Genomic DNA, 137597 nt, shown 5'->3' on the forward strand with positions numbered 1-137597 from the left:
GTTTGAAGTTTGACGTGGCAAGACAAGCAAGCAGCCGCAGGCTCTGTGCCTCTGTGCGAGCAGTGCCATGGGCAGATGAGGCTGAGCAACAGCTTTCCAGGCTAGACCGTTCTGCCTGCCAGCTATCTGAAGACGTTCGCACTTTCGAAGCAGGGCTGCGAAAGGAGCCTGGCAGGGACACTACCATTCCCAGGCTACGTTAGAAGTTTCAGGTGGCAAGACAAGCAAGCAGCCGCAGGCTCTGTGCCTCTGTGCGAGCAGTGCCATGGGCAGATGAGGCTGAGCAACAGCTTTCCAGGCTAGCCACTTCTGGCTGCCACTTATCTGCAGACGTTCGCACTTTCGGAGCAGGGCTGCGAAAGGAGCCTGGCAGGGGCACCACCATTCCCAGGCTACGTTAGAAGTTTGAGGTGTCCAGACAAGCAGGCAGCCCCAGGATCTGTGCCTCTGTGCGAGCAGTGCCATGGGCAGATGAGGCTGAGCAAAAGCTTTCCAGGCCAGCCACTTCTGCCTGCCAGCTATCTGCAGACGTTCGCACTTTCGGCGCAGGGCTGCGAAAGGAGCAAGGCAGGGACACCAACTTTCCCAGGCTACGTTTGAAGTTTGAGGTGGCAACACAAGCAAGCAGCCCCAGTCTCGGTGCCTCTGTGCGAGCACTGCCATGTGCAGATGAGGCTGAGCAAGAGCTTTCCAGGCTAGCCCCTCTGCCTGCCAGCTATCTGCAGACGTTCGCACTTTCGGAGCAGGGCTGCGAAAGGAGCCTGGCAAGGTCCCCCCTTCCCAGGCTACGTTTGAACTTTGAGGTGGCAAGACAAGCAAGCAGCCCCAGGATCTGTGCCTCTGTGCGAGCAGTGCCATGGGCAGATGAGGCTGACAAACAGCTTTCCAGGCTAGCACCTTCTGCCTGCCACCTATCTGCAGACGTTCGCACTTTCAGAGCAGGGCTGGGAAAGGAGCCTGGCAGGGACACCACCATTCCCTATCTACGTTTGAAGTTCGAGGTGCAAGACAAGTAAGCAGCCCCAGTCTCTGTGCCTCTGTGCGAGCAGTGCCATGGGCAGATGAGGCTGAGCAACAGCTTTCCAGGCTAGCCCCTTCTGCCTGCCAGCTATCTGCAGACGTTCGCACTTTCGGCGCAGGGCTGCGAAAGGAGCCTGGAAGGGACACCACCATTCCCAAGCTACGTTTGAAGTTTGACGAGGCAAGACAAGCAAGCAGCCACAGGCTCTGTGCCTATGTGCGAGCAGTGCCATGGGCAGATGAGGCTGACAAACAGCTTTCCAGGCTAGCCCCTTCTGCCAGCCAGCTATCTGCAGACGTTCGCACTTTCGGAGCAGGGCTGCGAAAGGAGCCTGGCAGGGACACCACGATTCCCAGGCTACGTTAGAAGTTTGAGGTGGCAAGACAAGCAAGCAGCCCCAGTCTCTGTGCCTCTGTGCGAGCAGTGCCATGGGCAGATGAAGCTGAGCAACAGCTTTCCAGGCTAGCCCCTTCTGCCTGCCACCTATCTGCAGACGTTCGCACTTTCGGAGCAGGGCTGGGAAAGGAGCCTGGCAAGGTCCCCCCCTTCCCAGGCTACGTTTGAAGTTTGAGGTGGCAAGACAAGCAAACAGCCCCACTCTCTGTGCCTCTGTGCGAGCAGTGCCATGGGCAGATGAGGCTGTGAGCAACAGCTTTCCAGGCTAGCCACTTCTGGCTGCCAGCTATCTGCAGACGTTCGCACTTTCAGAGCAGGGCTGCGAAAGGAGCAAGGCAGGGACACCAACTTTCCCAGGCTACGTTTGAAGTTTGAGGTGGCAAGACAAGCAAGCAGCCCCAGGCTCTGTGCCTCTGTGCGAGCAGTGCCATGGGCAGATGAGGCTGAGCAACAGCTTTCCAGGCTAGCCCCTTCTGCCTGCCAGCTATCTGCAGACGTTCGCACTTTCAGAGCAGGGCTGCGAAAGGAGCCTGGCAGGGGCACCACCATTCCCAGGCTACGTTTTAAGTTTGAGGTGGCAAGACAAGCAGGCAGCCCCAGGCTCTGTGCCTCTGTGCGAGCAGTGCCATGGGCAGATGAGGCTGAGCAACAGCTTTCCAGGCTAGCCCCTTCTGCCTGCCAGCTATCGGCAGACGTTCGCACTTTAGGCGCAGGGCTGCGAAAGGAGCCTGGAAGGGACACCACCATTCCCAAGCTACGTTTCAAGTTTGACGAGGCAAGACAAGCAAGCAGCCCCAGTCTCTGTGCCTCTGTGCGAGCAGTGCCATGGGCAGATGAGGCTTAGCAACAGCTTTCCAGGCCAGCCACTTCTGGCTGCCAGCTATCTGCAGACTTTCGCACTTTCGGCGCAGCGCTGCGAAAGGAGCCTGGAAGGGACACCACCATTCCCAAGCTACGTTTGAAGTTTGACGTGGCAAGACAAGCAAGCAGCCGCAGGCTCTGTGCCTCTGTGCGAGCAGTGCCATGGGCAGATGAGGCTGAGCAACAGCTTTCCAGGCTAGACCGTTCTGCCTGCCAGCTATCTGAAGACGTTCGCACTTTCGAAGCAGGGCTGCGAAAGGAGCCTGGCAGGGACACTACCATTCCCAGGATACGTTAGAAGTTTCAGGTGGCAAGACAAGCAAGCAGCCGCAGGCTCTGTGCCTCTGTGCGAGCAGTGCCATGGGCAGATGAGGCTGAGCAACAGCTTTCCAGGCTAGCCACTTCTGGCTGCCACCTATCTGCAGACGTTCGCACTTTCGGAGCAGGGCTGCGAAAGGAGCCTGGCAGGGGCACCACCATTCCCAGGCTACGTTAGAAGTTTGAGGTGTCCAGACAAGCAGGCAGCCCCAGGATCTGTGCCTCTGTGCGAGCAGTGCCATGGGCAGATGAGGCTGAGCAAAAGCTTTCCAGGCCAGCCACTTCTGCCTGCCAGCTATCTGCAGACGTTCGCACTTTCGGCGCAGGGCTGCGAAAGGAGCAAGGCAGGGACACCAACTTTCCCAGGCTACGTTTGAAGTTTGAGGTGGCAAGACAAGCAAGCAGCCCCAGTCTCGGTGCCTCTGTGCGAGCACTGCCATGGGCAGATGAGGCTGAGCAACAGCTTTCCAGGCTAGCCCCTTCTGCCTGCCAGCTATCTGCAGACGTTCGCACTTTCGGAGCAGGGCTGCGAAAGGAGCCTGGCAGGGGCACCAAAATTCCCAGGCTACGTTTTAAGTTTGAGGTGGCAAGACAAGCAGGCAGCCCCAGGCTCTGTGCCTCTGTGCGAGCAGTGCCATGGGCAGATGAGGCTGACAAACAGCTTTCCAGGCTAGCCCCTTCTGCCAGCCAGCTATCTGCAGACGTTCGCACTTTCGGAGCAGGGCTGCGAAAGGAGCCTGGCAGGGACACCACGATTCCCAGGCTACGTTAGAAGTTTGAGGTGGCAAGACAAGCAAGCAGCCCCAGGCTCTGTGCCTCTGTGCGAGCAGTGCCATGGGCAGATGAGGCTGAGCAACAGCTTTCCAGGCTAGCCCCTTCTGCCTGCCAGCTATCTGCAGACGTTCGCACTTTCAGAGCAGGGCTGCGAAAGGAGCCTGGCAGGGGCACCACCATTCCCAGGCTACGTTTTAAGTTTGAGGTGGCAAGACAAGCAGGCAGCCCCAGGCTCTGTGCCTCTGTGCGAGCAGTGCCATGGGCAGATGAGGCTGAGCAACAGCTTTCCAGGCTAGCCCCTTCTGCCTGCCAGCTATCGGCAGACGTTCGCACTTTAGGCGCAGGGCTGCGAAAGGAGCCTGGAAGGGACACCACCATTCCCAAGCTACGTTTCAAGTTTGACGAGGCAAGACAAGCAAGCAGCCCCAGTCTCTGTGCCTCTGTGCGAGCAGTGCCATGGGCAGATGAGGCTTAGCAACAGCTTTCCAGGCCAGCCACTTCTGGCTGCCAGCTATCTGCAGACTTTCGCACTTTCGGCGCAGCGCTGCGAAAGGAGCCTGGAAGGGACACCACCATTCCCAAGCTACGTTTGAAGTTTGACGTGGCAAGACAAGCAAGCAGCCGCAGGCTCTGTGCCTCTGTGCGAGCAGTGCCATGGGCAGATGAGGCTGAGCAACAGCTTTCCAGGCTAGACCGTTCTGCCTGCCAGCTATCTGAAGACGTTCGCACTTTCGAAGCAGGGCTGCGAAAGGAGCCTGGCAGGGACACTACCATTCCCAGGATACGTTAGAAGTTTCAGGTGGCAAGACAAGCAAGCAGCCGCAGGCTCTGTGCCTCTGTGCGAGCAGTGCCATGGGCAGATGAGGCTGAGCAACAGCTTTCCAGGCTAGCCACTTCTGGCTGCCACCTATCTGCAGACGTTCGCACTTTCGGAGCAGGGCTGCGAAAGGAGCCTGGCAGGGGCACCACCATTCCCAGGCTACGTTAGAAGTTTGAGGTGTCCAGACAAGCAGGCAGCCCCAGGATCTGTGCCTCTGTGCGAGCAGTGCCATGGGCAGATGAGGCTGAGCAAAAGCTTTCCAGGCCAGCCACTTCTGCCTGCCAGCTATCTGCAGACGTTCGCACTTTCGGCGCAGGGCTGCGAAAGGAGCAAGGCAGGGACACCAACTTTCCCAGGCTACGTTTGAAGTTTGAGGTGGCAAGACAAGCAAGCAGCCCCAGTCTCGGTGCCTCTGTGCGAGCACTGCCATGGGCAGATGAGGCTGAGCAACAGCTTTCCAGGCTAGCCCCTTCTGCCTGCCAGCTATCTGCAGACGTTCGCACTTTCGGAGCAGGGCTGCGAAAGGAGCCTGGCAGGGGCACCAAAATTCCCAGGCTACGTTTTAAGTTTGAGGTGGCAAGACAAGCAGGCAGCCCCAGGCTCTGTGCCTCTGTGCGAGCAGTGCCATGGGCAGATGAGGCTGACAAACAGCTTTCCAGGCTAGCCCCTTCTGCCAGCCAGCTATCTGCAGACGTTCGCACTTTCGGAGCAGGGCTGCGAAAGGAGCCTGGCAGGGACACCACGATTCCCAGGCTACGTTAGAAGTTTGAGGTGGCAAGACAAGTAAGCAGCCCCAGTCTCTGTGCCTCTGTGCGAGCAGTGCCATGGGCAGATGAGGCTGAGCAACAGCTTTCCAGGCTAGCCCCTTCTGCCTGCCACCTATCTGCAGACGTTCGCACTTTCGGAGCAGGGCTGCGAAAGGAGCCTGGCAAGGTCCCCCCCTTCCCAGGCTACGTTTGAAGTTTGAGGTGGCAAGACAAGCAAACAGCCCCACTCTCTGTGCCTCTGTGCGAGCAGTGCCATGGGCAGATGAGGCTGAGCAACAGCTTTCCAGGCTAGCCACTTCTGGCTGCCAGCTATCTACTGACGTTCGCACTTTCGGAGCAGGGCTGCGAAAGGAGCAAGGCAGGGACACCAACTTTCCCAGGCTACGTTTGAAGTTTGAGGTGGCAAGACAAGCAAGCAGCCCCAGTCTCTGTGCCTCTGTGCGAGCAGTGCCATGGGCAGATGAGGCTGAGCAACAGCTTTCCAGGCTAGCCCCTTCTGCCTGCCAGCTATCTGCAGACGTTCGCACTTTCGGAGCAGGGCTGCGAAAGGAGCCTGGCAGGGACACCACGATTCCCAGGCTACGTTAGAAGTTTGAGGTGGCAAGACAAGCAAGCAGCCCCAGTCTCTGTGCCTCTGTGCGAGCAGTGCCATGGGCAGATGAGGCTGAGCAACAGCTTTCCAGGCTAGCCCCTTCTGCCTGCCACCTATCTGCAGACGTTCGCACTTTCGGAGCAGGGCTGCGAAAGGAGCCTGGCAGGGTACCCCCTTCCCAGGCTACGTTTGAAGTTTGAGGTGGCAAGACAAGCAAGCAGCCCCACTCTCTGTGCCTCTGTGCGAGCAGTGCCATGGGCAGATGAGGCTGAGCAACAGCTTTCCAGGCTAGCCCCTTCTGGCTGCCACCTATCTGCAGACGTTCGCACTTTCGGAGCAGGGCTGCGAAAGGAGCCTGGCAGGGACACCACCATTCCCTATCTACGTTTTAAGTTTGAGGTGGCAAGACAAGCAAGCAGCCCCAGTCTCTGTGCCTCTGTGCGAGCAGTGCCATGGGCAGATGAGGCTGAGCAACAGCTTTCCAGGCTAGCCCCTTCTGCCTGCCAGCTATCTGCAGACGTTCGCACTTTCAGAGCAGGGCTGCAAACGGAGCCTGGCAAGGTACCCCCCTTCCCAGGCTACGTTTGAAGTTCGAGGTGCAAGACAAGTAAGCAGCCCCATTCTCTGTGCATCTGTGCGAGCAGTGCCATGGGCAGATGAGGCTGAGCAACAGCTTTCCAGGCTAGCCCCTTCTGCCTGCCAGCTATCGGCAGACGTTCGCACTTTAGGCGCAGGGCTGCGAAAGGAGCCTGGAAGGGACACCACCATTCCCAAGCTACGTTTCAAGTTTGACGAGGCAAGACAAGCAAGCAGCCCCAGTCTCTGTGCCTCTGTGCGAGCAGTGCCATGGGCAGATGAGGCTGAGCAAAAGCTTTCCAGGCCAGCCACTTCTGGCTGCCAGCTATCTGCAGACGTTCGCACTTTCGGCGCAGGGCTGCGAAAGGAGCAAGGCAGGGACACCAACTTTCCCAGGCTACGTTAGAAGTTTGAGGTGGCAAGACAAGCAAGCAGCCCCAGTCTCGGTGCCTCTGTGCGAGCACTGCCATGTGCAGATGAGGCTGACAAACACCTTTCCAGGCTAGCCCCTTCTGCCTGCCAGCTATCTGCAGACGTTCGCACTTTCGGAGCAGGGCTGCGAAAGGAGCCTGGCAAGGTCCCCCCTTCCCAGGCTACGTTTGAACTTTGAGGTGGCAAGACAAGCAAGCAGCCCCAGTCTCGGTGCCCCGGTGCGAGCAGTGCCATGGGCAGATGAGGCTGAGCAACAGCTTTCCAGGCTAGCCCCTTCTGCCTGCCAGCTATCTGCAGACGTTCGCACTTTCGGCGCAGGGCTGCGAAAGGAGCCTGGAAGGGACACCACCATTCCCAAGCTACGTTTGAAGTTTTACGAGGAAAGACAAGCAAGCAGCCACAGGCTCTGTGCCTCTGTGCGAGCAGTGCCATGGGCAGATGAGGCTGACAAACAGCTTTCCAGGCTAGCCCCTTCTGCCAGCCAGCTATCTGCAGACGTTCGCACTTTCGGAGCAGGGCTGGGAAAGGAGCCTGGCAATGTCCCCCCCTTCCCAGGCTACGTTTGAAGTTTGAGGTGGCAAGACAAGCAAACAGCCCCACTCTCTGTGCCTCTGTGCGAGCAGTGCCATGGGCAGATGAGGCTGAGCAACAGCTTTCCAGGCTGGCCACTTCTGGCTGCCAGCTATCTACAGACGTTCGCACTTTCAGAGCAGGGCTGCGAAAGGAGCAAGGCAGGGACACCAACTTTCCCAGGCTACGTTTGAAGTTTGAGGTGGCAAGACAAGCAAGCAGCCCCAGGCTCTGTGCCTCTGTGCGAGCAGTGCCATGGGCAGATGAGGCTGAGCAACAGCTTTCCAAGCTAGCCCCTTCTGCCTGCCAGCTATCTGCAGACGTTCGCACTTTCGGAGCAGGGCTGCGAAAGGAGCCTGGCAGGGACACCACGATTCCCAGGCTACGTTAGAAGTTTGAGGTGGCAAGACAAGCAAGCAGCCCCAGTCTCTGTGCCTCTGTGCGAGCAGTGCCATGGGCAGATGAGGCTGAGCAACAGCTTTCCAGGCTAGCCCCTTCTGGCTGCCACCTATCTGCAGACGTTCGCACTTTCGGAGCATGGCTGCGAAAGGAGCCTGGAAGGGACACCACCATTCCCAAGCTACGTTTGAAGTTTGACGTGGCAAGACAAGCAAGCAGCCGCAGGCTCTGTGCCTCTGTGCGAGCAGTGCCATGGGCAGATGAGGCTGAGCAACAGCTTTCCAGGCTAGACCGTTCTGCCTGCCAGCTATCTGAAGACGTTCGCACTTTCGAAGCAGGGCTGCGAAAGGAGCCTGGCAGGGACACTACCATTCCCAGGCTACGTTAGAAGTTTCAGGTGGCAAGACAAGCAAGCAGCCGCAGGCTCTGTGCCTCTGTGCGAGCAGTGCCATGGGCAGATGAGGCTGAGCAACAGCTTTCCAGGCTAGCCCCTTCTGCCTGCCAGCTATCTGCAGACGTTCGCACTTTCGGCGCAGCGCTGCGAAAGGAGCCTGGAAGGGACACCACCATTCCCAAGCTACGTTTGAAGTTTGACGTGGCAAGACAAGCAAGCAGCCGCAGGCTCTGTGCCTCTGTGCGAGCAGTGCCATGGGCAGATGAGGCTGAGCAACAGCTTTCCAGGCTAGACCGTTCTGCCTGCCAGCTATCTGAAGACGTTCGCACTTTCGAAGCAGGGCTGCGAAAGGAGCCTGGCAGGGACACTACCATTCCCAGGCTACGTTAGAAGTTTCAGGTGGCAAGACAAGCAAGCAGCCCCAGGCTCTGTGCCTCTGTGCGAGCAGTGCCATGGGCAGATGAGGCTGAGCAACAGCTTTCCAGGCTAGCCACTTCTGGCTGCCACTTATCTGCAGACGTTCGCACTTTCGGAGCAGGGCTGCGAAAGGAGCCTGGCAGGGGCACCACCATTCCCAGGCTACGTTAGAAGTTTGAGGTGTCCAGACAAGCAGGCAGCCCCAGGATCTGTGCCTCTGTGCGAGCAGTGCCATGGGCAGATGAGGCTGAGCAAAAGCTTTCCAGGCCAGCCACTTCTGCCTGCCAGCTATCTGCAGACGTTCGCACTTTCGGCGCAGGGCTGCGAAAGGAGCAAGGCAGGGACACCAACTTTCCCAGGCTACGTTTGAAGTTTGAGGTGGCAACACAAGCAGGCAGCCCCAGTCTCGGTGCCTCTGTGCGAGCACTGCCATGTGCAGATGAGGCTGAGCAAGAGCTTTCCAGGCTAGCCCCTCTGCCTGCCAGCTATCTGCAGACGTTCGCACTTTCGGAGCAGGGCTGCGAAAGGAGCCTGGCAAGGTCCCCCCTTCCCAGGCTACGTTTGAACTTTGAGGTGGCAAGACAAGCAAGCAGCCCCAGGATCTGTGCCTCTGTGCGAGCAGTGCCATGGGCAGATGAGGCTGACAAACAGCTTTCCAGGCTAGCACCTTCTGCCTGCCACCTATCTGCAGACGTTCGCACTTTCAGAGCAGGGCTGGGAAAGGAGCCTGGCAGGGACACCACCATTCCCTATCTACGTTTGAAGTTCGAGGTGCAAGACAAGTAAGCAGCCCCAGTCTCTGTGCCTCTGTGCGAGCAGTGCCATGGGCAGATGAGGCTGAGCAACAGCTTTCCAGGCTAGCCCCTTCTGCCTGCCAGCTATCTGCAGACGTTCGCACTTTCGGCGCAGGGCTGCGAAAGGAGCCTGGAAGGGACACCACCATTCCCAAGCTACGTTTGAAGTTTGACGAGGCAAGACAAGCAAGCAGCCACAGGCTCTGTGCCTATGTGCGAGCAGTGCCATGGGCAGATGAGGCTGACAAACAGCTTTCCAGGCTAGCCCCTTCTGCCAGCCAGCTATCTGCAGACGTTCGCACTTTCGGAGCAGGGCTGCGAAAGGAGCCTGGCAGGGACACCACGATTCCCAGGCTACGTTAGAAGTTTGAGGTGGCAAGACAAGCAAGCAGCCCCAGTCTCTGTGCCTCTGTGCGAGCAGTGCCATGGGCAGATGAAGCTGAGCAACAGCTTTCCAGGCTAGCCCCTTCTGCCTGCCACCTATCTGCAGACGTTCGCACTTTCGGAGCAGGGCTGGGAAAGGAGCCTGGCAAGGTCCCCCCCTTCCCAGGCTACGTTTGAAGTTTGAGGTGGCAAGACAAGCAAACAGCCCCACTCTCTGTGCCTCTGTGCGAGCAGTGCCATGGGCAGATGAGGCTGTGAGCAACAGCTTTCCAGGCTAGCCACTTCTGGCTGCCAGCTATCTACAGACGTTCGCACTTTCAGAGCAGGGCTGCGAAAGGAGCAAGGCAGGGACACCAACTTTCCCAGGCTACGTTTGAAGTTTGAGGTGGCAAGACAAGCAAGCAGCCCCAGGCTCTGTGCCTCTGTGCGAGCAGTGCCATGGGCAGATGAGGCTGAGCAACAGCTTTCCAGGCTAGCCCCTTCTGCCTGCCAGCTATCTGCAGACGTTCGCACTTTCAGAGCAGGGCTGCGAAAGGAGCCTGGCAGGGGCACCACCATTCCCAGGCTACGTTAGAAGTTTGAGGTGGCAAGACAAGCAGGCAGCCCCAGGCTCTGTGCCTCTGTGCGAGCAGTGCCATGGGCAGATGAGGCTGAGCAACAGCTTTCCAGGCTAGCCCCTTCTGCCTGCCAGCTATCGGCAGACGTTCGCACTTTAGGCGCAGGGCTGCGAAAGGAGCCTGGAAGGGACACCACCATTCCCAAGCTACGTTTCAAGTTTGACGAGGCAAGACAAGCAAGCAGCCCCAGTCTCTGTGCCTCTGTGCGAGCAGTGCCATGGGCAGATGAGGCTGAGCAAAAGCTTTCCAGGCCAGCCACTTCTGGCTGCCAGCTATCTGCAGACGTTCGCACTTTCGGCGCAGGGCTGCGAAAGGAGCAAGGCAGGGACACCAACTTTCCCAGGCTACGTTTTAAGTTTGAGGTGGCAAGACAAGCAAGCAGCCCCAGTCTCTGTGCCTCTGTGCGAGCAGTGCCATGGGCAGATGAGGCTGAGCAACAGCTTTCCAGGCTAGCCCCTTCTGGCTGCCACCTATCTGCAGACGTTCGCACTTTCGGAGCATGGCTGCGAAAGGAGCCTGGCAGGGTACCCCCTTCCCAGGCTACGTTTGAAGTTCGATGTGCAAGACAAGTAAGCAGCCGCAGGCTCTGTGCCTCTGTGCGAGCAGTGCCATGGGCAGATGAGGCTTAGCAACAGCTTTCCAGGCTAGCCCCTTCTGCCTGCCAGCTATCTGCAGACGTTCGCACTTTCGGCGCAGCGCTGCGAAAGGAGCCTGGAAGGGACACCACCATTCCCAAGCTACGTTTGAAGTTTGACGTGGCAAGACAAGCAAGCAGCCGCAGGCTCTGTGCCTCTGTGCGAGCAGTGCCATGGGCAGATGAGGCTGAGCAACAGCTTTCCAGGCTAGACCGTTCTGCCTGCCAGCTATCTGAAGACGTTCGCACTTTCGAAGCAGGGCTGCGAAAGAAGCCTGGCAGGGACACTACCATTCCCAGGATACGTTAGAAGTTTCAGGTGGCAAGACAAGCAAGCAGCCGCAGGCTCTGTGCCTCTGTGCGAGCAGTGCCATGGGCAGATGAGGCTGAGCAACAGCTTTCCAGGCTAGCCACTTCTGGCTGCCACCTATCTGCAGACGTTCGCACTTTCGGAGCAGGGCTGCGAAAGGAGCCTGGCAGGGGCACCACCATTCCCAGGCTACGTTAGAAGTTTGAGGTGTCCAGACAAGCAGGCAGCCCCAGGATCTGTGCCTCTGTGCGAGCAGTGCCATGGGCAGATGAGGCTGAGCAAAAGCTTTCCAGGCCAGCCACTTCTGCCTGCCAGCTATCTGCAGACGTTCGCACTTTCGGCGCAGGGCTGCGAAAGGAGCAAGGCAGGGACACCAACTTTCCCAGGCTACGTTTGAAGTTTGAGGTGGCAAGACAAGCAAGCAGCCCCAGTCTCGGTGCCTCTGTGCGAGCACTGCCATGTGCAGATGAGGCTGAGCAACAGCTTTCCAGGCTAGCCCCTTCTGCCTGCCAGCTATCTGCAGACGTTCGCACTTTCGGAGCAGGGCTGCGAAAGGAGCCTGGCAAGGTCCCCCCTTCCCAGGCTACGTTTGAACTTTGAGGTGGCAAGACAAGCAAGCAGCCCCAGGATCTGTGCCTCTGTGCGAGCAGTGCCATGGGCAGATGAGGCTGACAAACAGCTTTCCAGGCTAGCACCTTCTGCCTGCCACCTATCTGCAGACGTTCGCACTTTCGGCGCAGGGCTGCGAAAGGAGCCTGGAAGGGACACCACCATTCCCAAGCTACGTTTGAAGTTTGACGAGGCAAGACAAGCAAGCAGCCACAGTCTCTGTGCCTCTGTGCGAGCAGTGCCATGGGCAGATGAGGCTGACAAACAGCTTTCCAGGCTAGCCCCTTCTGCCAGCCAGCTATCTGCAGACGTTCGCACTTTCGGAGCAGGGCTGCGAAAGGAGCCTGGCAGGGACACCACGATTCCCAGGCTACGTTAGAAGTTTGAGGTGGCAAGACAAGCAAGCAGCCCCAGTCTCTGTGCCTCTGTGCGAGCAGTGCCATGGGCAGATGAGGCTGTGAGCAACAGCTTTCCAGGCTAGCCACTTCTGGCTGCCAGCTATCTACAGACGTTCGCACTTTCAGAGCAGGGCTGCGAAAGGAGCAAGGCAGGGACACCAACTTTCCCAGGCTACGTTTGAAGTTTGAGGTGGCAAGACAAGCAAGCAGCCCCAGGCTCTGTGCCTCTGTGCGAGCAGTGCCATGGGCAGATGAGGCTGAGCAACAGCTTTCCAGGCTAGCCCCTTCTGCCTGCCAGCTATCTGCAGACGTTCGCACTTTCAGAGCAGGGCTGCGAAAGGAGCCTGGCAGGGACACCACCATTCCCAGGCTACGTTTTAAGTTTGAGGTGGCAAGACAAGTAAGCAGCCCCAGGCTCTGTGCCTCTGTGCGAGCAGTGCCATGGGCAGATGAGGCTGACAAACATCTTTCCAGGCTAGCCCCTTCTGCCAGCCAGCTATCTGCTGACGTTCGCACTTTCGGAGCAGGGCTGCGAAAGGAGCCTGGCAGGGACACCACGATTCCCAGGCTACGTTAGAAGTTTGAGGTGGCAAGACAAGTAAGCAGCCCCAGTCTCTGTGCCTCTGTGCGAGCAGTGCCATGGGCAGATGAGGCTGAGCAACAGCTTTCCAGGCTAGCCCCTTCTGCCTGCCACCTATCTGCAGACGTTCGCACTTTCGGAGCAGGGCTGCGAAAGGAGCCTGGCAAGGTCCCCCCCTTCCCAGGCTACGTTTGAAGTTTGAGGTGGCAAGACAAGCAAACAGCCCCACTCTCTGTGCCTCTGTGCGAGCAGTGCCATGGGCAGATGAGGCTGAGCAACAGCTTTCCAGGCTAGCCACTTCTGGCTGCCAGCTATCTACTGACGTTCGCACTTTCAGAGCAGGGCTGCGAAAGGAGCAAGGCAGGGACACCAACTTTCCCAGGCTACGTTTGAAGTTTGAGGTGGCAAGACAAGCAAGCAGCCCCAGGCTCTGTGCCTCTGTGCGAGCACTGCCATGGGCAGATGAGGCTGAGCAACAGCTTTCCAGGCTAGCCCCTTCTGCCTGCCACCTATCTGCAGACGTTCGCACTTTCGGAGCAGGGCTGCGAAAGGAGCCTGGCAGGGGCACCACCATTCCCAGGCTACGTTTTAAGTTTGAGGTGGCAAGACAAGCAGGCAGCCCCAGGCTCTGTGCCTCTGTGCGAGCAGTGCCATGGGCAGATGAGGCTGAGCAACAGCTTTCCAGGCTAGCCCCTTCTGCCTGCCAGCTATCTGCAGACGTTCGCACTTTCGGAGCAGGGCTGCGAAAGGAGCCTGGCAGGGACACCACGATTCCCAGGCTACGTTAGAAGTTTGAGGTGGCAAGACAAGCAAGCAGCCCCAGTCTCTGTGCCTCTGTGCGAGCAGTGCCATGGGCAGATGAGGCTGAGCAACAGCTTTCCAGGCTAGCCCCTTCTGCCTGCCACCTATCTGCAGACGTTCGCACTTTCGGAGCAGGGCTGCGAAAGGAGCCTGGCAGGGTACCCCCTTCCCAGGCTACGTTTGAAGTTTGAGGTGGCAAGACAAGCAAGCAGCCCCACTCTCTGTGCCTCTGTGCGAGCAGTGCCATGGGCAGATGAGGCTGAGCAACAGCTTTCCAGGCTAGCCCCTTCTGGCTGCCACCTATCTGCAGACGTTCGCACTTTCGGAGCAGGGCTGCGAAAGGAGCCTGGCAGGGACACCACCATTCCCTATCTACGTTTTAAGTTTGAGGTGGCAAGACAAGCAAGCAGCCCCAGTCTCTGTGCCTCTGTGCGAGCAGTGCCATGGGCAGATGAGGCTGACAAACAGCTTTCCAGGCCAGCCCCTTCTGGCTGCCAGCTATCTGCAGACGTTCGCACTTTCGGCGCAGGGCTGCGAAAGGAGCAAGGCAGGGACACCAACTTTCCCAGGCTACGTTTGAAGTTTGAGGTGGCAAGACAAGCAAGCAGCCCCAGTCTCGGTGCCTCTGTGCGAGCACTGCCATGTGCAGATGAGGCTGAGCAACAGCTTTCCAGGCTAGCCCCTTCTGCCTGCCAGCTATCTGCAGACGTTCGCACTTTCGGAGCAGGGCTGCGAAAGGAGCCTGGCAAGGTCCCCCCTTCCCAGGCTACGTTTGAACTTTGAGGTGGCAAGACAAGCAAGCAGCCCCAGGATCTGTGCCTCTGTGCGAGCAGTGCCATGGGCAGATGAGGCTGACAAACAGCTTTCCAGGCTAGCACCTTCTGCCTGCCACCTATCTGCAGACGTTCGCACTTTCAGAGCAGGGCTGGGAAAGGAGCCTGGCAGGGACACCACCATTCCCTATCTACGTTTGAAGTTTGAGGTGGCAAGACAAGCAAGCAGCCCCAGTCTCGGTGCCCCTGTGCGAGCACTGCCATGGGCAGATGAGGCTGACAAACAGCTTTCCAGGCTAGCCCCTTCTGGCTGCCAGCTATCTGCAGACGTTCGCACTTTCAGAGCAGGGCTGCAAACGGAGCCTGGCAAGGTACCCCCCTTCCCAGGCTACGTTTGAAGTTCGAGGTGCAAGACAAGTAAGCAGCCCCAGTCTCTGTGCCTCTGTGCGAGCAGTGCCATGGGCAGATGAGGCTGAGCAACAGCTTTCCAGGCTAGCCCCTTCTGCCTGCCAGCTATCTGCAGACGTTCGCACTTTCGGCGCAGGGCTGCGAAAGGAGCCTGGAAGGGACACCACCATTCCCAAGCTACGTTTGAAGTTAGACGAGGCAAGACAAGCAAGCAGCCACAGTCTCTGTGCCTCTGTGCGAGCAGTGCCATGGGCAGATGAGGCTGACAAACAGCTTTCCAGGCTAGCCCCTTCTGCCAGCCAGCTATCTGCAGACGTTCGCACTTTCGGAGCAGGGCTGCGAAAGGAGCCTGGCAGGGACACCACGATTCCCAGGCTACGTTAGAAGTTTGAGGTGGCAAGACAAGCAAGCAGCCCCAGTCTCTGTGCCTCTGTGCGAGCAGTGCCATGGGCAGATGAGGCTGTGAGCAACAGCTTTCCAGGCTAGCCACTTCTGGCTGCCAGCTATCTACAGACGTTCGCACTTTCAGAGCAGGGCTGCGAAAGGAGCAAGGCAGGGACACCAACTTTCCCAGGCTACGTTTGAAGTTTGAGGTGGCAAGACAAGCAAGCAGCCCCAGGCTCTGTGCCTCTGTGCGAGCAGTGCCATGGGCAGATGAGGCTGAGCAACAGCTTTCCAGGCTAGCCCCTTCTGCCTGCCAGCTATCTGCAGACGTTCGCACTTTCAGAGCAGGGCTGCGAAAGGAGCCTGGCAGGGACACCACCATTCCCAGGCTACGTTTTAAGTTTGAGGTGGCAAGACAAGTAAGCAGCCCCAGGCTCTGTGCCTCTGTGCGAGCAGTGCCATGGGCAGATGAGGCTGACAAACATCTTTCCAGGCTAGCCCCTTCTGCCAGCCAGCTATCTGCTGACGTTCGCACTTTCGGAGCAGGGCTGCGAAAGGAGCCTGGCAGGGACACCACGATTCCCAGGCTACGTTAGAAGTTTGAGGTGGCAAGACAAGCTGTCAGCCCCACTCTCTGTGCCTCTGTGCGAGCAGTGCCATGGGCAGATGAGGCTGAGCAACAGCTTTCCAGGCTAGCCCCTTCTGCCTGCCACCTATCTGTAGACGTTCGCACTTTCGGAGCAGGGCTGCGAAAGGAGCCTGGCAAGGTCCCCCCCTTCCCAGGCTACGTTTGAAGTTTGAGGTGGCAAGACAAGCAAACAGCCCCACTCTCTGTGCCTCTGTGCGAGCAGTGCCATGGGCAGATGAGGCTGAGCAACAGCTTTCCAGGCTAGCCACTTCTGGCTGCCAGCTATCTACTGACGTTCGCACTTTCAGAGCAGGGCTGCGAAAGGAGCAAGGCAGGGACACCAACTTTCCCAGGCTACGTTTGAAGTTTGAGGTGGCAAGACAAGCAAGCAGCCCCAGGCTCTGTGCCTCTGTGCGAGCACTGCCATGGGCAGATGAGGCTGAGCAACAGCTTTCCAGGCTAGCCCCTTCTGCCTGCCACCTATCTGCAGACGTTCGCACTTTCGGAGCAGGGCTGCGAAAGGAGCCTGGCAGGGGCACCACCATTCCCAGGCTACGTTTTAAGTTTGAGGTGGCAAGACAAGCAGGCAGCCCCAGGCTCTGTGCCTCTGTGCGAGCAGTGCCATGGGCAGATGAGGCTGAGCAACAGCTTTCCAGGCTAGCCCCTTCTGCCTGCCAGCTATCTGCAGACGTTCGCACTTTCGGAGCAGGGCTGCGAAAGGAGCCTGGCAGGGACACCACGATTCCCAGGCTACGTTAGAAGTTTGAGGTGGCAAGACAAGCAAGCAGCCCCAGTCTCTGTGCCTCTGTGCGAGCAGTGCCATGGGCAGATGAGGCTGAGCAACAGCTTTCCAGGCTAGCCCCTTCTGCCTGCCACCTATCTGCAGACGTTCGCACTTTCGGAGCAGGGCTGGGAAAGGAGCCTGGCAGGGTACCCCCTTCCCAGGCTACGTTTGAAGTTTGAGGTGGCAAGACAAGCAAGCAGCCCCACTCTCTGTGCCTCTGTGCGAGCAGTGCCATGGGCAGATGAGGCTGAGCAACAGCTTTCCAGGCTAGCCCCTTCTGGCTGCCACCTATCTGCAGACGTTCGCACTTTCGGAGCAGGGCTGCGAAAGGAGCCTGGCAGGGACACCACCATTCCCTATCTACGTTTTAAGTTTGAGGTGGCAAGACAAGCAAGCAGCCCCAGTCTCTGTGCCTCTGTGCGAGCAGTGCCATGGGCAGATGAGGCTGAGCAACAGCTTTCCAGGCTAGCCCCTTCTGGCTGCCAGCTATCTGCAGACGTTCGCACTTTCAGAGCAGGGCTGCAAACGGAGCCTGGCAAGGTACCCCCCTTCCCAGGCTACGTTTGAAGTTCGAGGTGCAAGACAAGTAAGCAGCCCCATTCTCTGTGCATCTGTGCGAGCAGTGCCATGGGCAGATGAGGCTGAGCAACAGCTTTCCAGGCTAGCCCCTTCTGCCTGCCAGCTATCTGCAGACGTTCGCACTTTCGGCGCAGGGCTGCGAAAGGAGCCTGGAAGGGACACCACCATTCTCAAGCTACGTTTCAAGTTTGACGAGGCAAGACAAGCAAGCAGCCCCAGTCTCGGTGCCTCTGTGCGAGCACTGCCATGTGCAGATGAGGCTGAGCAACAGCTTTCCAGGCTAGCCCCTTCTGCCTGCCAGCTATCTGCAGACGTTCGCACTTTCGGAGCAGGGCTGCGAAAGGAGCCTGGCAAGGTCCCCCCTTCCCAGGCTACGTTTGAACTTTGAGGTGGCAAGACAAGCAAGCAGCCCCAGTCTCGGTGCCCCTGTGCGAGCAGTGCCATGGGCAGATGAGGCTGACAAACAGCTTTCCAGGCTAGCCCCTTCTGGCTGCCAGCTATCTGCAGACGTTCGCACTTTCAGAGCAGGGCTGCAAACGGAGCCTGGCAAGGTACCCCCCTTCCCAGGCTACGTTTGAAGTTCGAGGTGCAAGACAAGTAAGCAGACCCAGTCTCTGTGCCTCTGTGCGAGCAGTGCCATGGGCAGATGAGGCTGAGCAACAGCTTTCCAGGCTAGCCCCTTCTGCCTGCCAGCTATCTGCAGACGTTCGCACTTTCGGCGCAGGGCTGCGAAAGGAGCCTGGAAGGGACACCACCATTCCCAAGCTACGTTTGAAGTTTGACGAGGAAAGACAAGCAAGCAGCCACAGGCTCTGTGCCTCTGTGCGAGCAGTGCCATGGGCAGATGAAGCTGAGCAACAGCTTTCCAGGCTAGCCCCTTCTGCCTGCCACCTATCTGCAGACGTTCGCACTTTCGGAGCAGGGCTGGGAAAGGAGCCTGGCAAGGTCCCCCCCTTCCCAGGCTACGTTTGAAGTTTGAGGTGGCAAGACAAGCAAACAGCCCCACTCTCTGTGCCTCTGTGCGAGCAGTGCCATGGGCAGATGAGGCTGTGAGCAACAGCTTTCCAGGCTAGCCACTTCTGGGTGCCAGCTATCTACAGACGTTCGCACTTTCAGAGCAGGGCTGCGAAAGGAGCAAGGCAGGGACACCAACTTTCCCAGGCTACGTTTGAAGTTTGAGGTGGCAAGACAAGCAAGCAGCCCCAGGCTCTGTGCCTCTGTGCGAGCACTGCCATGGGCAGATGAGGCTGAGCAACAGCTTTCCAGGCTAGCCCCTTCTGCCTGCCAGCTATCTGCAGACGTTCGCACTTTCGGAGCAGGGCTGCGAAAGGAGCCTGGCAGGGGCACCACCATTCCCAGGCTACGTTTTAAGTTTGAGGTGGCAAGACAAGCAGGCAGCCCCAGGCTCTGTGCCTCTGTGCGAGCAGTGCCATGGGCAGATGAGGCTGACAAACAGCTTTCCAGGCTAGCCCCTTCTGCCAGCCAGCTATCTGCAGACGTTCGCACTTTCGGAGCAGGGCTGCGAAAGGAGCCTGGCAGGGACACCACGATTCCCAGGCTACGTTAGAAGTTTGAGGTGGCAAGACAAGTAAGCAGCCCCAGTCTCTGTGCCTCTGTGCGAGCAGTGCCATGGGCAGATAAGGCTGAGCAACAGCTTTCCAGGCTAGCCCCTTCTGCCTGCCACCTATCTGCAGACGTTCGCACTTTCGGAGCAGGGCTGCGAAAGGAGCCTGGCAAGGTCCCCCCCTTCCCAGGCTACGTTTGAAGTTTGAGGTGGCAAGACAAGCAAACAGCCCCACTCTCTGTGCCTCTGTGCGAGCAGTGCCATGGGCAGATGAGGCTGAGCAACAGCTTTCCAGGCTAGCCACTTCTGGCTGCCAGCTATCTACTGACGTTCGCACTTTCAGAGCAGGGCTGCGAAAGGAGCAAGGCAGGGACACCAACTTTCCCAGGCTACGTTTGAAGTTTGAGGTGGCAAGACAAGCAAGCAGCCCCAGGCTCTGTGCCTCTGTGCGAGCACTGCCATGGGCAGATGAGGCTGAGCAACAGCTTTCCAGGCTAGCCCCTTCTGCCTGCCAGCTATCTGCAGACGTTCGCACTTTCGGAGCAGGGCTGCGAAAGGAGCAAGGCAGGGGCACCACCATTCCCAGGCTACGTTTTAAGTTTGAGGTGGCAAGACAAGCAGGCAGCCCCAGGCTCTGTGCCTCTGTGCGAGCAGTGCCATGGGCAGATGAGGCTGAGCAACAGCTTTCCAAGCTAGCCCCTTCTGCCTGCCAGCTATCTGCAGACGTTCGCACTTTCGGAGCAGGGCTGCGAAAGGAGCCTGGCAGGGTACCCCCTTCCCAGGCTACGTTTGAAGTTTGAGGTGGCAAGACAAGCAAGCAGCCCCACTCTCTGTGCCTCTGTGCGAGCAGTGCCATGGGCAGATGAGGCTGAGCAACAGCTTTCCAGGCTAGCCCCTTCTGGCTGCCACCTATCTGCAGACGTTCGCACTTTCGGAGCAGGGCTGCGAAAGGAGCCTGGCAGGGACACCACCATTCCCTATCTACGTTTGAAGTTTGAGGTGGCAAGACAAGCAGGCAGCCCCAGTCTCGGTGCCTCTGTGCGAGCAGTGCCATGGGCAGATGAGGCTGAGCAACAGCTTTCCAGGCTAGCCCCTTCTGGCTGCCAGCTATCTGCAGACGTTCGCACTTTCAGAGCAGGGCTGCAAACGGAGCCTGGCAAGGTACCCCCCTTCCCAGGCTACGTTTGAAGTTCGAGGTGCAAGACAAGTAAGCAGCCCCATTCTCTGTGCATCTGTGCGAGCAGTGCCATGGGCAGATGAGGCTGAGCAACAGCTTTCCAGGCTAGCCCCTTCTGCCTGCCAGCTATCTGCAGACGTTCGCACTTTCGGCGCAGGGCTGCGAAAGGAGCCTGGAAGGGACACCACCATTCCCAAGCTACGTTTGAAGTTTGACGAGGCAAGACAAGAAAGCAGCCCCAGTCTCTGTGCCTCTGTGCGAGCAGTGCCATGGGCAGATGAGGCTGAGCAAAAGCTTTCCAGGCCAGCCACTTCTGGCTGCCAGCTATCTGCAGACGTTCGCACTTTCAGAGCAGGGCTGCGAAAGGAGCAAGTCAGGGACACCAACTTTCCCAGGCTACGTTTGAAGTTTGAGGTGGCAAGACAAGCAAGCAGCCCCAGTCTCGGTGCCTCTGTGCGAGCACTGCCATGTGCAGATGAGGCTGAGCAACAGCTTTCCAGGCTAGCCCCTTCTGCCTGCCAGCTATCTGCAGACGTTCGCACTTTCGGAGCAGGGCTGCGAAAGGAGCCTGGCAAGGTCCCCCCTTCCCAGGCTACGTTTGAACTTTGAGGTGGCAAGACAAGCAAGCAGCCCCAGTCTCGGTGCCCCTGTGCGAGCAGTGCCATGGGCAGATGAGGCTGAGCAACAGCTTTCCAGGCTAGCCCCTTCTGGCTGCCAGCTATCTGCAGACGTTCGCACTTTCAGAGCAGGGCTGCAAACGGAGCCTGGCAAGGTACCCCCCTTCCCAGGCTACGTTTGAAGTTCGAGGTGCAAGACAAGTAAGCAGCCCCAGTCTCTGTGCCTCTGTGCGAGCAGTGCCATGGGCAGATGAGGCTAAGCAACAGCTTTCCAGGCTAGCCCCTTCTGCCTGCCAGCTATCTGCAGACGTTCGCTCTTTCGGCGCAGGGCTGCGAAAGGAGCCTGGAAGGGACACCACCATTCCCAAGCTACGTTTGAAGTTTGAGGTGGCAAGACAAGCAGGCAGCCCCAGGCTCTGTGCCTCTGTGCGAGCAGTGCCATGGGCAGATGAGGCTGAGCAACAGCTTTCCAGGCTAGCCCCTTCTGCCAGCCAGCTATCTGCAGACGTTCGCACTTTCGGAGCAGGGCTGCGAAAGGAGCCTGGCAGGGACACCACGATTCCCAGGCTACGTTAGAAGTTTGAGGTGGCAAGACAAGCAAGCAGCCCCAGTCTCTGTGCCTCTGTGCGAGCAGTGCCATGGGCAGATGAGGCTGAGCAACAGCTTTCCAGGCTAGCCCCTTCTGGCTGCCAGCTATCTGCAGACGTTCGCACTTTCAGAGCAGGGCTGCAAACGGAGCCTGGCAAGGTACCCCCCTTCCCAGGCTACGTTTGAAGTTCGAGGTGCAAGACAAGTAAGCAGCCCCATTCTCTGTGCATCTGTGCGAGCAGTGCCATGGGCAGATGAGGCTGAGCAACAGCTTTCCAGGCTAGCCCCTTCTGCCTGCCAGCTATCTGCAGACGTTCGCACTTTCGGCGCAGGGCTGCGAAAGGAGCCTGGAAGGGACACCACCATTCCCAAGCTACGTTTCAAGTTTGACGAGGCAAGACAAGCAAGCAGCCCCACTCTCTGTGCCTCTGTGCGAGCAGTGCCATGGGCAGATGAGGCTGAGCAAAAGCTTTCCAGGCCAGCCACTTCTGGCTGCCAGCTATCTGCAGACGTTCGCACTTTCGGCGCAGGGCTGCGAAAGGAGCCTGGAAGGGACACCACCATTCCCAAGCTACGTTTGAAGTTTGACGAGGAAAGACAAGCAAGCAGCCACAGGCTCTGTGCCTCTGTGCGAGCAGTGCCATGGGCAGATGAGGCTGAGCAACAGCTTTCCAGGCTAGCCCCTTCTGCCTGCCACCTATCTGCAGACGTTCGCACTTTCGGAGCAGGGCTGCGAAAGGAGCCTGGCAAGGTCCCCCCCTTCCCAGGCTACGTTTGAAGTTTGAGGTGGCAAGACAAGCAAACAGCCCCACTCTCTGTGCCTCTGTGTGAGCAGTGCCATGGGCAGATGAGGCTGAGCAACAGCTTTCCAGGCTAGCCACTTCTGGCTGCCAGCTATCTACAGACGTTCGCACTTTCAGAGCAGGGCTGCGAAAGGAGCAAGGCAGGGACACCAACTTTCCCAGGCTACGTTTGAAGTTTGAGGTGGCAAGACAAGCAAGCAGCCCCAGGCTCTGTGCCTCTGTGCGAGCACTGCCATGGGCAGATGAGGCTGAGCAACAGCTTTCCAGGCTAGCCCCTTCTGCCTGCCAGCTATCTGCAGACGTTCGCACTTTCGGAGCAGGGCTGCGAAAGGAGCCTGGCAGGGGCACCACCATTCCCAGGCTACGTTTTAAGTTTGAGGTGGCAAGACAAGCAGGCAGCCCCATTCTCTGTGCATCTGTGCGAGCAGTGCCATGGGCAGATGAGGCTGAGCAACAGCTTTCCAGGCTAGCCCCTTCTGCCTGCCAGCTATCTGCAGACGTTCGCACTTTCGGCGCAGGGCTGCGAAAGGAGCCTGGAAGGGACACCACCATTCCCAAGCTACGTTTGAAGTTTGACGAGGCAAGACAAGAAAGCAGCCCCAGTCTCTGTGCCTCTGTGCGAGCAGTGCCATGGGCAGATGAGGCTGAGCAAAAGCTTTCCAGGCCAGCCACTTCTGGCTGCCAGCTATCTGCAGACGTTCGCACTTTCAGAGCAGGGCTGCGAAAGGAGCAAGTCAGGGACACCAACTTTCCCAGGCTACGTTTGAAGTTTGAGGTGGCAAGACAAGCAAGCAGCCCCAGTCTCGGTGCCTCTGTGCGAGCACTGCCATGTGCAGATGAGGCTGAGCAACAGCTTTCCAGGCTAGCCCCTTCTGCCTGCCAGCTATCTGCAGACGTTCGCACTTTCGGAGCAGGGCTGCGAAAGGAGCCTGGCAAGGTCCCCCCTTCCCAGGCTACGTTTGAACTTTGAGGTGGCAAGACAAGCAAGCAGCCCCAGTCTCGGTGCCCCTGTGCGAGCAGTGCCATGGGCAGATGAGGCTGAGCAACAGCTTTCCAGGCTAGCCCCTTCTGGCTGCCAGCTATCTGCAGACGTTCGCACTTTCAGAGCAGGGCTGCAAACGGAGCCTGGCAAGGTACCCCCCTTCCCAGGCTACGTTTGAAGTTCGAGGTGCAAGACAAGTAAGCAGCCCCAGTCTCTGTGCCTCTGTGCGAGCAGTGCCATGGGCAGATGAGGCTAAGCAACAGCTTTCCAGGCTAGCCCCTTCTGCCTGCCAGCTATCTGCAGACGTTCGCTCTTTCGGCGCAGGGCTGCGAAAGGAGCCTGGAAGGGACACCACCATTCCCAAGCTACGTTTGAAGTTTGAGGTGGCAAGACAAGCAGGCAGCCCCAGGCTCTGTGCCTCTGTGCGAGCAGTGCCATGGGCAGATGAGGCTGAGCAACAGCTTTCCAGGCTAGCCCCTTCTGCCAGCCAGCTATCTGCAGACGTTCGCACTTTCGGAGCAGGGCTGCGAAAGGAGCCTGGCAGGGACACCACGATTCCCAGGCTACGTTAGAAGTTTGAGGTGGCAAGACAAGCAAGCAGCCCCAGTCTCTGTGCCTCTGTGCGAGCAGTGCCATGGGCAGATGAGGCTGAGCAACAGCTTTCCAGGCTAGCCCCTTCTGGCTGCCAGCTATCTGCAGACGTTCGCACTTTCAGAGCAGGGCTGCAAACGGAGCCTGGCAAGGTACCCCCCTTCCCAGGCTACGTTTGAAGTTCGAGGTGCAAGACAAGTAAGCAGCCCCATTCTCTGTGCATCTGTGCGAGCAGTGCCATGGGCAGATGAGGCTGAGCAACAGCTTTCCAGGCTAGCCCCTTCTGCCTGCCAGCTATCTGCAGACGTTCGCACTTTCGGCGCAGGGCTGCGAAAGGAGCCTGGAAGGGACACCACCATTCCCAAGCTACGTTTCAAGTTTGACGAGGCAAGACAAGCAAGCAGCCCCACTCTCTGTGCCTCTGTGCGAGCAGTGCCATGGGCAGATGAGGCTGAGCAAAAGCTTTCCAGGCCAGCCACTTCTGGCTGCCAGCTATCTGCAGACGTTCGCACTTTCGGCGCAGGGCTGCGAAAGGAGCCTGGAAGGGACACCACCATTCCCAAGCTACGTTTGAAGTTTGACGAGGAAAGACAAGCAAGCAGCCACAGGCTCTGTGCCTCTGTGCGAGCAGTGCCATGGGCAGATGAGGCTGAGCAACAGCTTTCCAGGCTAGCCCCTTCTGCCTGCCACCTATCTGCAGACGTTCGCACTTTCGGAGCAGGGCTGCGAAAGGAGCCTGGCAAGGTCCCCCCCTTCCCAGGCTACGTTTGAAGTTTGAGGTGGCAAGACAAGCAAACAGCCCCACTCTCTGTGCCTCTGTGTGAGCAGTGCCATGGGCAGATGAGGCTGAGCAACAGCTTTCCAGGCTAGCCACTTCTGGCTGCCAGCTATCTACAGACGTTCGCACTTTCAGAGCAGGGCTGCGAAAGGAGCAAGGCAGGGACACCAACTTTCCCAGGCTACGTTTGAAGTTTGAGGTGGCAAGACAAGCAAGCAGCCCCAGGCTCTGTGCCTCTGTGCGAGCACTGCCATGGGCAGATGAGGCTGAGCAACAGCTTTCCAGGCTAGCCCCTTCTGCCTGCCAGCTATCTGCAGACGTTCGCACTTTCGGAGCAGGGCTGCGAAAGGAGCCTGGCAGGGGCACCACCATTCCCAGGCTACGTTTTAAGTTTGAGGTGGCAAGACAAGCAGGCAGCCCCATTCTCTGTGCATCTGTGCGAGCAGTGCCATGGGCAGATGAGGCTGAGCAACAGCTTTCCAGGCTAGCCCCTTCTGCCTGCCAGCTATCTGCAGACGTTCGCACTTTCGGAGCAGGGCTGCGAAAGGAGCCTGGCAGGGGCACCACCATTCCCAGGCTACGTTAGAAGTTTGAGGTGGCAAGACAAGCTGTCAGCCCCAGTCTCTGTGCCTCTGTGCGAGCAGTGCCATGGGCAGATGAGGCTGAGCAACAGCTTTCCAGGCTAGCCCCTTCTGGCTGCCACCTATCTGCAGACGTTCACACTTTCGGAGCAGGGCTGCGAAAGGAGCCTGGCAAAGTCCCCCCTTCCCAGGCTACGTTTGAAGTTTGAGGTGGCAAGACAAGCAAGCAGCCCCAGTCTCGGTGCCCCGGTGCGAGCAGTGGCATGGGCAGATGAGGCTGACAAACAGCTTTCCAGGCTAGCCCCTTCTGGCTGCCAGCTATCTGCAGACGTTCGCACTTTCAGAGCAGGGCTGCAAACGGAGCCTGGCAATGTACCCCCCTTCCCAGGCTACGTTTGAAGTTCGAGGTGCAAGACAAGTAAGCAGCCCCAGGCTCTGTGCCTCTGTGCGAGCAGTGCCATGGGCAGATGAGGCTGAGCAACAGCTTTCCAGGCTAGCCCCTTCTGCCTGCCAGCTATCTGCAGACGTTCGCACTTTCGGCGCAGGGCTGCGAAAGGAGCCTGGAAGGGACACCACCATTCCCAAGCTACGTTTGAAGTTTGACGAGGCAAGACAAGCAAGCAGCCCCATTCTCTGTGCCTCTGTGCGAGCAGTGCCATGGGCAGATGAGGCTGAGCAACAGCTTTCCAGGCTAGCCCCTTCTGCCTGCCACCTATCTGCAGACGTTCGCACCTTCAGAGCAGGGCTGGGAAGGAAGCCTGGCAAGGTCCCCCCTTCCCAGGCTACGTTTGAACTTTGAGGTGGCAAGACAAGCAAGCAGCCCCAGTCTCGGTGCCCCTGTGCGAGCAGTGCCATGGGCAGATGAGGCTGAGCAACAGCTTTCCAGGCTAGCCCCTTCTGCCTGCCAGCTATCTGCAGACGTTCGCACTTTCGGCGCAGGGCTGCGAAAGGAGCCTGGAAGGGACACCAACTTTCCCAAGCTACGTTTGAAGTTTGAGGTGGCAAGACAAGCTGTCAGCCCCAGGCTCTGTGCCTCTGTGCGAGCAGTGCCATGGGCAGATGAGGCTGAGCAACAGCTTTCCAGGCTAGCCCCTTCTGCCTACCAGCTATCTGCAGACGTTCGCACTTTCAGAACAGGGCTGGGAAAGGAGCCTGGCAAGGTCCCCCCTTCCCAGGCTACGTTTGAAGTTTGAGGTGGCAAGACAAGCAAGCAGCCCCACTCTCTGTGCCTCTGTGCGAGCACTGCCATGGGCAGATGAGGCTGAGCAACAGCTTTCCAGGCTAGCCCCTTCTGCCTGCCACCTATCTGCAGACGTTCACACTTTCGGAGCAGGGCTGCGAAAGGAGCCTGGCAAAGTCCCCCCTTCCCAGGCTACGTTTGAACTTTGAGGTGGCAAGACAAGCAAGCAGCCCCAGTCTCGGTGCCCCGGTGCGAGCAGTGCCATGGGCAGATGAGGCTGACAAACAGCTTTCCAGGCTAGCCCCTTCTGGCTGCCAGCTATCTGCAGACGTTCGCACTTTCAGAGCAGGGCTGCAAACGGAGCCTGGCAAGGTACCCCCCTTCCCAGGCTACGTTTGAAGTTCGAGGTGCAAGACAAGTAAGCAGCCCCAGGCTCTGTGCCTCTGTGCGAGCAGTGCCATGGGCAGATGAGGCTGAGCAACAGCTTTCCAGGCTAGACCCTTCTGCCTGCCAGCTATGGGCAGACGTTCGCACTTTCGGCGCAGGGCTGCGAAAGGAGCCTGGAAGGGACACCACCATTCCCAAGCTACGTTTGAAGTTTGACGAGGCAAGACAAGCAAGCAGCCCCAGTCTCTGTGCCTCTGTGCGAGCAGTGCCATGGGCAGATGAGGCTGAGCAACAGCTTTCCAGGCTAGCCCCTTCTGCCTGACACCTATCTGCAGACGTTCGCACTTTCGGAGCAGGGCTGCGAAAGGAGCCTGGCAGGGTACCCCCTTCCCAGGCTACGTTTTAAGTTTGAGGTGGCAAGACAAGCAAGCAGCCCCAGTCTCTGTGCCTCTGTGCGAGCAGTGCCATGGGCAGATGAGGCTGAGCAACAGCTTTCCAGGCTAGCCCCTTCTGCCTGCCACCTATCTGCAGACGTTCGCACTTTCGGAGCAGGGCTGCGAAAGGAGCCTGGCAAGGTCCCCCCCTTCCCAGGCTAGGTTTGAAGTTTGAGGTGGCAAGACAAGCAAACAGCCCCACTCTCTGTGCCTCTGTGCGAGCAGTGCCATGGGCAGATGAGGCTGAGCAACAGCTTTCCAGGCTAGCCACTTCTGGCTGCCAGCTATCTGCAGACGTTCGCACTTTCAGAGCAGGGCTGCGAAAGGAGCAAGGCAGGGGCACCACCATTCCCAGGCTACGTTAGAAGTTTGAGGTGGCAAGACAAGCAGGCAGCCCCAGGCTCTGTGCCTCTGTGCGAGCAGTGCCATGGGCAGATGAGGCTGAGCAACAGCTTTCCAAGCTAGCCCCTTCTGCCTGCCAGCTATCTGCAGACGTTCGCACTTTCGAAGCAGGTCTGCGAAAGGAGCCTGGCAGGGACACCACGATTCCCAGGCTACTTTACAAGTTTGAGGTGGCAAGACAAGCAAGCAGCCCCAGGCTCTGTGCCTCTGTGCGAGCAGTGCCATGGGCAGATGAGGCTGAGCAACAGCTTTCCAGGCTAGCCCCTTCTGCCTGCCAGCTATCTGCAGACGTTCGCACTTTCAGAGCAGGGCTGCGAAAGGAGCCTGGCAGGGGCACCACCATTCCCAGGCTACGTTAGAAGTTTGAGGTGGCAAGACAAGCTGTCAGCCCCAGGCTCTGTGCCTCTGTGCGAGCAGTGCCATGGGCAGATGAGGCTGAGCAACAGCTTTCCAGGCTAGCCCCTTCTGCCTACCAGCTATCTGCAGACGTTCGCACTTTCGGAACAGGGCTGGGAAAGGAGCCTGGCAAGGTCCCCCCTTCCCAGGCTACGTTTGAAGTTTGAGGTGGCAAGACAAGCAAGCAGCCCCACTCTCTGTGCCTCTGTGCGAGCAGTGCCATGGGCAGATGAGGCTGAGCAACAGCTTTCCAGGCTAGCCCCTTCTGCCTGCCACCTATCTGCAGACGTTCACACTTTCGGAGCAGGGCTGCGAAAGGAGCCTGGCAAAGTCCCCCCTTCCCAGGCTACGTTTGAAGTTTGAGGTGGCAAGACAAGCAAGCAGCCCCAGTCTCGGTGCCCCGGTGCGAGCAGTGCCATGGGCAGATGAGGCTGACAAACAGCTTTCCAGGCTAGCCCCTTCTGGCTGCCAGCTATCTGCAGACGTTCGCACTTTCAGAGCAGGGCTGCAAACGGAGCCTGGCAAGGTACCCCCCCTTCCCAGGCTACGTTTGAAGTTCGAGGTGCAAGACAAGTAAGCAGCCCCAGGCTCTGTGCCTCTGTGCGAGCAGTGCCATGGGCAGATGAGGCTGAGCAACAGCTTTCCAGGCTAGCCCCTTCTGCCTGCCAGCTATCTGCAGACGTTCGCACTTTCGGCGCAGGGCTGCGAAAGGAGCCTGGAAGGGACACCACCATTCCCAAGCTACGTTTGAAGTTTGACGAGGCAAGACAAGCAAGCAGCCCCAGTCTCTGTGCCTCTGTGCGAGCAGTGCCATGGGCAGATGAGGCTGAGCAACAGCTTTCCAGGCTAGCCCCTTCTGCCTGACACCTATCTGCAGACGTTCGCACTTTCGGAGCAGGGCTGCGAAAGGAGCCTGGCAGGGTACCCCCTTCCCAGGCTACGTTTTAAGTTTGAGGTGGCAAGACAAGCAAGCAGCCCCAGTCTCTGTGCCTCTGTGCGAGCAGTGCCATGGGCAGATGAGGCTGAGCAACAGCTTTCCAGGCTAGCCCCTTCTGCCTGCCACCTATCTGCAGACGTTCGCACTTTCGGAGCAGGGCTGGGAAAGGAGCCTGGCAAGGTCCCCCCCTTCCCAGGCTAGGTTTGAAGTTTGAGGTGGCAAGACAAGCAAACAGCCCCACTCTCTGTGCCTCTGTGCGAGCAGTGCCATGGGCAGATGAGGCTGAGCAACAGCTTTCCAGGCTAGCCACTTCTGGCTGCCAGCTATCTGCAGACGTTCGCACTTTCAGAGCAGGGCTGCGAAAGGAGCAAGGCAGGGGCACCACCATTCCCAGGCTACGTTAGAAGTTTGAGGTGGCAAGACAAGCAGGCAGCCCCAGGCTCTGTGCCTCTGTGCGAGCAGTGCCATGGGCAGATGAGGCTGAGCAACAGCTTTCCAAGCTAGCCCCTTCTGCCTGCCAGCTATCTGCAGACGTTCGCACTTTCGAAGCAGGTCTGCGAAAGGAGCCTGGCAGGGACACCACGATTCCCAGGCTACGTTACAAGTTTGAGGTGGCAAGACAAGCAAGCAGCCCCAGGCTCTGTGCCTCTGTGCGAGCAGTGCCATGGGCAGATGAGGCTGAGCAACAGCTTTCCAGGCTAGCCCCTTCTGGCTGCCACCTATCTGCAGACGTTCGCACTTTCGGAGCAGGGCTGCGAAAGGAGCCTGGCAGGGTACCCCCTTCCCAGGCTACATTTGAATTTTGAGGTGGCAAGACAAGCAAGCAGCCCCAGTCTCTGTGCCTCTGTGCGAGCAGTGCCATGGGCAGATGAGGCTGAGCAACAGCTTTCCAGGCTAGCCACTTCTGGCTGCCAGCTATCTACAGACGTTCGCACTTTCAGAGCAGGGCTGCGAAAGGAGCAAGGCAGGGACACCAACTTTCCCAGGCTACGTTTGAAGTTTCAGGTGGCAAGACAAGCAAGCAGCCCCAGGCTCTGTGCCTCTGTGCGAGCACTGCCATGGGCAGATGAGGCTGAGCAACAGCTTTCCAGGCTAGCCCCTTCTGCCTGCCAGCTATCTGCAGACGTTCGCACTTTCGGAGCAGGGCTGCGAAAGGAGCCTGGCAGGGACACCACGATTCCCAGGCTACGTTAGAAGTTTGAGGTGGCAAGACAAGTAAGCAGCCCCAGTCTCTGTGCCTCTGTGCGAGCAGTGCCATGGGCAGATGAGGCTGAGCAACAGCTTTCCAGGCTAGCCCCTTCTGGCTGCCACCTATCTGCAGACGTTCGCACTTTCAGAGCAGGGCTGCGAAAGGAGCCTGGCAGGGACACCACCATTCCCTATCTACGTTTTAAGTTTGAGGTGGCAAGACAAGCAAGCAGCCCCAGTCTCTGTGCCTCTGTGCGAGCAGTGCCATGGGCAGATGAGGCTGAGCAACAGCTTTCCAGGCTAGCCCCTTCTGGCTGCCAGCTATCTGCAGACGTTCGCACTTTCAGAGCAGGGCTGCAAACGGAGCCTGGCAAGGTACCCCCCTTCCCAGGCTACGTTTGAAGTTCGAGGTGCAAGACAAGTAAGCAGCCCCATTCTCTGTGCATCTGTGCGAGCAGTGCCATGGGCAGATGAGGCTGAGCAACAGCTTTCCAGGCTAGCCCCTTCTGCCTGCCAGCTATCTGCAGACGTTCGCACTTTCGGCGCAGGGCTGCGAAAGGAGCCTGGAAGGGACACCACCATTCCCAAGCTACGTTTCAAGTTTGACGAGGCAAGACAAGCAAGCAGCCCCACTCTCTGTGCCTCTGTGCGAGCAGTGCCATGGGCAGATGAGGCTGAGCAAAAGCTTTCCAGGCCAGCCACTTCTGGCTGCCAGCTATCTGCAGACGTTCGCACTTTCGGCGCAGGGCTGCGAAAGGAGCCTGGCAGGGACACCACCATTCCCAAGCTACGTTTGAAGTTTGACGAGGAAAGACAAGCAAGCAGCCACAGGCTCTGTGCCTCTGTGCGAGCAGTGCCATGGGCAGATGAGGCTGAGCAACAGCTTTCCAGGCTAGCCCCTTCTGCCTGCCACCTATCTGCAGACGTTCGCACTTTCGGAGCAGGGCTGCGAAAGGAGCCTGGCAAGGTCCCCCCCTTCCCAGGCTACGTTTGAAGTTTGAGGTGGCAAGACAAGCAAACAGCCCCACTCTCTGTGCCTCTGTGTGAGCAGTGCCATGGGCAGATGAGGCTGAGCAACAGCTTTCCAGGCTAGCCACTTCTGGCTGCCAGCTATCTACAGACGTTCGCACTTTCAGAGCAGGGCTGCGAAAGGAGCAAGGCAGGGACACCAACTTTCCCAGGCTACGTTTGAAGTTTGAGGTGGCAAGACAAGCAAGCAGCCCCAGGCTCTGTGCCTCTGTGCGAGCACTGCCATGGGCAGATGAGGCTGAGCAACAGCTTTCCAGGCTAGCCCCTTCTGCCTGCCAGCTATCTGCAGACGTTCGCACTTTCGGAGCAGGGCTGCGAAAGGAGCCTGGCAGGGGCACCACCATTCCCAGGCTACGTTTTAAGTTTGAGGTGGCAAGACAAGCAGGCAGCCCCATTCTCTGTGCCTCTGTGCGAGCAGTGCCATGGGCAGATGAGGCTGAGCAACAGCTTTCCAAGCTAGCCCCTTCTGCCTGCCAGCTATCTGCAGACGTTCGCACTTTCGGAGCAGGGCTGCGAAAGGAGCCTGGCAGGGACACCACGATTCCCAGGCTACGTTAGAAGTTTGAGGTGGCAAGACAAGCAAGCAGCCCCAGTCTCTGTGCCTCTGTGCGAGCAGTGCCATGGGCAGATGAGGCTGAGCAACAGCTTTCCAGGCTAGCCCCTTCTGCCTGCCACCTATTTGCAGACGTTCGCACTTTCGGAGCAGGGCTGCGAAAGGAGCCTGGCAGGGTACCCCCTTCCCAGGCTACGTTTGAAGTTTGAGGTGGCAAGACAAGCAAGCAGCCCCACTCTCTGTGCCTCTGTGCGAGCAGTGCCATGGGCAGATGAGGCTGAGCAACAGCTTTCCAGGCTAGCCCCTTCTGGCTGCCACCTATCTGCAGACGTTCGCACTTTCGGAGCAGGGCTGCGAAAGCAGCCTGGCAGGGACACCACCATTCCCTATCTACGTTTTAAGTTTGAGGTGGCAAGACAAGCAAGCAGCCCCAGTCTCTGTGCCTCTGTGCGAGCAGTGCCATGGGCAGATGAGGCTGACAAACAGCTTTCCAGGCTAGCCCCTTCTGGCTGCCAGCTATCTGCAGACGTTCGCACTTTCAGAGCAGGGCTGCAAACGGAGCCTGGCAAGGTACCCCCCTTCCCAGGCTACGTTTGAAGTTCGAGGTGCAAGACAAGTAAGCAGCCCCATTCTCTGTGCATCTGTGCGAGCAGTGCCATGGGCAGATGAGGCTGAGCAACAGCTTTCCAGGCTAGCCCCTTCTGCCTGCCAGCTATCTGCAGACGTTCGCACTTTCGGAGCAGGGCTGCGAAAGGAGCCTGGCAGGGGCACCACCATTCCCAGGCTACGTTAGAAGTTTGAGGTGGCAAGACAAGCTGTCAGCCCCACTCTCTGTGCCTCTGTGCGAGCAGTGCCATGGGCAGATGAGGCTGAGCAACAGCTTTCCAGGCTAGCCCCTTCTGGCTGCCACCTATCTGCAGACGTTCACACTTTCGGAGCAGGGCTGCGAAAGGAGCCTGGCAAAGTCCCCCCTTCCCAGGCTACGTTTGAAGTTTGAGGTGGCAAGACAAGCAAGCAGCCCCAGTCTCGGTGCCCCGGTGCGAGCAGTGGCATGGGCAGATGAGGCTGACAAACAGCTTTCCAGGCTAGCCCCTTCTGGCTGCCAGCTATCTGCAGACGTTCGCACTTTCAGAGCAGGGCTGCAAACGGAGCCTGGCAATGTACCCCCCTTCCCAGGCTACGTTTGAAGTTCGAGGTGCAAGACAAGTAAGCAGCCCCAGGCTCTGTGCCTCTGTGCGAGCAGTGCCATGGGCAGATGAGGCTGAGCAACAGCTTTCCAGGCTAGCCCCTTCTGCCTGCCAGCTATCTGCAGACGTTCGCACTTTCGGCGCAGGGCTGCGAAAGGAGCCTGGAAGGGACACCACCATTCCCAAGCTACTTTTGAAGTTTGACGAGGCAAGACAAGCAAGCAGCCCCATTCTCTGTGCCTCTGTGCGAGCAGTGCCATGGGCAGATGAGGCTGAGCAACAGCTTTCCAGGCTAGCCCCTTCTGCCTGCCACCTATCTGCAGACGTTCGCACCTTCAGAGCAGGGCTGGGAAGGAAGCCTGGCAAGGTCCCCCCTTCCCAGGCTACGTTTGAACTTTGAGGTGGCAAGACAAGCAAGCAGCCCCAGTCTCGGTGCCCCTGTGCGAGCAGTGCCATGGGCAGATGAGGCTGAGCAACAGCTTTCCAGGCTAGCCCCTTCTGCCTGCCAGCTATCTGCAGACGTTCGCACTTTCGGCGCAGGGCTGCGAAAGGAGCCTGGAAGGGACACCACCATTCCCAAGCTACGTTTCAAGTTTGACGAGGCAAGACAAGCAAGCAGCCCCACTCTCTGTGCCTCTGTGCGAGCAGTGCCATGGGCAGATGAGGCTGAGCAAAAGCTTTCCAGGCCAGCCACTTCTGGCTGCCAGCTATCTGCAGACGTTCGCACTTTCGGCGCAGGGCTGCGAAAGGAGCAAGGCAGGGACACCAACTTTCCCAGGCTACGTTTGAAGTTTGAGGTGGCAAGACAAGCAAGCAGCCCCAGTCTCGGTGCCTCTGTGCGAGCACTGCCATGTGCAGATGAGGCTGAGCAACAGCTTTCCAGGCTAGCCCCTTCTGCCTGCCAGCTATCTGCAGACGTTCGCACTTTCGGAGCAGGGCTGCGAAAGGAGCCTGGCAGGGGCACCACCATTCCCAGGCTACGTTAGAAGTTTGAGGTGGCAAGACAAGCTGTCAGCCCCAGGCTCTGTGCCTCTGTGCGAGCAGTGCCATGGGCAGATGAGGCTGAGCAACAGCTTTCCAGGCTAGCCCCTTCTGCCTACCAGCTATCTGCAGACGTTCGCACTTTCAGAACAGGGCTGGGAAAGGAGCCTGGCAAGGTCCCCCCTTCCCAGGCTACGTTTGAAGTTTGAGGTGGCAAGACAAGCAAGCAGCCCCACTCTCTGTGCCTCTGTGCGAGCAGTGCCATGGGCAGATGAGGCTGAGCAACAGCTTTCCAGGCTAGCCCCTTCTGCCTGCCACCTATCTGCAGACGTTCACACTTTCGGAGCAGGGCTGCGAAAGGAGCCTGGCAAAGTCCCCCCTTCCCAGGCTACGTTTGAAGTTTGAGGTGGCAAGACAAGCAAGCAGCCCCAGTCTCGGTGCCCCGGTGCGAGCAGTGCCATGGGCAGATGAGGCTGACAAACAGCTTTCCAGGCTAGCCCCTTCTGGCTGCCAGCTATCTGCAGACGTTCGCACTTTCAGAGCAGGGCTGCAAACGGAGCCTGGCAAGGTACCCCCCTTCCCAGGCTACGTTTGAAGTTCGAGGTGCAAGACAAGTAAGCAGCCCCAGGCTCTGTGCCTCTGTGCGAGCAGTGCCATGGGCAGATGAGGCTGAGCAACAGCTTTCCAGGCTAGCCCCTTCTGCCTGCCAGCTATCTGCAGACGTTCGCACTTTCGGCGCAGGGCTGCGAAAGGAGCCTGGAAGGGACACCACCATTCCCAAGCTACGTTTGAAGTTTGACGAGGCAAGACAAGCAAGCAGCCCCAGTCTCTGTGCCTCTGTGCGAGCAGTGCCATGGGCAGATGAGGCTTAGCAACAGCTTTCCAGGCTAGCCCCTTCTGCCTGACACCTATTTGCAGACGTTCGCACTTTCGGAGCAGGGCTGCGAAAGGAGCCTGGCAGGGTACCCCCTTCCCAGGCTACGTTTTAAGTTTGAGGTGGCAAGACAAGCAAGCAGCCCCAGTCTCTGTGCCTCTGTGCGAGCAGTGCCATGGGCAGATGAGGCTGAGCAACAGCTTTCCAGGCTAGCCCCTTCTGCCTGCCACCTATCTGCAGACGTTCGCACTTTCGGAGCAGGGCTGGGAAAGGAGCAAGGCAGGGGCACCACCATTCCCAAGCTACGTTTCAAGTTTGACGAGGCAAGACAAGCAAGCAGCCCCACTCTCTGTGCCTCTGTGCGAGCAGTGCCATGGGCAGATGAGGCTGAGCAAAAGCTTTCCAGGCCAGCCACTTCTGGCTGCCAGCTATCTGCAGACGTTCGCACTTTCGGCGCAGGGCTGCGAAAGGAGCCTGGAAGGGACACCACCATTCCCAAGCTACGTTTGAAGTTTGACGAGGAAAGACAAGCAAGCAGCCACAGGCTCTGTGCCTCTGTGCGAGCAGTGCCATGGGCAGATGAGGCTGAGCAACAGCTTTCCAGGCTAGCCCCTTCTGCCTGCCACCTATCTGCAGACGTTCGCACTTTCGGAGCAGGGCTGCGAAAGGAGCCTGGCAAGGTCCCCCCCTTCCCAGGCTACGTTTGAAGTTTGAGGTGGCAAGACAAGCAAACAGCCCCACTCTCTGTGCCTCTGTGTGAGCAGTGCCATGGGCAGATGAGGCTGAGCAACAGCTTTCCAGGCTAGCCACTTCTGGCTGCCAGCTATCTACAGACGTTCGCACTTTCAGAGCAGGGCTGCGAAAGGAGCAAGGCAGGGACACCAACTTTCCCAGGCTACGTTTGAAGTTTGAGGTGGCAAGACAAGCAAGCAGCCCCAGGCTCTGTGCCTCTGTGCGAGCACTGCCATGGGCAGATGAGGCTGAGCAACAGCTTTCCAGGCTAGCCCCTTCTGCCTGCCAGCTATCTGCAGACGTTCGCACTTTCGGAGCAGGGCTGCGAAAGGAGCCTGGCAGGGGCACCACCATTCCCAGGCTACGTTAGAAGTTTGAGGTGGCAAGACAAGCAGGCAGCCCCATTCTCTGTGCCTCTGTGCGAGCAGTGCCATGGGCAGATGAGGCTGAGCAACAGCTTTCCAAGCTAGCCCCTTCTGCCTGCCAGCTATCTGCAGACGTTCGCACTTTCGGAGCAGGGCTGCGAAAGGAGCCTGGCAGGGACACCACGATTCCCAGGCTACGTTAGAAGTTTGAGGTGGCAAGACAAGCAAGCAGCCCCAGTCTCTGTGCCTCTGTGCGAGCAGTGCCATGGGCAGATGAGGCTGAGCAACAGCTTTCCAGGCTAGCCCCTTCTGCCTGCCACCTATTTGCAGACGTTCGCACTTTCGGAGCAGGGCTGCGAAAGGAGCCTGGCAGGGTACCCCCTTCCCAGGCTACGTTTGAAGTTTGAGGTGGCAAGACAAGCAAGCAGCCCCACTCTCTGTGCCTCTGTGCGAGCAGTGCCATGGGCAGATGAGGCTGAGCAACAGCTTTCCAGGCTAGCCCCTTCTGGCTGCCACCTATCTGCAGACGTTCGCACTTTCGGAGCAGGGCTGCGAAAGCAGCCTGGCAGGGACACCACCATTCCCTATCTACGTTTTAAGTTTGAGGTGGCAAGACAAGCAAGCAGCCCCAGTCTCTGTGCCTCTGTGCGAGCAGTGCCATGGGCAGATGAGGCTGACAAACAGCTTTCCAGGCTAGCCCCTTCTGGCTGCCAGCTATCTGCAGACGTTCGCACTTTCAGAGCAGGGCTGCAAACGGAGCCTGGCAAGGTACCCCCCTTCCCAGGCTACGTTTGAAGTTCGAGGTGCAAGACAAGTAAGCAGCCCCATTCTCTGTGCATCTGTGCGAGCAGTGCCATGGGCAGATGAGGCTGAGCAACAGCTTTCCAGGCTAGCCCCTTCTGCCTGCCAGCTATCTGCAGACGTTCGCACTTTCGGAGCAGGGCTGCGAAAGGAGCCTGGCAGGGGCACCACCATTCCCAGGCTACGTTAGAAGTTTGAGGTGGCAAGACAAGCTGTCAGCCCCACTCTCTGTGCCTCTGTGCGAGCAGTGCCATGGGCAGATGAGGCTGAGCAACAGCTTTCCAGGCTAGCCCCTTCTGGCTGCCACCTATCTGCAGACGTTCACACTTTCGGAGCAGGGCTGCGAAAGGAGCCTGGCAAAGTCCCCCCTTCCCAGGCTACGTTTGAAGTTTGAGGTGGCAAGACAAGCAAGCAGCCCCAGTCTCGGTGCCCCGGTGCGAGCAGTGGCATGGGCAGATGAGGCTGACAAACAGCTTTCCAGGCTAGCCCCTTCTGGCTGCCAGCTATCTGCAGACGTTCGCACTTTCAGAGCAGGGCTGCAAACGGAGCCTGGCAATGTACCCCCCTTCCCAGGCTACGTTTGAAGTTCGAGGTGCAAGACAAGTAAGCAGCCCCAGGCTCTGTGCCTCTGTGCGAGCAGTGCCATGGGCAGATGAGGCTGAGCAACAGCTTTCCAGGCTAGCCCCTTCTGCCTGCCAGCTATCTGCAGACGTTCGCACTTTCGGCGCAGGGCTGCGAAAGGAGCCTGGAAGGGACACCACCATTCCCAAGCTACTTTTGAAGTTTGACGAGGCAAGACAAGCAAGCAGCCCCATTCTCTGTGCCTCTGTGCGAGCAGTGCCATGGGCAGATGAGGCTGAGCAACAGCTTTCCAGGCTAGCCCCTTCTGCCTGCCACCTATCTGCAGACGTTCGCACCTTCAGAGCAGGGCTGGGAAGGAAGCCTGGCAAGGTCCCCCCTTCCCAGGCTACGTTTGAACTTTGAGGTGGCAAGACAAGCAAGCAGCCCCAGTCTCGGTGCCCCTGTGCGAGCAGTGCCATGGGCAGATGAGGCTGAGCAACAGCTTTCCAGGCTAGCCCCTTCTGCCTGCCAGCTATCTGCAGACGTTCGCACTTTCGGCGCAGGGCTGCGAAAGGAGCCTGGAAGGGACACCACCATTCCCAAGCTACGTTTCAAGTTTGACGAGGCAAGACAAGCAAGCAGCCCCACTCTCTGTGCCTCTGTGCGAGCAGTGCCATGGGCAGATGAGGCTGAGCAAAAGCTTTCCAGGCCAGCCACTTCTGGCTGTCAGCTATCTGCAGACGTTCGCACTTTCGGCGCAGGGCTGCGAAAGGAGCAAGGCAGGGACACCAACTTTCCCAGGCTACGTTTGAAGTTTGAGGTGGCAAGACAAGCAAGCAGCCCCAGTCTCGGTGCCTCTGTGCGAGCACTGCCATGTGCAGATGAGGCTGAGCAACAGCTTTCCAGGCTAGCCCCTTCTGCCTGCCAGCTATCTGCAGACGTTCGCACTTTCGGAGCAGGGCTGCGAAAGGAGCCTGGCAGGGGCACCACCATTCCCAGGCTACGTTAGAAGTTTGAGGTGGCAAGACAAGCTGTCAGCCCCAGGCTCTGTGCCTCTGTGCGAGCAGTGCCATGGGCAGATGAGGCTGAGCAACAGCTTTCCAGGCTAGCCCCTTCTGCCTACCAGCTATCTGCAGACGTTCGCACTTTCAGAACAGGGCTGGGAAAGGAGCCTGGCAAGGTCCCCCCTTCCCAGGCTACGTTTGAAGTTTGAGGTGGCAAGACAAGCAAGCAGCCCCACTCTCTGTGCCTCTGTGCGAGCAGTGCCATGGGCAGATGAGGCTGAGCAACAGCTTTCCAGGCTAGCCCCTTCTGCCTGCCACCTATCTGCAGACGTTCACACTTTCGGAGCAGGGCTGCGAAAGGAGCCTGGCAAAGTCCCCCCTTCCCAGGCTACGTTTGAAGTTTGAGGTGGCAAGACAAGCAAGCAGCCCCAGTCTCGGTGCCCCGGTGCGAGCAGTGCCATGGGCAGATGAGGCTGACAAACAGCTTTCCAGGCTAGCCCCTTCTGGCTGCCAGCTATCTGCAGACGTTCGCACTTTCAGAGCAGGGCTGCAAACGGAGCCTGGCAAGGTACCCCCCTTCCCAGGCTACGTTTGAAGTTCGAGGTGCAAGACAAGTAAGCAGCCCCAGGCTCTGTGCCTCTGTGCGAGCAGTGCCATGGGCAGATGAGGCTGAGCAACAGCTTTCCAGGCTAGCCCCTTCTGCCTGCCAGCTATCTGCAGACGTTCGCACTTTCGGCGCAGGGCTGCGAAAGGAGCCTGGAAGGGACACCACCATTCCCAAGCTACGTTTGAAGTTTGACGAGGCAAGACAAGCAAGCAGCCCCAGTCTCTGTGCCTCTGTGCGAGCAGTGCCATGGGCAGATGAGGCTTAGCAACAGCTTTCCAGGCTAGCCCCTTCTGCCTGACACCTATTTGCAGACGTTCGCACTTTCGGAGCAGGGCTGCGAAAGGAGCCTGGCAGGGTACCCCCTTCCCAGGCTACGTTTTAAGTTTGAGGTGGCAAGACAAGCAAGCAGCCCCAGTCTCTGTGCCTCTGTGCGAGCAGTGCCATGGGCAGATGAGGCTGAGCAACAGCTTTCCAGGCTAGCCCCTTCTGCCTGCCACCTATCTGCAGACGTTCGCACTTTCGGAGCAGGGCTGGGAAAGGAGCAAGGCAGGGGCACCACCATTCCCAAGCTACGTTTCAAGTTTGACGAGGCAAGACAAGCAAGCAGCCCCACTCTCTGTGCCTCTGTGCGAGCAGTGCCATGGGCAGATGAGGCTGAGCAAAAGCTTTCCAGGCCAGCCACTTCTGGCTGCCAGCTATCTGCAGACGTTCGCACTTTCGGCGCAGGGCTGCGAAAGGAGCCTGGAAGGGACACCACCATTCCCAAGCTACGTTTGAAGTTTGACGAGGAAAGACAAGCAAGCAGCCACAGGCTCTGTGCCTCTGTGCGAGCAGTGCCATGGGCAGATGAGGCTGAGCAACAGCTTTCCAGGCTAGCCCCTTCTGCCTGCCACCTATCTGCAGACGTTCGCACTTTCGGAGCAGGGCTGCGAAAGGAGCCTGGCAAGGTCCCCCCCTTCCCAGGCTACGTTTGAAGTTTGAGGTGGCAAGACAAGCAAACAGCCCCACTCTCTGTGCCTCTGTGTGAGCAGTGCCATGGGCAGATGAGGCTGAGCAACAGCTTTCCAGGCTAGCCACTTCTGGCTGCCAGCTATCTACAGACGTTCGCACTTTCAGAGCAGGGCTGCGAAAGGAGCAAGGCAGGGACACCAACTTTCCCAGGCTACGTTTGAAGTTTGAGGTGGCAAGACAAGCAAGCAGCCCCAGGCTCTGTGCCTCTGTGCGAGCACTGCCATGGGCAGATGAGGCTGAGCAACAGCTTTCCAGGCTAGCCCCTTCTGCCTGCCAGCTATCTGCAGACGTTCGCACTTTCGGAGCAGGGCTGCGAAAGGAGCCTGGCAGGGGCACCACCATTCCCAGGCTACGTTAGAAGTTTGAGGTGGCAAGACAAGCAGGCAGCCCCATTCTCTGTGCCTCTGTGCGAGCAGTGCCATGGGCAGATGAGGCTGAGCAACAGCTTTCCAAGCTAGCCCCTTCTGCCTGCCAGCTATCTGCAGACGTTCGCACTTTCGGAGCAGGGCTGCGAAAGGAGCCTGGCAGGGACACCACGATTCCCAGGCTACGTTAGAAGTTTGAGGTGGCAAGACAAGCAAGCAGCCCCAGTCTCTGTGCCTCTGTGCGAGCAGTGCCATGGGCAGATGAGGCTGAGCAACAGCTTTCCAGGCTAGCCCCTTCTGCCTGCCACCTATTTGCAGACGTTCGCACTTTCGGAGCAGGGCTGCGAAAGGAGCCTGGCAGGGTACCCCCTTCCCAGGCTACGTTTGAAGTTTGAGGTGGCAAGACAAGCAAGCAGCCCCACTCTCTGTGCCTCTGTGCGAGCAGTGCCATGGGCAGATGAGGCTGAGCAACAGCTTTCCAGGCTAGCCCCTTCTGGCTGCCACCTATCTGCAGACGTTCGCACTTTCGGAGCAGGGCTGCGAAAGCAGCCTGGCAGGGACACCACCATTCCCTATCTACGTTTTAAGTTTGAGGTGGCAAGACAAGCAAGCAGCCCCAGTCTCTGTGCCTCTGTGCGAGCAGTGCCATGGGCAGATGAGGCTGACAAACAGCTTTCCAGGCTAGCCCCTTCTGGCTGCCAGCTATCTGCAGACGTTCGCACTTTCAGAGCAGGGCTGCAAACGGAGCCTGGCAAGGTACCCCCCTTCCCAGGCTACGTTTGAAGTTCGAGGTGCAAGACAAGTAAGCAGCCCCATTCTCTGTGCATCTGTGCGAGCAGTGCCATGGGCAGATGAGGCTGAGCAACAGCTTTCCAGGCTAGCCCCTTCTGCCTGCCAGCTATCTGCAGACGTTCGCACTTTCGGAGCAGGGCTGCGAAAGGAGCCTGGCAGGGGCACCACCATTCCCAGGCTACGTTAGAAGTTTGAGGTGGCAAGACAAGCTGTCAGCCCCACTCTCTGTGCCTCTGTGCGAGCAGTGCCATGGGCAGATGAGGCTGAGCAACAGCTTTCCAGGCTAGCCCCTTCTGGCTGCCACCTATCTGCAGACGTTCACACTTTCGGAGCAGGGCTGCGAAAGGAGCCTGGCAAAGTCCCCCCTTCCCAGGCTACGTTTGAAGTTTGAGGTGGCAAGACAAGCAAGCAGCCCCAGTCTCGGTGCCCCGGTGCGAGCAGTGGCATGGGCAGATGAGGCTGACAAACAGCTTTCCAGGCTAGCCCCTTCTGGCTGCCAGCTATCTGCAGACGTTCGCACTTTCAGAGCAGGGCTGCAAACGGAGCCTGGCAATGTACCCCCCTTCCCAGGCTACGTTTGAAGTTCGAGGTGCAAGACAAGTAAGCAGCCCCAGGCTCTGTGCCTCTGTGCGAGCAGTGCCATGGGCAGATGAGGCTGAGCAACAGCTTTCCAGGCTAGCCCCTTCTGCCTGCCAGCTATCTGCAGACGTTCGCACTTTCGGCGCAGGGCTGCGAAAGGAGCCTGGAAGGGACACCACCATTCCCAAGCTACTTTTGAAGTTTGACGAGGCAAGACAAGCAAGCAGCCCCATTCTCTGTGCCTCTGTGCGAGCAGTGCCATGGGCAGATGAGGCTGAGCAACAGCTTTCCAGGCTAGCCCCTTCTGCCTGCCACCTATCTGCAGACGTTCGCACCTTCAGAGCAGGGCTGGGAAGGAAGCCTGGCAAGGTCCCCCCTTCCCAGGCTACGTTTGAACTTTGAGGTGGCAAGACAAGCAAGCAGCCCCAGTCTCGGTGCCCCTGTGCGAGCAGTGCCATGGGCAGATGAGGCTGAGCAACAGCTTTCCAGGCTAGCCCCTTCTGCCTGCCAGCTATCTGCAGACGTTCGCACTTTCGGCGCAGGGCTGCGAAAGGAGCCTGGAAGGGACACCACCATTCCCAAGCTACGTTTCAAGTTTGACGAGGCAAGACAAGCAAGCAGCCCCACTCTCTGTGCCTCTGTGCGAGCAGTGCCATGGGCAGATGAGGCTGAGCAAAAGCTTTCCAGGCCAGCCACTTCTGGCTGTCAGCTATCTGCAGACGTTCGCACTTTCGGCGCAGGGCTGCGAAAGGAGCAAGGCAGGGACACCAACTTTCCCAGGCTACGTTTGAAGTTTGAGGTGGCAAGACAAGCAAGCAGCCCCAGTCTCGGTGCCTCTGTGCGAGCACTGCCATGTGCAGATGAGGCTGAGCAACAGCTTTCCAGGCTAGCCCCTTCTGCCTGCCAGCTATCTGCAGACGTTCGCACTTTCGGAGCAGGGCTGCGAAAGGAGCCTGGCAGGGGCACCACCATTCCCAGGCTACGTTAGAAGTTTGAGGTGGCAAGACAAGCTGTCAGCCCCAGGCTCTGTGCCTCTGTGCGAGCAGTGCCATGGGCAGATGAGGCTGAGCAACAGCTTTCCAGGCTAGCCCCTTCTGCCTACCAGCTATCTGCAGACGTTCGCACTTTCAGAACAGGGCTGGGAAAGGAGCCTGGCAAGGTCCCCCCTTCCCAGGCTACGTTTGAAGTTTGAGGTGGCAAGACAAGCAAGCAGCCCCACTCTCTGTGCCTCTGTGCGAGCAGTGCCATGGGCAGATGAGGCTGAGCAACAGCTTTCCAGGCTAGCCCCTTCTGCCTGCCACCTATCTGCAGACGTTCACACTTTCGGAGCAGGGCTGCGAAAGGAGCCTGGCAAAGTCCCCCCTTCCCAGGCTACGTTTGAAGTTTGAGGTGGCAAGACAAGCAAGCAGCCCCAGTCTCGGTGCCCCGGTGCGAGCAGTGCCATGGGCAGATGAGGCTGACAAACAGCTTTCCAGGCTAGCCCCTTCTGGCTGCCAGCTATCTGCAGACGTTCGCACTTTCAGAGCAGGGCTGCAAACGGAGCCTGGCAAGGTACCCCCCTTCCCAGGCTACGTTTGAAGTTCGAGGTGCAAGACAAGTAAGCAGCCCCAGGCTCTGTGCCTCTGTGCGAGCAGTGCCATGGGCAGATGAGGCTGAGCAACAGCTTTCCAGGCTAGCCCCTTCTGCCTGCCAGCTATCTGCAGACGTTCGCACTTTCGGCGCAGGGCTGCGAAAGGAGCCTGGAAGGGACACCACCATTCCCAAGCTACGTTTGAAGTTTGACGAGGCAAGACAAGCAAGCAGCCCCAGTCTCTGTGCCTCTGTGCGAGCAGTGCCATGGGCAGATGAGGCTGAGCAACAGCTTTCCAGGCTAGCCCCTTCTGCCTGACACCTATTTGCAGACGTTCGCACTTTCGGAGCAGGGCTGCGAAAGGAGCCTGGCAGGGTACCCCCTTCCCAGGCTACGTTTTAAGTTTGAGGTGGCAAGACAAGCAAGCAGCCCCAGTCTCTGTGCCTCTGTGCGAGCAGTGCCATGGGCAGATGAGGCTGAGCAACAGCTTTCCAGGCTAGCCCCTTCTGCCTGCCACCTATCTGCAGACGTTCGCACTTTCGGAGCAGGGCTGGGAAAGGAGCCTGGCAAGGTCCCCCCCTTCCCAGGCTAGGTTTGAAGTTTGAGGTGGCAAGACAAGCAAACAGCCCCACTCTCTGTGCCTCTGTGCGAGCAGTGCCATGGGCAGATGAGGCTGAGCAACAGCTTTCCAGGCTAGCCACTTCTGGCTGCCAGCTATCTGCAGACGTTCGCACTTTCAGAGCAGGGCTGCGAAAGGAGCAAGGCAGGGGCACCACCATTCCCAGGCTACGTTAGAAGTTTGAGGTGGCAAGACAAGCAGGCAGCCCCAGGCTCTGTGCCTCTGTGCGAGCAGTGCCATGGGCAGATGAGGCTGAGCAACAGCTTTCCAAGCTAGCCCCTTCTGCATGCCAGCTATCTGCAGACGTTCGCACTTTAGAAGCAGGTCTGCGAAAGGAGCCTGGCAGGGACACCACGATTCCCAGGCTACGTTACAAGTTTGAGGTGGCAAGACAAGCAAGCAGCCCCAGGCTCTGTGCCTCTGTGCGAGCAGTGCCATGGGCAGATGAGGCTGAGCAACAGCTTTCCAGGCTAGCCCCTTCTGGCTGCCACCTATCTGCAGACGTTCGCACTTTCGGAGCAGGGCTGCGAAAGGAGCCTGGCAGGGTACCCCCTTCCCAGGCTACATTTGAATTTTGAGGTGGCAAGACAAGCAAGCAGCCCCAGTCTCTGTGCCTCTGTGCGAGCAGTGCCATGGGCAGATGAGGCTGAGCAACAGCTTTCCAGGCTAGCCACTTCTGGCTGCCAGCTATCTACAGACGTTCGCACTTTCAGAGCAGGGCTGCGAAAGGAGCAAGGCAGGGACACCAACTTTCCCAGGCTACGTTTGAAGTTTCAGGTGGCAAGACAAGCAAGCAGCCCCAGGCTCTGTGCCTCTGTGCGAGCACTGCCATGGGCAGATGAGGCTGAGCAACAGCTTTCCAGGCTAGCCCCTTCTGCCTGCCAGCTATCTGCAGACGTTCGCACTTTCGGAGCAGGGCTGGGAAAGGAGCCTGGCAGGGGCACCACCATTCCCAGGCTACGTTTTAAGTTTGAGGTGGCAAGACAAGCAGGCAGCCCCAGGCTCTGTGCCTCTGTGCGAGCAGTGCCATGGGCAGATGAGGCTGAGCAACAGCTTTCCAAGCTAGCCCCTTCTGCCTGCCAGCTATCTGCAGACGTTCGCACTTTCGGAGCAGGGCTGCGAAAGGAGCCTGGCAGGGACACCACGATTCCCAGGCTACGTTAGAAGTTTGAGGTGGCAAGACAAGCAAGCAGCCCCAGTCTCTGTGCCTCTGTGCGAGCAGTGCCATGGGCAGATGAGGCTGAGCAACAGCTTTCCAGGCTAGCCCCTTCTGGCTGCCACCTATCTGCAGACGTTCGCACTTTCGGAGCATGGCTGCGAAAGGAGCCTGGCGGTGTACCCCCTTCCCAGGCTACGTTTGAAGTTCGTTGTGCAAGACAAGTAAGCAGCCGCAGGCTCTGTGCCTCTGTGCGAGCAGTGCCATGGGCAGATGAGGCTTAGCAACAGCTTTCCAGGCTAGCCCCTTCTGCCTGCCAGCTATCTGCAGACGTTCGCACTTTCGGAGCAGGGCTGCGAAAGGAGCCTGGCAGGGACACCACGATTCCCAGGCTACGTTAGAAGTTTGAGGTGGCAAGACAAGCAAGCAGCCCCAGTCTCTGTGCCTCTGTGCGAGCAGTGCCATGGGCAGATGAGGCTGAGCAACAGCTTTCCAGGCTAGCCCCTTCTGCCTGCCACCTATCTGCAGACGTTCGCACTTTCGGAGCAGGGCTGGGAAAGGAGCCTGGCAAGGTCCCCCCCTTCCCAGGCTACGTTTGAAGTTTGAGGTGGCAAGACAAGCAAACAGCCCCACTCTCTGTGCCTCTGTGCGAGCAGTGCCATGGGCAGATGAGGCTGAGCAACAGCTTTCCAGGCTAGCCCCTTCTGCCTGCCAGCTATCTGCAGACGTTCGCACTTTCGGAGCAGGGCTGCGAAAGGAGCCTGGCAGGGGCACCAAAATTCCCAGGCTACGTTTTAAGTTTGAGGTGGCAAGACAAGCAGGCAGCCCCAGGCTCTGTGCCTCTGTGCGAGCAGTGCCATGGGCAGATGAGGCTGACAAACAGCTTTCCAGGCTAGCCCCTTCTGCCAGCCAGCTATCTGCAGACGTTCGCACTTTCGGAGCAGGGCTGCGAAAGGAGCCTGGCAGGGACACCACGATTCCCAGGCTACGTTAGAAGTTTGAGGTGGCAAGACAAGTAAGCAGCCCCAGTCTCTGTGCCTCTGTGCGAGCAGTGCCATGGGCAGATGAGGCTGAGCAACAGCTTTCCAGGCTAGCCCCTTCTGCCTGCCACCTATCTGCAGACGTTCGCACTTTCGGAGCAGGGCTGCGAAAGGAGCCTGGCAAGGTCCCCCCCTTCCCAGGCTACGTTTGAAGTTTGAGGTGGCAAGACAAGCAAACAGCCCCACTCTCTGTGCCTCTGTGCGAGCAGTGCCATGGGCAGATGAGGCTGAGCAACAGCTTTCCAGGCTAGCCACTTCTGGCTGCCAGCTATCTACTGACGTTCGCACTTTCGGAGCAGGGCTGCGAAAGGAGCAAGGCAGGGACACCAACTTTCCCAGGCTACGTTTGAAGTTTGAGGTGGCAAGACAAGCAAGCAGCCCCAGTCTCTGTGCCTCTGTGCGAGCAGTGCCATGGGCAGATGAGGCTGAGCAACAGCTTTCCAGGCTAGCCCCTTCTGCCTGCCAGCTATCTGCAGACGTTCGCACTTTCGGAGCAGGGCTGCGAAAGGAGCCTGGCAGGGACACCACGATTCCCAGGCTACGTTAGAAGTTTGAGGTGGCAAGACAAGCAAGCAGCCCCAGTCTCTGTGCCTCTGTGCGAGCAGTGCCATGGGCAGATGAGGCTGAGCAACAGCTTTCCAGGCTAGCCCCTTCTGCCTGCCACCTATCTGCAGACGTTCGCACTTTCGGAGCAGGGCTGCGAAAGGAGCCTGGCAGGGTACCCCCTTCCCAGGCTACGTTTGAAGTTTGAGGTGGCAAGACAAGCAAGCAGCCCCACTCTCTGTGCCTCTGTGCGAGCAGTGCCATGGGCAGATGAGGCTGAGCAACAGCTTTCCAGGCTAGCCCCTTCTGGCTGCCACCTATCTGCAGACGTTCGCACTTTCGGAGCAGGGCTGCGAAAGGAGCCTGGCAGGGACACCACCATTCCCTATCTACGTTTTAAGTTTGAGGTGGCAAGACAAGCAAGCAGCCCCAGTCTCTGTGCCTCTGTGCGAGCAGTGCCATGGGCAGATGAGGCTGAGCAACAGCTTTCCAGGCTAGCCCCTTCTGGCTGCCAGCTATCTGCAGACGTTCGCACTTTCAGAGCAGGGCTGCAAACGGAGCCTGGCAAGGTACCCCCCTTCCCAGGCTACGTTTGAAGTTCGAGGTGCAAGACAAGTAAGCAGCCCCATTCTCTGTGCATCTGTGCGAGCAGTGCCATGGGCAGATGAGGCTGAGCAACAGCTTTCCAGGCTAGCCCCTTCTGCCTGCCAGCTATCGGCAGACGTTCGCACTTTAGGCGCAGGGCTGCGAAAGGAGCCTGGAAGGGACACCACCATTCCCAAGCTACGTTTCAAGTTTGACGAGGCAAGACAAGCAAGCAGCCCCAGTCTCTGTGCCTCTGTGCGAGCAGTGCCATGGGCAGATGAGGCTGAGCAAAAGCTTTCCAGGCCAGCCACTTCTGGCTGCCAGCTATCTGCAGACGTTCGCACTTTCGGCGCAGCGCTGCGAAAGGAGCAAGGCAGGGACACCAACTTTCCCAGGCTACGTTTGAAGTTTGAGGTGGCAAGACAAGCAAGCAGCCCCAGTCTCGGTGCCTCTGTGCGAGCACTGCCATGTGCAGATGAGGCTGACAAACACCTTTCCAGGCTAGCCCCTTCTGCCTGCCAGCTATCTGCAGACGTTCGCACTTTCGGAGCAGGGCTGCGAAAGGAGCCTGGCAAGGTCCCCCCTTCCCAGGCTACGTTTGAACTTTGAGGTGGCAAGACAAGCAAGCAGCCCCAGTCTCGGTGCCCCGGTGCGAGCAGTGCCATGGGCAGATGAGGCTGAGCAACAGCTTTCCAGGCTAGCCCCTTCTGCCTGCCAGCTATCTGCAGACGTTCGCACTTTCGGCGCAGGGCTGCGAAAGGAGCCTGGAAGGGACACCACCATTCCCAAGCTACGTTTGAAGTTTTACGAGGAAAGACAAGCAAGCAGCCACAGGCTCTGTGCCTCTGTGCGAGCAGTGCCATGGGCAGATGAGGCTGACAAACAGCTTTCCAGGCTAGCCCCTTCTGCCAGCCAGCTATCTGCAGACGTTCGCACTTTCGGAGCAGGGCTGGGAAAGGAGCCTGGCAAGGTCCCCCCCTTCCCAGGCTACGTTTGAAGTTTGAGGTGGCAAGACAAGCAAACAGCCCCACTCTCTGTGCCTCTGTGCGAGCAGTGCCATGGGCAGATGAGGCTGAGCAACAGCTTTCCAGGCTAGCCACTTCTGGCTGCCAGCTATCTACAGACGTTCGCACTTTCAGAGCAGGGCTGCGAAAGGAGCAAGGCAGGGACACCAACTTTCCCAGGCTACGTTTGAAGTTTGAGGTGGCAAGACAAGCAAGCAGCCCCAGGCTCTGTGCCTCTGTGCGAGCAGTGCCATGGGCAGATGAGGCTGAGCAACAGCTTTCCAGGCTAGCCCCTTCTGCCTGCCAGCTATCTGAAGACGTCCGCACTTTCGGAGCAGGGCTGCGAAAGGAGCCTGGCAGGGGCACCACCATTCCCAGGCTACGTTTTAAGTTTGAGGTGGCAAGACAAGCAGGCAGCCCCAGGCTCTGTGCCTCTGTGCGAGCAGTGCCATGGGCAGATGAGGCTGAGCAACAGCTTTCCAGGCTAGCCACTTCTGGCTGCCAGCTATCTGCAGACGTTCGCACTTTCGGAGCAGGGCTGCGAAAGGAGCCTGGCAGGGGCACCACAATTCCCAGGCTACGTTAGAAGTTTGAGGTGGCCAGACAAGCAGGCAGCCCCAGGATCTGTGCCTCTGTGCGAGCAGTGCCATGGGCAGATGAGGCTGAGCAACAGCTTTCCAGGCTAGCCCCTTCTGCCTGCCAGCTATCTGCAGACGTTCGCACTTTCAGAGCAGGGCTGGGAAAGGAGCCTGGCAAGGTCCCCCCTTCCCAGGCTACATTTGAACTTTGAGGTGGCAAGACAAGCAAACAGCCCCACTCTCTGTGCCTCTGTGCGAGCAGTGCCATGGGCAGATGAGGCTGAGCAACAGCTTTCCAGGCTAGCCCCTTCTGCCTGCCACCTATCTGCAGACGTTCGCACTTTCAGAGCAGGGCTGGGAAAGGAGCCTGGCAAGGTCCCCGCTTCCCAGGCTACGTTTGAACTTTGAGGTGGCAAGACAAGCAAACAGCCCCAGGATCTGTGCCTCTGTGCGAGCAGTGCCATGGGCAGATGAGGCTGACAAACAGCTTTCCAGGCTAGCCCCTTCTGCCAGCCAGCTATCTGCAGACGTTCGCACTTTCGGAGCAGGGCTGCGAAAGGAGCCTGGCAGGGACACCACGATTCCCAGGCTACGTTAGAAGTTTGAGGTGGCAAGACAAGCAAGCAGCCCCAGTCTCTGTGCCTCTGTGCGAGCAGTGCCATGGGCAGATGAGGCTGAGCAACAGCTTTCCAGGCTAGCCCCTTCTGCCTGCCACCTATCTGCAGACGTTCGCACTTTCGGAGCAGGGCTGGGAAAGGAGCCTGGCAAGGTCCCCCCCTTCCCAGGCTACGTTTGAAGTTTGAGGTGGCAAGACAAGCAAACAGCCCCACTCTCTGTGCCTCTGTGCGAGCAGTGCCATGGGCAGATGAGGCTGAGCAACAGCTTTCCAGGCTAGCCACTTCTGGCTGCCAGCTATCTACAGACGTTCGCACTTTCAGAGCAGGGCTGCGAAAGGAGCAAGGCAGGGACACCAACTTTCCCAGGCTACGTTTGAAGTTTGAGGTGGCAAGACAAGCAAGCAGCCCCAGGCTCTGTGCCTCTGTGCGAGCACTGCCATGGGCAGATGAGGCTGAGCAACAGCTTTCCAGGCTAGCCCCTTCTGCCTGCCAGCTATCTGCAGACGTCCGCACTTTCGGAGCATGGCTGCGAAAGGAGCCTGGAAGGGACACCACCATTCCCAAGCTACGTTTGAAGTTTGACGTGGCAAGACAAGCAAGCAGCCGCAGGCTCTGTGCCTCTGTGCGAGCAGTGCCATGGGCAGATGAGGCTGAGCAACAGCTTTCCAGGCTAGACCGTTCTGCCTGCCAGCTATCTGAAGACGTTCGCACTTTCGAAGCAGGGCTGCGAAAGGAGCCTGGCAGGGACACTACCATTCCCAGGCTACGTTAGAAGTTTCAGGTGGCAAGACAAGCAAGCAGCCGCAGGCTCTGTGCCTCTGTGCGAGCAGTGCCATGGGCAGATGAGGCTTAGCAACAGCTTTCCAGGCTAGCCCCTTCTGCCTGCCAGCTATCTGCAGACGTTCGCACTTTCGGCGCAGCGCTGCGAAAGGAGCCTGGAAGGGACACCACCATTCCCAAGCTACGTTTGAAGTTTGACGTGGCAAGACAAGCAAGCAGCCGCAGGCTCTGTGCCTCTGTGCGAGCAGTGCCATGGGCAGATGAGGCTGAGCAACAGCTTTCCAGGCTAGACCGTTCTGCCTGCCAGCTATCTGAAGACGTTCGCACTTTCGAAGCAGGGCTGCGAAAGGAGCCTGGCAGGGACACTACCATTCCCAGGCTACGTTAGAAGTTTCAGGTGGCAAGACAAGCAAGCAGCCGCAGGCTCTGTGCCTCTGTGCGAGCAGTGCCATGGGCAGATGAGGCTGAGCAACAGCTTTCCAGGCTAGCCACTTCTGGCTGCCACTTATCTGCAGACGTTCGCACTTTCGGAGCAGGGCTGCGAAAGGAGCCTGGCAGGGGCACCACCATTCCCAGGCTACGTTAGAAGTTTGAGGTGTCCAGACAAGCAGGCAGCCCCAGGATCTGTGCCTCTGTGCGAGCAGTGCCATGGGCAGATGAGGCTGAGCAAAAGCTTTCCAGGCCAGCCACTTCTGCCTGCCAGCTATCTGCAGACGTTCGCACTTTCGGCGCAGGGCTGCGAAAGGAGCAAGGCAGGGACACCAACTTTCCCAGGCTACGTTTGAAGTTTGAGGTGGCAACACAAGCAAGCAGCCCCAGTCTCGGTGCCTCTGTGCGAGCACTGCCATGTGCAGATGAGGCTGAGCAAGAGCTTTCCAGGCTAGCCCCTCTGCCTGCCAGCTATCTGCAGACGTTCGCACTTTCGGAGCAGGGCTGCGAAAGGAGCCTGGCAAGGTCCCCCCTTCCCAGGCTACGTTTGAACTTTGAGGTGGCAAGACAAGCAAGCAGCCCCAGGATCTGTGCCTCTGTGCGAGCAGTGCCATGGGCAGATGAGGCTGACAAACAGCTTTCCAGGCTAGCCCCTTCTGCCTGCCAGCTATCTGCAGACGTTCGCACTTTCAGAGCAGGGCTGCGAAAGGAGCCTGGCAGGGGCACCACCATTCCCAGGCTACGTTTTAAGTTTGAGGTGGCAAGACAAGCAGGCAGCCCCAGGCTCTGTGCCTCTGTGCGAGCAGTGCCATGGGCAGATGAGGCTGAGCAACAGCTTTCCAGGCTAGCCCCTTCTGCCTGCCAGCTATCGGCAGACGTTCGCACTTTAGGCGCAGGGCTGCGAAAGGAGCCTGGAAGGGACACCACCATTCCCAAGCTACGTTTCAAGTTTGACGAGGCAAGACAAGCAAGCAGCCCCAGTCTCTGTGCCTCTGTGCGAGCAGTGCCATGGGCAGATGAGGCTGAGCAAAAGCTTTCCAGGCCAGGCACTTCTGGCTGCCAGCTATCTGCAGACGTTCGCACTTTCGGCGCAGGGCTGCGAAAGGAGCAAGGCAGGGACACCAACTTTCCCAGGCTACGTTTGAAGTTTGAGGTGGCAAGACAAGCAAGCAGCCCCAGTCTCGGTGCCTCTGTGCGAGCACTGCCATGTGCAGATGAGGCTGAGCAACAGCTTTCCAGGCTAGCCCCTTCTGCCTGCCAGCTATCTGCAGACGTTCGCACTTTCGGAGCAGGGCTGCGAAAGGAGCCTGGCAAGGTCCCCCCTTCCCAGGCTACGTTTGAACTTTGAGGTGGCAAGACAAGCAAGCAGCCCCAGTCTCGGTGCCCCTGTGCGAGCAGTGCCATGGGCAGATGAGGCTGACAAACAGCTTTCCAGGCTAGCCCCTTCTGGCTGCCAGCTATCTGCAGACGTTCGCACTTTCAGAGCAGGGCTGCAAACGGAGCCTGGCAAGGTACCCCCCTTCCCAGGCTACGTTTGAAGTTCGAGGTGCAAGACAAGTAAGCAGCCCCAGTCTCTGTGCCTCTGTGCGAGCAGTGCCATGGGCAGATGAGGCTGAGCAACAGCTTTCCAGGCTAGCCCCTTCTGCCTGCCAGCTATCTGCAGACGTTCGCACTTTCGGCGCAGGGCTGCGAAAGGAGCCTGGAAGGGACACCACCATTCCCAAGCTACGTTTGAAGTTTGACGAGGAAAGACAAGCAAGCAGCCACAGGCTCTGTGCCTCTGTGCGAGCAGTGCCATGGGCAGATGAGGCTGACAAACAGCTTTCCAGGCTAGCCCCTTCTGCCAGCCAGCTATCTGCAGACGTTCGCACTTTCGGAGCAGGGCTGGGAAAGGAGCCTGCAAGGTCCCCCCCTTCCCAGGCTACGTTTGAAGTTCGAGGTGCAAGACAAGTAAGCAGCCCCAGTCTCTGTGCCTCTGTGCGAGCAGTGCCATGGGCAGATGAGGCTGAGCAACAGCTTGCCAGGCTAGACCCTTCTGCCTGCCAGCTATCTGCAGACGTTCGCACTTTCGGCGCAGGGCTGCGAAAGGAGCCTGGAAGGGACACCACCATTCCCAAGCTACGTTTGAAGTTTGACGAGGAAAGACAAGCAAGCAGCCACAGGCTCTGTGCCTCTGTGCGAGCAGTGCCATGGGCAGATGAGGCTGACAAACAGCTTTCCAGGCTAGCCCCTTCTGCCAGCCAGCTATCTGCAGACGTTCGCACTTTCGGAGCAGGGCTGGGAAAGGAGCCTGGCAAGGTCCCCCCCTTCCCAGGCTACGTTTGAAGTTTGAGGTGGCAAGACAAGCAAACAGCCCCACTCTCTGTGCCTCTGTGCGAGCAGTGCCATGGGCAGATGAGGCTGAGCAACAGCTTTCCAGGCTAGCCACTTCTGGCTGCCAGCTATCTACAGACGTTCGCACTTTCAGAGCAGGGCTTCGAAAGGAGCAAGGCAGGGACACCAACTTTCCAAGGCTACGTTTGAAGTTTGAGGTGGCAAGACAAGCAAGCAGCCCCAGGCTCTGTGCCTCTGTGCGAGCAGTGCCATGGGCAGATGAGGCTGAGCAACAGCTTTCCAGGCTAGCCCCTTCTGGCTGCCACCTATCTGCAGACGTTCGCACTTTCGGAGCATGGCTGCGAAAGGAGCCTGGCAGGGTACCCCCTTCCCAGGCTACGTTTGAAGTTCGATGTGCAAGACAAGTAAGCAGCCGCAGGCTCTGTGCCTCTGTGCGAGCAGTGCCATGGGCAGATGAGGCTTAGCAACAGCTTTCCAGGCTAGCCCCTTCTGCCTGCCAGCTATCTGCAGACGTTCGCACTTTCGGCGCAGCGCTGCGAAAGGAGCCTGGAAGGGACACCACCATTCCCAAGCTACGTTTGAAGTTTGACGTGGCAAGACAAGCAAGCAGCCCCACGCTCTGTGCCTCTGTGCGAGCAGTGCCATGGGCAGATGAGGCTGAGCAACAGCTTTCCAGGCTAGAACGTTCTGCCTGCCAGCTATCTGAAGACGTTCGCACTTTCGAAGCAGGGCTGCGAAAGGAGCCTGGCAGGGACACTACCATTCCCAGGCTACGTTAGAAGTTTCAGGTGGCAAGACAAGCAAGCAGCCGCAGGCTCTGTGCCTCTGTGCGAGCAGTGCCATGGGCAGATGAGGCTGAGCAACAGCTTTCCAGGCTAGCCCCTTCTGGCTGCCAGCTATCTGCAGACGTTCGCACTTTCAGAGCAGGGCTGCAAACGGAGCCTGGCAAGGTACCCCCCTTCCCAGGCTACGTTTGAAGTTCGAGGTGCAAGACAAGTAAGCAGCCCCATTCTCTGTGCATCTGTGCGAGCAGTGCCATGGGCAGATGAGGCTGAGCAACAGCTTTCCAGGCTAGCCCCTTCTGCCTGCCAGCTATCGGCAGACGTTCGCACTTTAGGCGCAGGGCTGCGAAAGGAGCCTGGAAGGGACACCACCATTCCCAAGCTACGTTTCAAGTTTGACGAGGCAAGACAAGCAAGCAGCCCCAGTCTCTGTGCCTCTGTGCGAGCAGTGCCATGGGCAGATGAGGCTGAGCAAAAGCTTTCCAGGGCAGCCACTTCTGGCTGCCAGCTATCTGCAGACGTTCGCACTTTCGGCGCAGCGCTGCGAAAGGAGCAAGGCAGGGACACCAACTTTCCCAGGCTACGTTTGAAGTTTGAGGTGGCAAGACAAGCAAGCAGCCCCAGTCTCGGTGCCTCTGTGCGAGCACTGCCATGTGCAGATGAGGCTGACAAACACCTTTCCAGGCTAGCCCCTTCTGCCTGCCAGCTATCTGCAGACGTTCGCACTTTCGGAGCAGGGCTGCGAAAGGAGCCTGGCAAGGTCCCCCCTTCCCAGGCTACGTTTGAACTTTGAGGTGGCAAGACAAGCAAGCAGCCCCAGTCTCGGTGCCCCGGTGCGAGCAGTGCCATGGGCAGATGAGGCTGAGCAACAGCTTTCCAGGCTAGCCCCTTCTGCCTGCCAGCTATCTGCAGACGTTCGCACTTTCGGCGCAGGGCTGCGAAAGGAGCCTGGAAGGGACACCACCATTCCCAAGCTACGTTTGAAGTTTTACGAGGAAAGACAAGCAAGCAGCCACAGGCTCTGTGCCTCTGTGCGAGCAGTGCCATGGGCAGATGAGGCTGACAAACAGCTTTCCAGGCTAGCCCCTTCTGCCAGCCAGCTATCTGCAGACGTTCGCACTTTCGGAGCAGGGCTGGGAAAGGAGCCTGGCAAGGTCCCCCCCTTCCCAGGCTACGTTTGAAGTTTGAGGTGGCAAGACAAGCAAACAGCCCCACTCTCTGTGCCTCTGTGCGAGCAGTGCCATGGGCAGATGAGGCTGAGCAACAGCTTTCCAGGCTAGCCACTTCTGGCTGCCAGCTATCTACAGACGTTCGCACTTTCAGAGCAGGGCTGCGAAAGGAGCAAGGCAGGGACACCAACTTTCCCAGGCTACGTTTGAAGTTTGAGGTGGCAAGACAAGCAAGCAGCCCCAGGCTCTGTGCCTCTGTGCGAGCAGTGCCATGGGCAGATGAGGCTGAGCAACAGCTTTCCAAGCTAGCCCCTTCTGCCTGCCAGCTATCTGCAGACGTTCGCACTTTCGGAGCAGGGCTGCGAAAGGAGCCTGGCAGGGACACCACGATTCCCAGGCTACGTTAGAAGTTTGAGGTGGCAAGACAAGCAAGCAGCCCTAGTCTCTGTGCCTCTGTGCGAGCAGTGCCATGGGCAGATGAGGCTGAGCAACAGCTTTCCAGGCTAGCCCCTTCTGGCTGCCACCTATCTGCAGACGTTCGCACTTTCGGAGCAGGGCTGCGAAAGGAGCCTGGCAGGGACACCACGATTCCCAAGCTACGTTTGAAGTTTGACGTGGCAAGACAAGCAAGCAGCCGCAGGCTCTGTGCCTCTGTGCGAGCAGTGCCATGGGCAGATGAGGCTGAGCAACAGCTTTCCAGGCTAGACCGTTCTGCCTGCCAGCTATCTGAAGACGTTCGCACTTTCGAAGCAGGGCTGCGAAAGGAGCCTGGCAGGGACACTACCATTCCCAGGCTACGTTAGAAGTTTCAGGTGGCAAGACAAGCAAGCAGCCGCAGGCTCTGTGCCTCTGTGCGAGCAGTGCCATGGGCAGATGAGGCTTAGCAACAGCTTTCCAGGCTAGCCCCTTCTGCCTGCCAGCTATCTGCAGACGTTCGCACTTTCGGCGCAGCGCTGCGAAAGGAGCCTGGAAGGGACACCACCATTCCCAAGCTACGTTTGAAGTTTGACGTGGCAAGACAAGCAAGCAGCCGCAGGCTCTGTGCCTCTGTGCGAGCAGTGCCATGGGCAGATGAGGCTGAGCAACAGCTTTCCAGGCTAGACCGTTCTGCCTGCCAGCTATCTGAAGACGTTCGCACTTTCGAAGCAGGGCTGCGAAAGGAGCCTGGCAGGGACACTACCATTCCCAGGCTACGTTAGAAGTTTCAGGTGGCAAGACAAGCAAGCAGCCGCAGGCTCTGTGCCTCTGTGCGAGCAGTGCCATGGGCAGATGAGGCTGAGCAACAGCTTTCCAGGCTAGCCACTTCTGGCTGCCACTTATCTGCAGACGTTCGCACTTTCGGAGCAGGGCTGCGAAAGGAGCCTGGCAGGGGCACCACCATTCCCAGGCTACGTTAGAAGTTTGAGGTGTCCAGACAAGCAGGCAGCCCCAGGATCTGTGCCTCTGTGCGAGCAGTGCCATGGGCAGATGAGGCTGAGCAAAAGCTTTCCAGGCCAGCCACTTCTGCCTGCCAGCTATCTGCAGACGTTCGCACTTTCGGCGCAGGGCTGCGAAAGGAGCAAGGCAGGGACACCAACTTTCCCAGGCTACGTTTGAAGTTTGAGGTGGCAACACAAGCAAGCAGCCCCAGTCTCGGTGCCTCTGTGCGAGCACTGCCATGTGCAGATGAGGCTGAGCAAGAGCTTTCCAGGCTAGCCCCTCTGCCTGCCAGCTATCTGCAGACGTTCGCACTTTCGGAGCAGGGCTGCGAAAGGAGCCTGGCAAGGTCCCCCCTTCCCAGGCTACGTTTGAACTTTGAGGTGGCAAGACAAGCAAGCAGCCCCAGGATCTGTGCCTCTGTGCGAGCAGTGCCATGGGCAGATGAGGCTGACAAACAGCTTTCCAGGCTAGCACCTTCTGCCTGCCACCTATCTGCAGACGTTCGCACTTTCAGAGCAGGGCTGGGAAAGGAGCCTGGCAGGGACACCACCATTCCCTATCTACGTTTGAAGTTTGAGGTGGCAAGACAAGCAAGCAGCCCCAGTCTCGGTGCCCCTGTGCGAGCAGTGCCATGGGCAGATGAGGCTGACAAACAGCTTTCCAGGCTAGCCCCTTCTGGCTGCCAGCTATCTGCAGACGTTCGCACTTTCAGAGCAGGGCTGCAAACGGAGCCTGGCAAGGTACCCCCCTTCCCAGGCTACGTTTGAAGTTCGAGGTGCAAGACAAGTAAGCAGCCCCAGTCTCTGTGCCTCTGTGCGAGCAGTGCCATGGGCAGATGAGGCTGAGCAACAGCTTTCCAGGCTAGCCCCTTCTGCCTGCCAGCTATCTGCAGACGTTCGCACTTTCGGCGCAGGGCTGCGAAAGGAGCCTGGAAGGGACACCACCATTCCCAAGCTACGTTTGAAGTTTGACGAGGCAAGACAAGCAAGCAGCCACAGGCTCTGTGCCTATGTGCGAGCAGTGCCATGGGCAGATGAGGCTGACAAACAGCTTTCCAGGCTAGCCCCTTCTGCCAGCCAGCTATCTGCAGACGTTCGCACTTTCGGAGCAGGGCTGCGAAAGGAGCCTGGCAGGGACACCACGATTCCCAGGCTACGTTAGAAGTTTGAGGTGGCAAGACAAGCAAGCAGCCCCAGTCTCTGTGCCTCTGTGCGAGCAGTGCCATGGGCACATGAAGCTGAGCAACAGCTTTCCAGGCTAGCCCCTTCTGCCTGCCACCTATCTGCAGACGTTCGCACTTTCGGAGCAGGGCTGGGAAAGGAGCCTGGCAAGGTCCCCCCCTTCCCAGGCTACGTTTGAAGTTTGAGGTGGCAAGACAAGCAAACAGCCCCACTCTCTGTGCCTCTGTGCGAGCAGTGCCATGGGCAGATGAGGCTGTGAGCAACAGCTTTCCAGGCTAGCCACTTCTGGCTGCCAGCTATCTACAGACGTTCGCACTTTCAGAGCAGGGCTGCGAAAGGAGCAAGGCAGGGACACCAACTTTCCCAGGCTACGTTTGAAGTTTGAGGTGGCAAGACAAGCAAGCAGCCCCAGGCTCTGTGCCTCTGTGCGAGCAGTGCCATGGGCAGATGAAGCTGAGCAACAGCTTTCCAGGCTAGCCCCTTCTGCCTGCCAGCTATCTGCAGACGTTCGCACTTTCAGAGCAGGGCTGCGAAAGGAGCCTGGCAGGGGCACCACCATTCCCAGGCTACGTTTTAAGTTTGAGGTGGCAAGACAAGCAGGCAGCCCCAGGCTCTGTGCCTCTGTGCGAGCAGTGCCATGGGCAGATGAGGCTGAGCAACAGCTTTCCAGGCTAGCCCCTTCTGCCTGCCAGCTATCGGCAGACGTTCACACTTTAGGCGCAGGGCTGCGAAAGGAGCCTGGAAGGGACACCACCATTCCCAAGCTACGTTTCAAGTTTGACGAGGCAAGACAAGCAAGCAGCCCCAGTCTCTGTGCCTCTGTGCGAGCAGTGCCATGGGCAGATGAGGCTGAGCAAAAGCTTTCCAGGCCAGGCACTTCTGGCTGCCAGCTATCTGCAGACGTTCGCACTTTCGGCGCAGGGCTGCGAAAGGAGCAAGGCAGGGACACCAACTTTCCCAGGCTACGTTTGAAGTTTGAGGTGGCAAGACAAGCAAGCAGCCCCAGTCTCGGTGCCTCTGTGCGAGCACTGCCATGTGCAGATGAGGCTGAGCAACAGCTTTCCAGGCTAGCCCCTTCTGCCTGCCAGCTATCTGCAGACGTTCGCACTTTCGGAGCAGGGCTGCGAAAGGAGCCTGGCAAGGTCCCCCCTTCCCAGGCTACGTTTGAACTTTGAGGTGGCAAGACAAGCAAGCAGCCCCAGTCTCGGTGCCCCTGTGCGAGCAGTGCCATGGGCAGATGAGGCTGACAAACAGCTTTCCAGGCTAGCCCCTTCTGGCTGCCAGCTATCTGCAGACGTTCGCACTTTCAGAGCAGGGCTGCAAACGGAGCCTGGCAAGGTACCCCCCTTCCCAGGCTACGTTTGAAGTTCGAGGTGCAAGACAAGTAAGCAGCCCCAGTCTCTGTGCCTCTGTGCGAGCAGTGCCATGGGCAGATGAGGCTGAGCAACAGCTTTCCAGGCTAGCCCCTTCTGCCTGCCAGCTATCTGCAGACGTTCGCACTTTCGGCGCAGGGCTGCGAAAGGAGCCTGGAAGGGACACCACCATTCCCAAGCTACGTTTGAAGTTTGACGAGGAAAGACAAGCAAGCAGCCACAGGCTCTGTGCCTCTGTGCGAGCAGTGCCATGGGCAGATGAGGCTGACAAACAGCTTTCCAGGCTAGCCCCTTCTGCCAGCCAGCTATCTGCAGACGTTCGCACTTTCGGAGCAGGGCTGGGAAAGGAGCCTGGCAAGGTCCCCCCCTTCCCAGGCTACGTTTGAACTTCGAGGTGCAAGACAAGTAAGCAGCCCCAGTCTCTGTGCCTCTGTGCGAGCAGTGCCATGGGCAGATGAGGCTGAGCAACAGCTTTCCAGGCTAGCCCCTTCTGCCTGCCAGCTATCTGCAGACGTTCGCACTTTCGGCGCAGGGCTGCGAAAGGAGCCTGGAAGGGACACCACCATTCCCAAGCTACGTTTGAAGTTTGACGAGGAAAGACAAGCAAGCAGCCACAGGCTCTGTGCCTCTGTGCGAGCAGTGCCATGGGCAGATGAGGCTGACAAACAGCTTTCCAGGCTAGCCCCTTCTGCCAGCCAGCTATCTGCAGACGTTCGCACTTTCGGAGCAGGGCTGGGAAAGGAGCCTGGCAAGGTCCCCCCCTTCCCAGGCTACGTTTGAAGTTTGAGGTGGCAAGACAAGCAAACAGCCCCACTCTCTGTGCCTCTGTGCGAGCAGTGCCATGGGCAGATGAGGCTGAGCAACAGCTTTCCAGGCTAGCCACTTCTGGCTGCCAGCTATCTACAGACGTTCGCACTTTCAGAGCAGGGCTGCGAAAGGAGCAAGGCAGGGACACCAACTTTCCAAGGCTACGTTTGAAGTTTGAGGTGGCAAGACAAGCAAGCAGCCCCAGGCTCTGTGCCTCTGTGCGAGCACTGCCATGGGCAGATGAGGCTGAGCAACAGCTTTCCAGGCTAGCCCCTTCTGCCTGCCAGCTATCTGCAGACGTTCGCACTTTCGGAGCAGGGCTGCGAAAGGAGCCTGGCAGGGACACCACGATTCCCAGGCTACGTTAGAAGTTTGAGGTGGCAAGACAAGCAAGCAGCCCCAGTCTCTGTGCCTCTGTGCGAGCAGTGCCATGGGCAGATGAGGCTGAGCAACAGCTTTCCAGGCTAGCCCCTTCTGGCTGCCACCTATCTGCAGACGTTCGCACTTTCGGAGCATGGCTGCGAAAGGAGCCTGGCAGGGTACCCCCTTCCCAGGCTACGTTTGAAGTTCGATGTGCAAGACAAGTAAGCAGCCGCAGGCTCTGTGCCTCTGTGCGAGCAGTGCCATGGGCAGATGAGGCTTAGCAACAGCTTTCCAGGCTAGCCCCTTCTGCCTGCCAGCTATCTGCAGACGTTCGCACTTTCGGCGCAGCGCTGCGAAAGGAGCCTGGAAGGGACACCACCATTCCCAAGCTACGTTTGAAGTTTGACGTGGCAAGACAAGCAAGCAGCCGCAGGCTCTGTGCCTCTGTGCGAGCAGTGCCATGGGCAGATGAGGCTGAGCAACAGCTTTCCAGGCTAGAACGTTCTGCCTGCCAGCTATCTGAAGACGTTCGCACTTTCGAAGCAGGGCTGCGAAAGGAGCCTGGCAGGGACACTACCATTCCCAGGCTACGTTTGAAGTTTGAGGTGGCAAGACAAGCAAGCAGCCGCAGGCTCTGTGCCTCTGTGCGAGCAGTGCCATGGGCAGATGAGGCTGAGCAACAGCTTTCCAGGCTAGCCACTTCTGGCTGCCACCTATCTGCAGACGTTCGCACTTTCGGAGCAGGGCTGCGAAAGGAGCCTGGCAGGGGCACCACCATTCCCAGGCTACGTTAGAAGTTTGAGGTGTCCAGACAAGCAGGCAGCCCCAGGATCTGTGCCTCTGTGCGAGCAGTGCCATGGGCAGATGAGGCTGAGCAAAAGCTTTCCAGGCCAGCCACTTCTGGCTGCCAGCTATCTGCAGACGTTCGCACTTTCGGCGCAGGGCTGCGAAAGGAGCAAGGCAGGGACACCAACTTTCCCAGGCTACGTTTGAACTTTGAGGTGGCAAGACAAGCAAGCAGCCCCAGTCTCGGTGCCTCTGTGCGAGCACTGCCATGTGCAGATGAGGCTGAGCAACAGCTTTCCAGGCTAGCCCCTTCTGCCTGCCAGCTATCTGCAGACGTTCGCACTTTCGGAGCAGGGCTGCGAAAGGAGCCTGGCAAGGTCCCCCCTTCCCAGGCTACGTTTGAACTTTGAGGTGGCAAGACAAGCAAGCAGCCCCAGGATCTGTGCCTCTGTGCGAGCAGTGCCATGGGCAGATGAGGCTGACAAACAGCTTTCCAGGCTAGCACCTTCTGCCTGCCACCTATCTGCAGACGTTCGCACTTTCAGAGCAGGGCTGGGAAAGGAGCCTGGCAGGGACACCACCATTCCCTATCTACGTTTGAAGTTTGAGGTGGCAAGACAAGCAAGCAGCCCCACTCTCTGTGCCTCTGTGCGAGCAGTGCCATGGGCAGATGAGGCTGAGCAAAAGCTTTCCAGGCTAGCCCCTTCTGCCTGCCAGCTATCTGCAGACGTTCGCACTTTCGGCGCAGGGCTGCGAAAGGAGCCTGGAAGGGACACCACCATTCCCAAGCTACGTTTGAAGTTTGACGAGGCAAGACAAGCAAGCAGCCACAGGATCTGTGCCTCTGTGCGAGCAGTGCCATGGGCAGATGAGGCTGACAAACAGCTTTCCAGGCTAGCCCCTTCTGCCAGCCAGCTATCTGCAGACGTTCGCACTTTCGGAGCAGGGCTGCGAAAGGAGCCTGGCAGGGACACCACGATTCCCAGGCTACGTTAGAAGTTTGAGGTGGCAAGACAAGCAAGCAGCCCCAGTCTCTGTGCCTCTGTGCGAGCAGTGCCATGGGCAGATGAGGCTGAGCAACAGCTTTCCAGGCTAGCCCCTTCTGCCTGCCACCTATCTGCAGACGTTCGCACTTTCGGAGCAGGGCTGGGAAAGGAGCCTGGCAAGGTCCCCCCCTTCCCAGGCTACGTTTGAAGTTTGAGGTGGCAAGACAAGCAAACAGCCCCACTCTCTGTGCCTCTGTGCGAGCAGTGCCATGGGCAGATGAGGCTGAGCAACAGCTTTCCAGGCTAGCCACTTCTGGCTGCCAGCTATCTACAGACGTTCGCACTTTCAGAGCAGGGCTGCGAAAGGAGCAAGGCAGGGACACCAACTTTCCCAGGCTACGTTTGAAGTTTGAGGTGGCAAGACAAGCAAGCAGCCCCAGGCTCTGTGCCTCTGTGCGAGCACTGCCATGGGCAGATGAGGCTGAGCAACAGCTTTCCAGGCTAGCCCCTTCTGCCTGCCAGCTATCTGAAGACGTTCGCACTTTCGGAGCAGGGCTGCGAAAGGAGCCTGGCAGGGGCACCACCATTCCCAGGCTACGTTTTAAGTTTGAGGTGGCAAGACAAGCAAGCAGCCCCAGGCTCTGTGCCTCTGTGCGAGCAGTGCCATGGGCAGATGAGGCTGAGCAACAGCTTTCCAGGCTAGCCCCTTCTGCCTGCCAGCTATCTGCAGACGTTCGCACTTTCAGAGCAGGGCTGGGAAAGGAGCCTGGCAAGGTCCCCCCTTCCCAGGCTACGTTTGAAGTTTGAGGTGGCAAGACAAGCAAACAGCCCCACTCTCTGTGCCTCTGTGCGAGCAGTGCCATGGGCAGATGAGGCTGAGCAACAGCTTTCCAGGCTAGCCCCTTCTGCCTGCCACCTATCTGCAGACGTTCGCACTTTCAGAGCAGGGCTGGGAAAGGAGCCTGGCAAGGTCCCCCCTTCCCAGGCTACGTTTGAACTTTGAGGTGGCAAGACAAGCAAACAGCCCCAGGATCTGTGCCTCTGTGCGAGCAGTGCCATGGGCAGATGAGGCTGACAAACAGCTTTCCAGGCTAGCCCCTTCTGCCAGCCAGCTATCTGCAGACGTTCGCACTTTCGGAGCAGGGCTGCGAAAGGAGCCTGGCAGGGACACCACGATTCCCAGGCTACGTTAGAAGTTTGAGGTGGCAAGACAAGCAAGCAGCCCCAGTCTCTGTGCCTCTGTGCGAGCAGTGCCATGGGCAGATGAGGCTGAGCAACAGCTTTCCAGGCTAGCCCCTTCTGCCTGCCACCTATCTGCAGACGTTCGCACTTTCGGAGCAGGGCTGGGAAAGGAGCCTGGCAAGGTCCCCCCCTTCCCAGGCTACGTTTGAAGTTTGAGGTGGCAAGACAAGCAAACAGCCCCACTCTCTGTGCCTCTGTGCGAGCAGTGCCATGGGCAGATGAGGCTGAGCAACAGCTTTCCAGGCTAGCCACTTCTGGCTGCCAGCTATCTACAGACGTTCGCACTTTCAGAGCAGGGCTGCGAAAGGAGCAAGGCAGGGACACCAACTTTCCCAGGCTACGTTTGAAGTTTGAGGTGGCAAGACAAGCAAGCAGCCCCAGGCTCTGTGCCTCTGTGCGAGCACTGCCATGGGCAGATGAGGCTGAGCAACAGCTTTCCAGGCTAGCCCCTTCTGCCTGCCAGCTATCTGCAGACGTTCGCACTTTCGGAGCAGGGCTGCGAAAGGAGCCTGGCAGGGGCACCACCATTCCCAGGCTACGTTTGAAGTTTGAGGTGGCAAGACAAGCAGGCAGCCCCAGGCTCTGTGCCTCTGTGCGAGCAGTGCCATGGGCAGATGAGGCTGACAAACAGCTTTCCAGGCTAGCCCCTTCTGCCAGCCAGCTATCTGCAGACGTTCGCACTTTCGGAGCAGGGCTGCGAAAGGAGCCTGGCAGGGACACCACGATTCCCAGGCTACGTTAGAAGTTTGAGGTGGCAAGACAAGTAAGCAGCCCCAGTCTCTGTGCCTCTGTGCGAGCAGTGCCATGGGCAGATGAGGCTGAGCAACAGCTTTCCAGGCTAGCCCCTTCTGCCTGCCACCTATCTGCAGACGTTCGCACTTTCGGAGCAGGGCTGCGAAAGGAGCCTGGCAAGGTCCCCCCCTTCCCAGGCTATGTTTGAAGTTTGAGGTGGCAAGACAAGCAAACAGCCCCACTCTCTGTGCCTCTGTGCGAGCAGTGCCATGGGCAGATGAGGCTGAGCAACAGCTTTCCAGGCTAGCCACTTCTGGCTGCCAGCTATCTACTGACGTTCGCACTTTCAGAGCAGGGCTGCGAAAGGAGCAAGGCAGGGACACCAACTTTCCCAGGCTACGTTTGAAGTTTGAGGTGGCAAGACAAGCAAGCAGCCCCAGGCTCTGTGCCTCTGTGCGAGCAGTGCCATGGGCAGATGAGGCTGAGCAACAGCTTTCCAGGCTAGCCCCTTCTTCCTGCCAGCTATCTGCAGACGTTCGCACTTTCGGAGCAGGGCTGCGAAAGGAGCCTGGCAGGGACACCACGATTCCCAGGCTACGTTAGAAGTTTGAGGTGGCAAGACAAGCAAGCAGCCCCAGTCTCTGTGCCTCTGTGCGAGCAGTGCCATGGGCAGATGAGGCTGAGCAACAGCTTTCCAGGCTAGCCCCTTCTGCCTGCCACCTATCTGCAGACGTTCGCACTTTCGGAGCAGGGCTGCGAAAGGAGCCTGGCAGGGTACCCCCTTCCCAGGCTACGTTTGAAGTTTGAGGTGGCAAGACAAGCAAGCAGCCCCACTCTCTGTGCCTCTGTGCGAGCAGTGCCATGGGCAGATGAGGCTGAGCAACAGCTTTCCAGGCTAGCCCCTTCTGGCTGCCACCTATCTGCAGACGTTCGCACTTTCGGCGCAGGGCTGCGAAAGGAGCAAGGCAGGGACACCAACTTTCCCAGGCTACGTTTGAAGTTTGAGGTGGCAAGACAAGCAAGCAGCACCAGTCTCGGTGCCTCTGTGCGAGCACTGCCATGTGCAGATGAGGCTGAGCAACAGCTTTCCAGGCTAGCCCCTTCTGCCTGCCAGCTATCTGCAGACGTTCGCACTTTCAGAGCAGGGCTGCAAACGGAGCCTGGCAAGGTACCCCCCTTCCCAGGCTACGTTTGAAGTTCGAGGTGCAAGACAAGTAAGCAGCCCCAGTCTCTGTGCCTCTGTGCGAGCAGTGCCATGGGCAGATGAGGCTGAGCAACAGCTTTCCAGGCTAGCCCCTTCTGGCTGCCACCTATCTGCAGACGTTCGCACTTTCGGAGCATGGCTGCGAAAGGAGCCTGGCAGGGTACCCCCTTCCCAGGCTACGTTTGAAGTTCGATGTGCAAGACAAGTAAGCAGCCGCAGGCTCTGTGCCTCTGTGCGAGCAGTGCCATGGGCAGATGAGGCTTAGCAACAGCTTTCCAGGCTAGCCCCTTCTGCCTGCCAGCTATCTGCAGACGTTCGCACTTTCGGCGCAGCGCTGCGAAAGGAGCCTGGAAGGGACACCACCATTCCCAAGCTACGTTTGAAGTTTGACGTGGCAAGACAAGCAAGCAGCCGCAGGCTCTGTGCCTCTGTGCGAGCAGTGCCATGGGCAGATGAGGCTGAGCAACAGCTTTCCAGGCTAGACCGTTCTGCCTGCCAGCTATCTGAAGACGTTCGCACTTTCGAAGCAGGGCTGCGAAAGGAGCCTGGCAGGGACACTACCATTCCCAGGCTACGTTAGAAGTTTCAGGTGGCAAGACAAGCAAGCAGCCGCAGGCTCTGTGCCTCTGTGCGAGCAGTGCCATGGGCAGATGAGGCTGAGCAACAGCTTTCCAGGCTAGCCACTTCTGGCTGCCACCTATCTGCAGACGTTCGCACTTTCGGAGCAGGGCTGCGAAAGGAGCCTGGCAGGGGCACCACAATTCCCAGGCTACGTTAGAAGTTTGAGGTGTCCAGACAAGCAGGCAGCCACAGGATCTGTGCCTCTGTGCGAGCAGTGCCATGGGCAGATGAGGCTGAGCAAAAGCTTTCCAGGCCAGCCACTTCTGCCTGCCAGCTATCTGCAGACGTTCGCACTTTCGGCGCAGGGCTGCGAAAGGAGCAAGGCAGGGACACCAAGTTTCCCAGGCTACGTTTGAAGTTTGAGGTGGCAACACAAGCAAGCAGCCCCAGGATCTGTGCCTCTGTGCGAGCAGTGCCATGGGCAGATGAGGCTGACAAACAGCTTTCCAGGCTAGCACCTTCTGCCTGCCACCTATCTGCAGACGTTCGCACTTTCAGAGCAGGGCTGCGAAAGGAGCCTGGCAGGGACACCACCATTCCCTATCTACGTTTGAAGTTTGAGGTGGCAAGACAAGCAAGCAGCCCCAGTCTCGGTGCCCCTGTGCGAGCAGTGCCATGGGCAGATGAGGCTGACAAACAGCTTTCCAGGCTAGCCCCTTCTGGCTGCCAGCTATCTGCAGACGTTCGCACTTTCAGAGCAGGGCTGCAAACGGAGCCTGGCAAGGTACCCCCCTTCCCAGGCTACGTTTGAAGTTCGAGGTGCAAGACAAATAAGCAGCCCCAGTCTCTGTGCCTCTGTGCGAGCAGTGCCATGGGCAGATGAGGCTGAGCAACAGCTTTCCAGGCTAGCCCCTTCTGCCTGCCAGCTATCTGCAGACGTTCGCACTTTCGGCGCAGGGCTGCGAAAGGAGCCTGGAAGGGACACCACCATTCCCAAGCTACGTTTGAAGTTTGACGAGGAAAGACAAGCAAGCAGCCACAGGCTCTGTGCCTCTGTGCGAGCAGTGCCATGGGCAGATGAGGCTGACAAACAGCTTTCCAGGCTAGCCCCTTCTGCCAGCCAGCTATCTGCAGACGTTCGCACTTTCGGAGCAGGGCTGGGAAAGGAGCCTGGCAAGGTCCCCCCCTTCCCAGGCTACGTTTGAAGTTCGAGGTGCAAGACAAGTAAGCAGCCCCAGTCTCTGTGCCTCTGTGCGAGCAGTGCCATGGGCAGATGAGGCTGAGCAACAGCTTTCCAGGCTAGCCCCTTCTGCCTGCCAGCTATCTGCAGACGTTCGCACTTTCGGCGCAGGGCTGCGAAAGGAGCCTGGAAGGGACACCACCATTCCCAAGCTACGTTTGAATTTTGACGAGGAAAGACAAGCAAGCAGCCACAGGCTCTGTGCCTCTGTGCGAGCAGTGCCATGGGCAGATGAGGCAGACAAACAGCTTTCCAGGCTAGCCCCTTCTGCCAGCCAGCTATCTGCAGACGTTCGCACTTTCGGAGCAGGGCTGGGAAAGGAGCCTGGCAAGGTCCCCCCCTTCCCAGGCTACGTTTGAAGTTTGAGGTGGCAAGACAAGCAAACAGCCCCACTCTCTGTGCCTCTGTGCGAGCAGTGCCATGGGCAGATGAGGCTGAGCAACAGCTTTCCAGGCTAGCCACTTCTGGCTGCCAGCTATCTACAGACGTTCGCACTTTCAGAGCAGGGCTGCGAAAGGAGCAAGGCAGGGACACCAACTTTCCCAGGCTACGTTTGAAGTTTGAGGTGGCAAGACAAGCAAGCAGCCCCAGGCTCTGTGCCTCTGTGCGAGCACTGCCATGGGCAGATGAGGCTGAGCAACAGCTTTCCAGGCTAGCCCCTTCTGCCTGCCAGCTATCTGCAGACGTTCGCACTTTCGGAGCAGGGCTGCGAAAGGAGCCTGGCAGGGACACCACGATTCCCAGGCTACGTTAGAAGTTTGAGGTGGCAAGACAAGCAAGCAGCCCCAGTCTCTGTGCCTCTGTGCGAGCAGTGCCATGGGCAGATGAGGCTGAGCAACAGCTTTCCAGGCTAGCCCCTTCTGGCTGCCACCTATCTGCAGACGTTCGCACTTTCGGAGCATGGCTGCGAAAGGAGCCTGGCAGGGTACCCCCTTCCCAGGCTACGTTTGAAGTTCGATGTGCAAGACAAGTAAGCAGCCGCAGGCTCTGTGCCTCTGTGCGAGCAGTGCCATGGGCAGATGAGGCTTAGCAACAGCTTTCCAGGCTAGCCCCTTCTGCCTGCCAGCTATCTGCAGACGTTCGCACTTTCGGCGCAGCGCTGCGAAAGGAGCCTGGAAGGGACACCACCATACCCAAGCTACGTTTGAAGTTTGACGTGGCAAGACAAGCAAGCAGCCGCATGCTCTGTGCCTCTGTGCGAGCAGTGCCATGGGCAGATGAGGCTGAGCAACAGCTTTCCAGGCTAGACCGTTCTGCCTGCCAGCTATCTGCAGACGTTCGCACTTTCGGCGCAGGGCTGCGAAAGGAGCCTGGCAGGGACACTACCATTCCCAGGCTACGTTAGAAGTTTCAGGTGGCAAGACAAGCAAGCAGCCGCAGGCTCTGTGCCTCTGTGCGAGCACTGCCATGGGCAGATGAGGCTGAGCAACAGCTTTCCAGGCTAGCCACTTCTGGCTGCCACCTATCTGCAGACGTTCGCACTTTCGGAGCAGGGCTGCGAAAGGAGCCTGGCAGGGGCACCACCATTCCCAGGCTACGTTAGAAGTTTGAGGTGTCCAGACAAGCAGGCAGCCCCAGTCTCTGTGCCTCTGTGCGAGTAGTGCCATGGGCAGATGAGGCTGAGCAAAAGCTTTCCAGGCCAGCCACTTCTGCCTGCCAGCTATCTGCAGACGTTCGCACTTTCGGCGCAGGGCTGCGAAAGGAGCAAGGCAGGGACACCAACTTTCCCAGGCTACGTTTGAAGTTTGAGGTGGCAACACAAGCAAGCAGCCCCAGTCTCGGTGCCTCTGTGCGAGCACTGCCATGTGCAGATGAGGCTGAGCAAGAGCTTTCCAGGCTAGCCCCTCTGCCTGCCACCTATCTGCAGACGTTCGCACTTTCGGAGCAGGGCTGCGAAAGGAGCCTGGCAAGGTCCCCCCTTCCCAGGCTACGTTTGAACTTTGAGGTGGCAAGACAAGCAAGCAGCCCCAGGATCTGTGCCTCTGTGCGAGCAGTGCCATGGGCAGATGAGGCTGACAAACAGCTTTCCAGGCTAGCCACTTCTGCCTGCCACCTATCTGCAGACGTTCGCACTTTCAGAGCAGGGCTGGGAAAGGAGCCTGGCAGGGACACCACCATTCCCTATCTACGTTTGAAGTTTGAGGTGGCAAGACAAGCAAGCAGCCCCAGTCTCGGTGCCCCTGTGCGAGCAGTGCCATGGGCAGATGAGGCTGACAAACAGCTTTCCAGGCTAGCCCCTTCTGGCTGCCAGCTATCTGCAGACGTTCGCACTTTCAGAGCAGGGCTGCAAACGGAGCCTGGCAAGGTACCCCCCTTCCCAGGCTACGTTTGAAGTTCGAGGTGCAAGACAAGTAAGCAGCCCCAGTCTCTGTGCCTCTGTGCGAGCAGTGCCATGGGCAGATGAGGCTGAGCAACAGCTTTCCAGGCTAGCCCCTTCTGCCTGCCAGCTATCTGCAGACGTTCGCACTTTCGGCGCAGGGCTGCGAAAGGAGCCTGGAAGGGACACCACCATTCCCAAGCTACGTTTGAAGTTTGACGAGGCAAGACAAGCAAGCAGCCACAGGCTCTGTGCCTATGTGCGAGCAGTGCCATGGGCAGATGAGGCTGACAAACAGCTTTCCAGGCTAGCCCCTTCTGCCAGCCAGCTATCTGCAGACGTTCGCACTTTCGGAGCAGGGCTGGGAAAGGAGCCTGGCAAGGTCCCCCCCTTCCCAGGCTACGTTTGAAGTTTGAGGTGGCAAGACAAGCAAACAGCCCCACTCTCTGTGCCTCTGTGCGAGCAGTGCCATGGGCAGATGAGGCTGTGAGCAACAGCTTTCCAGGCTAGCCACTTCTGGCTGCCAGCTATCTACAGACGTTCGCACTTTCAGAGCAGGGCTGCGAAAGGAGCAAGGCAGGGACACCAACTTTCCCAGGCTACGTTTGAAGTTTGAGGTGGCAAGACAAGCAAGCAGCCCCAGGCTCTGTGCCTCTGTGCGAGCAGTGCCATGGGCAGATGAGGCTGAGCAACAGCTTTCCAGGCTAGCCCCTTCTGCCTGCCAGCTATCTGCAGACGTTCGCACTTTCAGAAGAGGGCTGCGAAAGGAGCCTGGCAGGGGCACCACCATTCCCAGGCTACGTTTTAAGTTTGAGGTGGCAAGACAAGCAGGCAGCCCCAGGCTCTGTGCCTCTGTGCGAGCAGTGCCATGGGCAGATGAGGCTGAGCAACAGCTTTCCAGGCTAGCCCCTTCTGCCTGCCAGCTATCGGCAGACGTTCGCACTTTAGGCGCAGGGCTGCGAAAGGAGCCTGGAAGGGACACCACCATTCCCAAGCTACGTTTCAAGTTTGACGAGGCAAGACAAGCAAGCAGCCCCACTCTCTGTGCCTCTGTGCGAGCAGTGCCATGGGCAGATGAGGCTGAGCAAAAGCTTTCCAGGCCAGCCACTTCTGGCTGCCAGCTATCTGCAGACGTTCGCACTTTCGGCGCAGGGCTGCGAAAGGAGCAAGGCAGGGACACCAACTTTCCCAGGCTACGTTTGAAGTTTGAGGTGGCAAGACAAGCAAGCAGCCCCAGTCTCGGTGCCTCTGTGCGAGCACTGCCATGTGCAGATGAGGCTGAGCAACAGCTTTCCAGGCTAGCCCCTTCTGCCTGCCAGCTATCTGCAGACGTTCGCACTTTCGGAGCAGGGCTGCGAAAGGAGCCTGGCAAGGTCCCCCCTTCCCAGGCTACGTTTGAACTTTGAGGTGGCAAGACAAGCAAGCAGCCCCAGTCTCGGTGCCCCTGTGCGAGCAGTGCCATGGGCAGATGAGGCTGACAAACAGCTTTCCAGGCTAGCCCCTTCTGGCTGCCAGCTATCTGCAGACGTTCGCACTTTCAGAGCAGGGCTGCAAACGGAGCCTGGCAAGGTACCCCCCTTCCCAGGCTACGTTTGAAGTTCGAGGTGCAAGACAAGTAAGCAGCCCCAGTCTCTGTGCCTCTGTGCGAGCAGTGCCATGGGCAGATGAGGCTGAGCAACAGCTTTCCAGGCTAGCCCCTTCTGCCTGCCAGCTATCTGCAGACGTTCGCACTTTCGGCGCAGGGCTGCGAAAGGAGCCTGGAAGGGACACCACCATTCCCAAGCTACGTTTGAAGTTTGACGAGGAAAGACAAGCAAGCAGCCACAGGCTCTGTGCCTCTGTGCGAGCAGTGCCATGGGCAGATGAGGCTGACAAACAGTTTTCCAGGCTAGCCCCTTCTGCCAGCCAGCTATCTGCAGACGTTCGCACTTTCGGAGCAGGGCTGGGAAAGGAGCCTGGCAAGGTCCCCCCCTTCCCAGGCTACGTTTGAAGTTCGAGGTGCAAGACAAGTAAGCAGCCCCAGTCTCTGTGCCTCTGTGCGAGCAGTGCCATGGGCAGATGAGGCTGAGCAACAGCTTTCCAGGCTAGCCCCTTCTGCCTGCCAGCTATCTGCAGACGTTCGCACTTTCGGCGCAGGGCTGCGAAAGGAGCCTGGAAGGGACACCACCATTCCCAAGCTACGTTTGAAGTTTGACGAGGAAAGACAAGCAAGCAGCCACAGGCTCTGTGCCTCTGTGCGAGCAGTGCCATGGGCAGATGAGGCTGACAAACAGCTTTCCAGGCTAGCCCCTTCTGCCAGCCAGCTATCTGCAGACGTTCGCACTTTCGGAGCAGGGCTGGGAAAGGAGCCTGGCAAGGTCCCCCCCTTCCCAGGCTACGTTTGAAGTTTGAGGTGGCAAGACAAGCAAACAGCCCCACTCTCTGTGCCTCTGTGCAAGCAGTGCCATGGGCAGATGAGGCTGAGCAACAGCTTTCCAGGCTAGCCACTTCTGGCTGCCAGCTATCTACAGACGTTCGCACTTTCAGAGCAGGGCTGCGAAAGGAGCAAGGCAGGGACACCAACTTTCCCAGGCTACGTTTGAAGTTTGAGGTGGCAAGACAAGCAAGCAGCCCCAGGCTCTGTGCCTCTGTGCGAGCAGTGCCATGGGCAGATGAGGCTGAGCAACAGCTTTCCAGGCTAGCCCCTTCTGCCTGCCAGCTATCTGCAGACGTTCGCACTTTCGGAGCAGGGCTGCGAAAGGAGCCTGGCAGGGACACCACGATTCCCAGGCTACGTTAGAAGTTTGAGGTGGCAAGACAAGCAAGCAGCCCCAGTCTCTGTGCCTCTGTGCGAGCAGTGCCATGGGCAGATGAGGCTGAGCAACAGCTTTCCAGGCTAGCCCCTTCTGGCTGCCACCTATCTGCAGACGTTCGCACTTTCGGAGCATGGCTGCGAAAGGAGCCTGGCAGGGTACCCCCTTCCCAGGCTACGTTTGAAGTTCGATGTGCAAGACAAGTAAGCAGCCGCAGGCTCTGTGCCTCTGTGCGAGCAGTGCCATGGGCAGATGAGGCTTAGCAACAGCTTTCCAGGCTAGCCCCTTCTGGCTGCCAGCTATCTGCAGACGTTCGCACTTTCGGCGCAGCGCTGCGAAAGGAGCCTGGAAGGGACACCACCATTCCCAAGCTACGTTTGAAGTTTGACGTGGCAAGACAAGCAAGCAGCCGCAGGCTCTGTGCCTCTGTGCGAGCAGTGCCATGGGCAGATGAGGCTGAGCAACAGCTTTCCAGGCTAGCCCCTTCTGGCTGCCACCTATCTGCAGACGTTCGCACTTTCGGAGCAGGGCTGCGAAAGGAGCCTGGCAGGGGCACCACCATTCCCAGGCTACGTTAGAAGTTTGAGGTGTCCAGACAAGCAGGCAGCCCCACGATCTGTGCCTCTGTGCGAGCAGTGCCATGGGCAGATGAGGCTGAGCAAAAGCTTTCCAGGCCAGCCACTTCTGCCTGCCAGCTATCTGCAGACGTTCGCACTTTCGGCGCAGGGCTGCGAAAGGAGCAAGGCAGGGACACCAACTTTCCCAGGCTACGTTTGAAGTTTGAGGTGGCAACACAAGCAAGCAGCCCCAGTCTCGGTGCCTCTGTGCGAGCACTGCCATGTGCAGATGAGGCTGAGCAAGAGCTTTCCAGGCTAGCCCCTCTGCCTGCCAGCTATCTGCAGACGTTCGCACTTTCGGAGCAGGGCTGCGAAAGGAGCCTGGCAAGGTCCCCCCTTCCCAGGCTACGTTTGAACTTTGAGGTGGCAAGACAAGCAAGCAGCCCCAGGATCTGTGCCTCTGTGCGAGCAGTGCCATGGGCAGATGAGGCTGACAAACAGCTTTCCAGGCTAGCACCTTCTGCCTGCCACCTATCTGCAGACGTTCGCACTTTCAGAGCAGGGCTGGGAAAGGAGCCTGGCAGGGACACCACCATTCCCTATCTACGTTTGAAGTTTGAGGTGGCAAGACAAGCAAGCAGCCCCAGTCTCGGTGCCCCTGTGCGAGCAGTGCCATGGGCAGATGAGGCTGACAAAGAGCTTTCCAGGCTAGCCCCTTCTGGCTGCCAGCTATCTGCAGACGTTCGCACTTTCAGAGCAGGGCTGCAAACGGAGCCTGGCAAGGTACCCCCCTTCCCAGGCTACGTTTGAAGTTCGAGGTGCAAGACAAGTAAGCAGCCCCAGTCTCTGTGCCTCTGTGCGAGCAGTGCCATGGGCAGATGAGGCTGAGCAACAGCTTTCCAGGCTAGCCCCTTCTGCCTGCCAGCTATCTGCAGACGTTCGCACTTTCGGCGCAGGGCTGCGAAAGGAGCCTGGAAGGGACACCACCATTCCCAAGCTACGTTTGAAGTTTGACGAGGAAAGACAAGCAAGCAGCCACAGGCTCTGTGCCTCTGTGCGAGCAGTGCCATGGGCAGATGAGGCTGACAAACAGCTTTCCAGGCTAGCCCCTTCTGCCAGCCAGCTATCTGCAGACGTTCGCACTTTCGGAGCAGGGCTGGGAAAGGAGCCTGGCAAGGTCCCCCCCTTCCCAGGCTACGTTTGAAGTTCGAGGTGCAAGACAAGTAAGCAGCCCCAGTCTCTGTGCCTCTGTGCGAGCAGTGCCATGGGCAGATGAGGCTGAGCAACAGCTTTCCAGGCTAGCCCCTTCTGCCTGCCAGCTATCTGCAGACGTTCGCACTTTCGGCGCAGGGCTGCGAAAGGAGCCTGGAAGGGACACCACCATTCCCAAGCTACGTTTGAAGTTTGACGAGGAAAGACAAGCAAGCAGCCACAGGCTCTGTGCCTCTGTGCGAGCAGTGCCATGGGCAGATGAGGCTGACAAACAGCTTTCCAGGCTAGCCCCTTCTGCCAGCCAGCTATCTGCAGACGTTCGCACTTTCGGAGCAGGGCTGCGAAAGGAGCCTGGCAAGGTCCCCCCCTTCCCAGGCTACGTTTGAAGTTTGAGGTGGCAAGACAAGCAAACAGCCCCACTCTCTGTGCCTCTGTGCGAGCAGTGCCATGGGCAGATGAGGCTGAGCAACAGCTTTCCAGGCTAGCCACTTCTGGCTGCCAGCTATCTACAGACGTTCGCACTTTCAGAGCAGGGCTGCGAAAGGAGCAAGGCAGGGACACCAACTTTCCCAGGCTACGTTTGAAGTTTGAGGTGGCAAGACAAGCAAGCAGCCCCAGGCTCTGTGCCTCTGTGCGAGCACTGCCATGGGCAGATGAGGCTGAGCAACAGCTTTCCAGGCTAGCCCCTTCTGCCTGCCAGCTATCTGCAGACGTTCGCACTTTCGGAGCAGGGCTGCGAAAGGAGCCTGGCAGGGACACCACCATTCCCAGGCTACGTTAGAAGTTTGAGGTGGCAAGACAAGCAAGCAGCCCCAGTCTCTGTGCCTCTGTGCGAGCAGTGCCATGGGCAGATGAGGCTGAGCAACAGCTTTCCAGGCTAGCCCCTTCTGGCTGCCACCTATCTGCAGACGTTCGCACTTTCGGAGCATGGCTGCGAAAGGAGCCTGGCAGGGTACCCCCTTCCCAGGCTACGTTTGAAGTTCGATGTGCAAGACAAGTAAGCAGCCGCAGGCTCTGTGCCTCTGTGCGAGCAGTGCCATGGGCAGATGAGGCTTAGCAACAGCTTTCCAGGCTAGCCCCTTCTGCCTGCCAGCTATCTGCAGACGTTCGCACTTTCGGCGCAGCGTTGCGAAAGGAGCCTGGAAGGGACACCACCATTCCCAAGCTACGTTTGAAGTTTGACGTGGCAAGACAAGCAAGCAGCCGCAGGCTCTGTGCCTCTGTGCGAGCAGTGCCATGGGCAGATGAGGCTGAGCAACAGCTTTCCAGGCTAGACCGTTCTGCCTGCCAGCTATCTGAAGACGTTCGCACTTTCGAAGCAGGGCTGCGAAAGGAGCCTGGCAGGGACACTACCATTCCCAGGCTACGTTTGAACTTTGAGGTGGCAAGACAAGCAAGCAGCCCCAGTCTCGGTGCCCCTGTGCGAGCAGTGCCATGGGCAGATGAGGCTGACAAACAGCTTTCCAGGCTAGCCCCTTCTGGCTGCCAGCTATCTGCAGACGTTCGCACTTTCAGAGCAGGGCTGCGAAAGGAGCCTGGCAGGGACACCACGATTCCCAGGCTACGTTAGAAGTTTGAGGTGGCAAGACAAGCAAGCAGCCCCAGTCTCTGTGCCTCTGTGCGAGCAGTGCCATGGGCAGATGAGGCTGAGCAACAGCTTTCCAGGCTAGCCCCTTCTGGCTGCCACCTATCTGCAGACGTTCGCACTTTCGGAGCATGGCTGCGAAAGGAGCCTGGAAGGGTACCCCCTTCCCAGGCTACGTTTGAAGTTCGATGTGCAAGACAAGTAAGCAGCCGCAGGCTCTGTGCCTCTGTGCGAGCAGTGCCATGGGCAGATGAGGCTTAGCAACAGCTTTCCAGGCTAGCCCCTTCTGCCTGCCAGCTATCTGCAGACGTTCGCACTTTCGGCGCAGCGCTGCGAAAGGAGCCTGGAAGGGACACCACCATTCCCAAGCTACGTTTGAAGTTTGACGTGGCAAGACAAGCAAGCAGCCGCAGGCTCTGTGCCTCTGTGCGAGCAGTGCCATGGGCAGATGAGGCTGAGCAACAGCTTTCCAGGCTAGACCGTTCTGCCTGCCAGCTATCTGAAGACGTTCGCACTTTCGAAGCAGGGCTGCGAAAGGAGCCTGGCAGGGACACTACCATTCCCAGGCTACGTTAGAAGTTTCAGGTGGCAAGACAAGCAAGCAGCCGCAGGCTCTGTGCCTCTGTGCGAGCAGTGCCATGGGCAGATGAGGCTGAGAAACAGCTTTCCAGGCTAGCCACTTCTGCCTGCCACCTATCTGCAGACGTTCGCACTTTCGGCGCAGGGCTGCGAAAGGAGCAAGGCAGGGACACCAACTTTCCCAGGCTACGTTTGAAGTTTGAGGTGGCAACACAAGCAAGCAGCCCCAGTCTCGGTGCCTCTGTGCGAGCACTGCCATGTGCAGATGAGGCTGAGCAAGAGCTTTCCAGGCTAGCCCCTCTGCCTGCCAGCTATCTGCAGACGTTCGCACTTTCGGAGCAGGGCTGCGAAAGGAGCCTGGCAAGGTCCCCCCTTCCCAGGCTACGTTTGAACTTTGAGGTGGCAAGACAAGCAAGCAGCCCCAGGATCTGTGCCTCTGTGCGAGCAGTGCCATGGGCAGATGAGGCTGACAAACAGCTTTCCAGGCTAGCACCTTCTGCCTGCCACCTATCTGCAGACGTTCGCACTTTCAGAGCAGGGCTGGGAAAGGAGCCTGGCAGGGACACCACCATTCCCTATCTACGTTTGAAGTTTGAGGTGGCAAGACAAGCAAGCAGCCCCAGTCTCGGTGCCCCTGTGCGAGCAGTGCCATGGGCAGATGAGGCTGACAAACAGCTTTCCAGGCTAGCCCCTTCTGGCTGCCAGCTATCTGCAGACGTTCGCACTTTCAGAGCAGGGCTGCAAACGGAGCCTGGCAAGGTACCCCCCTTCCCAGGCTACGTTTGAAGTTCGAGGTGCAAGACAAGTAAGCAGCCCCAGTCTCTGTGCCTCTGTGCGAGCAGTGCCATGGGCAGATGAGGCTGAGCAACAGCTTTCCAGGCTAGCCCCTTCTGCCTGCCAGCTATCTGCAGACGTTCGCACTTTCGGCGCAGGGCTGCGAAAGGAGCCTGGAAGGGACACCACCATTCCCAAGCTACGTTTGAAGTTTGACGAGGCAAGACAAGCAAGCAGCCACAGGCTCTGTGCCTATGTGCGAGCAGTGCCATGGGCAGATGAGGCTGACAAACAGCTTTCCAGGCTAGCCCCTTCTGCCAGCCAGCTATCTGCAGACGTTCGCACTTTCGGAGCAGGGCTGCGAAAGGAGCCTGGCAGGGACACCACGATTCCCAGGCTACGTTAGAAGTTTGGGGTGGCAAGACAAGCAAGCAGCCCCAGTCTCTGTGCCTCTGTGCGAGCAGTGCCATGGGCAGATGAAGCTGAGCAACAGCTTTCCAGGCTAGCCCCTTCTGCCTGCCACCTATCTGCAGACGTTCGCACTTTCGGAGCAGGGCTGGGAAAGGAGCCTGGCAAGGTCCCCCCCTTCCCAGGCTACGTTTGAAGTTTGAGGTGGCAAGACAAGCAAACAGCCCCACTCTCTGTGCCTCTGTGCGAGCAGTGCCATGGGCAGATGAGGCTGTGAGCAACAGCTTTCCAGGCTAGCCACTTCTGGCTGCCAGCTATCTACAGACGTTCGCACTTTCAGAGCAGGGCTGCGAAAGGAGCAAGGCAGGGACACCAACTTTCCCAGGCTACGTTTGAAGTTTGAGGTGGCAAGACAAGCAAGCAGCCCCAGGCTCTGTGCCTCTGTGCGAGCAGTGCCATGGGCAGATGAGGCTGAGCAACAGCTTTCCAGGCTAGCCCCTTCTGCCTGCCAGCTATCTGCAGACGTTCGCACTTTCAGAGCAGGGCTGCGAAAGGAGCCTGGCAGGGGCACCACCATTCCCAGGCTACGTTTTAAGTTTGAGGTGGCAAGACAAGCAGGCAGCCCCAGGCTCTGTGCCTCTGTGCGAGCAGTGCCATGGGCAGATGAGGCTGAGCAACAGCTTTCCAGGCTAGCCCCTTCTGCCTGCCAGCTATCGGCAGACGTTCGCACTTTAGGCGCAGGGCTGCGAAAGGAGCCTGGAAGGGACACCACCATTCCCAAGCTACGTTTCAAGTTTGACGAGGCAAGACAAGCAAGCAGCCCCAGTCTCTGTGCCTCTGTGCGAGCAGTGCCATGGGCAGATGAGGCTGAGCAAAAGCTTTCCAGGACAGCCACTTCTGGCTGCCAGCTATCTGCAGACGTTCGCACTTTCGGCGCAGGGCTGCGAAAGGAGCAAGGCAGGGACACCAACTTTCCCAGGCTACGTTTGAAGTTTGAGGTGGCAAGACAAGCAAGCAGCCCCAGTCTCGGTGCCTCTGTGCGAGCACTGCCATGTGCAGATGAGGCTGAGCAACAGCTTTCCAGGCTAGCCCCTTCTGCCTGCCAGCTATCTGCAGACGTTCGCACTTTCCGAGCAGGGCTGCGAAAGGAGCCTGGCAAGGTCCCCCCTTCCCAGGCTACGTTTGAACTTTGAGGTGGCAAGACAAGCAAGCAGCCCCAGTCTCGGTGCCCCTGTGCGAGCAGTGCCATGGGCAGATGAGGCTGACAAACAGCTTTCCAGGCTAGCCCCTTCTGGCTGCCAGCTATCTGCAGACGTTCGCACTTTCAGAGCAGGGCTGCAAACGGAGCCTGGCAAGGTACCCCCCTTCCCAGGCTACGTTTGAAGTTCGAGGTGCAAGACAAGTAAGCAGCCCCAGTCTCTGTGCCTCTGTGCGAGCAGTGCCATGGGCAGATGAGGCTGAGCAACAGCTTTCCAGGCTAGCCCCTTCTGCCTGCCAGCTATCTGCAGACGTTCGCACTTTCGGCGCAGGGCTGCGAAAGGAGCCTGGAAGGGACACCACCATTCCCAAGCTACGTTTGAAGTTTGACGAGGAAAGACAAGCAAGCAGCCACAGGCTCTGTGCCTCTGTGCGAGCAGTGCCATGGGCAGATGAGGCTGACAAACAGCTTTCCAGGCTAGCCCCTTCTGCCAGCCAGCTATCTGCAGACGTTCGCACTTTCGGAGCAGGGCTGGGAAAGGAGCCTGGCAAGGTCCCCCCCTTCCCAGGCTACGTTTGAAGTTTGAGGTGGCAAGACAAGCAAACAGCCCCACTCTCTGTGCCTCTGTGCGAGCAGTGCCATGGGCAGATGAGGCTGAGCAACAGCTTTCCAGGCTAGCCACTTCTGGCTGCCAGCTATCTACAGACGTTCGCACTTTCAGAGCAGGGCTGCGAAAGGAGCAAGGCAGGGACACCAACTTTCCCAGGCTACGTTTGAAGTTTGAGGTGGCAACACAAGCAAGCAGCCCCAGTCTCGGTGCCTCTGTGCGAGCACTGCCATGTGCAGATGAGGCTGAGCAAGAGCTTTCCAGGCTAGCCCCTCTGCCTGCCAGCTATCTGCAGACGTTCGCACTTTCGGAGCAGGGCTGCGAAAGGAGCCTGGCAAGGTCCCCCCTTCCCAGGCTACGTTTGAACTTTGAGGTGGCAAGACAAGCAAGCAGCCCCAGGATCTGTGCCTCTGTGCGAGCAGTGCCATGGGCAGATGAGGCTGACAAACAGCTTTCCAGGCTAGCACCTTCTGCCTGCCACCTATCTGCAGACGTTCGCACTTTCAGAGCAGGGCTGGGAAAGGAGCCTGGCAGGGACACCACCATTCCCTATCTACGTTTGAAGTTTGAGGTGGCAAGACAAGCAAGCAGCCCCAGTCTCGGTGCCCCTGTGCGAGCAGTGCCATGGGCAGATGAGGCTGACAAACAGCTTTCCAGGCTAGCCCCTTCTGGCTGCCAGCTATCTGCAGACGTTCGCACTTTCAGAGCAGGGCTGCAAACGGAGCCTGGCAAGGTACCCCCCTTCCCAGGCTACGTTTGAAGTTCGAGGTGCAAGACAAGTAAGCAGCCCCAGTCTCTGTGCCTCTGTGCGAGCAGTGCCATGGGCAGATGAGGCTGAGCAACAGCTTTCCAGGCTAGCCCCTTCTGCCTGCCAGCTATCTGCAGACGTTCGCACTTTCGGCGCAGGGCTGCGAAAGGAGCCTGGAAGGGACACCACCATTCCCAAGCTACGTTTGAAGTTTGACGAGGCAAGACAAGCAAGCAGCCACAGGCTCTGTGCCTATGTGCGAGCAGTGCCATGGGCAGATGAGGCTGACAAACAGCTTTCCAGGCTAGCCCCTTCTGCCTGCCAGCTATCGGCAGACGTTCGCACTTTAGGCGCAGGGCTGCGAAAGGAGCCTGGAAGGGACACCACCATTCCCAAGCTACGTTTCAAGTTTGACGAGGCAAGACAAGCAAGCAGCCCCAGTCTCTGTGCCTCTGTGCGAGCAGTGCCATGGGCAGATGAGGCTGAGCAAAAGCTTTCCAGGCCAGCCACTTCTGGCTGCCAGCTATCTGCAGACGTTCGCACTTTCGGCGCAGGGCTGCGAAAGGAGCAAGGCAGGGACACCAACTTTCCCAGGCTACGTTTGAAGTTTGAGGTGGCAAGACAAGCAAGCAGCCCCAGTCTCGGTGCCTCTGTGCGAGCACTGCCATGTGCAGATGAGGCTGAGCAACAGCTTTCCAGGCTAGCCCCTTCTGCCTGCCAGCTATCTGCAGACGTTCGCACTTTCGGAGCAGGGCTGCGAAAGGAGCCTGGCAAGGTCCCCCCTTCCCAGGCTACGTTTGAACTTTGAGGTGGCAAGACAAGCAAGCAGCCCCAGTCTCGGTGCCCCTGTGCGAGCAGTGCCATGGGCAGATGAGGCTGACAAAGAGCTTTCCAGGCTAGCCCCTTCTGGCTGCCAGCTATCTGCAGACGTTCGCACTTTCAGAGCAGGGCTGCAAACGGAGCCTGGCAAGGTACCCCCCTTCCCAGGCTACGTTTGAAGTTCGAGGTGCAAGACAAGTAAGCAGCCCCAGTCTCTGTGCCTCTGTGCGAGCAGTGCCATGGGCAGATGAGGCTGAGCAACAGCTTTCCAGGCTAGCCCCTTCTGCCTGCCAGCTATCTGCAGACGTTCGCACTTTCGGCGCAGGGCTGCGAAAGGAGCCTGGAAGGGACACCACCATTCCCAAGCTACGTTTGAAGTTTGACGAGGAAAGACAAGCAAGCAGCCACAGGCTCTGTGCCTCTGTGCGAGCAGTGCCATGGGCAGATGAGGCTGACAAACAGCTTTCCAGGCTAGCCCCTTCTGCCAGCCAGCTATCTGCAGACGTTCGCACTTTCGGAGCAGGGCTGGGAAAGGAGCCTGGCAAGGTCCCCCCCTTCCCAGGCTACGTTTGAAGTTTGAGGTGGCAAGACAAGCAAACAGCCCCACTCTCTGTGCCTCTGTGCGAGCAGTGCCATGGGCAGATGAGGCTGAGCAACAGCTTTCCAGGCTAGCCACTTCTGGCTGCCAGCTATCTACAGACGTTCGCACTTTCAGAGCAGGGCTGCGAAAGGAGCAAGGCAGGGACACCAACTTTCCCAGGCTACGTTTGAAGTTTGAGGTGGCAAGACAAGCAAGCAGCCCCAGGCTCTGTGCCTCTGTGCGAGCACTGCCATGGGCAGATGAGGCTGAGCAACAGCTTTCCAGGCTAGCCCCTTCTGCCTGCCAGCTATCTGCAGACGTTCGCACTTTCGGAGCAGGGCTGCGAAAGGAGCCTGGCAGGGACACCACGATTCCCAGGCTACGTTAGAAGTTTGAGGTGGCAAGACAAGCAAGCAGCCCCAGTCTCTGTGCCTCTGTGCGAGCAGTGCCATGGGCAGATGAGGCTGAGCAACAGCTTTCCAGGCTAGCCCCTTCTGGCTGCCACCTATCTGCAGACGTTCGCACTTTCGGAGCATGGCTGCGAAAGGAGCCTGGCAGGGTACCCCCTTCCCAGGCTACGTTTGAAGTTCGATGTGCAAGACAAGTAAGCAGCCGCAGGCTCTGTGCCTCTGTGCGAGCAGTGCCATGGGCAGATGAGGCTTAGCAACAGCTTTCCAGGCTAGCCCCTTCTGCCTGCCAGCTATCTGCAGACGTTCGCACTTTCGGCGCAGCGCTGCGAAAGGAGCCTGGAAGGGACACCACCATTCCCAAGCTACGTTTGAAGTTTGACGTGGCAAGACAAGCAAGCAGCCGCAGGCTCTGTGCCTCTGTGCGAGCAGTGCCATGGGCAGATGAGGCTGAGCAACAGCTTTCCAGGCTAGACCGTTCTGCCTGCCAGCTATCTGAAGACGTTCGCACTTTCGAAGCAGGGCTGCGAAAGGAGCCTGGCAGGGACACTACCATTCCCAGGCTACGTTAGAAGTTTCAGGTGGCAAGACAAGCAAGCAGCCGCAGGCTCTGTGCCTCTGTGCGAGCAGTGCCATGGGCAGATGAGGCTGACAAACAGCTTTCCAGGCCAGCCACTTCTGCCTGCCAGCTATCTGCAGACGTTCGCACTTTCGGCGCAGGGCTGCGAAAGGAGCAAGGCAGGGACACCAACTTTCCCAGGCTACGTTTGAAGTTTGAGGTGGCAACACAAGCAAGCAGCCCCAGTCTCGGTGCCTCTGTGCGAGCACTGCCATGTGCAGATGAGGCTGAGCAAGAGCTTTCCAGGCTAGCCCCTCTGCCTGCCAGCTATCTGCAGACGTTCGCACTTTCGGAGCAGGGCTGCGAAAGGAGCCTGGCAAGGTCCCCCCTTCCCAGGCTACGTTTGAACTTTGAGGTGGCAAGACAAGCAAGCAGCCCCAGGATCTGTGCCTCTGTGCGAGCAGTGCCATGGGCAGATGAGGCTGACAAACAGCTTTCCAGGCTAGCACCTTCTGCCTGCCACCTATCTGCAGACGTTCGCACTTTCAGAGCAGGGCTGGGAAAGGAGCCTGGCAGGGACACCACCATTCCCTATCTACGTTTGAAGTTTGAGGTGGCAAGACAAGCAAGCAGCCCCAGTCTCGGTGCCCCTGTGCGAGCAGTGCCATGGGCAGATGAGGCTGACAAACAGCTTTCCAGGCTAGCCCCTTCTGGCTGCCAGCTATCTGCAGACGTTCGCACTTTCAGAGCAGGGCTGCAAACGGAGCCTGGCAAGGTACCCCCCTTCCCAGGCTACGTTTGAAGTTCGAGGTGCAAGACAAGTAAGCAGCCCCAGTCTCTGTGCCTCTGTGCGAGCAGTGCCATGGGCAGATGAGGCTGAGCAACAGCTTTCCAGGCTAGCCCCTTCTGCCTGCCAGCTATCTGCAGACGTTCGCACTTTCGGCGCAGGGCTGCGAAAGGAGCCTGGAAGGGACACCACCATTCCCAAGCTACGTTTGAAGTTTGACGAGGCAAGACAAGCAAGCAGCCACAGGCTCTGTGCCTATGTGCGAGCAGTGCCATGGGCAGATGAGGCTGACAAACAGCTTTCCAGGCTAGCCCCTTCTGCCAGCCAGCTATCTGCAGACGTTCGCACTTTCGGAGCAGGGCTGCGAAAGGAGCCTGGCAGGGACACCACGATTCCCAGGTTACGTTAGAAGTTTGGGGTGGCAAGACAAGCAAGCAGCCCCAGTCTCTGTGCCTCTGTGCGAGCAGTGCCATGGGCAGATGAAGCTGAGCAACAGCTTTCCAGGCTAGCCCCTTCTGCCTGCCACCTATCTGCAGACGTTCGCACTTTCGGAGCAGGGCTGGGAAAGGAGCCTGGCAAGGTCCCCCCCTTCCCAGGCTACGTTTGAAGTTTGAGGTGGCAAGACAAGCAAACAGCCCCACTCTCTGTGCCTCTGTGCGAGCAGTGCCATGGGCAGATGAGGCTGTGAGCAACAGCTTTCCAGGCTAGCCACTTCTGGCTGCCAGCTATCTACAGACGTTCGCACTTTCAGAGCAGGGCTGCGAAAGGAGCAAGGCAGGGACACCAACTTTCCCAGGCTACGTTTGAAGTTTGAGGTGGCAAGACAAGCAAGCAGCCCCAGGCTCTGTGCCTCTGTGCGAGCAGTGCCATGGGCAGATGAGGCTGAGCAACAGCTTTCCAGGCTAGCCCCTTCTGCCTGCCAGCTATCTGCAGACGTTCGCACTTTCAGAGCAGGGCTGCGAAAGGAGCCTGGCAGGGGCACCACCATTCCCAGGCTACGTTTTAAGTTTGAGGTGGCAAGACAAGCAGGCAGCCCCAGGCTCTGTGCCTCTGTGCGAGCAGTGCCATGGGCAGATGAGGCTGAGCAACAGCTTTCCAGGCTAGCCCCTTCTGCCTGCCAGCTATCGGCAGACGTTCGCACTTTAGGCGCAGGGCTGCGAAAGGAGCCTGGAAGGGACACCACCATTCCCAAGCTACGTTTCAAGTTTGACGAGGCAAGACAAGCAAGCAGCCCCAGTCTCTGTGCCTCTGTGCGAGCAGTGCCATGGGCAGATGAGGCTGAGCAAAAGCTTTCCAGGCCAGCCACTTCTGGCTGCCAGCTATCTGCAGACGTTCGCACTTTCGGCGCAGGGCTGCGAAAGGAGCAAGGCAGGGACACCAACTTTCCCAGGCTACGTTTGAAGTTAGAGGTGGCAAGACAAGCAAGCAGCCCCAGTCTCGGTGCCTCTGTGCGAGCACTGCCATGTGCAGATGAGGCTGAGCAACAGCTTTCCAGGCTAGCCCCTTCTGCCTGCCAGCTATGTGCAGACGTTCGCACTTTCGGAGCAGGGCTGCGAAAGGAGCCTGGCAAGGTCCCCCCTTCCCAGGCTACGTTTGAACTTTGAGGTGGCAAGACAAGCAAGCAGCCCCAGTCTCGGTGCCCCTGTGCGAGCAGTGCCATGGGCAGATGAGGCTGACAAACAGCTTTCCAGGCTAGCCCCTTCTGGCTGCCAGCTATCTGCAGACGTTCGCACTTTCAGAGCAGGGCTGCAAACGGAGCCTGGCAAGGTACCCCCCTTCCCAGGCTACGTTTGAAGTTCGAGGTGCAAGACAAGTAAGCAGCCCCAGTCTCTGTGCCTCTGTGCGAGCAGTGCCATGGGCAGATGAGGCTGAGCAACAGCTTTCCAGGCTAGCCCCTTCTGCCTGCCAGCTATCTGCAGACGTTCGCACTTTCGGCGCAGGGCTGCGAAAGGAGCCTGGAAGGGACACCACCATTCCCAAGCTACGTTTGAAGTTTGACGAGGAAAGACAAGCAAGCAGCCACAGGCTCTGTGCCTCTGTGCGAGCAGTGCCATGGGCAGATGAGGCTGACAAACAGCTTTCCAGGCTAGCCCCTTCTGCCAGCCAGCTATCTGCAGACGTTCGCACTTTCGGAGCAGGGCTGGGAAAGGAGCCTGGCAAGGTCCCCCCCTTCCCAGGCTACGTTTGAAGTTTGAGGTGGCAAGACAAGCAAACAGCCCCACTCTCTGTGCCTCTGTGCGAGCAGTGCCATGGGCAGATGAGGCTGAGCAACAGCTTTCCAGGCTAGCCACTTCTGGCTGCCAGCTATCTACAGACGTTCGCACTTTCAGAGCAGGGCTGCGAAAGGAGCAAGGCAGGGACACCAACTTTCCCAGGCTACGTTTGAAGTTTGAGGTGGCAAGACAAGCAAGCAGCCCCAGGCTCTGTGCCTCTGTGCGAGCACTGCCATGGGCAGATGAGGCTGAGCAACAGCTTTCCAGGCTAGCCCCTTCTGCCTGCCAGCTATCTGCAGACGTTCGCACTTTCGGAGCAGGGCTGCGAAAGGAGCCTGGCAGGGACACCACGATTCCCAGGCTACGTTAGAAGTTTGAGGTGGCAAGACAAGCAAGCAGCCCCAGTCTCTGTGCCTCTGTGCGAGCAGTGCCATGGGCAGATGAGGCTGAGCAACAGCTTTCCAGGCTAGCCCCTTCTGGCTGCCACCTATCTGCAGACGTTCGCACTTTCGGAGCATGGCTGCGAAAGGAGCCTGGCAGGGTACCCCCTTCCCAGGCTACGTTTGAAGTTCGATGTGCAAGACAAGTAAGCAGCCGCAGGCTCTGTGCCTCTGTGCGAGCAGTGCCATGGGCAGATGAGGCTTAGCAACAGCTTTCCAGGCTAGCCCCTTCTGCCTGCCAGCTATCTGCAGACGTTCGCACTTTCGGCGCAGCGCTGCGAAAGGAGCCTGGAAGGGACACCACCATTCCCAAGCTACGTTTGAAGTTTGACGTGGCAAGACAAGCAAGCAGCCGCAGGCTCTGTGCCTCTGTGCGAGCAGTGCCATGGGCAGATGAGGCTGAGCAACAGCTTTCCAGGCTAGACCGTTCTGCCTGCCAGCTATCTGAAGACGTTCGCACTTTCGAAGCAGGGCTGCGAAAGGAGCCTGGCAGGGACACTACCATTCCCAGGCTACGTTAGAAGTTTCAGGTGGCAAGACAAGCAAGCAGCCGCAGGCTCTGTGCCTCTGTGCGAGCAGTGCCATGGGCAGATGAGGCTGACAAACAGCTTTCCAGGCTAGCACCTTCTGCCTGCCACCTATCTGCAGACGTTCGCACTTTCAGAGCAGGGCTGGGAAAGGAGCCTGGCAGGGACACCACCATTCCCTATCTACGTTTGAAGTTTGAGGTGGCAAGACAAGCAAGCAGCCCCAGTCTCGGTGCCCCTGTGCGAGCAGTGCCATGGGCAGATGAGGCTGACAAACAGCTTTCCAGGCTAGCCCCTTCTGGCTGCCAGCTATCTGCAGACGTTCGCACTTTCAGAGCAGGGCTGCAAACGGAGCCTGGCAAGGTACCCCCCTTCCCAGGCTACGTTTGAAGTTCGAGGTGCAAGACAAGTAAGCAGCCCCAGTCTCTGTGCCTCTGTGCGAGCAGTGCCATGGGCAGATGAGGCTGAGCAACAGCTTTCCAGGCTAGCCCCTTCTGCCTGCCAGCTATCTGCAGACGTTCGCACTTTCGGCGCAGGGCTGCGAAAGGAGCCTGGAAGGGACACCACCATTCCCAAGCTACGTTTGAAGTTTGACGAGGCAAGACAAGCAAGCAGCCACAGGCTCTGTGCCTCTGTGCGAGCAGTGCCATGGGCAGATGAGGCTGACAAACAGCTTTCCAGGCTAGCCCCTTCTGCCAGCCAGCTATCTGCAGACGTTCGCACTTTCGGAGCAGGGCTGCGAAAGGAGCCTGGCAGGGACACCACGATTCCCAGGCTACGTTAGAAGTTTGAGGTGGCAAGACAAGCAAGCAGCCCCAGTCTCTGTGCCTCTGTGCGAGCAGTGCCATGGGCAGATGAAGCTGAGCAACAGCTTTCCAGGCTAGCCCCTTCTGCCTGCCACCTATCTGCAGACGTTCGCACTTTCGGAGCAGGGCTGGGAAAGGAGCCTGGCAAGGTCCCCCCCTTCCCAGGCTACGTTTGAAGTTTGAGGTGGCAAGACAAGCAAACAGCCCCACTCTCTGTGCCTCTGTGCGAGCAGTGCCATGGGCAGATGAGGCTGTGAGCAACAGCTTTCCAGGCTAGCCACTTCTGGCTGCCAGCTATCTACAGACGTTCGCACTTTCAGAGCAGGGCTGCGAAAGGAGCAAGGCAGGGACACCAACTTTCCCAGGCTACGTTTGAAGTTTGAGGTGGAGAGACAAGCAAGCAGCCCCAGGCTCTGTGCCTCTGTGCGAGCAGTGCCATGGGCAGATGAGGCTGAGCAACAGCTTTCCAGGCTAGCCCCTTCTGCCTGCCAGCTATCTGCAGACGTTCGCACTTTCAGAGCAGGGCTGCGAAAGGAGCCTGGCAGGGGCACCACCATTCCCAGGCTACGTTTTAAGTTTGAGGTGGCAAGACAAGCAGGCAGCCCCAGGCTCTGTGCCTCTGTGCGAGCAGTGCCATGGGCAGATGAGGCTGAGCAACAGCTTTCCAGGCTAGCCCCTTCTGCCTGCCACCTATCTGCAGACGTTCGCACTTTCGGAGCAGGGCTGCGAAAGGAGCCTGGAAGGGACACCACCATTCCCAAGCTACGTTTCAAGTTTGACGAGGCAAGACAAGCAAGCAGCCCCAGTCTCTGTGCCTCTGTGCGAGCAGTGCCATGGGCAGATGAGGCTGAGCAAAAGCTTTCCAGGCCAGCCACTTCTGGCTGCCAGCTATCTGCAGACGTTCGCACTTTCGGCGCAGGGCTGCGAAAGGAGCAAGGCAGGGACACCAACTTTCCCAGGCTACGTTTGAAGTTTGAGGTGGCAAGACAAGCAAGCAGCCCCAGTCTCGGTGCCTCTGTGCGAGCACTGCCATGTGCAGATGAGGCTGAGCAACAGCTTTCCAGGCTAGCCCCTTCTGCCTGCCAGCTATCTGCAGACGTTCGCACTTTCGGAGCAGGGCTGCGAAAGGAGCCTGGCAAGGTCCCCCCTTCCCAGGCTACGTTTGAAGTTTGAGGTGGCAAGACAAGCAAGCAGCCCCAGTCTCGGTGCCCCTGTGCGAGCAGTGCCATGGCAGATGAGGCTGACAAACAGCTTTCCAGGCTAGCCCCTTCTGGCTGCCAGCTATCTGCAGACGTTCGCACTTTCAGAGCAGGGCTGCAAACGGAGCCTGGCAAGGTACCCCCCTTCCCAGGCTACGTTTGAAGTTCGAGGTGCAAGACAAGTAAGCAGCCCCAGTCTCTGTGCCTCTGTGCGAGCAGTGCCATGGGCAGATGAGGCTGAGCAACAGCTTTCCAGGCTAGCCCCTTCTGCCTGCCAGCTATCTGCAGACGTTCGCACTTTCGGCGCAGGGCTGCGAAAGGAGCCTGGAAGGGACACCACCATTCCCAAGCTACGTTTGAAGTTTGACGAGGAAAGACAAGCAAGCAGCCACAGGCTCTGTGCCTCTGTGCGAGCAGTGCCATGGGCAGATGAGGCTGACAAACAGCTTTCCAGGCTAGCCCCTTCTGCCAGCCAGCTATCTGCAGACGTTCGCACTTTCGGAGCAGGGCTGGGAAAGGAGCCTGGCAAGGTCCCCCCCTTCCCAGGCTACGTTTGAAGTTTGAGGTGGCAAGACAAGCAAACAGCCCCACTCTCTGTGCCTCTGTGCGAGCAGTGCCATGGGCAGATGAGGCTGAGCAACAGCTTTCCAGGCTAGCCACTTCTGGCTGCCAGCTATCTACAGACGTTCGCACTTTCAGAGCAGGGCTGCGAAAGGAGCAAGGCAGGGACACCAACTTTCCCAGGCTACGTTTGAAGTTTGAGGTGGCAAGACAAGCAAGCAGCCCCAGGCTCTGTGCCTCTGTGCGAGCACTGCCATGGGCAGATGAGGCTGAGCAACAGCTTTCCAGGCTAGCCCCTTCTGCCTGCCAGCTATCTGCAGACGTTCGCACTTTCGGAGCAGGGCTGCGAAAGGAGCCTGGCAGGGGCACCACCATTCCCAGGCTACGTTTTAAGTTTGAGGTGGCAAGACAAGCAGGCAGCCCCAGGCTCTGTGCCTCTGTGCGAGCAGTGCCATGGGCAGATGAGGCTGAGCAACAGCTTTCCAAGCTAGCCCCTTCTGCCTGCCAGCTATCTGCAGACGTTCGCACTTTCGGAGCAGGGCTGCGAAAGGAGCCTGGCAGGGGCACCAACTTTCCCAGCATGCGTTTGAAGTTTGAGGTGGCAAGAAAAGCAAGCAGCCCCAGTCTCTGTGCCTCTGTGCGAGCAGTGCCATGGGCAGATGAGGCTGAGCAACAGCTTTCCAGGCTAGCCCCTTCTGGCTGCCACCTATCTGCAGACGTTCGCACTTTCGGAGCATGGCTGCGAAAGGAGCCTGGCAGGGTACCCCCTTCCCAGGCTACGTTTGAAGTTCGATGTGCAAGACAAGTAAGCAGCCGCAGGCTCTGTGCCTCTGTGCGAGCAGTGCCATGGGCAGATGAGGCTTAGCAACAGCTTTCCAGGCTAGCCCCTTCTGCCTGCCAGCTATCTGCAGACGTTCGCACTTTCGGCGCAGCGCTGCGAAAGGAGCCTGGAAGGGACACCACCATTCCCAAGCTACGTTTGAAGTTTGACGTGGCAAGACAAGCAAGCAGCCGCAGGCTCTGTGCCTCTGTGCGAGCAGTGCCATGGGCAGATGAGGCTGAGCAACAGCTTTCCAGGCTAGCCACTTCTGGCTGCCACCTATCTGCAGACGTTCGCACTTTCGGAGCAGGGCTGCGAAAGGAGCCTGGCAGGGGCACCACCATTCCCAGGCTACGTTAGAAGTTTGAGGTGTCCAGACAAGCAGGCAGCCCCAGGATCTGTGCCTCTGTGCGAGCAGTGCCATGGGCAGATGAGGCTGAGCAAAAGCTTTCCAGGCCAGCCACTTCTGCCTGCCAGCTATCTGCAGACGTTCGCACTTTCGGCGCAGGGCTGCGAAAGGAGCAAGGCAGGGACACCAACTTTCCCAGGCTACGTTTGAAGTTTGAGGTGGCAAGACAAGCAAGCAGCCCCAGTCTCGGTGCCTCTGTGCGAGCACTGCCATGTGCAGATGAGGCTGAGCAACAGCTTTCCAGGCTAGCCCCTTATGCCTGCCAGCTATCTGCAGACGTTCGCACTTTCGGAGCAGGGCTGCGAAAGGAGCCTGGCAAGGTCCCCCCTTCCCAGGCTACGTTTGAACTTTGAGGTGGCAAGACAAGCAAGCAGCCCCAGGCTCTGTGCCTCTGTGCGAGCAGTGCCATGGGCAGATGAGGCTGACAAACAGCTTTCCAGGCTAGCACCTTCTGCCTGCCACCTATCTGCAGACGTTCGCACTTTCAGAGCAGGGCTGGGAAAGGAGCCTGGCAGGGACACCACCATTCCCTATCTACGTTTGAAGTTTGAGGTGGCAAGACAAGCAAGCAGCCCCAGTCTCGGTGCCCCGGTGCGAGCAGTGCCATGGGCAGATGAGGCTGACAAACAGCTTTCCAGGCTAGCCCCTTCTGGCTGCCAGCTATCTGCAGACGTTCGCACTTTCAGAGCAGGGCTGCAAACGGAGCCTGGCAAGGTACCCCCCTTCCCACGCTACGTTTGAAGTTCGAGGTGCAAGACAAGTAAGCAGCCCCAGTCTCTGTGCCTCTGTGCGAGCAGTGCCATGGGCAGATGAGGCTGAGCAACAGCTTTCCAGGCTAGCCCCTTCTGCCAGCCAGCTATCTGCAGACGTTCGCACTTTCGGAGCAGGGCTGCGAAAGGAGCCTGGCAGGGACACCACGATTCCCAGGCTACGTTAGAAGTTTGAGGTGGCAAGACAAGCAAGCAGCCCCAGTCTCTGTGCCTCTGTGCGAGCAGTGCCATGGGCAGATGAGGCTGTGAGCAACAGCTTTCCAGGCTAGCCACTTCTGGCTGCCAGCTATCTACAGACGTTCGCACTTTCAGAGCAGGGCTGCGAAAGGAGCAAGGCAGGGACACCAACTTTCCCAGGCTACGTTTGAAGTTTGAGGTGGCAAGACAAGCAAGCAGCCCCAGGCTCTGTGCCTCTGTGCGAGCAGTGCCATGGGCAGATGAGGCTGAGCAACAGCTTTCCAGGCTAGCCCCTTCTGCCTGCCAGCTATCTGCAGACGTTCGCACTTTCAGAGCAGGGCTGCGAAAGGAGCCTGGCAGGGGCACCACCATTCCCAGGCTACGTTTTAAGTTTGAGGTGGCAAGACAAGCAGGCAGCCCCAGGCTCTGTGCCTCTGTGCGAGCAGTGCCATGGGCAGATGAGGCTGAGCAACAGCTTTCCAGGCTAGCCCCTTCTGCCTGCCAGCTATCGGCAGACGTTCGCACTTTAGGCGCAGGGCTGCGAAAGGAGCCTGGAAGGGACACCACCATTCCCAAGCTACGTTTCAAGTTTGACGAGGCAAGACAAGCAAGCAGCCCCAGTCTCTGTGCCTCTGTGCGAGCAGTGCCATGGGCAGATGAGGCTGAGCAAAAGCTTTCCAGGCCAGCCACTTCTGGCTGCCAGCTATCTGCAGACGTTCGCACTTTCAGAGCAGGGCTGCGAAAGGAGCAAGGCAGGGACACCAACTTTCCCAGGCTACGTTTGAAGTTTGAGGTGGCAAGACAAGCAAGCAGCCCCAGTCTCGGTGCCTCTGTGCGAGCACTGCCATGTGCAGATGAGGCTGAGCAACAGCTTTCCAGGCTAGCCCCTTCTGCCTGCCAGCTATGTGCAGACGTTCGCACTTTCGGAGCAGGGCTGCGAAAGGAGCCTGGCAAGGTCCCCCCTTCCCAGGCTACGTTTGAACTTTGAGGTGGCAAGACAAGCAAGCAGCCCCAGTCTCGGTGCCCCTGTGCGAGCAGTGCCATGGGCAGATGAGGCTGACAAACAGCTTTCCAGGCTAGCCCCTTCTGGCTGCCAGCTATCTGCAGACGTTCGCACTTTCAGAGCAGGGCTGCAAACGGAGCCTGGCAAGGTACCCCCCTTCCCAGGCTACGTTTGAAGTTCGAGGTGCAAGACAAGTAAGCAGCCCCAGTCTCTGTGCCTCTGTGCGAGCAGTGCCATGGGCAGATGAGGCTGAGCAACAGCTTTCCAGGCTAGCCCCTTCTGCCTGCCAGCTATCTGCAGACGTTCGCACTTTCGGCGCAGGGCTGCGAAAGGAGCCTGGAAGGGACACCACCATTCCCAAGCTACGTTTGAAGTTTGACGAGGAAAGACAAGCAAGCAGCCACAGGCTCTGTGCCTCTGTGCGAGCAGTGCCATGGGCAGATGAGGCTGACAAACAGCTTTCCAGGCTAGCCCCTCCTGCCAGCCAGCTATCTGCAGACGTTCGCACTTTCGGAGCAGGGCTGGGAAAGGAGCCTGGCAAGGTCCCCCCCTTCCCAGGCTACGTTTGAAGTTTGAGGTGGCAAGACAAGCAAACAGCCCCACTCTCTGTGCCTCTGTGCGAGCAGTGCCATGGGCAGATGAGGCTGAGCAACAGCTTTCCAGGCTAGCCACTTCTGGCTGCCAGCTATCTACAGACGTTCGCACTTTCAGAGCAGGGCTGCGAAAGGAGCAAGGCAGGGACACCAACTTTCCCAGGCTACGTTTGAAGTTTGAGGTGGCAAGACAAGCAAGCAGCCCCAGGCTCTGTGCCTCTGTGCGAGCACTGCCATGGGCAGATGAGGCTGAGCAACAGCTTTCCAGGCTAGCCCCTTCTGCCTGCCAGCTATCTGCAGACGTTCGCACTTTCGGAGCAGGGCTGCGAAAGGAGCCTGGCAGGGACTCCACGATTCCCAGGCTACGTTAGAAGTTTGAGGTGGCAAGACAAGCAAGCAGCCCCAGTCTCTGTGCCTCTGTGCGAGCAGTGCCATGGGCAGATGAGGCTGAGCAACAGCTTTCCAGGCTAGCCCCTTCTGGCTGCCACCTATCTGCAGACGTTCGCACTTTCGGAGCATGGCTGCGAAAGGAGCCTGGCAGAGTACCCCCTTCCCAGGCTACGTTTGAAGTTCGATGTGCAAGACAAGTAAGCAGCCGCAGGTTCTGTGCCTCTGTGCGAGCAGTGCCATGGGCAGATGAGGCTGAGCAACAGCTTTCCAGGCTAGCCCCTTCTGGCTGCCAGCTATCTGCAGACGTTCGCACTTTCGGCGCAGCGCTGCGAAAGGAGCCTGGAAGGGACACCACCATTCCCAAGCTACGTTTGAAGTTTGACGTGGCAAGACAAGCAAGCAGCCGCAGGCTCTGTGCCTCTGTGCGAGCAGTGCCATGGGCAGATGAGGCTGAGCAACAGCTTTCCAGGCTAGACCGTTCTGCCTGCCAGCTATCTGAAGACGTTCGCACTTTCGAAGCAGGGCTGCGAAAGGAGCCTGGCAGGGACACTACCATTCCCAGGCTACGTTAGAAGTTTCAGGTGGCAAGACAAGCAAGCAGCCGCAGGCTCTGTGCCTCTGTGCGAGCAGTGCCATGGGCAGATGAGGCTGAGAAACAGCTTTCCAGGCTAGCACCTTCTGCCTGCCACCTATCTGCAGACGTTCGCACTTTCAGAGCAGGGCTGGGAAAGGAGCCTGGCAGGGACACCACCATTCCCTATCTACGTTTGAAGTTTGAGGTGGCAAGACAAGCAAGCAGCCCCAGTCTCGGTGCCCCTGTGCGAGCAGTGCCATGGGCAGATGAGGCTGACAAACAGCTTTCCAGGCTAGCCCCTTCTGGCTGCCAGCTATCTGCAGACGTTCGCACTTTCAGAGCAGGGCTGCAAACGGAGCCTGGCAAGGTACCCCCCTTCCCAGGCTACGTTTGAAGTTCGAGGTGCAAGACAAGTAAGCAGCCCCAGTCTCTGTGCCTCTGTGCGAGCAGTGCCATGGGCAGATGAGGCTGAGCAACAGCTTTCCAGGCTAGCCCCTTCTGCCTGCCAGCTATCTGCAGACGTTCGCACTTTCGGCGCAGGGCTGCGAAAGGAGCCTGGAAGGGACACCACCATTCCCAAGCTACGTTTGAAGTTTGACGAGGCAAGACAAGCAAGCAGCCACAGGCTCTGTGCCTCTGTGCGAGCAGTGCCATGGGCAGATGAGGCTGACAAACAGCTTTCCAGGCTAGCCCCTTCTGCCAGCCAGCTATCTGCAGACGTTCGCACTTTCGGAGCAGGGCTGCGAAAGGAGCCTGGCAGGGACACCACGATTCCCAGGCTACGTTAGAAGTTTGAGGTGGCAAGACAAGCAAGCAGCCCCAGTCTCTGTGCCTCTGTGCGAGCAGTGCCATGGGCAGATGAAGCTGAGCAACAGCTTTCCAGGCTAGCCCCTTCTGCCTGCCACCTATCTGCAGACGTTCGCACTTTCGGAGCAGGGCTGGGAAAGGAGCCTGGCAAGGTCCCCCCCTTCCCAGGCTACGTTTGAAGTTTGAGGTGGCAAGACAAGCAAACAGCCCCACTCTCTGTGCCTCTGTGCGAGCAGTGCCATGGGCAGATGAGGCTGTGAGCAACAGCTTTCCAGGCTAGCCACTTCTGGCTGCCAGCTATCTACAGACGTTCGCACTTTCAGAGCAGGGCTGCGAAAGGAGCAAGGCAGGGACACCAACTTTCCCAGGCTACGTTTGAAGTTTGAGGTGGCAAGACAAGCAAGCAGCCCCAGGCTCTGTGCCTCTGTGCGAGCAGTGCCATGGGCAGATGAGGCTGAGCAACAGCTTTCCAGGCTAGCCCCTTCTGCCTGCCAGCTATCTGCAGACGTTCGCACTTTCAGAGCAGGGCTGCGAAAGGAGCCTGGCAGGGGCACCACCATTCCCAGGCTACGTTTTAAGTTTGAGGTGGCAAGACAAGCAGGCAGCCCCAGGCTCTGTGCCTCTGTGCGAGCAGTGCCATGGGCAGATGAGGCTGAGCAACAGCTTTCCAGGCTAGCCCCTTCTGCCTGCCATCTATCGGCAGACGTTCGCACTTTAGGCGCAGGGCTGCGAAAGGAGCCTGGAAGGGACACCACCATTCCCAAGCTACGTTTCAAGTTTGACGAGGCAAGACAAGCAAGCAGCCCCAGTCTCTGTGCCTCTGTGCGAGCAGTGCCATGGGCAGATGAGGCTGAGCAAAAGCTTTCCAGGCCAGCCACTTCTGGCTGCCAGCTATCTGCAGACGTTCGCACTTTCGGCGCAGGGCTGCGAAAGGAGCAAGGCAGGGACACCAACTTTCCCAGGCTACGTTTGAAGTTTGAGGTGGCAAGACAAGCAAGCAGCCCCAGTCTCGGTGCCTCTGTGCGAGCACTGCCATGTGCAGATGAGGCTGAGCAACAGCTTTCCAGGCTAGCCCCTTCTGCCTGCCAGCTATCTGCAGACGTTCGCACTTTCGGAGCAGGGCTGCGAAAGGAGCCTGGCAAGGTCCCCCCTTCCCAGGCTACGTTTGAACTTTGAGGTGGCAAGACAAGCAAGCAGCCCCAGTCTCGGTGCCCCTGTGCGAGCAGTGCCATGGCAGATGAGGCTGACAAACAGCTTTCCAGGCTAGCCCCTTCTGGCTGCCAGCTATCTGCAGACGTTCGCACTTTCAGAGCAGGGCTGCAAACGGAGCCTGGCAAGGTACCCCCCTTCCCAGGCTACGTTTGAAGTTCGAGGTGCAAGACAAGTAAGCAGCCCCAGTCTCTGTGCCTCTGTGCGAGCAGTGCCATGGGCAGATGAGGCTGAGCAACAGCTTTCCAGGCTAGCCCCTTCTGCCTGCCAGCTATCTGCAGACGTTCGCACTTTCGGCGCAGGGCTGCGAAAGGAGCCTGGAAGGGACACCACCATTCCCAAGCTACGTTTGAAGTTTGACGAGGAAAGACAAGCAAGCAGCCACAGGCTCTGTGCCTCTGTGCGAGCAGTGCCATGGGCAGATGAGGCTGACAAACAGCTTTCCAGGCTAGCCCCTTCTGCCAGCCAGCTATCTGCAGACGTTCGCACTTTCGGAGCAGGGCTGGGAAAGGAGCCTGGCAAGGTCCCCCCCTTCCCAGGCTACGTTTGAAGTTTGAGGTGGCAAGACAAGCAAACAGCCCCACTCTCTGTGCCTCTGTGCGAGCAGTGCCATGGGCAGATGAGGCTGAGCAACAGCTTTCCAGGCTAGCCACTTCTGGCTGCCAGCTATCTACAGACGTTCGCACTTTCAGAGCAGGGCTGCGAAAGGAGCAAGGCAGGGACACCAACTTTCCCAGGCTACGTTTGAAGTTTGAGGTGGCAAGACAAGCAAGCAGCCCCAGGCTCTGTGCCTCTGTGCGAGCACTGCCATGGGCAGATGAGGCTGAGCAACAGCTTTCCAGGCTAGCCCCTTCTGCCTGCCAGCTATCTGCAGACGTTCGCACTTTCGGAGCAGGGCTGCGAAAGGAGCCTGGCAGGGGCACCACCATTCCCAGGCTACGTTTTAAGTTTGAGGTGGCAAGACAAGCAGGCAGCCCCAGGCTCTGTGCCTCTGTGCGAGCAGTGCCATGGGCAGATGAGGCTGAGCAACAGCTTTCCAAGCTAGCCCCTTCTGCCTGCCAGCTATCTGCAGACGTTCGCACTTTCGGAGCAGGGCTGCGAAAGGAGCCTGGCAGGGGCGCCAACTTTCCCAGCATGCGTTTGAAGTTTGAGGTGGCAAGACAAGCAAGCAGCCCCAGTCTCTGTGCCTCTGTGCGAGCAGTGCCATGGGCAGATGAGGCTGAGCAAAAGCTTTCCAGGCCAGCCACTTCTGGCTGCCACCTATCTGCAGACGTTCGCACTTTCGGAGCATGGCTGCGAAAGGAGCCTGGCAGGGTACCCCCTTCCCAGGCTACGTTTGAAGTTCGATGTGCAAGACAAGTAAGCAGCCGCAGGCTCTGTGCCTCTGTGCGAGCAGTGCCATGGGCAGATGAGGCTTAGCAACAGCTTTCCAGGCTAGCCCCTTCTGCCTGCCAGCTATCTGCAGACGTTCGCACTTTCGGCGCAGCGCTGCGAAAGGAGCCTGGAAGGGACACCACCATTCCCAAGCTACGTTTGAAGTTTGACGTGGCAAGACAAGCAAGCAGCCGCAGGCTCTGTGCCTCTGTGCGAGCAGTGCCATGGGCAGATGAGGCTGAGCAACAGCTTTCCAGGCTAGCCACTTCTGGCTGCCACCTATCTGCAGACGTTCGCACTTTCGGAGCAGGGCTGCGAAAGGAGCCTGGCAGGGGCACCACCATTCCCAGGCTACGTTAGAAGTTTGAGGTGTCCAGACAAGCAGGCAGCCCCAGGATCTGTGCCTCTGTGCGAGCAGTGCCATGGGCAGATGAGGCTGAGCAACAGCTTTCCAGGCTAGCCCCTTCTGCCTGCCAGCTATCTGCAGACGTTCGCACTTTCAGAGCAGGGCTGCGAAAGGAGCCTGGCAGGGGCACCACCATTCCCAGGCTACGTTTTAAGTTTGAGGTGGCAAGACAAGCAGGCAGCCCCAGGCTCTGTGCCTCTGTGCGAGCAGTGCCATGGGCAGATGAGGCTGAGCAACAGCTTTCCAGGCTAGCCCCTTCTGCCTGCCATCTATCGGCAGACGTTCGCACTTTAGGCGCAGGGCTGCGAAAGGAGCCTGGAAGGGACACCACCATTCCCAAGCTACGTTTCAAGTTTGACGAGGCAAGACAAGCAAGCAGCCCCAGTCTCTGTGCCTCTGTGCGAGCAGTGCCATGGGCAGATGAGGCTGAGCAAAAGCTTTCCAGGCCAGCCACTTCTGGCTGCCAGCTATCTGCAGACGTTCGCACTTTCGGCGCAGGGCTGCGAAAGGAGCAAGGCAGGGACACCAACTTTCCCAGGCTACGTTTGAAGTTTGAGGTGGCAAGACAAGCAAGCAGCCCCAGTCTCGGTGCCTCTGTGCGAGCACTGCCATGTGCAGATGAGGCTGAGCAACAGCTTTCCAGGCTAGCCCCTTCTGCCTGCCAGCTATCTGCAGACGTTCGCACTTTCGGAGCAGGGCTGCGAAAGGAGCCTGGCAAGGTCCCCCCTTCCCAGGCTACGTTTGAACTTTGAGGTGGCAAGACAAGCAAGCAGCCCCAGTCTCGGTGCCCCTGTGCGAGCAGTGCCATGGCAGATGAGGCTGACAAACAGCTTTCCAGGCTAGCCCCTTCTGGCTGCCAGCTATCTGCAGACGTTCGCACTTTCAGAGCAGGGCTGCAAACGGAGCCTGGCAAGGTACCCTCCTTCCCAGGCTACGTTTGAAGTTCGAGGTGCAAGACAAGTAAGCAGCCCCAGTCTCTGTGCCTCTGTGCGAGCAGTGCCATGGGCAGATGAGGCTGAGCAACAGCTTTCCAGGCTAGCCCCTTCTGCCTGCCAGCTATCTGCAGACGTTCGCACTTTCGGCGCAGGGCTGCGAAAGGAGCCTGGAAGGGACACCACCATTCCCAAGCTACGTTTGAAGTTTGACGAGGAAAGACAAGCAAGCAGCCACAGGCTCTGTGCCTCTGTGCGAGCAGTGCCATGGGCAGATGAGGCTGACAAACAGCTTTCCAGGCTAGCCCCTTCTGCCAGCCAGCTATCTGCAGACGTTCGCACTTTCGGAGCAGGGCTGGGAAAGGAGCCTGGCAAGGTCCCCCCCTTCCCAGGCTACGTTTGAAGTTTGAGGTGGCAAGACAAGCAAACAGCCCCACTCTCTGTGCCTCTGTGCGAGCAGTGCCATGGGCAGATGAGGCTGAGCAACAGCTTTCCAGGCTAGCCACTTCTGGCTGCCAGCTATCTACAGACGTTCGCACTTTCAGAGCAGGGCTGCGAAAGGAGCAAGGCAGGGACACCAACTTTCCCAGGCTACGTTTGAAGTTTGAGGTGGCAAGACAAGCAAGCAGCCCCAGGCTCTGTGCCTCTGTGCGAGCACTGCCATGGGCAGATGAGGCTGAGCAACAGCTTTCCAGGCTAGCCCCTTCTGCCTGCCAGCTATCTGCAGACGTTCGCACTTTCGGAGCAGGGCTGCGAAAGGAGCCTGGCAGGGGCACCACCATTCCCAGGCTACGTTTTAAGTTTGAGGTGGCAAGACAAGCAGGCAGCCCCAGGCTCTGTGCCTCTGTGCGAGCAGTGCCATGGGCAGATGAGGCTGAGCAACAGCTTTCCAAGCTAGCCCCTTCTGCCTGCCAGCTATCTGCAGACGTTCGCACTTTCGGAGCAGGGCTGCGAAAGGAGCCTGGCAGGGGCACCAACTTTCCCAGCATGCGTTTGAAGTTTGAGGTGGCAAGACAAGCAAGCAGCCGCAGTCTCTGTGCCTCTGTGCGAGCAGTGCCATGGGCAGATGAGGCTGAGCAACAGCTTTCCAGGCTAGCCCCTTCTGGCTGCCACCTATCTGCAGACGTTCGCACTTTCGGAGCATGGCTGCGAAAGGAGCCTGGCAGGGTACCCCCTTCCCAGGCTACGTTTGAAGTTCGATGTGCAAGACAAGTAAGCAGCCGCAGGCTCTGTGCCTCTGTGCGAGCAGTGCCATGGGCAGATGAGGCTTAGCAACAGCTTTCCAGGCTAGCCCCTTCTGCCTGCCAGCTATCTGCAGACGTTCGCACTTTCGGCGCAGGGCTGCGAAAGGAGCCTGGAAGGGACACCACCATTCCCAAGCTACGTTTGAAGTTTAACGTGGCAAGACAAGCAAGCAGCCGCAGGCTCTGTGCCTCTGTGCGAGCAGTGCCATGGGCAGATGAGGCTGAGCAACAGCTTTCCAGGCTAGCCACTTCTGGCTGCCACCTATCTGCAGACGTTCGCACTTTCGGAGCAGGGCTGCGAAAGGAGCCTGGCAGGGGCACCACCATTCCCAGGCTACGTTAGAAGTTTGAGGTGTCCAGACAAGCAGGCAGCCCCAGGATCTGTGCCTCTGTGCGAGCAGTGCCATGGGCAGATGAGGCTGAGCAAAAGCTTTCCAGGCCAGCCACTTCTGCCTGCCAGCTATCTGCAGACGTTCGCACTTTCGGCGCAGGGCTGCGAAAGGAGCAAGGCAGGGACACCAACTTTCCCAGGCTACGTTTGAAGTTTGAGGTGGCAAGACAAGCAAGCAGCCCCAGTCTCGGTGCCTCTGTGCGAGCACTGCCATGTGCAGATGAGGCTGAGCAACAGCTTTCCAGGCTAGCCCCTTATGCCTGCCAGCTATCTGCAGACGTTCGCACTTTCGGAGCAGGGCTGCGAAAGGAGCCTGGCAAGGTCCCCCCTTCCCAGGCTACGTTTGAACTTTGAGGTGGCAAGACAAGGAAGCAGCCCCAGGCTCTGTGCCTCTGTGCGAGCAGTGCCATGGGCAGATGAGGCTGACAAACAGCTTTCCAGGCTAGCACCTTCTGCCTGCCACCTATCTGCAGACGTTCGCACTTTCAGAGCAGGGCTGGGAAAGGAGCCTGGCAGGGACACCACCATTCCCTATCTACGTTTGAAGTTTGAGGTGGCAAGACAAGCAAGCAGCCCCAGTCTCGGTGCCCTGGTGCGAGCAGTGCCATGGGCAGATGAGGCTGACAAACAGCTTTCCAGGCTAGCCCCTTCTGGCTGCCAGCTATCTGCAGACGTTCGCACTTTCAGAGCAGGGCTGCAAACGGAGCCTGGCAAGGTACCCCCCTTCCCAGGCTACGTTTGAAGTTCGAGGTGCAAGACAAGTAAGCAGCCCCATTCTCTGTGCATCTGTGCGAGCAGTGCCATGGGCAGATGAGGCTGAGCAACAGCTTTCCAGGCTAGCCCCTTCTGCCTGCCAGCTATCTGCAGACGTTCGCACTTTCGGCGCAGGGCTGCGAAAGGAGCCTGGAAGGGACACCACCATTCCCAAGCTACGTTTGAAGTTTGACGAGGCAAGACAAGCAAGCAGCCACAGGCTCTGTGCCTCTGTGCGAGCAGTGCCATGGGCAGATGAGGCTGAGCAACAGCTTTCCAGGCTAGCCCCTTCTGCCAGCCAGCTATCTGCAGACGTTCGCACTTTCGGAGCAGGGCTGCGAAAGGAGCCTGGCAGGGACACCACGATTCCCAGGCTACGTTAGAAGTTTGAGGTGGCAAGACAAGCAAGCAGCCCCAGTCTCTGTGCCTCTGTGCGAGCAGTGCCATGGGCAGATGAGGCTGTGAGCAACAGCTTTCCAGACTAGCCACTTCTGGCTGCCAGCTATCTACAGACGTTCGCACTTTCAGAGCAGGGCTGCGAAAGGAGCAAGGCAGGGACACCAACTTTCCCAGGCTACGTTTGAAGTTTGAGGTGGCAAGACAAGCAAGCAGCCCCAGGCTCTGTGCCTCTGTGCGAGCAGTGCCATGGGCAGATGAGGCTGAGCAACAGCTTTCCAGGCTAGCCCCTTCTGCCTGCCAGCTATCTGCAGACGTTCGCACTTTCAGAGCAGGGCTGCGAAAGGAGCCTGGCAGGGGCACCACCATTCCCAGGCTACGTTTTAAGTTTGAGGTGGCAAGACAAGTAAGCAGCCCCAGGCTCTGTGCCTCTGTGCGAGCAGTGCCATGGGCAGATGAGGCTGACAAACAGCTTTCCAGGCTAGCCCCTTCTGCCAGCCAGCTATCTGCAGACGTTCGCACTTTCGGAGCAGGGCTGCGAAAGGAGCCTGGAAGGGACACCACGATTCCCAGGCTACGTTAGAAGTTTGAGGTGGCAAGACAAGTAAGCAGCCCCAGTCTCTGTGCCTCTGTGCGAGCAGTGCCATGGGCAGATGAGGCTGAGCAACAGCTTTCCAGGCTAGCCCCTTCTGCCTGCCACCTATCTGCAGACGTTCGCACTTTCGGAGCAGGGCTGCGAAAGGAGCCTGGCAAGGTCCCCCCCTTCCCAGGCTACGTTTGAAGTTTGAGGTGGCAAGACAAGCAAACAGCCCCACTCTCTGTGCCTCTGTGCGAGCAGTGCCATGGGCAGATGAGGCTGAGCAACAGCTTTCCAGGCTAGCCACTTCTGGCTGCCAGCTATCTACTGACGTTCGCACTTTCAGAGCAGGGCTGCGAAAGGAGCCTGGAAGGGACACCACCATTCCCAAGCTACGTTTCAAGTTTGACGAGGCAAGACAAGAAAGCAGCCCCAGTCTCTGTGCCTCTGTGCGAGCAGTGCCATGGGCAGATGAGGCTGAGCAAAAGCTTTCCAGGCCAGCCACTTCTGGCTGCCAGCTATCTGCAGACGTTCGCACTTTCGGCGCAGGGCTGCGAAAGGAGCAAGTCAGGGACACCAACTTTCCCAGGCTACGTTTGAAGTTTGAGGTGGCAAGACAAGCAAGCAGCCCCAGTCTCGGTGCCTCTGTGCGAGCACTGCCATGTGCAGATGAGGCTGAGCAACAGCTTTCCAGGCTAGCCCCTTCTGCCTGCCAGCTATCTGCAGACGTTCGCACTTTCGGAGCAGGGCTGCGAAAGGAGCCTGGCAAGGTCCCCCCTTCCCAGGCTACGTTTGAACTTTGAGGTGGCAAGACAAGCAAGCAGCCCCAGTCTCGGTGCCCCTGTGCGAGCAGTGCCATGGGCAGATGAGGCTGACAAACAGCTTTCCAGGCTAGCCCCTTCTGGCTGCCAGCTATCTGCAGACGTTCGCACTTTCAGAGCAGGGCTGCAAACGGAGCCTGGCAAGGTACCCCCCTTCCCAGGCTACGTTTGAAGTTCGAGGTGCAAGACAAGTAAGCAGCCCCAGTCTCTGTGCCTCTGTGCGAGCAGTGCCATGGGCAGATGAGGCTGAGCAACAGCTTTCCAGGCTAGCCCCTTCTGCCTGCCAGCTATCTGCAGACGTTCGCACTTTCGGCGCAGGGCTGCGAAAGGAGCCTGGAAGGGACACCACCATTCCCAAGCTACGTTTGAAGTTTGACGAGGAAAGACAAGCAAGCAGCCACAGGCTCTGTGCCTCTGTGCGAGCAGTGCCATGGGCAGATGAGGCTGAGCAACAGCTTTCCAGGCTAGCCCCTTCTGCCAGCCAGCTATCTGCAGACGTTCGCACTTTCGGAGCAGGGCTGCGAAAGGAGCCTGGCAGGGACACCACCATTCCCAGGCTACGTTAGAAGTTTGAGGTGGCAAGACAAGCAAGCAGCCCCAGTCTCTGTGCCTCTGTGCGAGCAGTGCCATGGGCAGATGAGGCTGAGCAACAGCTTTCCAGGCTAGCCCCTTCTGGCTGCCACCTATCTGCAGACGTTCGCACTTTCGGAGCAGGGCTGCGAAAGGAGCCTGGCAGGGTACCCCCTTCCCAGGCTACGTTTGAAGTTTGAGGTGGCAAGACAAGCAAGCAGCCCCACTCTCTGTGCCTCTGTGCGAGCAGTGCCATGGGCAGATGAGGCTGAGCAACAGCTTTCCAGGCTAGCCCCTTCTGGCTGCCACCTATCTGCAGACGTTCGCACTTTCGGAGCAGGGCTGCGAAAGGAGCCTGGCAGGGACACCACCATTCCCAGGCTACGTTAGAAGTTTGAGGTGTCCAGACAAGCAAGCAGCCCCAGTCTCGGTGCCTCTGTGCGAGCACTGCCATGTGCAGATGAGGCTGAGCAACAGCTTTCCAGGCTAGCCCCTTCTGCCTGCCAGCTATCTGCAGACGTTCGCACTTTCGGAGCAGGGCTGCGAAAGGAGCCTGGCAAGGTCCCCCCTTCCCAGGCTACGTTTGAACTTTGAGGTGGCAAGACAAGCAAGCAGCCCCAGTCTCGGTGCCCCTGTGCGAGCAGTGCCATGGGCAGATGAGGCTGACAAACAGCTTTCCAGGCTAGCCCCTTCTGGCTGCCAGCTATCTGCAGACGTTCGCACTTTCAGAGCAGGGCTGCAAACGGAGCCTGGCAAGGTATCCCCCTTCCCAGGCTACGTTTGAAGTTCGAGGTGGCAAGACAAGTAAGCAGCCCCAGTCTCTGTGCCTCTGTGCGAGCAGTGCCATGGGCAGATGAGGCTGAGCAACAGCTTTCCAGGCTAGCCCCTTCTGCCTGCCACCTATCTGCAGACGTTCGCACTTTCGGAGCAGGGCTGCGAAAGGAGCCTGGCAAGGTCCCCCCCTTCCCAGGCTACGTTTGAAGTTTGAGGTGGCAAGACAAGCAAACAGCCCCACTCTCTGTGCCTCTGTGCGAGCAGTGCCATGGGCAGATGAGGCTGAGCAACAGCTTTCCAGGCTAGCCACTTCTGGCTGCCAGCTATCTGCAGACGTTCGCACTTTCAGAGCAGGTCTGCGAAAGGAGCAAGGCAGGGACACCAACTTTCCCAGGCTACGTTTGAAGTTTGAGGTGGCAAGACAAGCAAGCAGCCCCAGGCTCTGTGCCTCTGTGCGAGCACTGCCATGGGCAGATGAGGCTGAGCAACAGCTTTCCAGGCTAGCCCCTTCTGCCTGCCAGCTATCTGCAGACGTTCGCACTTTCGGAGCAGGGCTGCGAAAGGAGCAAGGCAGGGGCACCACCATTCCCAGGCTACGTTTTAAGTTTGAGGTGGCAAGACAAGCAGGCAGCCCCAGGCTCTGTGCCTCTGTGCGAGCAGTGCCATGGGCAGATGAGGCTGAGCAACAGCTTTCCAAGCTAGCCCCTTCTGCCTGCCAGCTATCTGCAGACGTTCGCACTTTCGGAGCAGGGCTGCGAAAGGAGCCTGGCAGGGACACCACGATTCCCAGGCTACGTTAGAAGTTTGAGGTGGCAAGACAAGCAAGCAGCCCCAGTCTCTGTGCCTCTGTGCGAGCAGTGCCATGGGCAGATGAGGCTGAGCAACAGCTTTCCAGGCTAGCCCTTTCTGGCTGCCACCTATCTGCAGACGTTCGCACTTTCGGAGCAGGGCTGCGAAAGGAGCCTGGCAGGGTACCCCCTTCCCAGGCTACGTTTGAAGTTTGAGGTGGCAAGACAAGCAAGCAGCCCCACTCTCTGTGCCTCTGTGCGAGCAGTGCCATGGGCAGATGAGGCTGAGCAACAGCTTTCCAGGCTAGCCCCTTCTGGCTGCCACCTATCTGCAGACGTTCGCACTTTCGGAGCAGGGCTGCGAAAGGAGCCTGGCAGGGACACCACCATTCCCTATCTACGTTTTAAGTTTGAGGTGGCAAGACAAGCAAGCAGCCCCAGTCTCTGTGCCTCTGTGCGAGCAGTGCCATGGGCAGATGAGGCTGAGCAACAGCTTTCCAGGCTAGCCCCTTCTGGCTGCCAGCTATCTGCAGACGTTCGCACTTTCAGAGCAGGGCTGCAAACGGAGCCTGGCAAGGTACCCCCCTTCCCAGGCTACGTTTGAAGTTCGAGGTGCAAGACAAGTAAGCAGCCCCATTCTCTGTGCATCTGTGCGAGCAGTGCCATGGGCAGATGAGGCTGAGCAACAGCTTTCCAGGCTAGCCCCTTCTGCCTGCCAGCTATCTGCAGACGTTCGCACTTTCGGCGCAGGGCTGCGAAAGGAGCCTGGAAGGGACACCACCATTCCCAAGCTACGTTTCAAGTTTGACGAGGCAAGACAAGAAAGCAGCCCCAGTCTCTGTGCCTCTGTGCGAGCAGTGCCATGGGCAGATGAGGCTGAGCAAAAGCTTTCCAGGCCAGCCACTTCTGGCTGCCAGCTATCTGCAGACGTTCGCACTTTCGGCGCAGGGCTGCGAAAGGAGCAAGTCAGGGACACCAACTTTCCCAGGCTACGTTTGAAGTTTGAGGTGGCAAGACAAGCAAGCAGCCCCAGTCTCGGTGCCTCTGTGCGAGCACTGCCATGTGCAGATGAGGCTGAGCAACAGCTTTCCAGGCTAGCCCCTTCTGCCTGCCAGCTATCTGCAGACGTTCGCACTTTCGGAGCAGGGCTGCGAAAGGAGCCTGGCAAGGTCCCCCCTTCCCAGGCTACGTTTGAACTTTGAGGTGGCAAGACAAGCAAGCAGCCCCAGTCTCGGTGCCCCTGTGCGAGCAGTGCCATGGGCAGATGAGGCTGACAAACAGCTTTCCAGGCTAGCCCCTTCTGGCTGCCAGCTATCTGCAGACGTTCGCACTTTCAGAGCAGGGCTGCAAACGGAGCCTGGCAAGGTACCCCCCTTCCCAGGCTACGTTTGAAGTTCGAGGTGCAAGACAAGTAAGCAGCCCCAGTCTCTGTGCCTCTGTGCGAGCAGTGCCATGGGCAGATGAGGCTGAGCAACAGCTTTCCAGGCTAGCCCCTTCTGCCTGCCAGCTATCTGCAGACGTTCGCACTTTCGGCGCAGGGCTGCGAAAGGAGCCTGGAAGGGACACCACCATTCCCAAGCTACGTTTGAAGTTTGACGAGGAAAGACAAGCAAGCAGCCACAGGCTCTGTGCCTCTGTGCGAGCAGTGCCATGGGCAGATGAGGCTGAGCAACAGCTTTCCAGGCTAGCCCCTTCTGCCAGCCAGCTATCTGCAGACGTTCGCACTTTCGGAGCAGGGCTGCGAAAGGAGCCTGGCAGGGACACCACCATTCCCAGGCTACGTTAGAAGTTTGAGGTGGCAAGACAAGTAAGCAGCCCCAGTCTCTGTGCCTCTGTGCGAGCAGTGCCATGGGCAGATGAGGCTGAGCAACAGCTTTCCAGGCTAGCCCCTTCTGGCTGCCACCTATCTGCAGACGTTCGCACTTTCGGAGCAGGGCTGCGAAAGGAGCCTGGCAGGGACACCACCATTCCCAGGCTACGTTAGAAGTTTGAGGTGGCAAGACAAGCTGTCAGCCCCAGGCTCTGTGCCTCTGTGCGAGCAGTGCCATGGGCAGATGAGGCTGAGCAACAGCTTTCCAGGCTAGCCCCTTCTGCCTACCAGCTATCTGCAGACGTTCGCACTTTCAGAACAGGGCTGGGAAAGGAGCCTGGCAAGGTCCCCCCTTCCCAGGCTACGTTTGAAGTTTGAGGTGGCAAGACAAGCAAACAGCCCCACTCTCTGTGCCTCTGTGCGAGCAGTGCCATGGGCAGATGAGGCTGAGCAACAGCTTTCCAGGCTAGCCCCTTCTGGCTGCCACCTATCTGCAGACGTTCGCACTTTCGGAGCAGGGCTGCGAAAGGAGCCTAGCAGGGTACCCCCTTCCCAGGCTACGTTTGAAGTTTGAGGTGGCAAGACAAGCAAGCAGCCCCACTCTCTGTGCCTCTGTGCGAGCAGTGCCATGGGCAGATGAGGCTGAGCAACAGCTTTCCAGGCTAGCCCCTTCTGGCTGCCACCTATCTGCAGACGTTCGCACTTTCGGAGCAGGGCTGCGAAAGGAGCCTGGCAGGGACACCACCATTCCCTATCTACGTTTTAAGTTTGAGGTGGCAAGACAAGCAAGCAGCCCCAGTCTCTGTGCCTCTGTGCGAGCAGTGCCATGGGCAGATGAGGCTGAGCAACAGCTTTCCAGGCTAGCCCCTTCTGGCTGCCAGCTATCTGCAGACGTTCGCACTTTCAGAGCAGGGCTGCAAACGGAGCCTGGCAAGGTACCCCCCTTCCCAGGCTACGTTTGAAGTTCGAGGTGCAAGACAAGTAAGCAGCCCCATTCTCTGTGCATCTGTGCGAGCAGTGCCATGGGCAGATGAGGCTGAGCAACAGCTTTCCAGGCTAGCCCCTTCTGCCTGCCAGCTATCTGCAGACGTTCGCACTTTCGGCGCAGGGCTGCGAAAGGAGCCTGGCAGGGACACCACCATTCCCAGGCTACGTTAGAAGTTTGAGGTGTCCAGACAAGCAAGCAGCCCCAGTCTCGGTGCCTCTGTGCGAGCACTGCCATGTGCAGATGAGGCTGAGCAACAGCTTTCCAGGCTAGCCCCTTCTGCCTGCCAGCTATCTGCAGACGTTCGCACTTTCGGAGCAGGGCTGCGAAAGGAGCCTGGCAAGGTCCCCCCTTCCCAGGCTACGTTTGAACTTTGAGGTGGCAAGACAAGCAAGCAGCCCCAGTCTCGGTGCCCCTGTGCGAGCAGTGCCATGGGCAGATGAGGCTGACAAACAGCTTTCCAGGCTAGCCCCTTCTGGCTGCCAGCTATCTGCAGACGTTCGCACTTTCAGAGCAGGGCTGCAAACGGAGCCTGGCAAGGTATCCCCCTTCCCAGGCTACGTTTGAAGTTCGAGGTGGCAAGACAAGTAAGCAGCCCCAGTCTCTGTGCCTCTGTGCGAGCAGTGCCATGGGCAGATGAGGCTGAGCAACAGCTTTCCAGGCTAGCCCCTTCTGCCTGCCACCTATCTGCAGACGTTCGCACTTTCGGAGCAGGGCTGCGAAAGGAGCCTGGCAAGGTCCCCCCCTTCCCAGGCTACGTTTGAAGTTTGAGGTGGCAAGACAAGCAAACAGCCCCACTCTCTGTGCCTCTGTGCGAGCAGTGCCATGGGCAGATGAGGCTGAGCAACAGCTTTCCAGGCTAGCCACTTCTGGCTGCCAGCTATCTGCAGACGTTCGCACTTTCAGAGCAGGTCTGCGAAAGGAGCAAGGCAGGGACACCAACTTTCCCAGGCTACGTTTGAAGTTTGAGGTGGCAAGACAAGCAAGCAGCCCCAGGCTCTGTGCCTCTGTGCGAGCACTGCCATGGGCAGATGAGGCTGAGCAACAGCTTTCCAGGCTAGCCCCTTCTGCCTGCCAGCTATCTGCAGACGTTCGCACTTTCGGAGCAGGGCTGCGAAAGGAGCAAGGCAGGGGCACCACCATTCCCAGGCTACGTTTTAAGTTTGAGGTGGCAAGACAAGCAGGCAGCCCCAGGCTCTGTGCCTCTGTGCGAGCAGTGCCATGGGCAGATGAGGCTGAGCAACAGCTTTCCAAGCTAGCCCCTTCTGCCTGCCAGCTATCTGCAGACGTTCGCACTTTCGGAGCAGGGCTGCGAAAGGAGCCTGGCAGGGACACCACGATTCCCAGGCTACGTTAGAAGTTTGAGGTGGCAAGACAAGCAAGCAGCCCCAGTCTCTGTGCCTCTGTGCGAGCAGTGCCATGGGCAGATGAGGCTGAGCAACAGCTTTCCAGGCTAGCCCTTTCTGGCTGCCACCTATCTGCAGACGTTCGCACTTTCGGAGCAGGGCTGCGAAAGGAGCCTGGCAGGGTACCCCCTTCCCAGGCTACGTTTGAAGTTTGAGGTGGCAAGACAAGCAAGCAGCCCCACTCTCTGTGCCTCTGTGCGAGCAGTGCCATGGGCAGATGAGGCTGAGCAACAGCTTTCCAGGCTAGCCCCTTCTGGCTGCCACCTATCTGCAGACGTTCGCACTTTCGGAGCAGGGCTGCGAAAGGAGCCTGGCAGGGACACCACCATTCCCTATCTACGTTTTAAGTTTGAGGTGGCAAGACAAGCAAGCAGCCCCAGTCTCTGTGCCTCTGTGCGAGCAGTGCCATGGGCAGATGAGGCTGAGCAACAGCTTTCCAGGCTAGCCCCTTCTGGCTGCCAGCTATCTGCAGACGTTCGCACTTTCAGAGCAGGGCTGCAAACGGAGCCTGGCAAGGTACCCCCCTTCCCAGGCTACGTTTGAAGTTCGAGGTGCAAGACAAGTAAGCAGCCCCATTCTCTGTGCATCTGTGCGAGCAGTGCCATGGGCAGATGAGGCTGAGCAACAGCTTTCCAGGCTAGCCCCTTCTGCCTGCCAGCTATCTGCAGACGTTCGCACTTTCGGCGCAGGGCTGCGAAAGGAGCCTGGAAGGGACACCACCATTCCCAAGCTACGTTTGAAGTTTGACGAGGCAAGACAAGAAAGCAGCCCCAGTCTCTGTGCCTCTGTGCGAGCAGTGCCATGGGCAGATGAGGCTGAGCAAAAGCTTTCCAGGCCAGCCACTTCTGGCTGCCAGCTATCTGCAGACGTTCGCACTTTCGGCGCAGGGCTGCGAAAGGAGCAAGTCAGGGACACCAACTTTCCCAGGCTACGTTTGAAGTTTGAGGTGGCAAGACAAGCAAGCAGCCCCAGTCTCGGTGCCTCTGTGCGAGCACTGCCATGTGCAGATGAGGCTGAGCAACAGCTTTCCAGGCTAGCCCCTTCTGCCTGCCAGCTATCTGCAGACGTTCGCACTTTCGGAGCAGGGCTGCGAAAGGAGCCTGGCAAGGTCCCCCCTTCCCAGGCTACGTTTGAACTTTGAGGTGGCAAGACAAGCAAGCAGCCCCAGTCTCGGTGCCCCTGTGCGAGCAGTGCCATGGGCAGATGAGGCTGACAAACAGCTTTCCAGGCTAGCCCCTTCTGGCTGCCAGCTATCTGCAGACGTTCGCACTTTCAGAGCAGGGCTGCAAACGGAGCCTGGCAAGGTACCCCCCTTCCCAGGCTACGTTTGAAGTTCGAGGTGCAAGACAAGTAAGCAGCCCCAGTCTCTGTGCCTCTGTGCGAGCAGTGCCATGGGCAGATGAGGCTGAGCAACAGCTTTCCAGGCTAGCCCCTTCTGCCTGCCAGCTATCTGCAGACGTTCGCACTTTCGGCGCAGGGCTGCGAAAGGAGCCTGGAAGGGACACCACCATTCCCAAGCTACGTTTGAAGTTTGACGAGGAAAGACAAGCAAGCAGCCACAGGCTCTGTGCCTCTGTGCGAGCAGTGCCATGGGCAGATGAGGCTGAGCAACAGCTTTCCAGGCTAGCCCCTTCTGCCAGCCAGCTATCTGCAGACGTTCGCACTTTCGGAGCAGGGCTGCGAAAGGAGCCTGGCAGGGACACCACGATTCCCAGGCTACGTTAGAAGTTTGAGGTGGCAAGACAAGTAAGCAGCCCCAGTCTCTGTGCCTCTGTGCGAGCAGTGCCATGGGCAGATGAGGCTGAGCAACAGCTTTCCAGGCTAGCCCCTTCTGGCTGCCACCTATCTGCAGACGTTCGCACTTTCGGAGCAGGGCTGCGAAAGGAGCCTGGCAGGGACACCACCATTCCCAGGCTACGTTAGAAGTTTGAGGTGGCAAGACAAGCTGTCAGCCCCAGGCTCTGTGCCTCTGTGCGAGCAGTGCCATGGGCAGATGAGGCTGAGCAACAGCTTTCCAGGCTAGCCCCTTCTGCCTACCAGCTATCTGCAGACGTTCGCACTTTCAGAACAGGGCTGGGAAAGGAGCCTGGCAAGGTCCCCCCTTCCCAGGCTACGTTTGAAGTTTGAGGTGGCAAGACAAGCAAACAGCCCCACTCTCTGTGCCTCTGTGCGAGCAGTGCCATGGGCAGATGAGGCTGAGCAACAGCTTTCCAGGCTAGCCCCTTCTGCCTGCCAGCTATCTGCAGACGTTCGCACTTTCGGCGCAGGGCTGCGAAAGGAGCCTGGAAGGGACACCACCATTCCCAAGCTACGTTTGAAGTTTGACGAGGCAAGACAAGCAAGCAGCCCCAGTCTCTGTGCCTCTGTGCGAGCAGTGCCATGGGCAGATGAGGCTGAGGAACAGCTTTCCAGGCTAGCCCCTTCTGGCTGCCACCTATCTGCAGACGTTCGCACTTTCGGAGCAGGGCTGCGAAAGGAGCCTGGCAAGGTCCCCCCCTTCCCAGGCTAGGTTTGAAGTTTGAGGTGGCAAGACAAGCAAACAGCCCCACTCTCTGTGCCTCTGTGCGAGCAGTGCCATGGGCAGATGAGGCTGAGCAACAGCTTTCCAGGCTAGCCCCTTCTGGCTGCCAGCTATCTGCAGACGTTCGCACTTTCAGAGCAGGGCTGCGAAAGGAGCAAGGCAGGGGCACCACCATTCCCAGGCTACGTTAGAAGTTTGAGGTGGCAAGACAAGCAGGCAGCCCCAGGCTCTGTGCCTCTGTGCGAGCAGTGCCATGGGCAGATGAGGCTGAGCAACAGCTTTCCAAGCTAGCCCCTTCTGCCTGCCAGCTATCTGCAGACGTTCGCACTTTCGAAGCAGGTCTGCGAAAGGAGCCTGGCAGGGACACCACCATTCCAAGGCTACGTTACAAGTTTGAGGTGGCAAGACAAGCAAGCAGCCCCAGTCTCTGTGCCTCTGTGCGAGCAGTGCCATGGGCAGATGAGGCTGAGCAACAGCTTTCCAGGCTAGACCCTTCTGCCTGCCAGCTATCTGCAGACGTTCGCACTTTCGGAGCAGGGCTGGGAAAGGAGCCTGGCAAGGTCCCCCCCTTCCCAGGCTAGGTTTGAAGTTTGAGGTGGCAAGACAAGCAAACAGCCCCACTCTCTGTGCCTCTGTGCGAGCAGTGCCATGGGCAGATGAGGCTGAGCAACAGCTTTCCAGGCTAGCCCCTTCTGGCTGCCACCTATCTGCAGACGTTCGCACTTTCGGAGCAGGGCTGCGAAAGGAGCCTGGCAGGGACACCACCATTCCCAGGCTACGTTAGAAGTTTGAGGTGGCAAGACAAGCTGTCAGCCCCAGGCTCTGTGCCTCTGTGCGAGCAGTGCCATGGGCAGATGAGGCTGAGCAACAGCTTTCCAGGCTAGCCCCTTCTGCCTGCCAGCTATCTGCAGACGTTCGCACTTTCAGAACAGGGCTGGGAAAGGAGCCTGGCAAGGTCCCCCCTTCCCAGGCTACGTTTGAAGTTTGAGGTGGCAAGACAAGCAAACATCCCCACTCTCTGTGCCTCTGTGCGAGCAGTGCCATGGGCAGATGAGGCTGAGCAACAGCTTTCCAGGCTAGCCCCTTCTGCCTGCCACCTATCTGCAGACGTTCGCACTTTCGGAGCAGGGCTGCGAAAGGAGCCTGGCAAGGTACCCCCCTTCCCAGGCTACGTTTGAAGTTCGAGGTGCAAGACAAGTAAGCAGCCCCAGGCTCTGTGCCTCTGTGCGAGCAGTGCCATGGGCAGATGAGGCTGAGCAACAGCTTTCCAAGCTAGCCCCTTCTGCCTGCCAGCTATCTGCAGACGTTCGCACTTTCGAAGCAGGTCTGCGAAAGGAGCCTGGCAGGGACACCACCATTCCCAGGCTACGTTACAAGTTTGAGGTGGCAAGACAAGCAAGCAGCCCCAGTCTCTGTGCCTCTGTGCGAGCAGTGCCATGGGCAGATGAGGCTGAGCAACAGCTTTCCAGGCTAGCCCCTTCTGCCTGCCACCTATCTGCAGACGTTCGCACTTTCGGCGCAGGGCTGCGAAAGGAGCCTGGAAGGGACACCACCATTCCCAAGCTACGTTTGAAGTTTGACGAGGCAAGACAAGCAAGCAGCCCCAGTCTCTGTGCCTCTGTGCGAGCAGTGCCATGGGCAGATGAGGCTGAGCAACAGCTTTCCAGGCTAGCCCCTTCTGCCTGCCACCTATCTGCAGACGTTCGCACTTTCGGAGCAGGGCTGCGAAAGGAGCCTGGCAAGGTCCCCCCCTTCACAGGCTACGTTTGAAGTTTGAGGTGGCAAGACAAGCAAACAGCCCCAGGCTCTGTGCCTCTGTGCGAGCAGTGCCATGGGCAGATGAGGCTGAGCAACAGCTTTCCAGGCTAGCCCCTTCTGGCTGCCAGCTATCTGCAGACGTTCGCACTTTCAGAGCAGGGCTGCGAAAGGAGCAAGGCAGGGGCACCACCATTCCCAGGCTACGTTAGAAGTTTGAGGTGGCAAGACAAGCAGGCAGCCCCAGGCTCTGTGCCTCTGTGCGAGCAGTGCCATGGGCAGATGAGGCTGAGCAACAGCTTTCCAGGCTAGCCCCTTCTGCCTGCCAGCTATCTGCAGACGTTCGCACTTTCGAAGCAGGTCTGCGAAAGGAGCCTGGCAGGGACACCACCATTCCCAGGCTACGTTACAAGTTTGACGAGGCAAGACAAGCAAGCAGCCCCACTCTCTGTGCCTCTGTGCGAGCAGTGCCATGGGCAGATGAGGCTGAGCAAAAGCTTTCCAGGCCAGCCACTTCTGGCTGCCAGCTATCTGCAGACGTTCGCACTTTCGGCGCATGGCTGCGAAAGGAGCAAGGCAGGGACACCAACTTTCCCAGGCTACGTTTGAAGTTTGAGGTGGCAAGACAAGCAAGCAGCCCCAGTCTCGGTGCCTCTGTGCGAGCACTGCCATGTGCAGATGAGGCTGAGCAACAGCTTTCCAGGCTAGCCCCTTCTGCCTGCCAGCTATCTGCAGACGTTCGCACTTTCGGAGCAGGGCTGCGAAAGGAGCCTGGCAGGGGCACCACCATTCCCAGGCTACGTTAGAAGTTTGAGGTGGCAAGACAAGCTGTCAGCCCCAGGCTCTGTGCCTCTGTGCGAGCAGTGCCATGGGCAGATGAGGCTGAGCAACAGCTTTCCAGGCTAGCCCCTTCTGGCTGCCAGCTATCTGCAGACGTTCGCACTTTCAGAGCAGGGCTGCAAACGGAGCCTGGCAAGGTCCCCCCCTTCCCAGGCTACGTTTGAAGTTTGAGGTGGCAAGACAAGCAAACAGCCCCACTCTCTGTGCCTCTGTGCGAGCAGTGCCATGGGCAGATGAGGCTGAGCAACAGCTTTCCAGGCTAGCCACTTCTGCTTGCCAGCTATCTGCAGACGTTCGCACTTTCAGAGCAGGGCTGCGAAAGGAGCAAGGCAGGGGCACCACCATTCCCAGGCTACGTTAGAAGTTTGAGGTGGCAAGACAAGAAGGCAGCCCCAGGCTCTGTGCCTCTGTGCGAGCAGTGCCATGGGCAGATGAGGCTGAGCAACAGCTTTCCAAGCTAGCCCCTTCTGCCTGCCAGCTATCTGCAGACGTTCGCACTTTCGAAGCAGGTCTGCGAAAGGAGCCTGGCAGGGACACCACGATTCCCAGGCTACGTTACAAGTTTGAGGTGGCAAGACAAGCAAGCAGCCCCAGTCTCTGTGCCTCTGTGCGAGCAGTGCCATGGGCAGATGAGGCTGAGCAACAGCTTTCCAGGCTAGCCCCTTCTGGCTGCCACCTATCTGCAGACGTTCGCACTTTCGGAGCAGGGCTGCGAAAGGAGCCTGGCAGGGTACCCCCTTCCCAGGCTACATTTGAATTTTGAGGTGGCAAGACAAGCAAGCAGCCCCAGTCTCTGTGCCTCTGTGCGAGCAGTGCCATGGGCAGATGAGGCTGAGCAACAGCTTTCCAGGCTAGCCCCTTCTGGCTGCCAGCTATCTGCAGACGTTCGCACTTTCAGAGCAGGGCTGCAAACGGAGCCTGGCAGGGTACCCCCTTCCCAGGCTACGTTTGAAGTTCGAGGTGCAAGACAAGTAAGCAGCCCCATTCTCTGTGCCTCTGTGCGAGCACTGCCATGTGCAGATGAGGCTGAGCAACAGCTTTCCAGGCTAGCCCCTTCTGCCTGCCAGCTATCTGCAGACGTTCGCACTTTCGGAGCAGGGCTGCGAAAGGAGCCTGGCAGGGGCACCACCATTCCCAGGCTAGGTTTGAAGTTTGAGGTGGCAAGACAAGCAAACAGCCCCACTCTCTGTGCCTCTGTGCGAGCAGTGCCATGGGCAGATGAGGCTGAGCAACAGCTTTCCAGGCTAGCCACTTCTGGCTGCCAGCTATCTGCAGACGTTCGCACTTTCAGAGCAGGGCTGCGAAAGGAGCAAGGCAGGGGCACCACCATTCCCAGGCTACGTTAGAAGTTTGAGGTGGCAAGACAAGCAGGCAGCCCCAGGCTCTGTGCCTCTGTGCGAGCAGTGCCATGGGCAGATGAGGCTGAGCAACAGCTTTCCAAGCTAGCCCCTTCTGCCTGCCAGCTATCTGCAGACGTTCGCACTTTCGAAGCAGGTCTGCGAAAGGAGCCTGGCAGGGACACCACGATTCCCAGGCTACGTTACAAGTTTGAGGTGGCAAGACAAGCAAGCAGCCCCAGTCTCTGTGCCTCTGTGCGAGCAGTGCCATGGGCAGATGAGGCTGAGCAACAGCTTTCCAGGCTAGCCACTTCTGGCTGCCAGCTATCTGCAGACGTTCGCACTTTCGGAGCAGGGCTGCGAAAGGAGCCTGGCAGGGTACCCCCTTCCCAGGCTACATTTGAATTTTGAGGTGGCAAGACAAGCAAGCAGCCCCACTCTCTGTGCCTCTGTGCGAGCAGTGCCATGGGCAGATGAGGCTGAGCAACAGCTTTCCAGGCTAGCCACTTCTGGCTGCCAGCTATCTGCAGACGTTCGCACTTTCGGAGCAGGGCTGCGAAAGGAGCCTGGCAGGGTACCCCCTTCCCAGGCTACATTTGAATTTTGAGGTGGCAAGACAAGCAAGCAGCCCCAGTCTCTGTGCCTCTGTGCGAGCAGTGCCATGGGCAGATGAGGCTGAGCAACAGCTTTCCAGGCTAGCCCCTTCTGGCTGCCAGCTATCTGCAGACGTTCGCACTTTCAGAGCAGGGCTGCAAACGGAGCCTGGCAAGGTACCCCCCTTCCCAGGCTACGTTTGAAGTTCGAGGTGCAAGACAAGTAAGCAGCCCCATTCTCTGTGCATCTGTGCGAGCAGTGCCATGGGCAGATGAGGCTGAGCAACAGCTTTCCAGGCTAGCCCCTTCTGCCTGCCAGCTATCTGCAGACGTTCGCACTTTCGGCGCAGGGCTGCGAAAGGAGCCTGGAAGGGACACCACCATTCCCAAGCTACGTTTCAAGTTTGAGGTGGCAAGACAAGCAAGCAGCCCCACTCTCTGTGCCTCTGTGCGAGCAGTGCCATGGGCAGATGAGGCTGAGCAAAAGCTTTCCAGGCCAGCCACTTCTGGCTGCCAGCTATCTGCAGACGTTCGCACTTTCGGCGCAGGGCTGCGAAAGGAGCAAGGCAGGGACACCAACTTTCCCAGGCTACGTTTGAAGTTTGAGGTGGCAAGACAAGCAAGCAGCCCCAGTCTCGGTGCCTCTGTGCGAGCACTGCCATGTGCAGATGAGGCTGAGCAATAGCTTTCCAGGCTAGCCCCTTCTGCCTGCCACCTATCTGCAGACGTTCGCACTTTCGGAGCAGGGCTGCGAAAGGAGCCTGGCAGGGTACCCCCTTCCCAGGCTACATTTGAATTTTGAGGTGGCAAGACAAGCAAGCAGCCCCAGTCTCTGTGCCTCTGTGCGAGCAGTGCCATGGGCAGATGAGGCTGAGCAACAGCTTTCCAGGCTAGCCCCTTCTGGCTGTCAGCTATCTGCAGACGTTCGCACTTTCGGAGCAGGGCTGCGAAAGGAGCCTGGCAGGGTACCCCCTTCCCAGGCTACATTTGAATTTTGAGGTGGCAAGACAAGCAAGCAGCCCCAGTCTCTGTGCCTCTGTGCGAGCAGTGCCATGGGCAGATGAGGCTGAGCAACAGCTTTCCAGGCTAGCCCCTTCTGGCTGCCAGCTATCTGCAGACGTTCGCACTTTCAGAGCAGGTCTGCAAACGGAGCCTGGCAAGGTACCCCCCTTCCCAGGCTACGTTTGAAGTTCGAGGTGCAAGACAAGTAAGCAGCCCCATTCTCTGTGCATCTGTGCGAGCAGTGCCATGGGCAGATGAGGCTGAGCAACAGCTTTCCAGGCTAGCCCCTTCTGCCTGCCACCTATCTGCAGACGTTCGCACTTTCGAAGCAGGTCTGCGAAAGGAGCCTGGCAGGGACACCACGATTCCCAGGCTACGTTACAAGTTTGAGGTGGCAAGACAAGCAAGCAGCCCCAGTCTCTGTGCCTCTGTGCGAGCAGTGCCATGGGCAGATGAGGCTGAGCAACAGCTTTCCAGGCTAGCCCCTTCTGCCTGCCACCTATCTGCAGACGTTCGCACTTTCGGAGCAGGGCTGCGAAAGGAGCCTGGCAGGGTACCCCCTTCCCAGGCTACATTTGAATTTTGAGGTGGCAAGACAAGCAAGCAGCCCCAGTCTCTGTGCCTCTGTGCGAGCAGTGCCATGGGCAGATGAGGCTGAGCAACAGCTTTCCAGGCTAGCCCCTTCTGTCTGTCAGCTATCTGCAGACGTTCGCACTTTCAGAGCAGGGCTGCAAACGGAGCCTGGCAAGGTACCCCCTTCCCAGGCTACGTTTGAAGTTCGAGGTGCAAGACAAGTAAGCAGCCCCATTCTCTGTGCATCTGTGCGAGCAGTGCCATGGGCAGATGAGGCTGAGCAACAGCTTTCCAGGCTAGCCCCTTCTGCCTGCCAGCTATCTGCAGACGTTCGCACTTTCGGCGCAGGGCTGCGAAAGGAGCCTGGAAGGGACACCACCATTCCCAAGCTACGTTTCAAGTTTGACGAGGCAAGACAAGCAAGCAGCCCCACTCTCTGTGCCTCTGTGCGAGCAGTGCCATGGGCAGATGAGGCTGAGCAAAAGCTTTCCAGGCCAGCCACTTCTGGCTGCCAGCTATCTGCAGACGTTCGCACTTTCGGCGCAGGGCTGCGAAAGGAGCAAGGCAGGGACACCAACTTTCCCAGGCTACGTTTGAAGTTTGAGGTGGCAAGACAAGCAAGCAGCCCCAGTCTCGGTGCCTCTGTGCGAGCACTGCCATGTGCAGATGAGGCTGAGCAATAGCTTTCCAGGCTAGCCCCTTCTGCCTGCCAGCTATCTGCAGACGTTCGCACTTTCGGAGCAGGGCTGCGAAAGGAGCCTGGCAGGGGCACCACCATTCCCAGGCTACGTTAGAAGTTTGAGGTGGCAAGACAAGCTGTCAGCCCCAGGCTCTGTGCCTCTGTGCGAGCAGTGCCATGGGCAGATGAGGCTGAGCAACAGCTTTCCAGGCTAGCCCCTTCTGGCTGCCAGCTATCGGCAGACGTTCGCACTTTCAGAGCAGGGCTGCAAACGGAGCCTGGCAAGGTACCCCCCTTCCCAGGCTACGTTTGAAGTTCGAGGTGCAAGACAAGTAAGCAGCCCCATTCTCTGTGCATCTGTGCGAGCAGTGCCATGGGCAGATGAGGCTGAGCAACAGCTTTCCAGGCTAGCCCCTTCTGCCTGCCAGCTATCTGCAGACGTTCGCACTTTCGGCGCAGGGCTGCGAAAGGAGCCTGGAAGGGACACCACCATTCCCAAGCTACGTTTCAAGTTTGACGAGGCAAGACAAGCAAGCAGCCCCACTCTCTGTGCCTCTGTGCGAGCAGTGCCATGGGCAGATGAGGCTGAGCAAAAGCTTTCCAGGCCAGCCACTTCTGGCTGCCAGCTATCTGCAGACGTTCGCACTTTCGGCGCAGGGCTGCGAAAGGAGCAAGGCAGGGACACCAACTTTCCCAGGCTACGTTTGAAGTTTGAGGTGGCAAGACAAGCAAGCAGCCCCAGTCTCGGTGCCTCTGTGCGAGCACTGCCATGTGCAGATGAGGCTGAGCAACAGCTTTCCAGGCTAGCCCCTTCTGCCTGCCACCTATCTGCAGACGTTCGCACTTTCGGAGCAGGGCTGCGAAAGGAGCCTGGCAGGGTACCCCCTTCCCAGGCTACATTTGAATTTTGAGGTGGCAAGACAAGCAAGCAGCCCCAGTCTCTGTGCCTCTGTGCGAGCAGTGCCATGGGCAGATGAGGCTGAGCAACAGCTTTCCAGGCTAGCCCCTTCTGGCTGCCAGCTATCTGCAGACGTTCGCACTTTCAGAGCAGGGCTGCAAACGGAGCCTGGCAAGGTACCCCCCTTCCCAGGCTACGTTTGAAGTTCGAGGTGCAAGACAAGTAAGCAGCCCCATTCTCTGTGCATCTGTGCGAGCAGTGCCATGGGCAGATGTGGCTGAGCAACAGCTTTCCAGGCTAGCCCCTTCTGGCTGCCAGCTATCTGCAGACGTTCGCACTTTCGGCGCAGGGCTGCGAAAGGAGCCTGGAAGGGACACCACCATTCCCAAGCTACGTTTCAAGTTTGAGGTGGCAAGACAAGCAAGCAGCCCCACTCTCTGTGCCTCTGTGCGAGCAGTGCCATGGGCAGATGAGGCTGAGCAACAGCTTTCCAGGATAGCCCCTTCTGGCTGCCACCTATCTGCAGACGTTCGCACTTTCGGAGCAGGGCTGCGAAAGGAGCCTGGCAGGGTACCCCCTTCCCAGGCTACATTTGAATTTTGAGGTGGCAAGACAAGCAAGCAGCCCCAGTCTCTGTGCCTCTGTGCGAGCAGTGCCATGGGCAGATGAGGCTGAGCAACAGCTTTCCAGGCTAGCCCCTTCTGGCTGCCAGCTATCTGCAGACGTTCGCACTTTCAGAGCAGGGCTGCAAACGGAGCCTGGCAGGGTACCCCCTTCCCAGGCTACGTTTGAAGTTCGAGGTGCAAGACAAGTAAGCAGCCCCATTCTCTGTGCCTCTGTGCGAGCACTGCCATGTGCAGATGAGGCTGAGCAACAGCTTTCCAGGCTAGCCCCTTCTGCCTGCCAGCTATCTGCAGACGTTCGCACTTTCGGAGCAGGGCTGCGAAAGGAGCCTGGCAGGGGCACCACTATTCCCAGGCTAGGTTTGAAGTTTGAGGTGGCAAGACAAGCAAACAGCCCCACTCTCTGTGCCTCTGTGCGAGCAGTGCCATGGGCAGATGAGGCTGAGCAACAGCTTTCCAGGCTAGCCACTTCTGGCTGCCAGCTATCTGCAGACGTTCGCACTTTCAGAGCAGGGCTGCGAAAGGAGCCTGGCAGGGGCACCACCATTCCCAGGCTACGTTAGAAGTTTGAGGTGGCAAGACAAGCAGGCAGCCCCAGGCTCTGTGCCTCTGTGCGAGCAGTGCCATGGGCAGATGAGGCTGAGCAACAGCTTTCCAAGCTAGCCCCTTCTGCCTGCCAGCTATCTGCAGACGTTCGCACTTTCGAAGCAGGTCTGCGAAAGGAGCCTGGCAGGGACACCACGATTCCCAGGCTACGTTACAAGTTTGAGGTGGCAAGACAAGCAAGCAGCCCCAGTCTCTGTGCCTCTGTGCGAGCAGTGCCATGGGCAGATGAGGCTGAGCAACAGCTTTCCAGGCTAGCCCCTTCTGCCTGCCACGTATCTGCAGACGTTCGCACTTTCGGAGCAGGGCTGCGAAAGGAGCCTGGCAGGGTACCCCCTTCCCAGGCTACATTTGAATTTTGAGGTGGCAAGACAAGCAAGCAGCCCCAGTCTCTGTGCCTCTGTGCGAGCAGTGCCATGGGCAGATGAGGCTGAGCAACAGCTTTCCAGGCTAGCCCCTTCTGGCTGCCAGCTATCTGCAGACGTTCGCACTTTCAGAGCAGGGCTGCAAACGGAGCCTGGCAAGGTACCCCCCCTTCCCAGGCTACGTTTGAAGTTCGAGGTGCAAGACAATTAAGCAGCCCCATTCTCTGTGCATCTGTGCGAGCAGTGCCATGGGCAGATGTGGCTGAGCAACAGCTTTCCAGGCTAGCCCCTTCTGCCTGCCAGCTATCTGCAGACGTTCGCACTTTCGGCGCAGGGCTGCGAAAGGAGCCTGGAAGGGACACCACCATTCCCAAGGTACGTTTCAAGTTTGAGGTGGCAAGACAAGCAAGCAGCCCCACTCTCTGTGCCTCTGTGCGAGCAGTGCCATGGGCAGATGAGGCTGAGCAACAGCTTTCCAGGCTAGCCACTTCTGGCTGCCAGCTATCTGCAGACGTTCGCACTTTCAGAGCAGGGCTGCGAAAGGAGCAAGGCAGGGACACCAACTTTCCCAGGCTACGTTTGAAGTTTGAGGTGGCAAGACAAGCAAGCAGCCCCAGTCTCGGTGCCTCTGTGCGAGCACTGCCATGTGCAGATGAGGCTGAGCAACAGCTTTCCAGGCTAGCCCCTTCTGCCTGCCAGCTATCTGCAGACGTTCGCACTTTCGGAGCAGGGCTGCGAAAGGAGCCTGGCAGGGGCACCACCATTCCCAGGCTACGTTAGAAGTTTGAGGTGGCAAGACAAGCTGTCAGCCCCAGGCTCTGTGCCTCTGTGCGAGCAGTGCCATGGGCAGATGAGGCTGAGCAACAGCTTTCCAGGCTAGCCCCTTCTGGCTGCCAGCTATCTGCAGACGTTCGCACTTTCAGAGCAGGGCTGCAAACGGAGCCTGGCAAGGTACCCCCCTTCCCAGGCTACGTTTGAAGTTCGAGGTGCAAGACAAGTAAGCAGCCCCATTCTCTGTGCATCTGTGCGAGCAGTGCCATGGGCAGATGAGGCTGAGCAACAGCTTTCCAGGCTAGCCCCTTCTGCCTGCCACCTATCTGCAGACATTCGCACTTTCGGAGCAGGGCTGGGAAAGGAGCCTGGCAAGGTCCCCCCCTTCCCAGGCTACGTTTGAAGTTTGAGGTGGCAAGACAAGCAAACAGCCCCACTCTCTGTGCCTCTGTGCGAGCAGTGCCATGGGCAGATGAGGCTGAGCAAAAGCTTTCCAGGCCAGCCACTTCTGGCTGCCAGCTATCTGCAGACGTTCGCACTTTCGGCGCAGGGCTGCGAAAGGAGCAAGGCAGGGACACCAACTTTCCCAGGCTACGTTACAAGTTTGAGGTGGCAAGACAAGCAAGCAGCCCCAGTCTCGGTGCCTCTGTGCGAGCACTGCCATGTGCAGATGAGGCTGAGCAACAGCTTTCCAGGCTAGCCCCTTCTGCCTGCCAGCTATCTGCAGACGTTCGCACTTTCGGAGCAGGGCTGCGAAAGGAGCCTGGCAGGGGCACCACCATTCCCAGGCTACGTTAGAAGTTTGAGGTGGCAAGACAAGCTGTCAGCCCCAGGCTCTGTGCCTCTGTGCGAGCAGTGCCATGGGCAGATGAGGCTGAGCAACAGCTTTCCAGGCTAGCCCCTTCTGCCTACCAGCTATCTGCAGACGTTCGCACTTTCAGAGCAGGGCTGGGAAAGGAGCCTGGCAAGGTCCCCCCTTCCCAGGCTACGTTTGAAGTTTGAGGTGGCAAGACAAGCAAGCAGCCCCAGTCTCGGTGCCCCGGTGCGAGCAGTGCCATGGGCAGATGAGGCTGACAAACAGCTTTCCAGGCTAGCCCCTTCTGGCTGCCAGCTATCTGCAGACGTTCGCACTTTCAGAGCAGGGCTGCAAACGGAGCCTGGCAAGGTACCCCCCTTCCCAGGCTACGTTTGAAGTTCGAGGTGCAAGACAAGTAAGCAGCCCCAGGCTCTGTGCCTCTGTGCGAGCAGTGCCATGGGCAGATGAGGCTGAGCAACAGCTTTCCAGGCTAGCCCCTTCTGCCTGCCACCTATCTGCAGACGTTCGCACTTTCGGAGCAGGGCTGCGAAAGGAGCCTGGCAGGGTACCCCCTTCCCAGGCTACATTTGAATTTTGAGGTGGCAAGACAAGCAAGCAGCCCCAGTCTCTGTGCCTCTGTGCGAGCAGTGCCATGGGCAGATGAGGCTGAGCAACAGCTTTCCAGGCTAGCCCCTTCTGGCTGCCAGCTATCTGCAGACGTTCGCACTTTCAGAGCAGGGCTGCAAACGGAGCCTGGCAAGGTACCCCCTTCCCAGGCTACGTTTGAAGTTCGAGGTGCAAGACAAGTAAGCAGCCCCATTCTCTGTGCATCTGTGCCAGCAGTGCCATGGGCAGATGAGGCTGAGCAACAGCTTTCCAGGCTAGCCCCTTCTGCCTGCCAGCTATCTGCAGACGTTCGCACTTTCGGCGCAGGGCTGCGAAAGGAGCCTGGAAGGGACACCACCATTCCCAAGCTACGTTTCAAGTTTGAGGTGGCAAGACAAGCAAGCAGCCCCACTCTCTGTGCCTCTGTGCGAGCAGTGCCATGGGCAGATGAGGCTGAGCAAAAGCTTTCCAGGCCAGCCACTTCTGGCTGCCAGCTATCTGCAGACGTTCGCACTTTCGGCGCAGGGCTGCGAAAGGAGCAAGGCAGGGACACCAACTTTCCCAGGCTACGTTTGAAGTTTGAGGTGGCAAGACAAGCAAGCAGCCCCAGTCTCGGTGCCTCTGTGCGAGCACTGCCATGTGCAGATGAGGCTGAGCAATAGCTTTCCAGGCTAGCCCCTTCTGCCTGCCAGCTATCTGCAGACGTTCGCACTTTCGGAGCAGGGCTGCGAAAGGAGCCTGGCAGGGGCACCACCATTCCCAGGCTACGTTAGAAGTTTGAGGTGGCAAGACAAGCTGTCAGCCCCAGGCTCTGTGCCTCTGTGCGAGCAGTGCCATGGGCAGATGAGGCTGAGCAACAGCTTTCCAGGCTAGCCCCTTCTGGCTGCCAGCTATCTGCAGACGTTCGCACTTTCAGAGCAGGGCTGCAAACGGAGCCTGGCAAGGTACCCCCCTTCCCAGGCTACGTTTGAAGTTCGAGGTGCAAGACAAGTAAGCAGCCCCATTCTCTGTGCATCTGTGCGAGCAGTGCCATGGGCAGATGAGGCTGAGCAACAGCTTTCCAGGCTAGCCCCTTCTGCCTGCCAGCTATCTGCAGACGTTCGCACTTTCGGCGCAGGGCTGCGAAAGGAGCCTGGAAGGGACACCACCATTCCCAAGCTACGTTTCAAGTTTGACGAGGCAAGACAAGCAAGCAGCCCCACTCTCTGTGCCTCTGTGCGAGCAGTGCCATGGGCAGATGAGGCTGAGCAAAAGCTTTCTAGGCCAGCCACTTCTGGCTGCCAGCTATCTGCAGACGTTCGCACTTTCGGCGCAGGGCTGCGAAAGGAGCAAGGCAGGGACACCAACTTTCCCAGGCTACGTTTGAAGTTTGAGGTGGCAAGACAAGCTGTCAGCCCCAGGCTCTGTGCCTCTGTGCGAGCAGTGCCATGGGCAGATGAGGCTGAGCAACAGCTTTCCAGGCTAGCCCCTTCTGCCTGCCAGCTATCTGCAGACGTTCGCACTTTCAGAGCAGGGCTGCAAACGGAGACTGGCAAGGTACCCCCCTTCCCAGGCTACGTTTGAAGTTCGAGGTGCAAGACAAGTAAGCAGCCCCATTCTCTGTGCATCTGTGCGAGCAGTGCCATGGGCAGATGAGGCTGAGCAACAGCTTTCCAGGCTAGCCCCTTCTGCCTGCCAGCTATCTGCAGACGTTCGCACTTTCGGAGCAGGGCTGCGAAAGGAGCCTGGAAGGGACACCACCATTCCCAAGCTACGTTTCAAGTTTGACGAGGCAAGACAAGCAAGCAGCCCCACTCTCTGTGCCTCTGTGCGAGCAGTGCCATGGGCAGATGAGGCTGAGCAAAAGCTTTCCAGGCCAGCCCCTTCTGCCTGCCAGCTATCTGCAGACGTTCGCACTTTCGGCGCAGGGCTGCGAAAGGAGCAAGGCAGGGACACCAACTTTCCCAGGCTACGTTTGAAGTTTGAGGTGGCAAGACAAGCAAGCAGCCCCAGTCTCGGTGCCTCTGTGCGAGCACTGCCATGTGCAGATGAGGATGAGCAACAGCTTTCCAGGCTAGCCCCTTCTGGCTGAAAGCTATCTGCAGACTTTCGCACTTTCAGAGCAGGGCTGCAAACGGAGCCTGGCAAGGTACCCCCCTTCCCAGGCTACGTTTGAAGTTCGAGGTGCAAGACAAGTAAGCAGCCCCATTCTCTGTGCATCTGTGCGAGCAGTGCCATGGGCAGATGAGGCTGAGCAACAGCTTTCCAGGCTAGCCCCTTCTGCCTGCCAGCTATCTGCAGACGTTCGCACTTTCGGAGCAGGGCTGCGAAAGGAGCCTGGCAGGGGCACCACCATTCCCAGGCTACGTTAGAAGTTTGAGGTGGCAAGACAAGCTGTCAGCCCCAGGCTCTGTGCCTCTGTGCGAGCAGTGCCATGGGCAGATGAGGCTGAGCAACAGCTTTCCAGGCTAGCCCCTTCTGGCTGCCAGCTATCTGCAGACGTTCGCACTTTCAGAGCAGGGCTGCAAACGGAGCCTGGCAAGGTGCCCCCCTTCCCAGGCTACGTTTGAAGTTCGAGGTGCAAGACAAGTAAGCAGCCCCATTCTCTGTGCATCTGTGCGAGCAGTGCCATGGGCAGATGAGGCTGAGCAACAGCTTTCCAGGCTAGCCCCTTCTGCCTGCCAGCTATCTGCAGACGTTCGCACTTTCGGCGCAGGGCTGCGAAAGGAGCCTGGAAGGGACACCACCATTCCCAAGCTACGTTTCAAGTTTGACGAGGCAAGACAAGCAAGCAGCCCCACTCTCTGTGCCTCTGTGCGAGCAGTGCCATGGGCAGATGAGGCTGAGCAAAAGCTTTCCAGGCCAGCCACTTCTGGCTGCCAGCTATCTGCAGACGTTCGCACTTTCGGAGCAGGGCTGCGAAAGGAGCCTGGCAGGGGCACCACCATTCCCAGGCTACGTTAGAAGTTTGAGGTGGCAAGACAAGCTGTCAGCCCCAGGCTCTGTGCCTCTGTGCGAGCAGTGCCATGGGCAGATGAGGCTGAGCAACAGCTTTCCAGGCTAGCCCCTTCTGGCTGCCAGCTATCTGCAGACGTTCGCACTTTCAGAGCAGGGCTGCAAACGGAGCCTGGCAAGGTGCCCCCCTTCCCAGGCTACGTTTGAAGTTCGAGGTGCAAGACAAGTAAGCAGCCCCATTCTCTGTGCATCTGTGCGAGCAGTGCCATGGGCAGATGAGGCTGAGCAACAGCTTTCCAGGCTAGCCCCTTCTGCCTGCCAGCTATCTGCAGACGTTCGCACTTTCGGCGCAGGGCTGCGAAAGGAGCCTGGAAGGGACACCACCATTCCCAAGCTACGTTTCAAGTTTGACGAGGCAAGACAAGCAAGCAGCCCCACTCTCTGTGCCTCTGTGCGAGCAGTGCCATGGGCAGATGAGGCTGAGCAAAAGCTTTCCAGGCCAGCCCCTTCTGCCTGCCAGCTATCTGCAGACGTTCGCACTTTCGGCGCAGGGCTGCGAAAGGAGCCTGGAAGGGACACCACCATTCCCAAGCTACGTTTCAAGTTTGACGAGGCAAGACAAGCAAGCAGCCCCACTCTCTGTGCCTCTGTGCGAGCAGTGCCATGGGCAGATGAGGCTGAGCAAAAGCTTTCCAGGCCAGCCACTTCTGGCTGCCAGCTATCTGCAGACGTTCGCACTTTCGGAGCAGGGCTGCGAAAGGAGCAAGGCAGGGACACCAACTTTCCCAGGCTACGTTTGAAGTTTGAGGTGGCAAGACAAGCAAGCAGCCCCAGTCTCGGTGCCTCTGTGCGAGCAGTGCCATGGGCAGATGAGGCTGAGCAACAGCTTTCCAGGCTAGCCCCTTCTGGCTGCCAGCTATCTGCAGACGTTCGCACTTTCAGAGCAGGGCTGCAAACGGAGCCTGGCAAGGTACCCCCCTTCCCAGGCTACGTTTGAAGTTCGAGGTGCAAGACAAGTAAGCAGCCCCATTCTCTGTGCATCTGTGCGAGCAGTGCCATGGGCAGATGAGGCTGAGCAACAGCTTTCCAGGCTAGCCCCTTCTGCCTGCCAGCTATCTGCAGACGTTCGCACTTTCGGAGCAGGGCTGCGAAAGGAGCCTGGCAGGGGCACCACCATTCCCAGGCTACGTTAGAAGTTTGAGGTGGCAAGACAAGCTGTCAGCCCCAGGCTCTGTGCCTCTGTGCGAGCAGTGCCATGGGCAGATGAGGCTGAGCAACAGCTTTCCAGGCTAGCCCCTTCTGGCTGCCAGCTATCTGCAGACGTTCGCACTTTCAGAGCAGGGCTGCAAACGGAGCCTGGCAAGGTGCCCCCCTTCCCAGGCTACGTTTGAAGTTCGAGGTGCAAGACAAGTAAGCAGCCCCATTCTCTGTGCATCTGTGCGAGCAGTGCCATGGGCAGATGAGGCTGAGCAACAGCTTTCCAGGCTAGCCCCTTCTGCCTGCCAGCTATCTGCAGACGTTCGCACTTTCGGCGCAGGGCTGCGAAAGGAGCCTGGAAGGGACACCACCATTCCCAAGCTACGTTTCAAGTTTGACGAGGCAAGACAAGCAAGCAGCCCCACTCTCTGTGCCTCTGTGCGAGCAGTGCCATGGGCAGATGAGGCTGAGCAAAAGCTTTCCAGGCCAGCCACTTCTGGCTGCCAGCTATCTGCAGACGTTCGCACTTTCGGAGCAGGGCTGCGAAAGGAGCAAGGCAGGGACACCAACTTTCCCAGGCTACGTTTGAAGTTTGAGGTGGCAAGACAAGCAAGCAGCCCCAGTCTCGGTGCTTCTGTGCGAGCACTGCCATGTGCAGATGAGGCTGAGCAACAGCTTTCCAGGCTAGCCCCTTCTGGCTGCCATCTATCTGCAGACGTTCGCACTTTCGGAGCAGGGCTGCGAAAGGAGCCTGGCAAGGTCCCCCCTTCCCAGGCTACGTTTGAAGTTTGAGGTGGCAAGACAAGCAAGCAGTCCCAGTCTCGGTGCCCCGGTGCGAGCAGTGCCATGGGCAGATGAGGCTGACAAACAGCTTTCCAGGCTAGCCCCTTCTGGCTGCCAGCTATCTGCAGACGTTCGCACTTTCAGAGCAGGGCTGCAAACGGAGCCTGGCAAGGTACCCCCCTTCCCAGGCTACGTTTGAAGTTCGAGGTGCAAGACAAGTAAGCAGCCCCAGGCTCTGTGCCTCTGTGCGAGCAGTGCCATGGGCAGATGAGGCTGAGCAACAGCTTTCCAGGCTAGCCCCTTCTGCCTGCCACCTATCTGCAGACGTTCGCACTTTCGGAGCAGGGCTGCGAAAGGAGCCTGGCAGGGTACCCCCTTCCCAGGCTACATTTGAATTTTGAGGTGGCAAGACAAGCAAGCAGCCCCAGTCTCTGTGCCTCTGTGCGAGCAGTGCCATGGGCAGATGAGGCTGAGCAACAGCTTTCCAGGCTAGCCCCTTCTGGCTGCCAGCTATCTGCAGACGTTCGCACTTTCAGAGCAGGGCTGCAAACGGAGCCTGGCAAGGTACCCCCTTCCCAGGCAACGTTTGAAGTTCGAGGTGCAAGACAAGTAAGCAGCCCCATTCTCTGTGCATCTGTGCGAGCAGTGCCATGGGCAGATGAGGCTGAGCAACAGCTTTCCAGGCTAGCCCCTTCTGCCTGCCAGCTATCTGCAGACGTTCGCACTTTCGGCGCAGGGCTGCGAAAGGAGCCTGGAAGGGACACCACCATTCCCAAGCTACGTTTCAAGTTTGAGGTGGCAAGACAAGCAAGCAGCCCCACTCTCTGTGCCTCTGTGCGAGCAGTGCCATGGGCAGATGAGGCTGAGCAAAAGCTTTCCAGGCCAGCCACTTCTGGCTGCCAGCTATCTGCAGACGTTCGCACTTTCGGAGCAGGGCTGCGAAAGGAGCCTGGCAGGGGCACCACCATTCCCAGGCTACGTTAGAAGTTTGAGGTGGCAAGACAAGCTGTCAGCCCCAGGCTCTGTGCCTCTGTGCGAGCAGTGCCATGGGCAGATGAGGCTGAGCAACAGCTTTCCAGGCTAGCCCCTTCTGGCTGCCAGCTATCTGCAGACGTTCGCACTTTCAGAGCAGGGCTGCAAACGGAGCCTGGCAAGGTACCCCCCTTCCCAGGCTACGTTTGAAGTTCGAGGTGCAAGACAAGTAAGCAGCCCCATTCTCTGTGCATCTGTGCGAGCAGTGCCATGGGCAGATGAGGCTGAGCAACAGCTTTCCAGGCTAGCCCCTTCTGCCTGCCAGCTATCTGCAGACGTTCGCACTTTCGGCGCAGGGCTGCGAAAGGAGCCTGGAAGGGACACCACCATTCCCAAGCTACGTTTCAAGTTTGACGAGGCAAGACAAGCAAGCAGCCCCAGTCTCTGTGCCTCTGTGCGAGCAGTGCCATGGGCAGATGAGGCTGAGCAAAAGCTTTCCAGGCCAGCCCCTTCTGCCTGCCAGCTATCTGCAGACGTTCGCACTTTCGGCGCAGGGCTGCGAAAGGAGCCTGGAAGGGACACCACCATTCCCAAGCTACGTTTCAAGTTTGAGGTGGCAAGACAAGCAAGCAGCCCCACTCTCTGTGCCTCTGTGCGAGCAGTGCCATGGGCAGATGAGGCTGAGCAAAAGCTTTCCAGGCCAGCCACTTCTGGCTGCCAGCTATCTGCAGACGTTCGCACTTTCGGCGCAGGGCTGCGAAAGGAGCAAGGCAGGGACACCAACTTTCCCAGGCTACGTTTGAAGTTTGAGGTTGCAAGACAAGCAAGCAGCCCCAGTCTCGGTGCCTCTGTGCGAGCACTGCCATGTGCAGATGAGGCTGAGCAATAGCTTTCCAGGCTAGCCCCTTCTGCCTGCCAGCTATCTGCAGACGTTCGCACTTTCGGAGCAGGGCTGCGAAAGGAGCCTGGCAGGGGCACCACCATTCCCAGGCTACGTTAGAAGTTTGAGGTGGCAAGACAAGCTGTCAGCCCCAGGCTCTGTGCCTCTGTGCGAGCAGTGCCATGGGCAGATGAGGCTGAGCAACAGCTTTCCAGGCTAGCCCCTTCTGGCTGCCAGCTATCTGCAGACGTTCGCACTTTCAGAGCAGGGCTGCAAATGGAGCCTGGCAAGGTACCCCCCTTCCCAGGCTACGTTTGAAGTTCGAGGTGCAAGACAAGTAAGCAGCCCCATTCTCTGTGCATCTGTGCGAGCAGTGCCATGGGCAGATGAGGCTGAGCAACAGCTTTCCAGGCTAGCCCCTTCTGCCTGCCAGCTATCTGCAGACGTTCGCACTTTCGGCGCAGGGCTGCGAAAGGAGCCTGGAAGGGACACCACCATTCCCAAGCTACGTTTCAAGTTTGACGAGGCAAGACAAGCAAGCAGCCCCACTCTATGTGCCTCTGTGCGAGCAGAGCCATGGGCAGATGAGGCTGAGCAAAAGCTTTCCAGGCCAGCCCCTTCTGCCTGCCAGCTATCTGCAGACGTTCGCACTTTCGGCGCAGGGCTGCGAAAGGAGCAAGGCAGGGACACCAACTTTCCCAGGCTACGTTTGAAGTTTGAGGTGGCAAGACAAGCAAGCAGCCCCAGTCTCGGTGCCTCTGTGCGAGCACTGCCATGTGCAGATGAGGCTGAGCAACAGCTTTCCAGGCTAGCCCCTTCTGCCTGCCAGCTATCTGCAGACGTTCGCACTTTCGGAGCAGGGCTGCGAAAGGAGCCTGGCAGGGGCACCACCATTCCCAGGCTACGTTAGAAGTTTGAGGTGGCAAGACAAGCTGTCAGCCCCAGGCTCTGTGCCTCTGTGCGAGCAGTGCCATGGGCAGATGAGGCTGAGCAACAGCTTTCCAGGCTAGCCCCTTCTGGCTGCCAGCTATCTGCAGACGTTCGCACTTTCAGAGCAGGGCTGCAAACGGAGCCTGGCAAGGTACCCCCCTTCCCAGGCTACATTTGAAGTTCGAGGTGCAAGACAAGTAAGCAGCCCCATTCTCTGTGCCTCTGTGCGAGCAGTGCCATGGGCAGATGAGGCTGAGCAAAAGCTTTCCAGGCCAGCCACTTCTGGCTGCCAGCTATCTGCAGACGTTCGCACTTTCGGCGCAGGGCTGCGAAAGGAGCAAGGCAGGGACACCAACTTTCCCAGGCTACGTTTGAAGTTTGAGGTGGCAAGACAAGCAAGCAGCCCCAGTCTCGGTGCCTCTGTGCGAGCACTGCCATGTGCAGATGAGGCTGAGCAACAGCTTTCCAGGCTAGCCCCTTCTGCCTGCCAGCTATCTGCAGACGTTCGCACTTTCGGAGCAGGGCTGCGAAAGGAGCCTGGCAGGGGCACCACCATTCCCAGGCTACGTTAGAAGTTTGAGGTGGCAAGACAAGCTGTCAGCCCCAGGCTCTGTGCCTCTGTGCGAGCAGTGCCATGGGCAGATGAGGCTGAGCAACAGCTTTCCAGGCTAGCCCCTTCTGCCTACCAGCTATCTGCAGACGTTCGCACTTTCAGAGCAGGGCTGGGAAAGGAGCCTGGCAAGGTCCCCCCTTCCCAGGCTACGTTTGAAGTTTGAGGTGGCAAGACAAGCAAGCAGCCCCAGTCTCGGTGCCCCGGTGCGAGCAGTGCCATGGGCAGATGAGGCTGACAAACAGCTTTCCAGGCTAGCCCCTTCTGGCTGCCAGCTATCTGCAGACGTTCGCACTTTCAGAGCAGGGCTGCAAACGGAGCCTGGCAAGGTACCCCCCTTCCCAGGCTACGTTTGAAGTTCGAGGTGCAAGACAAGTAAGCAGCCCCAGGCTCTGTGCCTCTGTGCGAGCACTGCCATGGGCAGATGAGGCTGAGCAACAGCTTTCCAGGCTAGCCCCCTCTGCCTGCCACCTATCTGCAGACGTTCGCACTTTCGGAGCAGGGCTGCGAAAGGAGCCTGGCAGGGTACCCCCTTCCCAGGCTACATTTGAATTTTGAGGTGGCAAGACAAGCAAGCAGCCCCAGTCTCTGTGCCTCTGTGCGAGCAGTGCCATGGGCAGATGAGGCTGAGCAACAGCTTTCCAGGCTAGCCCCTTCTGGCTGCCAGCTATCTGCAGACGTTCGCACTTTCAGAGCAGGGCTGCAAACGGAGCCTGGCAAGGTACCCCCTTCCCAGGCAACGTTTGAAGTTCGAGGTGCAAGACAAGTAAGCAGCCCCATTCTCTGTGCATCTGTGCGAGCAGTGCCATGGGCAGATGAGGCTGAGCAACAGCTTTCCAGGCTAGCCCCTTCTGCCTGCCAGCTATCTGCAGACGTTCGCACTTTCGGCGCAGGGCTGCGAAAGGAGCCTGGAAGGGACACCACCATTCCCAAGCTACGTTTCAAGTTTGAGGTGGCAAGACAAGCAAGCAGCCCCACTCTCTGTGCCTCTGTGCGAGCAGTGCCATGGGCAGATGAGGCTGAGCAAAAGCTTTCCAGGCCAGCCACTTCTGGCTGCCAGCTATCTGCAGACGTTCGCACTTTCGGCGCAGGGCTGCAAAAGGAGCAAGGCAGGGACACCAACTTTCCCAGGCTACGTTTGAAGTTTGAGGTGGCAAGACAAGCAAGCAGCCCCAGTCTCGGTGCCTCTGTGCGAGCACTGCCATGTGCAGATGAGGCTGAGCAATAGCTTTCCAGGCTAGCCCCTTCTGCCTGCCAGCTATCTGCAGACGTTCGCACTTTCGGAGCAGGGCTGCGAAAGGAGCCTGGCAGGGGCACCACCATTCCCAGGCTACGTTAGAAGTTTGAGGTGGCAAGACAAGCTGTCAGCCCCAGGCTCTGTGCCTCTGTGCGAGCAGTGCCATGGGCAGATGAGGCTGAGCAACAGCTTTCCAGGCTAGCCCCTTCTGGCTGCCAGCTATCTGCAGACGTTCGCACTTTCAGAGCAGGGCTGCAAACGGAGCCTGGCAAGGTACCCCCCTTCCCAGGCTACGTTTGAAGTTCGAGGTGCAAGACAAGTAAGCAGCCCCATTCTCTGTGCATCTGTGCGAGCAGTGCCATGGGCAGATGAGGCTGAGCAACAGCTTTCCAGGCTAGCCCCTTCTGCCTGCCAGCTATCTGCAGACGTTCACACTTTCGGCGCAGGGCTGCGAAAGGAGCCTGGAAGGGACACCACCATTCCCAAGCTACGTTTCAAGTTTGAGGTGGCAAGACAAGCAAGCAGCCCCACTCTCTGTGCCTCTGTGCGAGCAGTGCCATGGGCAGATGAGGCTGAGCAAAAGCTTTCCAGGCCAGCCACTTCTGGCTGCCAGCTATCTGCAGACGTTCGCACTTTCGGCGCAGGGCTGCGAAAGGAGCCTGGCAGGGGCACCACCATTCCCAGGCTACGTTAGAAGTTTGAGGTGGCAAGACAAGCTGTCAGCCCCAGGCTCTGTGCCTCTGTGCGAGCAGTGCCATGGGCAGATGAGGCTGAGCAACAGCTTTCCAGGCTAGCCCCTTCTGGCTGCCAGCTATCTGCAGACGTTCGCACTTTCAGAGCAGGGCTGCAAACGGAGCCTGGCAAGGTACCCCCCTTCCCAGGCTACGTTTGAAGTTCGAGGTGCAAGACAAGTAAGCAGCCCCATTCTCTGTGCATCTGTGCGAGCAGTGCCATGGGCAGATGAGGCTGAGCAACAGCTTTCCAGGCTAGCCCCTTCTGCCTGCCAGCTATCTGCAGACGTTCGCACTTTCGGCGCAGGGCTGCGAAAGGAGCCTGGAAGGGACACCACCATTCCCAAGCTACGTTTCAAGTTTGACGAGGCAAGACAAGCAAGCAGCCCCACTCTCTGTGCCTCTGTGCGAGCAGTGCCATGGGCAGATGAGGCTGAGCAAAAGCTTTCCAGGCCAGCCCCTTCTGCCTGCCAGCTATCTGCAGACGTTCGCACTTTCGGCGCAGGGCTGCGAAAGGAGCAAGGCAGGGACACCAACTTTCCCAGGCTACGTTTGAAGTTTGAGGTGGCAAGACAAGCAAGCAGCCCCAGTCTCGGTGCCTCTGTGCGAGCACTGCCATGGGCAGATGAGGCTGAGCAACAGCTTTCCAGGCTAGCCCCTTCTGGCTGCCAGCTATCTGCAGACGTTCGCACTTTCGGAGCAGGGCTGCGAAAGGAGCCTGGCAGGGGCACCACCATTCCCAGGCTACGTTAGAAGTTTGAGGTGGCAAGACAAGCTGTCAGCCCCAGGCTCTGTGCCTCTGTGCGAGCAGTGCCATGGGCAGATGAGGCTGAGCAACAGCTTTCCAGGCTAGCCCCTTCTGGCTGCCAGCTATCTGCAGACGTTCGCACTTTCAGAGCAGGGCTGCAAACGGAGCCTGGCAAGGTACCCCCCCTTCCCAGGCTACGTTTGAAGTTCGAGGTGCAAGACAAGTAAGCAGCCCCATTCTCTGTGCATCTGTGCGAGCAGTGCCATGGGCAGATGAGGCTGAGCAACAGCTTTCCAGGCTAGCCCCTTCTGCCTGCCAGCTATCTGCAGACGTTCGCACTTTCGGCGCAGGGCTGCGAAAGGAGCCTGGAAGGGACACCACCATTCCCAAGCTACGTTTCAAGTTTGAGGTGGCAAGACAAGCAAGCAGCCCCACTCTCTGTGCCTCTGTGCGAGCAGTGCCATGGGCAGATGAGGCTGAGCAAAAGCTTTCCAGGCCCGCCACTTCTGGCTGCCAGCTATCTGCAGACGTTCGCACTTTCAGAGCAGGGCTGCGAAAGGAGCAAGGCAGGGACACCAACTTTCCCAGGCTACGTTTGAAGTTTGAGGTGGCAAGACAAGCAAGCAGCCCCAGTCTCGGTGCCTCTGTGCGAGCACTGCCATGTGCAGATGAGGCTGAGCAATAGCTTTCCAGGCTAGCCCCTTCTGCCTGCCAGCTATCTGCAGACGTTCGCACTTTCGGAGCAGGGCTGCGAAAGGAGCCTGGCAGGGGCACCACCATTCCCAGGCTACGTTAGAAGTTTGAGGTGGCAAGACAAGCTGTCAGCCCCAGGCTCTGTGCCTCTGTGCGAGCAGTGCCATGGGCAGATGAGGCTGAGCAACAGCTTTCCAGGCTAGCCCCTTCTGGCTGCCAGCTATCTGCAGACGTTCGCACTTTCAGAGCAGGGCTGCAAACGGAGCCTGGCAAGGTACCCCCCTTCCCAGGCTACGTTTGAAGTTCGAGGTGCAAGACAAGTAAGCAGCCCCATTCTCTGTGCATCTGTGCGAGCAGTGCCATGGGCAGATGAGGCTGAGCAACAGCTTTCCAGGCTAGCCCCTTCTGCCTGCCAGCTATCTGCAGACGTTCGCACTTTCGGCGCAGGGCTGCGAAAGGAGCCTGGAAGGGACACCACCATTCCCAAGCTACGTTTCAAGTTTGACGAGGCAAGACAAGCAAGCAGCCCCACTCTCTGTGCCTCTGTGCGAGCAGTGCCATGGGCAGATGAGGCTGAGCAAAAGCTTTCCAGGCCAGCCCCTTCTGCCTGCCAGCTATCTGCAGACGTTCGCACTTTCGGCGCAGGGCTGCGAAAGGAGCAAGGCAGGGACACCAACTTTCCCAGGCTACGTTTGAAGTTTGAGGTGGCAAGACAAGCAAGCAGCCCCAGTCTCGGTGCCTCTGTGCGAGCACTGCCATGTGCAGATGAGGCTGAGCAACAGCTTTCCAGGCTAGCCCCTTCTGCCTGCCAGCTATCTGCAGACGTTCGCACTTTCGGAGCAGGGCTGCGAAAGGAGCCTGGCAGGGGCACCACCATTCCCAGGCTACGTTAGAAGTTTGAGGTGGCAAGACAAGCTGTCAGCCCCAGGCTCTGTGCCTCTGTGCGAGCAGTGCCATGGGCAGATGAGGCTGAGCAACAGCTTTCCAGGCTAGCCCCTTCTGGCTGCCAGCTATCTGCAGACGTTCGCACTTTCAGAGCAGGGCTGCAAACGGAGCCTGGCAAGGTACCCCCCTTCCCAGGCTACGTTTGAAGTTCGAGGTGCAAGACAAGTAAGCAGCCCCATTCTCTGTGCATCTGTGCGAGCAGTGCCATGGGCAGATGAGGCTGAGCAACAGCTTTCCAGGCTAGCCCCTTCTGCCTGCCAGCTATCTGCAGACGTTCGCACTTTCGGCGCAGGGCTGCGAAAGGAGCCTGGAAGGGACACCACCATTCCCAAGCTACGTTTCAAGTTTGAGGTGGCAAGACAAGCAAGCAGCCCCACTCTCTGTGCCTCTGTGCGAGCAGTGCCATGGGCAGATGAGGCTGAGCAAAAGCTTTCCAGGCCAGCCACTTCTGGCTGCCAGCTATCTGCAGACGTTCGCACTTTCGGCGCAGGGCTGCGAAAGGAGCAAGGCAGGGACACCAACTTTCCCAGGCTACGTTTGAAGTTTGAGGTGGCAAGACAAGCAAGCAGCCCCAGTCTCGGTGCCTCTGTGCGAGCACTGCCATGTGCAGATGAGGCTGAGCAATAGCTTTCCAGGCTAGCCCCTTCTGCCTGCCAGCTATCTGCAGACGTTCGCACTTTCGGAGCAGGGCTGCGAAAGGAGCCTGGCAGGGGCACCACCATTCCCAGGCTACGTTAGAAGTTTGAGGTGGCAAGACAAGCTGTCAGCCCCAGGCTCTGTGCCTCTGTGCGAGCAGTGCCATGGGCAGATGAGGCTGAGCAACAGCTTTCCAGGCTAGCCCCTTCTGGCTGCCAGCTATCTGCAGACGTTCGCACTTTCAGAGCAGGGCTGCAAACGGAGCCTGGCAAGGTACCCCCCTTCCCAGGCTACGTTTGAAGTTCGAGGTGCAAGACAAGTAAGCAGCCCCATTCTCTGTGCATCTGTGCGAGCAGTGCCATGGGCAGATGAGGCTGAGCAACAGCTTTCCAGGCTAGCCCCTTCTGGCTGCCAGCTATCTGCAGACGTTCGCACTTTCGGCGCAGGGCTGCGAAAGGAGCCTGGAAGGGACACCACCATTCCCAAGCTACGTTTCAAGTTTGAGGTGGCAAGACAAGCAAGCAGCCCCACTCTCTGTGCCTCTGTGCGAGCAGCGCCATGGGCAGATGAGGCTGAGCAAAAGCTTTCCAGGCCAGCCACTTCTGGCTGCCAGCTATCTGCAGACGTTCGCACTTTCGGCGCAGGGCTGCGAAAGGAGCAAGGCAGGGACACCAACTTTCCCAGGCTACGTTTGAAGTTTGAGGTGGCAAGACAAGCAAGCAGCCCCAGTCTCGGTGCCTCTGTGCGAGCACTGCCATGTGCAGATGAGGCTGAGCAATAGCTTTCCAGGCTAGCCCCTTCTGCCTGCCAGCTATCTGCAGACGTTCGCACTTTCGGAGCAGGGCTGCGAAAGGAGCCTGGCAGGGGCACCACCATTCCCAGGCTACGTTAGAAGTTTGAGGTGGCAAGACAAGCTGTCAGCCCCAGGCTCTGTGCCTCTGTGCGAGCAGTGCCATGGGCAGATGAGGCTGAGCAACAGCTTTCCAGGCTAGCCCCTTCTGGCTGCCAGCTATCTGCAGACGTTCGCACTTTCAGAGCAGGGCTGCAAACGGAGCCTGGCAAGGTACCCCCCTTCCCAGGCTACGTTTGAAGTTCGAGGTGCAAGACAAGTAAGCAGCCCCATTCTCTGTGCATCTGTGCGAGCAGTGCCATGGGCAGATGAGGCTGAGCAACAGCTTTCCAGGCTAGCCCCTTCTGCCTGCCAGCTATCTGCAGACGTTCGCACTTTCGGCGCAGGGCTGCGAAAGGAGCAAGGCAGGGACACCAACTTTCCCAGGCTACGTTTGAAGTTTGAGGTGGCAAGACAAGCAAGCAGCCCCAGTCTCGGTGCCTCTGTGCGAGCACTGCCATGTGCAGATGAGGCTGAGCAACAGCTTTCCAGGCTAGCCCCTTCTGGCTGCCAGCTATCTGCAGACGTTCGCACTTTCGGCGCAGGGCTGCGAAAGGAGCCTGGAAGGGACACCACCATTCCCAAGCTACGTTTCAAGTTTGACGAGGCAAGACAAGCAAGCAGCCCCACTCTCTGTGCCTCTGTGCGAGCAGTGCCATGGGCAGATGAGGCTGAGCAAAAGCTTTCCAGGCCAGCCACTTCTGGCTGCCAGCTATCTGCAGACGTTCGCACTTTCGGCGCAGGGCTGCGAAAGGAGCAAGGCAGGGACACCAACTTTCCCAGGCTACGTTTGAAGTTTGAGGTGGCAAGACAAGCAAGCAGCCCCAGTCTCGGTGCCTCTGTGCGAGCAGTGCCATGGGCAGATGAGGCTGAGCAATAGCTTTCCAGGCTAGCCCCTTCTGCCTGCCAGCTATCTGCAGACGTTCGCACTTTCGGAGCAGGGCTGCGAAAGGAGCCTGGCAGGGGCACCACCATTCCCAGGCTACGTTAGAAGTTTGAGGTGGCAAGACAAGCTGTCAGCCCCAGGCTCTGTGCCTCTGTGCGAGCAGTGCCATGGGCAGATGAGGCTGAGCAACAGCTTTCCAGGCTAGCCCCTTCTGGCTGCCAGCTATCTGCAGACGTTCGCACTTTCAGAGCAGGGCTGCAAACGGAGCCTGGCAAGGTGCCCCCCTTCCCAGGCTACGTTTGAAGTTCGAGGTGCAAGACAAGTAAGCAGCCCCATTCTCTGTGCATCTGTGCGAGCAGTGCCATGGGCAGATGAGGCTGAGCAACAGCTTTCCAGGCTAGCCCCTTCTGCCTGCCAGCTATCTGCAGACGTTCGCACTTTCGGCGCAGGGCTGCGAAAGGAGCCTGGAAGGGACACCACCATTCCCAAGCTACGTTTCAAGTTTGAGGTGGCAAGACAAGCAAGCAGCCCCACTCTCTGTGCCTCTGTGCGAGCAGTGCCATGGGCAGATGAGGCTGAGCAAAAGCTTTCCAGGCCAGCCACTTCTGGCTGCCAGCTATCTGCAGACGTTCGCACTTTCGGCGCAGGGCTGCGAAAGGAGCAAGGCAGGGACACCAACTTTCCCAGGCTACGTTTGAAGTTTGAGGTGGCAAGACAAGCAAGCAGCCCCAGTCTCGGTGCCTC

The sequence above is a fragment of the Opisthocomus hoazin genome, chromosome 8 (assembly GCF_030867145.1).
Source record: "Opisthocomus hoazin isolate bOpiHoa1 chromosome 8, bOpiHoa1.hap1, whole genome shotgun sequence".
NCBI lineage: Eukaryota > Metazoa > Chordata > Aves > Opisthocomiformes > Opisthocomidae > Opisthocomus > Opisthocomus hoazin.